We start from the raw sequence: 144,179 nt of genomic DNA on the forward strand, positions 1-144,179 counted from the left end.
CACTGTATACTAAATAAATAAATTAATTAATTAAAACAAAAAACAAGAAAAAGATGGGTGGTGTTATGTTTTAAAAAACAACAACAAAGACGGGCAGTGGTGGTGCAAGCCTTTAATCCCAGCACTCAGGAGGCAGAGGCAGGTGGATCTCTGTGAGTTCGAGACCAGCCTGGTCTACAAGGGCTAATTCCAGGACAGGCTCCAAAACCACAAAGAAACCCTGTCTCAAAAAACCAGAGAAACCCTGTCTCGAAACCCCCAAAAAGGAGGGGAGAGAAAGAAGAAAAGAAATTGGGTCTTGCTCTATTGCCCAGACTATCCTAAACCCCTTGGCCCAAGAATTTCTGTCTTAGCCTTCTCTGAGTGCACATCTGGCTTGCATTTTGTTTTTTTTTCCAAGACAAGGTTTCTCTGTGTAGCCCCGGCTGTCCTAGAACTCACTATGTAGACCAGGCTGGCCTCCAACTCAGAGATCCACCTGCCTCTGCCTGCAAGTGCTGTGATTAAAAGTGTTCACCACCGCTGGGCATACATTTTTTTCAGTACTGAAAATTGAAGCCAGGCTTTGTGCATGCTACTTAAGCACTCTAAAACACTGGGCTATATTTTCAGTCCCTTTTTATTTCAAGACAGGTCCAATCCTCCTGCCTCAGTCTCCTGATTGGATATGGCAGGTACGTGCTACTCAATCTGACTTGTAGTTCTAGGGATTTAACCTAGGTTTTAAATTCCATAAATTTATTTTTATGTGTTCAAGTGTTTTGCCTGCATGTATATCTGTGTACTGTGTATGTGTATGCCTGTAGAAGCCAGAAGAAAGTATCAGATCCCCTGAGACTGGAATTACAGGTGGTTGTGAGCAAACACATGGGTGCTAGAAATCAAACCCAGGTCCTCTGGAAAGGCAGCCCACACTCTTTACTGCTGGGCCATCTCTCCAACCCATCATGTTTTAATTACATGTGTGAGCAGGCGTGTACCTATGTTTGTGAAGATGCCATTGGCTGTCCTGCTCCACTGCTTTTCACTTACTCCCTTGAAACAAGGTCTGTCACTGAACCTGGAGCTAGACTGACTGTCAGCAAGCTTCAAAGATTCTCCTGGCTTCACTCCCAAATGCTGGGATTGCAGGTGTGAGCATACCCAGCTTTATGAAAACTGGAAATTTTCTGGGCATGGTGGTACATGGCTTTAATCTCAGTCCTTGGGAGGCAGAGGCAGAGTGCTGAGGAACCAAACCTGGGTCCTCTGCAAGAACAGTAAATGCTTTTAGCTACTGAGACATCACTATAGCACCCCTCCTTTCCTCTCTATCAAGATATTTTTTTTCAAAACAGGGTTCCTCTGTGTAACAGCCCTGACTGTCCTGGGATGCTTTCTGTAGATCAGGCTGGCCTCAAACCCAGAGATCCGCCTGTCTTGGCCTCCCGAGTGCTGGGATTAAAGCTGTGCACCATCAGTGCCAGGCCTCTTAAAATCTTTTAAAGATGGGCTGGAGAGATGGCTCAGCGGTTAAGAGCACTGCCTGCTCTTCCAAAGGTCCTGAGTTCAATTCCCAGCAACCACATGGTGGCTCACAAGCATCTGTAATGAGATCTGGTGCCCTCTTCTGGCCTGCAGGCATACACACAGACAGAATATTGTATATATAATAAATAAATAAACATTTTAAAAAATCTTTTAAAGATTTATTAATCCCAGTACTTGGGAAGCAGAGGCAGGCAGATCTCTGTGAGTTTGAGCCAGCCTGGTCTAAGTTCCAGTACAACCAGGGCTACACTGTAAAACTCTGTCTTAAATCACGATTTATTTACTTTTAATTTTATTATTTTGGTTTTTTGATATAGGGTTTCTAAGTATAGCTGTGACTGTCCTAGAACTCACTCTGTAGACTGGTGGCGGAGAGATCGGATGCTTAAAAGAAATCCCTCACTAGCTCAGAACTGAGAGATATTTATTTAGGGGGAAAACTTACAAATCAGGATTCTCTGCTTGAACGGTGGATGGAGATGACATCCAAAACAAACCGAATGTGCAAACAGGGACCAGGGGGAAGGAGAGAAGACTCTCTTCAGCATCTGGGTAAATAGTATATGAGGTCACACCCCAGTACACAGGTAATTACTAGCTGTAACCTTCCTGCAGACTGGCCTTAAATTTAGGTCTGCCTGCCTCTGCCTCCCAAGTGCTGAGATTAAAGGTGTGTACCACTATCACCTGGTTTATTTCATGTGTAGTGTTTTGCCTATCAGAAGAGCAAGTATCATTCCTCTGGAACTGATATCTTGAATGGCTTAAACAATTTACTGGTTTACAGGCACATACAATCATGTCTGAGTCATCTTAGAACTGCTTAACTAAGTTGTTCTGTTCTCAGGTAGTTTAACCCTGGCTTTTAGATGTATGGTCTGTCATATTGCCTAAACTTGCTTTGATCTTGCCATCCCTCTATTCCACCCTTCCAAGTAGTTGGTGTAGGGGAATGTGGTACAGTAGTTGTATTGGGATATCCAGAATTATCATGAAATGAGAATATATGTAGAGCAACAATAGAATAGCTCTGGACTGGAGGGCTGCAATAACACAAGCTCTGAAGGCCAGAGCTACAATGGGACAGCTCAGCCCTGTACAGGCAGTAAGTGACAATAACCAAACAAACCTCTGCTTGAAAAAGAGATTTGGCATCCAGAAGAGGGGCTATATAACCACCTAGTAAAAGTGCTCAACTGAATGGGGTAGAGACGCTTATATAGGGCATCATAGAAGGCTGAGTTTTCCCAAGAAAAAAGGGGATTGGTTCATTTTCCCTGATCATGGATTGGTCGGCTTACCTGGTCCAGGAAGAGGGGGCTCTGCCTTCATGGTCAAACTGTGTTTCTTGCCCTGGTTCTTTTTAGCTTTTTAACTCTAATCTTAGGAGCAGGGCACCTTTCTCTCACAGACTCTGATTCTAGGGACAAAGTGTGTCCCTGTGACCCTAGTTTCAGAGCCAGGGCACACGTCCTTAGTTCTGAATTCAGGGATAAAGATGTTTCTTTCCTGGCTCAGGTCTCAAAAACAGGGTGTGTTTCTTTCGGTAGCCCTGGTTTCAGAGTCAGGGCGCTCAGTGATTGGTCGGTTTCCTGCCCTGTGATTGGTTGGTTCAGCTGGGCAGGGCCAGAGGGGGCTCTGCCTTCATGGTCAAACTGTGTTTCTTTCCCTGGTTCTTTTTAGCTTTTTAACTCTAATCTTAGGAGCAGGGCACATTTCTCTCACGGACGCTGATTCTAGGGACAAAGTGTGTCCCTGTGACCCTAGTTTCAGAGCCAGGGCACACGTCCTTAGTTTTGAATATCAATGACCCTCAGTGCTGGGGAGACTCTCACTCAAGTCTGGGGATAACATGACCCCCCCAGGAAGTCACGAGAGACCGTTTTTGCTGCAATCACAGGAGACTTTAATGATGAGATGAGATCAGAACCAGTGCACTGGGGCAGAGACTCACAACCCACGCAGGGGAAGAGTTTGCCCCGAGTGACCCAGAGAAGCGACTTTTAAGGGAAGAAACCACAGCCCAGTGATTCGGAAATGGCAGGGAGTGTGTCACACAAAATTCTGAAAATACCAGTGAAGAAACAAGGGGGCAACCCTCTGCCTCTCAGGACCACTCCCCAAGGTCATAATCAGCTAGTTCTTAAAACACATTACAATGACAAGCACAAGGGGGAAACTCCCTGTTTCTCAAGACTATTCTCAAGATTACAACCTAACTTTATCTTCAGCTAGTTCCTGAAACAGTCACTAAACTGGTTAATCCTAGGTTTTTGATTCTTCTCTTCCTGCTTGGATTTTTGGCTATTTTCTTCCTGCTTTGGGGGGAGGGCGGGAACCTGGATTTATCCAGGGCTTTCTTTGGGGATACCTGGATTTATCCAGGTCTTTCATCTCCCCACTTCTTCTACTACCTAGTTCTAATCATAGAACTAGATTTTAGTATCTTCTTGACGTTGTGAAGCACTATATTGGTGGCGTAACATCAAAATCTGAACAGCACTTATTCCTTCTCTAATGAAGGTAATTAGTTTTATTTCGTTAAAGTACTGAGGGGCCTGTATTAGAGCAGTTACCCCGAGGCCCAGGATTACTGCTAATCTCCTTTTGAGTGCTTGGTAAGTGTAGTCCAAGTGACTTTCAACACTAGACTATCACTGTAGCCCTTGGTTGCCCTCAGCTTGAGGGTGGACCCCTATCGCTGAAGACATTGCGCTTAGGACCCAGAATTAGGATGCATAGAGCTGGATCTGACCTAAAAGCCTCTTTCCTACAGTCTGGCTTCCATGGTGACCGAAAAATACTATGCAAGCTGCCAATGGAGGAAAGCAATTAAATAGTCAGCTGTAACACCTGTGAACCGTTACAGTCGCCAGCATGGCAAGGGATTTGTAAAGGTGCAGGAAGTGGCACTTACATGTTGGTGACAACAGCTGGCTAATAGACCCACTGCAAAAGAGGGAAATCATGCCTGGAACTAGAAACCTAAATAATTTTCTGGGACTAGTGAGTCATGGGCCTTAGAAAAGAATCGACTACTGCCATTTTGCTAGACCAGTGCAATGCCTTACTGCATTCTGAATCTTATCCTACACCACAGAGAAGGGTAGCTGCCACTCCTCATCAAAGACGCCTCGCTTTACAGCAAATGGAGACGTTAGAGAAACCACAACTGGATACAATGCAGAGAAGGACAGATCGTGGGGAGCCCAGCCCTAACAGATACATCACAGCTCCTGCATCCGTGGTTCAGGGAAGAACATGGAAGAGTAGGCAGAAAGATTGTAAGAGCCAGAACACCAGGAAACCCACTGTGAAACAGTCTCTCATAGAACACCAGGAAATCCACTGTGAAACAGTCTCTCATAGAAATGGCTCTTGACAAAGATCAGGACAGTGGCAATATCAGCGGACATGTTAACAGGGAAGGGGGAGATTTTCAGGGTCCCTCCCTTCTAAAAAGAACTATAGGCAAGTAATGGCTGCTGGGAGGAGAGTTTGCCTCTCCCAGGGATGAGCCCTCTTACTAATTCAACATAGAGGGTCAGCCCTGAAATATATATCCACAAACAACAAAACAGACTAAATACATTTAGTTATATCTTTGTATACACACATATACATGTATTATGTAACAATAAGAATCAGAAGAGGCTGGCAACTTGAGCAGGGAGCATGGAAGGGGCTGACGAGAGGGTACCTGGGAGGGACTAGAGGGAAGAAAGGTAGAGGGAAAGTGGTGTGATTCTATTTCAATAAAAAAGAGGAAATTCTTAGCTATATTTTATCTTTGTGTGTGTGTGAGACAAGCTCTCTTATGTTCCAGATTGGCCCTGAACTCAAGATTCTCCTACTTCCACCTCCCAAGTGCTGGGATTACAAGGATGTGCCACCGTGCCCCTTAGTTTATGCACTGCTGAGGATGGAGCTCATTCTTTTTTATTGATTTTATTGAGCTCTACATTTTTCTCTGCTCCCCTCTCTTCCTCTCCTCTCCCATTCAACCCTCTCCTATGGTCCTCATGCTCCCAATTTACTCAGGAGATCTTGTCTTTTTCTACTTCTCATGTAGATTAGATCCACGTATGTCTCTCTTCGGGTCCTATTTGTTGTCTAGGTTCTCTGGGATTGTGATTTGTAGGCTGGTTTTCTTTGCTTTGTGTTTAAAAGCCACTTATGAGTGAGTACATGTGATAATTGTCTTTCTGGGACTGGGTTACCTCACTCAATTTAATGTTTTCTAGCTCTATCCATTTGCCTGCAAATTTCAAGATCTCATTTTTTTCTGCTGTGTAGTACTCCATTGTATAAATGTGCCACATTTTCCTTATCCGTTATTCGGTTGAGGGGTATTTAGGTTGTTTCCAGGTTCTGGCTATGACAAACAATGCTGCTATGAACATAGTTGAGCACATGTCCTTGTGGTACGATTGAGCATCCTTTGGATATATACCCAAAAGTGGTATTACTGGGTCTTGAGGAAAGTTGTTTCCTAATTTTCTGAGAAATCGCCATACTGACATCCAAAGGGGTTGTACCAGCTTGCACTCCCACCAGCAATGCAGAAGTGTTCCCTTTTCCCTACAACCTCTCCAGCATAAGTTGTCATCAGTGTTTTTGATCTTGGTCATTCTTACAGGCATAAGATGGAATCTCATAGTTGTTTTGATTTGGATTTCTCTCATGACTAAGGATGTTGAGCATTTCCTTAAGTGTCTTTCAGCCATTTTAGATTTCTCTGTTGAGAGTTTTCTGTTTAGGTCTGTGCTCCATGCTTTTATTGGATTATTTTTTCCTTTGATGACCAATGTCTTGAGTTCTTTGTATATTTTGGAGATCAGACCTCTGTCTGATGTGGAGTTAGTGAAGATCTTTTCTCATTCTGTAGGCTGTCATTTTGTCTTGTTGACTGTGTCCTTTGCTTTACAGAAGCTTTTCAATTTCAAGAGGTCCCATTTATTCATTGTGTCTGTGCTACTGGGGTGAAATTTAGAAAGTGGTCAGATGGAGCCCATTCTGACATTTGTTTGTTGAAACAAGGTCTCAATATTTAAGTCAGGCTTGCTTTAAATAGGTCACCTTAATAAGCATAGTAAAGAATGCCTTTTAGACATGTAAAAATAGCTTAGTCAGGATCCCTACATGGTTTACTAATCCTTTATTAACAGTTATACAAAAGGGCCAGAAAAAAGTGCTCAGCTAAGCTAAACGTACTTGCCAGCAAGCCCTCAGACTTGTGCACATTCCTGGAACTAACAGGAGTGGTGGAAAAAGAAAATCCACTCCCCCAAACTGTCCTGTGTCGCATTCATGAGGCAAATGCTCCTATGAGTGCACACACACACACACACACACACACAAATAAGTAGGTAAATAAATAAATAAATGTAAAAAATACACTAAAGTCACAACCAGGGATATGATTCAGTTGTGACTGCAAAGGCAATCTTATTCAGCTGAGTTCCTGAGGGGAACTTCCAGGTATACTTAAGTGTGGTACATCCCACATTTGAGTGAGGTGTGGGTCTATTCAACAGAAACACAGCAATGCATTTTTTAAAGAAGTTTTTTTTTTTTTTAATTTTCGAGACAGGGTTTCTCCGCAGCTTTTTGGTTCCAGTCCTGGAACTAGCTCTTGTAGACCAGGCTGGCCTCGAACTCCCAGAGATCCACCTGCCTCTGCCTCCCGAGTGCTGGGATTAAAGGTGTGCGCCACCACCGCCCGGCAAAGATTTATTTATTAATTAGGTATACAGGGTTCTTCCTGCACATATCTCTGCAGGCCAGAAGAGGGCACCAGATCTCATTACAGATGGTTGTGAGCCACCGTGTGGTTGCTGGGAATTGAATTCAGAACCTCTGGAAGAACAGTCAGTGCTCTTAACCTCTGAGCCATCTCTCCAGCCCCACAGCAATGCATTTTTGTGAATAAAAATTGACATGTCAAGCTGGGTAGTGGTGGTGCACACCCTTAATCCTAGCACTAGGAAGGCAGAGGCAGGAGGATCTTTGTGAGTTTGAGGCCAGCCTGGTCTACAAAGTGAGTTCCGGGACAGCTAGGAGCCCTGTCTCAAAAAAGAAAAAGACAGAGAAACCCTGTCTCGAAAAAGAAAAGAAAGAAAATTGGGAACTCAGATGTATCTTTAGAAAAAGACTTGGTATAATGCCTTTTTTCTTTTGAGACTGAAAGGTTGGTGTTTGTCTCATGTATCCCAGGCTGGTTTGTGGTCTGAACTTGTTCTTGATTGAGAATGGCCTTAAACCGGATGGTGGTGGTGCACGCCTTTAATCCCAGCACTCGGGAAGCAGAGGCAGGCGGATCTCTGTGAGTTCGAGACCAGCCTGGTCTACAAGAGCTAGTTCCAGGACAGGCTCCAAAACCACAGAGAAGCCCTGTCTCGAAAAACCAAAAAAAAAAAAAAAAAAAGAGAGAGAGAGAGAGAATGGCCTTGAACACCTGCATGTCCCTCCTTTCTACCTTCTGAGTCCCAGAATTACTCAGCCTGTCTAATAGTTTTAATTGTTTTACAAAATTAAAGGTTATTTTTATGAACATCCTGATATTTGAAATCTTTTTATTTCTATGTATTTATTTTTGAGATTTTTTTTAGATGGGGTCTCATTCTGTAGATCAGGCTGGCCTCTAACTCATAGAGATTTGCCTGCCTCTGTCTCTTGAGTCCTGGGATTAAAAAAAATATTTATTTTGCCGGGTGGTGATATGCTGTGGGATAATGGTCTTTTATCCTGTTACTTGTATTATTTTTAATAAAATGCTGATTGGCCAGTAGCCAGGTAGGAAGTATAGGCAGGGCGACCAAGCAGGAAGTAGAGACAGAACAATGAAAATTCTGAAAAGAGAAAGAGGCAGTCTCCAGTCGTCACCCAGGCGCAGAGAAAGCCAGACACAGAGCAAACAAGATCTGACTGTCTCTGCAAAAAGGGTACCAAGCCACGTGGCTAACACAGACAAAAATTATGGGCTAATGTAAGTTATAAGAGTTAATAAGAAGCCTGAGCTACTAAGCCAACTAGTTTGTAATAGACCTCTGTGTGATGATTTGAACTAAACAGATGTGGGACCTGGTGGGACAGAAACCTCTGTCAACAGTGGTAGTGTGTGTCTTTAATCACACCACTCAAGAGGCTGAGGCAGGTGGATCTTTGTAAGTTCGAGGCCAACCTGGTCTACACAGCAAGTTCCATGACAGCCAGGGCTACATAGAGAAACTCTGTCTTGAAAGACAAAAAACAAAAATCAAAAAAAAAAACAACAAAAAAAACCTTACCATTTGTGTGAGTGTTTTGCCTGCATGTATGTTTACCATGTGTGTGCCTGGTGCCTGCGGAGGTCAGAAGGCAATGACTCTTCTGGAATGACAGATGCTCGTAAGCCAATATGTGGTGCTGGGAAATGAATCCGGGTCGTCTGCAAGAGCAGCCAGTGTCTAACTGCCGAGACATCTTTGTACACATGAGATTTTTTTTTTAATCAAAATAAACAGGTGCTTACTAAATCAAGAATTTGGATAGAAGCTGAGCAGTGGTGGCTCACACCTTTAATCCCAGCACTCGGGAAACAGAGGCAGGCGGATCTCTGTGAGTTCGAGGCCAGCCTGGTCTATAAGAGCTAGTTCCAGGACAGGCTCCAAAAGCTACAGAGAAACCCTGTTTCAAACCCCTCCCCCGATTGTCTCAATATTCATACATATAAGCAACGTGTTCATAACCTTTGTTTTGCCCTAGTACAAAGATTTCATAATCCACATTGTCTTGAGTCTCAGGGTATTTGTTTATTTTGGGATAGAACTTTATTCTGTAGTTTAGGCTGGACCAAAACTAACTGTACAACCCCAAGCTAGCCTCAAGTTCCTAGGGATCTCCTACTCTACCCTCCCAAGAGTTGGGATTCTTTTCTTTTGTTGTATTTTTTTTTTTTTTTTTTGGTTTTTCAAGACAGGGTTTCTCTGTAGCTTTGGTGCCCGTCCTGGAACTAGCTCGTGTAGACCAGGCTGGTCTCGAACCCCCAGAGATCTGCCTGCCTCTGCCTCCCAAGTGCTGGGATTAAAGGTGTGTGCCACCACCGCCTGGCTTGTCGTATTTTTTTTTAAGTTGAGTCTCATATGTCCCAGGCTGTCCTCCAACTTGCTCTGTAGCCAGATCCTCTTGTTCCAACCTTTAGAGTGCCTGAGATTAGAAGTGTTTGGCAGCCGGACAGTGGTGGCGCACACCTTTAATCCCAGCACTTGGGAGGCAGAGGCAGGCGGATCTCTGTGAGTTTGAGACCAGCTTGGTCTACAAGAGCTAGTTCCAGGACAGGCTCCAAAACCACAGAGAAACCCTGTTTCGAAAAACCAAAATAAATAAATAAATAAATAAAATAAAATAAAAAGTAGAAGTGTTTGGCAGTGCAGGCAGTTACTCAGAACTGGGGACTTGAACACTGGACTTTGTGCCTGCTCGGCAGTCACTAATCTACAAGTTACATCTTCAGGAGGTTCTGATTTTTGTTTGGTTTTCTAAATGCTCAGATTACAAGTGTGAGACACTATGCCTGGCCTCCTCCCTCCCTCCATCCTGTCCTTCCTTCTTTTTCCCTCCCTTTCTCTCCTGCCTTTTTCCCTTTCTCCCTCTCCCCTTCCCTTTTTCTGGATTTTAGACAAGATCATGTGGCCCTAGTGGGCCTTATACTCACTGTCACCAAGAGTGGCCTTCAACTTCTGACCTCTTTCCTCAGCCTCATGAGTACTGGAATTATAGCCAAGAGCCACAGTACTTTACTATTTCTTTTGTTAGTTTTTTACATGTTCATTATATTCCTATTTAGTGTGTGTGCATTGTAGGGGAGTCTGTTCTCTTCCACCATGTGGGTGGGCCCCAGGGACTGAACTCCCATAGTCAGGCTTGCACCTTTATCCACTAAGCCCTGACTGTTTCTTATATTGTGTATTCAGGGCAAGCAGTCTACCACTGAGGTGTGCACCCGGACTTTCCTTAGAACCTTTAAGCTGCTCTAGTTGTCCATTTCTTCTAGGGTCTTTCCTATTTTTTCTTGACACCTCTACACTTCTTGCTCATACCATTGAAACCCAGTTTTAATCATCTCTCTTTTTCTGTGTTCTTGTTTGTTTGTTTGTTTGTTTGTTTGTTTGTTTGTTTGAGACAGGGTTTCTCTGTGTAGGCCTGGCTTCCCTAGAACTTGCTGTGTAAACCAGGCTGGCCTCAAATTCAGAGGGATCCACCTGCCTCTGCCTCCCAAGTGCTGGGATTAGAGGCGTACACCACCACCGCCCGAGTTCTTTCATCTTTTGGTGGGGAGGGTACAGGGGATGTTGTGATCTATCTATATGTTTTGTTTTTAGACACAGTCCCTCTATACAGCCCTCACTGTCCTAGAAGTCATTATGTAGACCAGATTGGCCTTGAACTCACAGAAATCTGCCTGCTTCTGCCTCCCAAGTGATGTGGGATTTCCCTCTGTATGCTATGATTACCATTAATGAATAAAGAAACTGCTTTGGACCTATAGCAGGGCAGAACTTAGCTAGGCAGGGAAAACTAAACTGAATGCTGCGAGAAAGAAGGGCAGAGTCAGGGAGATGCCATGTAGCCCCACTGGAGACAGACGCTGGAACTTTAGCCTGTAAGCCACAGCCACATGGCGATACCCAGATTAATAGAAATGCCTTAAATTAAATGTAAGAGTTTGCCCATAAGAAGCTAGAGCTAATGGGGCAAGCAGTGATTTAATTAATACAGTTTCAGTGTGGTTATTTTGGGGCTAAGCGCCCGGGAACCAGCAAGCAGCCCTCCTTGTAACACCCCAGCGCTATCATTAAAGCCTTGTGCTACTCTACCTGACTGGCAGTCCTCCTCTTATTTCCTGAAACCCAATTGCAACTTAGCTACCATTTAAGCTTATGATAGCATTCTGTTTTTTCCCCTGTGATATTGGGAATTTGAGCCAGGGCCTTATGCATGCTAGGCAAGTGTTCTGCCCTCAGCTTCAACCCCAGGTATCGTGATAATCTTAACCAATGCAGTGAAATGAGAAACCAAAATAAAAGGTATTATGAAATTCATCATTTCTAGTTGATGTTGTAAAGGACCTCAGACCTTAGTAGGCCCCCAGATTTTAGTGCAACTGACCCCATGATGGAAGTATCATTCAGGCCATAAAACTTGGCATATAGACAGCACCACCTGCCAAAACTAAAACAAAGACCTAATCCACCAAAGTCCATAGTTCTGGTAAAGTCTCTAAATACACTAACCTTGCTTTTGGGCTTCTGTGGTTCTGCTTCTGGCTGACTGTTCTTGTTAACTGAAATATGTCAACCCAGATCATGGTTTTTGTGCTTAAAAGTCCACCCTGAGAAAGACTGGGATCCTGAACACACAGTGTAGTTGCCTAGTGCCTAATAAAGACTTTCTGTTGGCCTAAACCTATGTTCCCAAGCACCCTTCTCTGGTGAATACCCTACAACAAGGTGGAAATCCAAACAACCAACTCTCCATTTGTTAAACAAAGGAAGCATTTATATACAAAATGACCTAAAATACCTGAATCCTGAGGGCTAGAGAGATGGCTCAGCTATTAAGAGCACGTATAGGAAACAAATTCTACTTATAATAGTAACAGAAGATATAAAGTAATACAGGCAAAGAAACAAGAACAATAATAGACATGGTAACATGGACAGGGGAAAGCCCAGGAGGCCTCAGCCCTACACAAGGCCTACAGTCAACTAAGGAATGCTAGAGGGAGAGATAGTCTTCCCCAGGGAGGAGCACACCAACTGCTTATCCAATCCCAATAGTCTGCCCTGAGAACACAGATACAAGTAACATTGTATAGACTGATCCGATGCATCTTCTGGCCTGCACAGCCACCACACACAGATGCCACGCATTCCTACAGACATGCACGTAAATAAGAGTAAATTATACCCTTTAAAAAAAAGTACAAAAATAATAAAAATAAATCAACAAAAATTAAAAGCAACAAATAAAAAGAAAAACAAAAAAATCAAAATAAAGAAAAAAAATGAAACTTAAAAGAAGGGATCAGAGAGCTGACTCAACAGATAAGAGCATTTGTGGCTCCTCCACCCCAAGTCTGATTTTCAGAACTATCTTCAGGTGGCTCACAGCCATCTTTAGCTCCAGCTCCAGGAGCCCCTATAGTATCTATGTGCATATACCCACATACAAACATGCACATCTATATTAATTAAAAATAATAAAAACAAGTTTTATAGAAAAAAGGGAAATACAAAGAGCACAAAAGCTGAGCTGGGCGTAGTAACACAGACACCTGGGATCCCGGCACTTGGGAGCTCCAAACAAGCTTTGTGTTGAAAGCTAGACTTGGCTACAGGAGAGACCCTGCCTCAAACAAAACAAAACAAACAAAACCCACAAAGAAATGTAATTAGGTAATAAAAGTAGACAAAGTACTGATGAACACTGTAATATCGATAACTTTAAAGTAGCCTCGAAAGATGGCAGATTCTCGTGAGACTATCCCCAGATGTAAATTAACATTTGACTCTGCACATGATTTTAGCCAAAAAGGCAGGCAAGAGCCCACATCTGGCTCTGCATTGGGATGGCTCAAAGAATGGGGCACATTTACATACATCTGCGATGGAACTTACTGATAAAATTCTTACCTAGCATTGCAAGACCTAAGAAAAGTTTATTAGAAAGCTGATTACAGGGGGAAGGACAAATGTGGACAATTTCATTTTCCCAAAATGGTCAACCCCCTACCTCACATCCTCCTTTGGTTTACAGCGTTAAAGCTACAGTAATATTAACAAACGTGGTTTTAGAGCGCCACCTAGTGTTATATTAGCAGAGGTGATTAAAGGCTTGAACCAGACTCTGGGAATATTATCTTTGTCCTTATTGGGGGACTTCTCTGGATTTAGCAAACACAGTTTATGTAAATCTGGCACATAAATGGCTACCTGGTGGCTTGTTACAAGGTGGAGTTACTTGCTAGGCGGTGGTGGTGCACACCTTTAATCCCAGCATTCCGGACGCAGAGGCAACTAAAAATAGGCAATTTTAGATTGTGATGAAAATGTTCTAAGATTAGATTTTTTTTACCTAAGATTAGATTTTTAAATTTTTATTTTTCTTCTTATTTTATGTGTGTTTTGACTGTGTGTGTTTATGTGCACCGCCTGTTGTCCAGGGAGGTCAGAAGAGGGCGTTGGCTCCTCTCGAACTGGAATGATGGATAGCTGCAAGGCACCATGTGGATGCTGGGAATGGAGCCTGGGTCTTCTGCAAGAATGATGAATGCTCTTAACTGCTGAGCTATCTCTGCAGCCCCGTAAGCTTTAGTATTATTTTTGAGACAAGGTCTCTATGTAGCCCTGGTTGGCCTGGAGCTTGTTCTAGAATCCAGACTGGCCTCAAACTTGCAGAGATCCACCTGCTTCTGCCTCTCAAGTACTGAGGTTAAAGGTGTGCCCTAGCACATTCAGACAAACTTTTTTTTTTTTTGGTTTTTCGAGACAGGGTTTCTCTGTAGCTTTAGAGCCTGTCCTGGAACTAGCTCTGTAGACCAGGCTGGACTCGAACTCACAGAGATCTGCCTGCCTCTGCCTCCCGAGTGCTAGGATTAAAGGCGTGCGCCACCACCGCCCGGCCAAACTTTATTTTTTATTTTATTTTTTCTTGAAAATTTCATAGACCCATGCATCTATATCACTTGGGTACCTCCCTCTTCCCACCCCAATTCCCCCTGCAAATTCATGTTCTCTTCTTTAGTATTTTTACACACACACACACACACACACACACACACACACACACACACACCACAATATATATATCTTACCTACCAAGTTTATTTATTTATTATTTTTTGGGGGGGCAGGGAGGTGGTGGAGACAGAGTCAGACAGTGTCTTACTGTGTAGCCTGGGCTGGCCTGGAACTCACTGTATAAACCAGACAGACCTTGATCTACCTGTCTCTCCCTCCCAAGTGCTGCAATGAAAGTTGTCACCATCATTCCCAATGGTCCAATCATCCTTGAAAGTAGAATGGTACCCTCAGAAGGTTTAAAGAGTCAGTAAAATAACAAAGAATAGAAGCTTGAGAGAGGAGTGGGGCTCGGTGGCAGAGTGCTCACCTAGCATGTGTGAGATTTCCAGTAACCCCAGCAAACACAAAGGATTCCAGGGCTAGACGTGGTGGGGGTATGCCTTTAATCCTAGCACTTAGGAGACAAGGGCATAGAACTCTCTATGAGTTCTGGTACAGAATTCCATGACAACCAGCCAGAGCTACATAATGAGACCCTGTCTCAAAACAGACACAAATCAACAACAACCAAAAAGGTAGGTCTACAATTTGAGTCATAGATTTCTTTGAGACAGAGCTGACCTGGAATTCATGGCAATACTTCTGCCTCAGTTTCCTGAGAGCAAGCTGTAGATTTCAGTGTTTCCTTTCAATAGTGGATGGAACAGACAGGCATAAATTAAGCAAGGCTATTGTAGAAATGAGAAACACCATGGATCATGGTGATCTGGTTGACTAACATAGAAGATTCTCCCCAGTGTAACAGAACCCCAGATGTAGTTCCCCAGACCTTCTCCCAACTAACCTCATGAAGGGAAGTGCCATTCACGCTATAGAAGTCAGCATATAGACAGCACCACCTGCCAAAATAAAAAAAAAAAGACCTAATCCATCCATGTCTATAGTTCTGGGAAAGTCTCTTAATGTCTAACCTGGCTTTTTGGCTTCTTTACTTCTGCTTCTGTCTAACTGCTCTTGCTAACTGAAGTTATGTCAACCCAGAACATGGTTTTGTAGTTAAAAACTCACCCTAAGAAAGGCTTGGAACTACACTGGGATCCTGAACACCAAGTGAAACCACCAGCTAATAAAGCTTTCTATTGGGTTAAACCCATGCCCAAGCAATCTTCTCTATGAGCACCCCACAACATTTCTGGAGGTCCCACACAGATCCCAGAGATCAGACCTTGATACACTGGGGGTCTCAGAGCCCCTGGAGCGAGGTTTTATAGGTTGTTGCCTAACATTTCAGAGGGAGCTGACACCTCCACTCCAAAAGGAAACAAACTAGAAAGTCCCCTGGTGTGTCACCTCTGGTCTGTCACCTCCTGGTGAGTCTGGTTAAGGCTACTTCTGTTTGCATACATAGGAGAGGCCGGACATGGCGGCTGATCCAGTGTCTGGATCCGTGTGTGACATCATTGGATCCCTCTGTCTGTTCAGGTGTGTGACTGTGTACTGGCTGCCCCAATTGTGTCCTCTCTCTCTCTTTCTCCCCCACCTCTGTGTGCGTGTGTTTCTCGAGACAGGGTTTCTCTGTAGCTTTGGAGCCTGTCCTGGAACTAGCTCTTGTAGACCAGGCTGGCCTTGAACTCACAGAGATCTGCCTGCCTCTGCCTCCCGAGTGCTGGGATTAAAAGTGTGTGCCACCACTGCCCGGCTTCTGTGTTTCTATGTGTTTCTGAGAGTTTTTGGCTTTCTCTGGTGTGAGACCGTCCCCACACCCAGCTTAAGACCTGTGCCACCTTCTGCTGGGAATTCAAATCCTTTTGGCTCTTCCAGGTCGTCGAGAGAAACAGAAAAACAAACAAGAAAACAAACAAACAAAACCGTAAACCTACTTGTCCCATGTCCCACTCTGGGAGCAGGAGCACCTACTTGCTTCCTTAGTGCTCATAATCAGGGTTGGTCCTTGTGGGGAGGAGCAGGGTCCCTCATCTAAGTGGAATGCACACAAAGGGGAAATAGTTCCCCCAGGTGGACACCCCCTTTGCTCCACTCTGTGCCCGCTCTAAGCAGCCCCAGGGAAGGAAAAAAGTTGCCCAGGGCTGAGCCTGAAGGAAAAGAGAAAGCTGCACTCTGTTCCTTTCCATGGTATATGTCACTTTTTCAACCAGCAATCCGGAAAACCCACCATTCTCTGAAAAAGTAGAAAAACTGCCCCTGGGTCACTCTTGGCAGGGGTATCACTGCCAACAACACAGCCTGGACAGAACAAATTTTCCCTTCTGCCCAACACTGATCAAGGAGACTTTAAACAATTTTCGTTACGTTCTTCTTGAGGATTAAAGACAGGTTCATGGGAGCTGCAATAGTTACTTTAACTGAAATGATCTGGGCCCAAGCCAGGTACTTCAGCCTGGAGAGCAGAATTGATTGATCCGAGCCAGGCTCTCAGATGGGAAAAGGAAGGCCCGCCAATATACATACGGACTGTCAGCCAGTGTGCTTTTACTACTGGTCATGCCCACAGTATGATCTATAGAGAAAGGGAGCTTCTCACAGCTAGAGAAAAGGGACATTAAATAATCTTGGCCCTCCTAGAGGCTATTTGGCTTTCCCTACAAACTGTTGTCCTCCACTGCCAGGCTATTGACCTGGTTGCCCGGCAAACAGCCCAAGACCAGTGGGGCCTATTGATACCCTAATGACATAGCATGACCCGGTGCTGCCTGAGACTCCACGGTAAAGAAGTCACGGTCAGCTCAAACCCACAGGCTGATGGAGGACAGCAGAGGGAAAGGTCATTTTCCCAGAAACACCAGGCAGGACTCTGGTAACTGACCTTCACCAGGCTGCTCAGCTCAGGTCCACAAACTTTCTGAGTTGCTCAGACCAAGGTATGTTATACCTAGACTGGACAACCTAGTGCGGGATGCCTCAGCCAGATGCCAGGTTTGTGTTCAAGTCAATACAGAACAGGGAGCCCTTACCCAGGCAGGGCTCCAATGAGGGACTAACAGGCCCACAAACTCTGGGAAAACTGACTTCACCAACATCCCGCCTGTGGGAGAAAGATAAAAGTGCCTGCTAGTTTTAATAGATACCTTTTCTGGGTGGTAGAAGCGTTCCTCACCGGGACTGAAACTGCTCAAATAGTAGCTAAAAGCTCCTCCAGGAACTCATCCCCTGATTTGGTCTCATCCGAGGCCCCGTACTGACCTGGCTTTCATAGCCAAAACCTGTCAGTTAATAGTTAAAGCTTTAGACATAGATTTAAAATTTCCCTGTGCATACAGATGACAGAGCTGTGGCCAGGTAAAAGGGATAAACAGGGCACAGAAAGAAACTAGAACAAAACTCTCATTAGAGTCCAGTGAAGAATGGACAGGGCTCCTTCCTTTGCTTTGACTCTCTGCACTCCATATAGGGAGGGATCTACTCCCCTATGAGATTATGATAGGAAGACCTCCCCACTGCTTCCCAGGCACAGAGACCAGCAGTTGGCAGAACTCTCTAACCATTTGTTTCTCAACAGGCCCTCCAGTTCTCCAGAAAGGTTATTATTCATTGGACTATCCGAGTGACAGTCGACCCCTGAGTCCACCACCACATTCCCCTTGTTCCAGTTCAGGATACAGTCTGGGTCAAGCGAGTAGCCCAAGGGGCACTGAAACCAACTTGAAATTCTCTCCACTCCTAAGGTGGTGAAGGCAGCTGGCATTACTCCATGGATCTACTGCATCCAGGTCAAGAAAACAGAAACCACAGATGCTGCTGCTAAGTGGACTGTCTCCAGACTATGGACCATTGAAATTAAGGTCATTGGGTCCCTGGCCCTTCCACTCTCTGCCCCTCTACCTCCTCCCGAGTCTTGTGTTTTGCACTATGGGTATAAATGCAGGATCATGATCCAACCCCCACTGTCCTCAGGCCTGGACTGGAAACTGAGGAGGACAGATACAGGGAAGGTATCAGCTAGAGGGACTACTGACCAGCAACACATGTTCTATATTGACTTTACTTGCTGATGCCTACTTTAAATATCTGGTTGCACTAGAGAAAGGAAAGCTATGGAAATTTATCTTTTGAGATAGAAATGCAGAGTTTACAATTCTATGCATGCCCTGCAGCTGGGCTTCCCAGTTGCCAGAAACAAAGGAGTTTCCACCGCAAAACTGGGGCTTCCAAAAAATTCCTTTAAAATTCCTTTGGGAAACAGGACAAACCTGGGGAACTAGACTCTATGCCACTCTATGCCTGGGGGATGGATGGAGTTAATCATTCCCAGCCAGAAATCAGCCAGGATTGCTGCTTATGCTTAGATACCTGGCCCCAATACTCGGAACTGGGCTGAAACTTGTTAATATCTAAAACCTTTTCTCTCCTTCTTTCCTTTTGGTTTTTCAACACAGGGTTTCTATGTAGCTTTGGAGTCTGTCCTGGAACTAGCTCTTGTAGACCAGGCTGGCCTCAAACTCACAGATATCCACCTGCCTTTGCCCCCGAGTGCAGGGATTAAGAGCATGCACCACCACCACCCAGCTATATTTAAAACCTTTAGCCTAGGCACTTCCCCTTATTCTCATGCCCGCTGTTCTGCCTTATGGGCTAATTCATCCGGATAACAGTAATATTACCAAGCCCCTGGGAATACATGGTGGGCGTGTACCAATGGTTTGTCTAAATTGCCTCTTCTGATGCTTTCCCAACTAAGTAGACAGGTTGACCAGACCCTGAAGGTATTAAAAACAACAGATTCCCTCGCAGAAATGGTCCTACAGAAATTAGAAAGGTTGGGCTGGAGAGATGACTCAGAAGTTAAGAGCACTGGCTGATCTTCCAGAGGTCCTGAGTTCAATTCCCAGCAACCACATGGTGGCTCACAAGCATCTGTAATGAGATCTTGTGCCCTCTTCTGGCCTGTAGGCATACAAGGAGGCTGAACACTGTATACACAATAAATAAATAAATCTTTTAACAAAAGAAGTTAGAAAGGTTTAGACTCACTTTCCATGAGATATACTATAAGTTGCTTTGGAAAAAACCTGTTGTTTTTGTCCCTATGCTAATTGATCAGGAGTAATTAAAAAAAAATCTTGCAGCCGGGCGGTGGTGGCGCACGCCTTTAATCCCAGCACTCGGGAGGCAGAGGCAGGCGGATCTCTGTGAGTTCGAGACCAGCCTGGTCTACAAGAGCTAGTTCCAGGACAGGCTCCAAAACCACAGAGAAACCCTGTCTCGAAAAACCAAAAAAAAAAAAAAAAAAAAAAAATCTTGCCATGGCTGGAAAAAAATTAACAAAGAGACAAAGGCATAAGTCAGATAATTGATACCAGTCACTGTTCTCTTTTTATTTTATTTTATTTTATTTTGTCACTGTTCTCTTGGTCCCTCTGGTTAAGCACTCTATAAGCTCTGACTGGGCCTTTAATTCCCATTCTGATAGGGTTAACAGTGGGCTGCTGCATCTTAAACTACAAGAAATCCATGTCTTTATAAACAACAAGACAAAGAAGAAATAAAAGAATAATGTGGAAAATGTTTAAAACTGAAGGAAAATAAAAACTAAAGCATATTGTAATTTATGGGGTTCTGTGAAAGCTCTAGCAGGGGGTAATTTTCCCATTAAAATTATTTTTTTAATTTGCCTACATGTCTGTATGTGAACCACATGTATATAGTACCACCCATAGAGGCCAGAAGAAGGTATCAATCAATCCCTTGCAACTGAAGTTACAGATATCTGTGAGCTGCCAAATGGGTGCTGGGAACAGAATACGTGCCTTCTGCAAGTGCTCTTTTTTGTTTTGTTTTGTTTTATTTCGAGACAAGGTTTCTCTATAGTTTTGGTGCCTGTCCTGGAACTAGCTCTTGTAGCCCAGGCTGTCCTTGAACTCACAGAGATCCTCCTGCCTCTGCCTCCCAAGTGATGGATTTAAAGGTATGCGCCACCACCACCCGGCAGCAGCAAGTGCTGTTAAGCATGGAGCCACCCCCCCCCCCAGACCCAAGGGTAATTTTTACAGGGTTAAACTGCCTACATTTGAGTACTGAAGGTATAGCTCAGTGGTAGAACATTTACCTAGTATGCACTGCACTTGGGGTACAGACTCCACCACAAGCTTATTAATAAACTTCTAATTAAATGTTCACAATATTGAATGCTGGGATTAAAGGTGTGTGCCACCACTGCCTGGCCTGTACGGCCGACTAGTGTGGCTGCTTTGCTCTCTGATCTTCAAGCAAGCTTTATTTTTTATTTTATTTTATTTTTTTTTTTTGGTTTTTCGAGACAGGATTTCTCTGTGTTTTTGGAGCCTGTCCTGGAACTAGCTCTTGTAGACCAGGCTGGTCTCGAACTCACAAAGATCCGCCTGCCTCTGCCTCCCAAGTGCTGGGATTAAAGGTGTGCGCCACCACCGCCCGGCAAAGCAAGCTTTATTTATTAAAATACAAATAATATACCACTATACTTGATGGTTCCTCACCCCTTGCTACTTCTAAGTTAAGAAGCACAGGTTTTGCCGGGCAGTGGTGATGCACGCCTTTAATCCCAGCACTCGGGAGGCAGAGGCAGGTGGATCTCCGTGAGTTCGAGACCAGCCTGGTCTACAAGAGCTAGTTCCAGGACAGGCTCCAAAGCTACAAAGAAAACCAAAAAAAAAAAGAAAAAAAAAAACAGGTTTCTTCTGTAGCTCAGGATTGAGGAGTGTTCACATGGTTTTCTTCACCCCGAGTGTCTGGTTTACAGCTTCCTGTGACACTTCTGACAGCCAAGCCATTTGTCTTCAATGTGGAAAAGTTCTCCAGTTTAGTATAGAAGTCAACTGTAGAAAGCAGTAAATAAGTGGGTTCTGGGGAACCAGATTTGTGCAACACTTGTGCTTTTACACATTGAGCCATCTTCCTGGCGTTGGTTTATGAGACAAGGTTACCCTGGGTAGTGTGGCTGGCTTGGAACTTGCTATACATACCAGGCTGGCCTTGAACTTAGATATCTACCTGCATCACCACGTTTGGTCTGTATTGCTTTTTTTTTCTTTTGATGTTTCCCTCTACAAGCTTTTTTTTTTTTCTTTTTGGTTTTTCGAGACAGGGTTTCTCTGTGGCTTTGGAACCTGTCCTGGAACTAGCTCTGTAGACCAAGCTGGTCTCGAACACACAGAGATCCACCTGCCTCTGCCTCCCGAGTCTGGGATTAAAGGCGTGTGCCACCACCGCCCGGCTCTTATTTCAATTCTTAATGACCTGTATTATTTACTTTTTTATTGCTGGATAAAACACCTTGTTGTCCAAATGCAATTTATGGAAAGATCTTTCTGGTTTATGGCTCTAGAGGGAGAGTCTATAATGGCTGGGAGACATGGCAGCAGGCAGACCAAGCAGGAATCTCAGAGATCAAATCTTCAACAACAAACATGAACCAGAGAGTAAACTGGGAGTGGAGTGAGCCTATGAACTCTCAAGGCTTGCCATTACTGGGACTGGAGAGATGGCTCAGTGGTTAAGCGTGCCGGCTACTCTTTTTTTTTAAATATTTATTTATTATGTATACAATATTCTGTCTGTGTGTATGCCTGCAGGCCAGAAGGGGGCACCAGACCTCATTACAGATGATTGTGAGCCACCATGTGCTTTCTGGGAATTGAACTCAGGACCTTTGGAAGAGAGGACAATGCTCTTAACCTCTGAGCCATCTCTCCAGCCCTGCCGGCTACTCTTGTAGAGAACCTGGGTTCGATTCTCAACATCAGCCTGACAGCTCAGAATCATCTATAACTTCAGTTCTAGGAAAGTCAATGCCCTCTGGCAGCCTCCATCAAGGCACATGTGGTTCAAAGGTCCATATACAGGCAAAGCATACACAGAAAAAAAGTCTTCAAAGCCTGCCTCCAGGAGGCTCCTTTTTTAATTTTTTTTTTATTTTTATTTTTTAAATTTTTTTTTTTTTATTTTTCAAGACAGGGTTTCTCTGTAGCTTTGGAGTCTGTCCTGGGAATAGCTCTTGTAGACCAGGCTGGCCTCAAACTCACAGAGATCCACCTGCCTCTGCCTCCCAAGTTCTGGGATTAAAGGAGTGCGCCACCACCATCCGGCTAAGGCTCCACCTCCTAATATCTCCAAATTTCCCACAAATAGCACCACCAGCTGGGGACCAGGTGTTCAAATATGTGAAGCTATAGGGACATTTCTCACTATTCCAAGAGTTGCTGTATATGGAATTGCTGTATGTTGTTCTAGATGCAGGCTGCCCCCCTTGTGATTACTCAGAAGTCTAAGCCAGTGGTTCTCAACCTGTGGGTTACAACTCCTTTGGGGGTTGCATATCAGAAATCCTGCATATAAAATAGTTACAATTCATAATACTAGCAAAATTAGTTATGGGGTTGCAATGAAAATAATTGTATGGTTGGAGGGTCACCACAACATGGTATGAAAGAGTCACAGCATTAGGAAGGTTGAGAACCACTGCTCTAGGCTTTGCTCAGCTTGAATTGCTCAGCTTGCCACCTCTTGTTGGAGGCTCTGGACCCCAGACCCTGAATTTCCTGTAAACAACATGTTATTCTTGCAGCTGCTTTGAGCAAAACTTGTTTTCCTCTGCTCTGAGCAGCCTGTGGCTGAGACCCTGATGGCAGGGGAGTGGTTTCTAATGGGGCTTGCAGCTGAAAGATCTGGAGAGCTGGGGTGTGGCCAGAGCCCTATATAAGCTGCCCCTGAGCATAATAAAGTGAGCATTCTTGGGGAATTCAAGGATGACCCATGTCTGTGTGTGTGTCAATCTCCAGGCCGTTGCCAGGCTCGCAAACAGTCCTGTGGTGCAGGTGGTACGCTACAGGCATAGTACCGGCGTAGTACCATAGTACAGCCGTAGTCCCATAGTACAGGCGTAGTCCCATAGTACAGGCACTACAGAACTGTAGTACATGTAGTAGCATGGACCGTACAACCTCCCAATGGGTCCTTGTTCTCACGTTTTGCCTTCCTCATCTGAGCACACATTCCATCCTGCCAGATAGCACTGGATGTGTTGAGAGCTGGAAAAACGAAAGTAGGGGATCCCATATCTCCTCTGGCAGGTGAATTATGTGCAGTGCAAGTGACCATTAATTTAAGTAAAGAGGAATATAGTAAAACCATGATTTCCTTTGTTTTCAAATTTTAAAGCTTTGGGATTGGAGGTGTAGCCCATGGGTAGAACACATGCTTAGTGTGCATTGGGTCCTGGGCTCAATTCTTAACATCTCAAAACCAAAGCCCTAGTTCTACTGTTATAATTTACCGGGGTGGGGCGATGTCTCAGCAGGTAAGAGAACTGGCTGCTCTTTTAGAAGTCCTGGATTCAGTTCCCTGCACTCAAACACATGGCAGCTCACAAATGCCTATAACTCCAGTTCCAGACATTCCAACACCCTCTTCTGGCCTTTGTGGGCATCAGAAATGTGGTGCACAGACACACAGGCAAGGGACACTTCTACACACGATTTTAAAAAATTTATTCATTTCCACTGTACTTTTATTCTGTTGTGAAAAATCAAAATGCAGTCCTGGTGCATTTGTTTTTTGAGACAGGGTGTCATGTAACTTAGGCTGTCCTCAAATTCACAACATAGCCAAAATGACCTTGAATTTCTGATCCCCCGCCTCTGCTAGGGATTACAGACTTGTACCACTGCACCAGGGTACTTTCCGTCTTTATTATAGATTTTTCTCTCCTGTGGAACCCATGTTGACCTTGAACATAAGATCCTCTTGATTCAGGCTCCCAAGTGCTGGGATTGAGGTGCACCATGCCTGGTATCTTTCCTGGGTATTTCATATGAATAGAACCATACACTATGTGGTCCTTATTGTTTTGAGACAAGATCTTTTCTTTTAAATATGGTGTGTATGTGTGAGCCATATACTATGTGATCCTTATTATTTTTTGAGACAGGATAATTTCTTTAAAAAAAAGTGTGTGTGTGTGTGTGTGTGTGTGTGTGTGTGTGTGTGTGTGTGTGTATGTGCCTGAATAAGCTAGAGGACGATTTCAGGTCCCCTACAGCTGAAGTTACAGGCAGTTGTGAGTCAATCTGTAAGACTTTAAGACAATCCTGAAGCCATTTTTGACAATTCTGAATCCTCTCAGCCTCTGTGCCATAGTGCTTCCCCTCCTCCCCTGGGAACCAAGGACCTAACAGCTACACTCGCACGTACTCAGTTCCTGAACAATTACCCATATACGTATGTTTTGATTCAGTCCCCTGGGAAACGGGGTCAAAATGACCTCTTACCTCATCTGATCTGGCAACAGCTCTCCAGTCAATTATTGGTAATAGCCCTTTCAAATAAGCCAATCAGAATAGTCAAAGAACAACCCCCCTTGCTTCTGTGGCCCCTTTAAAAGTAGACTGTACCAGCTATTCGAGGTCTCTCGGCTTCCCAAATGCTTTTGCATCGGCTGTGGTATATGAGATGGTCTCTGGGGGTGACTCCTTCTCGGTGTTTGGACGCTAGACTCCAACAAATCAACACAGCTTTTGGGAAATAAACTCAGGTCTTCTGTGAGAACAGCATGTGCTCTCTTAACTGGTGAGCCATTAAGACAGGGTCTTTATACAGCTCAGGCTTACTCTGAACTCCCTATGTAATCCAGGACAGCCTTGAACTCCTGACCCTCTTGCTTCCACTTCCCAAGCACTAGGATTACGTGTTCCAGCACACCTGTTTTACATGGTGTTTACATGGTGCTGGGAATCCAATCCAGGATCTTGGGCATGCAAGGTAGTTAGTTAGTCTACCAAACCAGCTATATTCCTAATCTAATATTTGGTCTTTTTTGTTTCATTCATCTGACATGTTTTAAAAAATGATCCTTTATACTTTTTTTGAGACAGGGTTTCTCAGTAGCTATGGAACCTGTCCTGGAACTTGCTCTGTAGACCAGGCTGGCTTTGAACTCACAGAGATCTACCTGCCTCTGTCTCCCGAGTGCTGGGATTAAAGGTGTGCGCCACCGCCGCCTGACAAAATTGATCCACTTTATATCACACATCAGAGTTTCATTTCTTTTTTCCTCTTTTTCCTGTTTGAGATGTGGTCTCACTGTCCTGCCTCTGTCTCCACAATGCTAGGATTAAAGACTGTGCCACCACACCTGGCTCATTTCTTCTCACCGCTGAATACTGCACTGTATAGATCTCTCATTTTTGCTTATTGATTTCTCAAATAATAGGCATTCAGGTTTTCACTATTTTTTGGAGACAGGGTCTCATTCTGCAGCTCAAGTTGGACACAAAACTCTTGGCAGTCTTCCTGGTTTAGCTTCTCGAACTCTGGGATTACATGTGTAACCCACCATGGCCACCTTGGGTTTTCAGTCTTATTACAAACACCAATATGAGCATTTCTGCACAAGGTTCTCTGTGTTTTTGATTATTTCGAGAGAGGATATAACACTGGAGGTTTGTCACTGTGTGTGGTGGCACTTGCCTTTGGTCCCAGCACCAACAGAGGCAGAGTTCTAGGACAGCCAGAATTAAATAATAGACACCTTATCTCAAAAAAAAAAAAAAGCTGGGTATGGTGGCACACACATTTAATCCCAGCACTGGAAAGGCGGAGACAGGCAGATCTCTGTGAGTTCAAGGCCAGCCTGGTCAGAAGAGTACCAGGACAGCCAGGGTTACATATAAAAATCCTGTCTTGAAAAACCAACCACCCAAACAAACAAGCAAAAATAGACCCTGTCTTGAAAAACCAAATAAATAAACAAACAAACTAAAACAGATGGGCATTTTGTAACACTAATAATACCCAAAGTCCTTTTCCATATTCTACAAGCCTCCCATCTACCTCTCAATGAATCTGCTTTTCCTTCAGCACAACCACCCAAGAGGCAATATAGTATAGTGAATAACTACTACAAGGTTTGTTAAAAAAAAAAAAAAAAAGATCATTCCAGAGGCTGGAGAGGTAACTCAGTAGTTAAGAGCACTTGCTCTTCTTTCGGAGAACCTGAGTTTCGTTACTAGCATCCATACTAGGTGGCTCACAACCATCTATAACTCCAGCTCCAGGGGAGCCAGCCTAGAATACATACACAAATGAGTTCAAGACTTGCCTGGGAAACCTAGGAAAATCCTATCTTAAAAATTTAAAATAGTCGGGCAGTGGTGATGCACACCTTTAATCCTAACACTTGGGAGGCAGAGGCAGGTGGATCTCTGTGAGTTTGAGGCCAGTCTGGTCTACAGAGTGAGTTCCAGGATAGTTAAGACTGTCCCACAGAGAAACTTGTCTCGAAACAAACAAACAAACAAAATTTAAAATGGCAGAACAGTAGTGGTGCACACCTTTAATCCCAGCACTCTGGAGGCAGAAGCATCTCTGAGTTTGAGTCCAACCAGAGGACAGCCAGGGTTGTTACGCAGAGAATCAGAAGATCAAGCATCCTCTGCTACAGAGTTTGTGACTAGCCTGAGTTATATGAGACCCTACCTCAAAAACCAAATCCAAATCAAAACCAAACCAAACCGGGAGCCAGCTACCTGGGAAGCTGAGATAGGATCCTGAGTGCCAGACCAGCCCGGGCAATTTAGAGAAACCCTGCCTCAAACATAAATTTTCAAAAAGGGTTGCAGCCCAGTGACAAGTTCTTCCCTAAGTATGTATAGGCTCTGTGTTCTATCCATAGCACTGCATAAATAAATAAGGGGCTGGAGAGATGGCTCAGTGGTTACGAACACTGGCTACTCTTTTAGGAAACCCAGGTTACATTCCCAGCATTCATATGGTGATTCACAACCATCTGTAAGTAACTTCAGTTCCAGATATCTTCTGGCCTCTGAGAGCCCCAGACATGGCTCACGGATGTACATGCAGGCAAAATACTCATATGTGTATGTGTATATATAATTTAAAAAATAATTAGCCGGAGCCAGGAGGTGGTGGCACATGCCTTTAATCTCAGCACTCGGGAGGCAGAGGGAGGTGGATCTCTGTGAGTTCGAGGCCAGCCCGGGCTATAAGAGCTAGTTCCAGGACAGGCTCCAAAGCCACAGAGAAACCCTGTCTCGAAAAACCAAAAAAAAAAAAAAAAAAAAAAAAAAAATTAGCCGGGCGATGGTGGCGCACGCCTTTAATCCCAGCACTCGGGAGGCAGAGGTAGGCGGATCTCTGTGAGTTCGAGACCAGCCTGGTCTACAGAGCTAGTTCCAGGACAGGCTCCAAAGCCACAGAGAAACCCTGTCTCGAAAAACCAAAAAAAAAAAAAAAAAGAAAAACCAAATAATAATAATAATAATAAATAATAAGCTGGGCGGTGATGGCCCATGCCTTTAATCCCAGCACTTGGGAGGCAGAGGCAGGTGGACCTCTGTGAGTTTGAGGTCAGCCTGGTCTACAGAGCTAGTTCCAGGACAGGATCCAAACCTGCACAGAGAAACCCTGTCTTGAAAAACCAAAATAATAATAATAATAATTAATAAATAAAAATAGGGAGTGGAGTTAGGTGGCAGTGGCAAACAACCATAACCCTGGCACTCAGGAGTCAGAGGCACGAGGATCACTATGAGTTTGGCAGCATGGTCTATAGAGCAAATTCCAGAACAGCCAAGGCTACACAGAGAAACTCTATCTTGGAAAACAAAACCAAAACAAAAATAAAACAAAAACAAACAAACAAAAATAAAAATAAAGGGGCTGGAGAGATCATTCAGTGGTTAAGAGCACTTCTGCTCTTGGAGAGAACCCAAGTTCAGTTTCTAGCACACACATGACAACTCATAATTGTCTGTAACTCCAATGTAGGGGATCCAATGCCCTCCTCTGGCCTCTGAAGTCACCACACACATGCACGCATGCACATAGTGCATACACATACATGCAGATGAAACACTCATATATATAAAATAAGCAAATCTTTTAAAAAATAAGAGTTATGAAGAGTCACAGCATGAGTTTCAATCTATTATCATCTTTTTTTTAATTGAGCTATTATTTTTCTCTGCTCCTCTCCCTACCATTTTTTTTAGATAGGGTCTCACCATGTAGCCCTGGAACTTGCTATGTAGACCAGGCTGGCCTCGAACTCACAAAGATCTGCCTGCAATGGAGTTACAGACAATTATGTATCACTGCAACACGGCACCTGGCAGTCACCCTACATAATAGATCAAATTGGTATTATCAATACTGGGACAATCCGATACTGTGCCTTCTTAATGGCCAATAAAATATGAAACCCAGATCCATTTGAAGAAGCACCAGGCATATTCAGAATATCAAACATTTTCAGTAAAATTTCTCTAGGGCTGGAGAGTTGATTCAGGGGTTAAGAATGAGCGGTTGAGAGCACGAGCAAGGAACTCAGGGCCATGAGGGGTGCACCCACACACTGAGACAATGGGGATGTTCTTTCGGGAACTCACGAAGGCCAGCTGGACTGGGTCTGAAAAAGCATGGGATAAAACCGGACTCGCTGAACATAGCGGACAATGAGGACTGCTGAGAAGTCAAGAACCATAGCACTGGGTTTTGATCCTACTGCACATACTGGCTTTGTGGGAGCCTAGGCTGTTTGGATGCTCACCTTACTAGACCTGGATGGAGCAGGGAGGCCTTGGACTCCCCACAGGGCAGGGAACCCGGTCTGCTCTTTGGGCTGATGAGAGAGGGGGAGTTGATTGGGGGAGGGGGAGGGATAGGGAGGCAGTGGCGGGGAAGAGACACAAATCTTTAATAAATAAATAAATTTAAAAAAAAAGAATGAGCGGTTGCTGCTCCTCTAGAGGATCTCAATGCAGTTCCCAGTACTCCCATCAGGCAGCTCACAATGGCCTGTAACTCCAACTCCAACTCCAGGGGCGGTCAACACCTCTGGCCTCCATGGACAACTGCACTCCAGGACATGCACCCATACATAGACACATACACATCATTTAAAAGTAAAAATCTCCAAAGGTACACAAAGAAACCCTGTCTCAAGAAACCAAAAAAAAAAAAAAAGTAAAAATCTTCTAGGGTCGTGGTGGCACACATCTTAAATCCCAGCACTCAGGAGGCAGAAGCAGGCAGATCTCTGTGAGTATGGCCAGCCTGGTCTACAGAGCAAGTTCCAGAACAGCTAGGGCTGTTACAGAGAGAAACCCTGCCTCAAAAATCCAAACCAAACAAACAGATAAATTCTCTCTCCTCTCTGTCTCTCCTCTCTCTCTGCTCTGTCTCTCCTCTGTCTCCAAACCAAACAGATAAATTCTCTCTCTCCTCTCTCTCTGTCTCTCCTCGCTCTCCTCTCTCTCCAAACCAAACAGATAAATAAATTCTCTCTCTCTCCTCTCTCTCTCTCTCTCCCCTCTCTCTCTCCCCTCTCTCCAAACCAAACAGATAAATTCTCTCTCTCTCTCTCTTCTCTCTCCTCTCTCTCTCCCCGCCTCTCTCTCTCTCTCTCTCTCTCTCTCTCTCTCTCTCTCTCTCTCTCTCTCTCTCTCTCTCTCTCTCTCTCTCTCTTTGGTTTTTTGAGACAGGGTTTCACTGTAGTTTTAGAGCCTGTCCTGGAACTAGCTCTTGTAGACCAGGCTGGCCTCAAACTCACAGAGATCTGCCTGCCTCTGCCTCTCTAGTGCTGGGATTAAAGGTGTGTGCCACCATCGCCAGGCAATAAATTCTTTTTTAAAAAAAGAAAAAAGAAAACTTCCCCGTGTCTAGAGTAAAGGGAGGTGATAACAGCTAATTGCAGGGCAGAACTTGGTGGCAGTAGACCAGTAAACTGAGTTACTTGGGAAGCTGAGGCAAGAGAATGGAAAATTCAAGGCCAGGCCTAGGAAGTATAAGTGAGACTCTGTCTCAAAACAAACAGAATAATAGCCTGGAGGTGGTGGCACACACCTTTATTTTTTTTATTTTTTATTTTTTTTTTTTTGGTTTTTCGAGACAGGGTTTCTCTGTGGCTTTGGAGCCTATCCTGGAACTAGCTCTGTAGACCAGGCTGGTCTCGAACTCACAGAGATCCGCCTGCCTCTGCCTCCCGAGTGCTGGGATTAAAGGCGTGCGCCACCACCGCCCGGCTGGCACACACCTTTAATCCCAGCACTCTGGTGAGGCAACGACAGAGGCAGGTAGATCTCTGTGAGTTCAAGGTCAGCCTGGTCTACCCTGTCTAGAACCTCCCTCCCCCCCACAAAAGCAGAATAATAAACAAAACAAGGAAACATGCACAAAAATGCAAGGTAGGAAGCCTGAATACATACTAGGTTTGGAAAATGCAAGGTAGGGACCCTGAATGCATTCTAGGTTCGGAAACAGAGGTGCTTCAAGTCCAACAACTCTAGAAATTGAAATGTTGACTGGCTGTTAAATAACTTAATTTTTAAAGTCAGGAGAATGGTATAATTAACACAAACACACACAGAACAGAGTTATTTTTGGAGGCTAAGGTTACAGATATTTGTCACCATGGTGAGTTGAAACAAAAAAAAAATGTCTACTTTTGTGTGTCCCGCAGGTGCTGTAGGTGGGTCCTGGGGACAGAGGACAGAACTCAGGTTGGGTCGATGCAGGTGTCTTTTACCACTGAGGCATCTCGCTGGGTAAAGATGTCTATTTTTGGAAATAAAGAACAAATATATAAAGTGCTTAATTTTTAAAATATTTTTATTTTATTTGCATTGGTGTTTTGCCTACATGTAGGCATGTATGTATACATGTATGCTTGTGTTAAGGTGTCAGATCTTGGAGTTACAGTTGTGAGCTGCCATGTGCATGCTGGGAATTGAACCTGGGTCCTCTGGAAGAGCAGTCAGTGCTCTTAACTGCTGAGCTCTCTCCAGCCCTCCTCATTTATTTTTCTTAGACAGGGACTGGTAGCCTGGAACTTATTATGTATACCAGGCTGGTCTTGACTCCAGAGACACGCCTACTTGAGCTACCTACACCCTGAAAAATTGTTTGTTTTTTAAGTACTGGAAATTGAACCTAGGTCCTAGAACTCAGCACATGCTGGCAAGTACTCGGCCTTGAGCTGTATCCCCCAGTCCTGTATACTTTCTCTTTCTCTCCCTCTTTGTTTCTTTTCTCTCTCACGGCTTTTATCAAACTCTTATTTTGGTGCTGGATATCAAACCTAGGGTTTTGCCCACAAGTGCTCTAAAAAAACATAATGGGGTCAGCGGTTAAGAGCATTGACTGCTCTTCCAGAGGACCCAGGTTCAGTTCCCAGCACACACATGGCAGCTTACACCTGTCTGGAACTCCGGGATCCAACACTTTCATACAGACATATATGCAAGCAAAACACCAATGCACATAAAATAAGAATTTTTTTTTCGAGACAGGGTTTCTCTTAAGTTTTAGAGCCTGTCCTAAACTAGCTCTTGTAGATCAGGATGGCCTTTAACTCACAGAGATACACCAGCCTCTGCCACCCAGTGCTGGGATTAAAGGCGTGTGGCACCACCGCCCGGCAAGAATAATTTTTTAAAAACTATGAAAATTTTAACGATTGTGAATCTCGAAGTTTCGGTTGCTTGTTTTACTAAGGTTCACTTTTTTTTTTCATTTAAACACTGCCTGGCCCATTTCTATTAATGTGTGTAGTAGCACCGAGGTGCATTTACCGGGAAGATTCTAGCCTACGTCCATCCTGGGTCAGAGCTTCATCGTGTCTGCCCCAGAGAGGAGAGCTATCGAGTCTCCTAAGGTTCACTTTTTTGTTTTCCTTTTTCCTTTTTTTTTAAATTTTGCTGCGCTCCGTAGACCAGGCTGGCCTTGAACTCACATAGATCAGCCTCTGCCTCCCGAGCGCTGGGACTAATGGCGGGCGCTTATTTTGTTTTTCAGGACGGGATTTCCCCGTGTAACAACGTTCCTTTGGAGAACTGCACAAACCGGAAGAAGTCCCTGACCCGCTGTTCCCAGCATACGTCGCGCCGCCTCAAAACGTTTCTCTTATTGGAGGAAAATCTGCCTCTCTTACCCTAGCAACAAGAACGCGCGCTGAAAATGGGCGGGACCGAATGTTCCCTTTGGCCAATCGCTTTCCACTTTCCCCAGCCTCTGTTCCTGGGTGGACCAATCAAAAACAGCTAGTGCAGTAGTCTTCCTGAACCTCCGTTCTCGAGCGACTGTCCAGCCCTTCCGGTTTTTTCTGCGCAACATCCGCTAGAATCTGGTAGGGTCAGAGAGCCGGCCTAGTCACTACTGCGCGACTGACGTACTTGTTTCCGGCCCATGGGGCCAGGCTGGGCTTCGCTGCTGCCCACAGCCGGTGCCGGCCAGCCTGCTGCCATGTCAGACACAGACAGCGATGAAGATTCCTCCGGAGGAGGCCCATTTTCTTTAACCGGGTTCCTCTTCGGCAACATCAATGGAGCCGGGCAGCTGGAGGGCGAAAGCGTCTTGGACGATGTGAGGCGTGGGCGTGAGGCGGAGGGGGGTGCGGCTGGGGAGAACCGGAGGCGTGGCGGGCGACTGTTTAGGAATCGGTGAGAGAGGGTGTTTTAGCCCGTTCTCGGGGCGCAGAGCATCCCCTTCTCTTGGGTTTGAGGAGTAGCGGAGAGAGGCGAGAGCGAAAGCGCTCCCGAGAGCGCGCGCTCAACTCCGAGGAGAGAGGAGGAGAAAAGGGGAAAACGGCTAAGTGCCTGTCACGGTCGCCGAGGTGTTTGGTTTGTACTAGGTTCAACTATTATATACCCCACCTGCCTACTTGCCTGGTGGGGTATATAATAGTTGAACCTAGTACAGTTATCTGAACCGTTCCCGTGTGAGATATTGAAGAAGTCTTGGAACACTGTTTTCCTGGCTTCCTCCGTTGATCGGGAGTGGCTTCAGAGCCAAGGCTATGGATGGAACCTGTGGAGTTTGGATCGGATCTCTGTGCAATTTAGGTTTCCTGGACATTTCTTGCGTGTGATGTCACTTTGAGCACATTGTGAAGTCATGTTTCAGATGGATTTGTGACTCTGCCATGAACAAGGCAAATTCACCTTTGTGCCAGACCTTCAGGTTTAGTTGTCTTTCGACAAGCATGCTCTCCCTTTTTCAGGAGTGTAAGAAACACCTTGCCGGCCTGGGGGCTTTGGGTCTGGGCAGCCTCATCACTGAACTCACGGCAAATGAAGAACTGACTGCAGTTGAGGGTACCCTGGTAACCGATGAAGGTGAAGTGTGGGCCGTGAGGAGGACCGTGCAGGGCAGGGGAGGAGACTAGCTTTTGTCCACTTACATCTCTGTGGGAATTATCTACGGAAGTGAGAATTCCTTGCTTTTTATTGAGCTGTCTCTTTTCTGTCCTTAGGCTGGATTCAGAGTAGAGAAGATGCTGTGGACTACTCGGACATCAATGAGGTGGCAGAAGATGAAAGCCGAAGATATCAGCAGACGATGGGGAGCTTGCAACCTCTTTGTCACTCGGGTGAGTCTCTCTCTCTCTCTTTTTTTTTTTTTTAGTGACAGGGTCTCTCTGCATAGCCCTGCCTGCTCTGGAACTCGCTAGGTATACCAGGATGGTCTAGAATGCATAGAGATCCACCTGCTTCTTCCTTTGTGCTGGAATTAAAGGTGTTCCCCACTATGCCTGGCATTCTTTAATGTTGTAGAATTAGTAGTGTAGTGAATTTGCTTCCTGGATAAATCTGTTTGGGCCTCTGATGTCTGTGCTTGATCTTTGTCATTGTTCTTTACTGTCTGTGCATTTGTTTTGTCTGCTATTCCCATTGTCAATTCAGTACAAGTAGTAGGTATTCTCTTTTACCAAACTCAGGCCTTTATTCTCATACTCTTCAGTCTCAAATTGTTGGCTGATAACAAGGGTAATATTTGATCTTTTTTTGTTGCTGTTTTACTTTTTTTTTTAGAGACAGGGTTTCTTAGCTGTGGAGCCAGTCCTGGAACTTGCTCTATAGACCAGACTGGCCTCGAACTCATAGAGATCTGTCTGCCTCTGCCTCCTGAGTGCTGGGATTAAAGGTGTGTGCCACCACTGCCTGGCATCATTTGATCTTTTTAAGCGCCAGTAGGTTTGAGATACTATTAGATGGTCTTCAAAGTTAGTGACCAAAACAAACCCAGTCTTTGTCCTTAAAGAGTTTATAGATTAAGAAGGATTAAGTTTACAGTCTCATGTCAATGAGCAACTCATTCCCCTAATACATTTTTTCTTCCTCATAATTTAAAGGTTTCCTCAGCTATATTTTAGAATTAAAATCCCAGAATTGGAACAGGTTTGTTTGTTTTGCCTCTGCCTTCAGAGTGCTAGAGTTAGTCTTTTTTAAATACATTTTTTATTGATATTTATTGAGCTCTACATTTTTCTCTGCTCCCCTCCCTCTGCCCTCCCTCCTTCAGCCCTCCCCCAAGGTCCCCATGCTCCCAATTTACTCTGGAGATCTTGTCTTTTTCTACTTTCTACTTCCCATGTAGATTATATCTATGTAAGTCTCTCTTAGTGTCCGCATTGTTGTCTAAGTTCTCTGGGATTGTGGTTTGTAGGCTGGTTTTCTTTGCTTTATGTTTAAAAACCACCTATGAGTGAGTACATGTGATAATTGTCTTTCTGGGTCTGGGTTATCTCACTCAAAATTATGTTTTCTAGTTCCATCCATTTTCCTGCAAAACTCAAGCTGTCGTTATTTTTTTCTGCTGTGTAGTACTCCATTGTGTAAATGTACCACATTTTCCTTATCCATTCTTTGATTGAGGGGCATATAGGTTGTTTTCAGGTTCTGGCTATGACAAACAAAGCTGCTATAAACATAGTTGAGCACATGTCCTTGTGGCATGAATGAGCATCCTTTGGATATATACCCAAAAGTGGTATTACTGGGTCTTGAGGAAAGTTATTTCCTAATTTTCTGAGAAATCTTTACGCTGACATCCAGAGGGGCCTGTACCAGCCTGCATTCCCACCAGCAATGCAGAAGTGTTCCCTTTAGCCCACAACCTCTCCAGCATAAGTTGTCATCAGTGTTTTTTATCTTTGCCATTCTTATAGGTGTAAGATGGAATCTCATAGTTGTTTTGATTTGCATTTCTCTGATGACTAAGGATGTTGAACATTTCCTTAAGTGTCTTTCAGCCATTTTAGATTTCTCTGTTGAGAGTTCTCTGTTTAGGTCTGTACTCCATTTTTTTTAAATATTATTTATTTATTACGTATACAATATTCTGTCTGTGTATATGTCTGCAGGCCAGAAGAGGGCACCAGACCTCATTACAGATGGTTGTGAGCCACCATGTGGTTGCCGGGAATTGAACTCAGAAGCTTTAGAAGAACAGGCAATGCTCTTAACCACTGAGCCATCTCTCCAGCCCTGTACTCCATTTTTTTATTGGATTATGTGATCTTCTGATGTCCAACTTCTTGAGTTTTTTGTATATTTTGGAGATAAGACTTCTGTCTGATGTGGGGCTAGTGAAGATCTTTTCCCATTCTGTAGGCTGTCATTTTGTCTTGTTGACTGTGTCCTTTGCTTTACAGAAGCTTTTCAGTTTCAGGAGTTCCCATTTATTGTTTCTCTTAGTGTCTGTGCTGCTGGGGTTCTATTTAGGAAGTGGTTCCCTGTGCCAATGTGTTCAAGTGTACTTCCCACTTTCTCTTCTATAAGGTTCAGTGTGGCTGCCTTTATGTTGAGGTCTTTGATCCATTTGGACTTGAGTTTTGTGCATGGTGATAGATATGAGTCTATTTTCATTCTTCTACATGTTGATATCCAGTTATGGCAGCACCACTTGTTAAATATGCTTTCTTTTTTCCATTTGATATTTTTTGCTTCTTTATCAAAGATCAGGTGTTCGAAGATGTATGGATTGATATCCGGGTCTTCTATTTGGTTCCATTGGTCCTCCTGTCTGTTCTTATGCCCATACCAGACTGTTTTCAGTACTTGTAGCTCTGTAGTAGAGTTTGAAGTCAGGGATTGTGATGCCTCTAAAAGTTCTTTTATTGTACAGGATTGTTTTGTCTATCCTGGGTTTTTTGCTTTTCCACATGAAGTATGAGAAGTACCGTTCTTTCGAGGTCTTTGAAGAATTTTGCTGGGATTTTGATGGGCATTGTGTTGAATCTGTTAAAATTAGTCTTGTACCATCACATTCTACTTTTATTTTTTTATTTTTAGCCAGGGTCCCATGTAGGCCTCAAAATTAATAAGTAGCTGAGATTAGTTTTGAACTGCTGTTATTCCTGCCTCTGTCTCCCAAGTTCTGGGATTACAGGCATGTTTTATGTTGCTTGACTTGGAAGAGATTTTACTATTTCTCTATTGTATGTTGTTTTTTTTTAAGACAGGGTTTCTATGTGTAGCCTTGTCTGTCCTGGAACTAGCTCTGTCGACCACACTGTCCTCAAACTCACCCACCTCTCCCTCTCTAGTGTTGAGATTAAAGGGCAAAACATGTATATTTGGATTTAAATTAGTAGGGTGGGAGGCAGAGGAGGTAGGTAGATTTCTGAATTTGAGACTAGCCTTGTCTACATAGAAAGTTTCAGCACAGCCAGAGATACATAGAGAGATCTGGTCTCAATAAAAAAACTCACAAGGATTAATAAGGGTGATTATTATTTTGTGTGTGCATCACAGCACATGTGTAGAGGTCAGAGAACAACTTCATGTAATTGGTTATTTCCTTCCATTTCTTTTTTTTTTTAATTATTTACCTTGGTGTTTTGTCTGCATGTATGTGTGAGGGTGTGAGATTTTCGAGTTCCAGACAGTTGTTAGCTGCCATGTGGATGCTGGGAATTGAACCCGGGTCCTCTGGAAGAACAGTCAGGGGCTGGAGAGATGGCTCAGTGGGGGCTGGAGAGATGGCTCAGTGGTTAAGAGCATTGCCTGCTCTTCCAAAGGTCCTGAGTTTAATTCCCGGCAACCACATGGTGGCTCACAACCATCTGTAATGACGTCTGATGTCCTCTTCTGGCCTGCAGACATATACACAGACAGAATATTGTAAACATAATAATAAATAAATATTAAAAAAAAAAAAAAAAAGAACAGTCAGTGTTCTTAACCGCTGAGCCATCTCTCCAGCCCCCTTCCTTCCATTTCTACATGGGTCATAGTGATTGAATTCACTCAGGTGGCCAAGCTTGTGCAGAAAACTTCTTTTTCTAATGGGTTGTCTTGTTGACTAGGAGGCTCTTTGTTTAGATTTATTTAATTTTATGTATAGTAATGTTTTGTCCGTGTGTGTGTTTATGCATTGTCCATAGATGCCAACTGGATGTGCTGAAACTGAAGTTACGGATGGTGTGAGCCACCATGTTGGTGCTAGAAATCAAATTCAGGCTGTCTGGAAAGATTAACCAGTGCTCTTAGCCACTGAGTCATCTCTCTAATCCCCCCCTGCTTTAAAAGAGTCCCCCCTTAAAAGAGTCATATCTTTATTATATTTTTTTTTTTTTTGGTTTTTCGAGACAGGGTTTCTCTGTGGTTTTGGAGCCTGTCCTGGAACTAGCTCTTGTAGACCAGGCTGGTCTCGAACTCACAGAGATCCGCCTGCCTCTGCCTCCCGAGTGCTGGGATTAAAGGCATGCGCCACCACCGCCCGGCTACCCTTTATTATATTTTTTAAATGTGTTTTTATTTTTGTGGGTGTGGGTGTTATGCCTGCATGTGTATATGACACCAGATGTGTGCCTGGTTCCCTTGGAGGTCAGAACATGTCAGATCCCCTGGAACTAGAGTTATGGAAGATTGTGAGCTGCCTTGGTTTTCTGCAAGAACAGTAATTGTAGGGCCTGGAGAGATGGCTCAGAGGTTAAGAGCATGGGCTACCCTTCCAGAAGTTCTGAGTCCAATTCTGAGCAACCTAATCATAAAGCCTTTCATTCCCAAGTGTTGGCATCAGAGTCATGTTCTACCATACTGGCTAATAAGGATGACTGTTGAAAAGGAAAATATGTAGAACCAAAGAATATTTGGGCCATTGAGGTAGTATATGCCTGTAATCCCAATACTTAGGTTGTATGAGACCTTGTATCAAAACATTGAAAACAAAATATGGGGCTGGAGAGGTGACTCAGAGGTTAAGAGGACTAGCTCTTCCAGAGGTCCTGCGTTCAGTTCCCAGCAACCACATGGCAGTTTACAACCATCTATAATGGGGTCCCATGATTTCTTCTGGTGTGCAGATGTACATGCAGACAAATCGCCCATATTCATAAAGCACATAACAAATTTTTAACCAGGTGTGGTGGCACACCTCTAATCCCAGCACTTGGGAAGCAGAGGCAGACAGATCTCTGAGGTCAAGGCTACCAACCTTCGTGGAATAAATTCCAGGACTACACAGAGAAACCCTGTCTGGAAAAACCAAAACAAAATATGTTCAGGACCAACTATTGAGTACTACCAATAGTTTACAAGCACTGAAAAGAATGAACTACTGCCAAAATATATACAGGAAAAGTGTATCAGAGGCTTGGGAACTCTAAGGGAAACCCTTTTTTTTTTTGTTTGTTTTTTTTTAGATTTTTCGAGACAGGGTTTCTCTGTAGCTTTTGGTTCCTGTCCTGGAACTAGCTCTTCTAGACCAGGCTGGCCTCGAACTCACAGAGATCCTCCTGCCTCTGCCTCCTGAGTGCTGGGATTAAAGGCGTGCGCCACCACCGCCCGGCTTTTTGTTTTATTTTTTAATTTTAGAAACTGGGAAAGAATATTCAATTAGGAGATTGAAGAAGGTGGAAAGAAAACCCAGTATGATTAGGAAAAGGAGCAGTGGATCAAAAGGATTCACACAATTCCTGAACGTGCTCATACTCCATTTGACTATACCATATCTTTTTTTTTTAATATTTATTTATTTATTATGTATACAATATTCTGACTGTGTGCATGTCTGCAGACCGGAAGAGGGCACCAGACCTCTTTACAGATGGTTGTGAGCCACCATGTGGTTGCTGGGAATTGAACTCAGGACCTTTGGAAGAGCAGGCAATGCTCTTAACCACTGAGCCATCTCTCCAGCCCCCTATACCATATCTTTTTGAAGGCAGAAAGCTACATATTCTATGTATTATTTTTATATTTTGTTGACTATTTGAGATAGATTATATAGCCTGACTGGCCTCAAACTCAGCTACCTATTTCTGCCTTCCAAGTGCTGAGATTAAAGGAGTCTTACACACACACGAACGCACAAACACACACACACAAGATTTTCTGTGTGTTCTTAAATGATGCATAGTATTTCTATGGTGCTTTACATTTTTGAGATCTGAAGGACGCTCAAAGGTATTGTATAGAGCTTTTCATATTGAGATTACTTTTATTTCATCAGATTATGATGAAGATGACTATGATGCTGATTGTGAAGATATTGATTGTAAGTTGATGCCTCCCCCACCTCCACCGCCAGGGCCACTGAAGAAAGAGAAGGACCAAGATGGTATTACTGGTGGTAAGTAAAAACTGTTTATTTTCTTTTTTTTTTAACTTTTTTTTTTTTTTATTAAAGATTTCTGTCTCTTCCCCGCCACCGCCTCCCATTTCCCTCCCCCTCCCCCAATGTTTATTTTCTTTTTAGGACTGAGTTTCTATTCATCAAAGCAGGCTTTTTTTGACATGCTTAAGGGTATTTTTATTTTTTTTTTATTTTTTTTTTAAATATTTATTTATTTATTATGTATACAACATTCTGTCTGTGTGTATGCCTGCAGTCCAGAAGAGGGCACCAGACCCCATTACAGATGGTTGTGAGCCACCATGTGGTTGCTGGGAATTGAACTCAGGACCTTTGGAAGAGCAGGCAATGCTCTTAACCTCTGAGCCATCTCTCCAGCCCCTATTTTTAAAAAATATTTTAGAAAAGAAAAAAAAAATATTTTAGAAAAGGATGGCACTTCTCGAAAAAAAAAAGTCATATAGTGTCAAATACTGATATTGAGTAGAAATTTTCCTTTTAAATGTTCAATAACACACAGTCAAGAAATAATAATTTAATGCAGTGCTTCTCAAATTAGGCTGCCCATCACATTTACCTACTTGATTATTCTGGAGTATTTGATTCAGAAGATCTGGGATAGAGCCCAAGAATTTTTTTTTTTTTTGGATTTTTTGAGACAGGGTTTCTCCGTAGCTTTTTGGTTCCTGTCCTGGAGCTAGCTCTTCTAGACCAGGCTGGCCTCGAACTCGCAGAGATCCGCCTGCCTCTGCCTCCCGAGTGCTGGGATTAAAGGCGTGCGCCACCACCGCCTGGCTGAGCCCAGGAATTTTTGTTAAGAGTTTCCGAAGAATTTTTTTTTTTTTTTGAGACAGGGTCTTACTATAAAGACCCTCCCTGGAACTCTGTATGATAGGCCAGGTGGCCTTCAAATCTGTAGCAATCCTTCTGTTTCTGCTTTCTTATTGCTGGGATGACATGTGTGAGCTATCAACAGTTTTTGTTCCCCAAGACTTTTTTTGTTTGTTTTGTTTTGTTTTGTTTATGTTTTTCAAAATGTTTTCTATGTAACAGCCCTGGCTGTCCCGGAACTCACTCTGTAGACCAGACTGGCCTTGAACTCACAGAGATCTGCCTACCTCTGCCACCTGAGTGCTAAGATTAAAGGCATGTGCCACAATCACCCAGCTTCCCAAGACTTTCTGATGCAACTAATTTATATGCTTGTATTTGGAAATTATGGTTTTAAAAACTTTTAATCTGGGCATGGTAGTGTACACCTATATTCCCAGTACTCTGAAGGGAGTAGGATGACTGCTAGTTTGAGGCTAGCTAGGACAATATAACAGAACCCTGTCTCAAATCACACAGTCTTCTGGAATGTAGCATTACTTAGATTTCAAAGACTAATAAGTTCTTGAGTTGTCAGCTCACTATTCTTATCCCTTATAACAGTAATAATGCTATCTTAGGTCAGAAAACAAGAGAGAAACAGCACCTTGATTTTTGGAACAGGGACTTACTGTTTATCCCTGACTGGCCTATAACTCCATGTAAAACAAGTCAGCCTTGAATTCACAGAGATTTACTTGCCTCTGCTTCCTGAGTGCTGGGATCTAAGGTGTATGCCACCATGCCTGGCCCTAATCTTCTATATTTTGAGGCTATGTTCATATAAATTCCTCCAGTTGGTGCTCTGACGGTTTCTTTTAGTTTGCAAGGTAAATGTTATCTAACTTTGTGTATGGAATTTATTTTTTTGTTACTCTGTGAGCTTAACAATTCTCCATCTTATAGATCACTGAAATAAACATAACAGGGCCTGATTAATGTGAAGTATTAATATAATTTTGATACTAATCACAATATTGGGCACAGTTTGGTCATTTATGGAAAGTAGTAAATGTAGTAATAGTGTTTGTTTTCTCTCATCATAACCCTAGGGTACCAGGTCCAAGGTGAGTTGGGGATGGTGGGAAATAATAAATTGGATGAGTTTTTTTGGGGCTGCATACTAGTAATCTGGGTGCTTGGGACTATATCCCCTGCCACAGAGCCATGCATATTAGCTTAGAAGGGGTTGTTGGCTGAATTTGAGGAAATGTGTTCACAGTTACATTCCAAAGGGGTCTCTCTTCCTTGTTGCAGTGTCTGAAGATGGAGAAGGCATCATCTTGCCCTCCATCATTGCCCCTTCCTCTTTGGCCTCAGAGAAAGTGGACTTCAGTAGTTCCTCTGACTCAGAATCTGAGATGGGACCTCAGGAAGCAGCACAGGCAGAATCTAAGGATGGAAAGCTGACTCTTCCATTGGCTGGGATTATGCAGCATGATGCCACCAAGTTGTTGCCAAGTGTCACAGAACTTTTTCCAGAATTTAGGCCTGGAAAGGTACTTTGTATGGAGACTATCCATTAGGAAAACTGACTTCTTCCGTATTCTAAGTTCTTTTGTTATAATACTGAATTTATAGTGCATGAGATTTAATGACATACTTATTCAATGATAGATAATTATTTGTATAGGAACTTTTTATACTGTATTAAACCATATTTTGAAGTTGTATGTATTCATAGGAAATGTGGCCTGGAATGTCTCAAAAAAACAGTAAATAATTCTATTAGTGGCTAGTAAGGTGGCTCATTGGATAGAGGCACTTGCATGCATGCCTGGGCATCTGGGTTTACTCTCTTGAATCCTGTAAATTGAAGAGAACCAACTCTTGAGACTTGTTCTTTGACTTCACACATGTATTATGGCATGTTTTCCTGCACATGTACACATGCACATACATAAATACATGACTAAACTGGGTGATGATGGCGCACGCCTTTAATCCCAGCATCTGGGAGGCAGAGGCAGGTGGATCTCTGTGAGTTCGAGGCCAGCCTGGTCTACAAGAGCTAGTTCCTGGACAGACTCCAAAGCTACAGAGAAACCCTGTCTCTAAAAAAAAAAAAAAAAGCTAAGGATTAGCCAGACATGGTGGTGCATGCCTTTAAACATAGGCCAGGGCAAGTGGATCTCAAGTTTGAGGCCAGCCTGTTCTGCATAGAGAGTTCCAGGTCAAGACTACATAGTGAGACTGTGTCTCAGAAAACAAAAATAAAACAAAGCTAAGAACTGGGAATGTAGCTCTTGATAGTGTAAGTCCTTGGGCTCAAAGCCCAGTATTGCATGAAAAAGAAGGGGAAAAAAAGAAATTGTCTTACTAAGGGACAATACTTTTATGGTCTGAACTTAGGACTCCTCGTTTTCTCCCCTGCAATTGAATAGATCACTTGAGTTTTCCAGACACCAAATCTCTGGCATAATGGTATATTCTGTGTTTTAGGTGTTACGCTTTTTACGTCTTTTTGGACCAGGGAAGAATGTCCCATCTGTTTGGAGAAGTGCTCGGAGAAAGAGGAAAAAGAAGCACCGTGAGCTTATACAGGAAGAGCAGATCCAGGAGGAGGAGGAGTGCTCAGTAGAACTAGAAGTCAACCAGAAATCTCTGTGGAGCTATGACTATGCTCCACCTCCACCTCCAGAGCATTGTCTCTCTGATGATGAAGTAGGCAAAGTAGACATGGGGGCATGCAGAAAGCTCTCTAGCTTGTGTCAAAGTTGGAACTAACACTTTAGCATTAATTGATTAATTAATAATTAATTGATAAAGCATTACTAGTCAAGCTTGGTGGCATATGCCTTTAATACCAGCACTTGAGAGGCAGAGGCAGGTGGATCTCTGAGTTCAGGTCAACAAGGCAAGTTTCAGGCCAGTCAGGACTACATAGAGAAACCTTGTCTCGAAAAACCAAAAGAAGGGAGTTCTTCGCTAATTATCAATAATAATTATGAGTTGCACTTGGGAGGTAGAGGCAGGCGGATCTCTGAGTTTGAGGCCAGCCTGGTCTACAGAGTGAGTTTCAGGACAGCCAGGGCTACACTGTCTTGAAAAATCAAAAAAAAATTATGAGTTAAATGTAGTGGTCTCACCTTTCCTATTGTAACAGAAAAATATTTGGTGGGGCAGGGCAGGGTAGATGATGATACTTTGCTAAATATAAAGCTATGACTTGTAGACAGAGTTTGCCATGAAATACCTCTATTTTTTTATATTCTCATTTCAGGTAAAAATTCCTATTCAGGAATCCTTGTGGTTCCTCTAAGTCACCTTATAATTGTTAATTTTCTGTAGTTGTGGGTCATCTGGAATAGGAAAGCCCCACCTCTACATCTTTGACTCTGTTGTAGATCACAATGATGGCTCCTATAGAATCCAAGTTTTCCCAGTCAGCTGGAGACACAGATAAAGTGATGGATACCAAACCAAGAGTGGCAGAATGGCGTTATGGACCTGCTCGGCTGTGGTACGATATGCTAGGTGTCTCTGAAGATGGCAGTGGGTTTGACTATGGCTTCAAAATGAGGAAGACTGAACATGAACCCACAGTAAAATGCAAAATGATGACGGTAAGCAACTCTGGTATATAAGAGAAGAATCAGTGTGCTTAGAGTTTTATATATATATATATATATATATATATTTTTTTTTTTTTGGTTTTTCGAGACAGTGTTTTGCTGTAGTTTTAGAGCCTGTCCTGGGATTAGCTCTTACAGACCAGGCTGGCCTTGAACTCACAGAGATCCGCCTGCCTCTGCCACCAAAGAGTGCTGGGATTAAAGGCATGCGCCACCATCACCCGGCAAGTTCTATAATTTTCATTAACTTCTCAACTTGGAAGTTCTTGGGTAAAATCTTTATTTAGTAGGTGATTTGCATAATAGGGTATATCATCATGTAACTAAACTTTATTCTATGGATTCTGTTTTGAAATGGGTACAGTTCCAAAGTAGAAGTTGGAGAAGAGACAGATTCTTTTTTTCTTATCAGGTAATTTGCATAAGTAGAGCATCACTTTTTTCTGTGCTAGTGATTGATCCCAGGGTCTTGCACATGCCAGGCAGGTACTCCACCACTGAACTACATTCTCAATCCTTGGTTTTTTGAGACAGGGTCTTATTATGTATACCAGACTGACCTCAAACTTTGAATTCTCCTTTCTGTCTCCCAAGTACTAGGATTGCAGTTATCTGACACTAAGTCTGGCAAAGCACCTCTTGTGATATCTCATGAATCATTTAAGATTTGGATTGGGAACTTTGACCAGTGACTGATTTATTTTTTCTACTTGTACAGAAATTAAGGAAACTTGAGGAAAGCAATAGCATTGATCTTCTGGCAGATGAAAACTTCCTAATGGTGACACAACTGCATTGGGAAGATGATATCATCTGGGATGGCGAAGATGTCAAACACAAAGGAACAAAACCTCAGCGTGCAAGTTTGGCAGGCTGGCTTCCTTCCAGTATGACTAGAAATGCTATGGCCTACAATGTTCAGCAAGGTGCGCTTCTATGCCAGCAGTATCTAGCACACAGTTCTTCATCTCAGTCATTTTAACTAATCCTAGTTATGATCTTATAGGCTGTTGAGGGATAGTGAAATGCTTTAAATCTAATCCCTGATTGTTTTTTTTCTCATGTTTGTTTATAAAGACACTTTATCATTTTATAATTTTTCTCAACCATGAAAACTGTCAAAAAGAAATTCTGATATTGTAGAGATTATCATTATTAACTTTTTGATGTGTTTTCTTTTGTTTGCTGCATGTATCTGGTTGAGTTTAATTAGTTAATGTTGAGACAAGGTCTTGCTCTGTACCAGAAGTTAATCTGGAACTCACTATTTTCCTAATTGAAACTTCCTAAGTACTACTATTATAAGTGTTTGCTGCCATGCCTGATTTGAGTTCAATGTCATACGTACTGTTTTCGTTCCTCTTTTTGGTTTTTGTTTTTCGAGAAAGGGTTTCTCTGTAGCTTTGGAGCCTGTCCTGGAATTCGCTCTGTAGACCAGGCTGGCCTCAAACTCAAAGAGATCTACCGGACTCTTGTCTTCTAAGTACTATGGTGGTGGCGTTCTCATTGGAGAATATCTTATATTTCAGGCTGGCCTCAGGTTTTTTTTGTGTGTTATTTTCGAGACAGGGTTTCTCTGTAGCTTTGGAACCTGTCCTGGAACTAGCTCTTGTAGACTAGGCTGGTCTCGAACTCACAGAGATCTGCCTGCCTCTGCCTCCCAAGTGCTGGGATTAAAGGCGTGCACCACAACCACCCGCTTAGCCTCAGATTTGCTTCAATCTTCCTGCTTCAGTCTCACAAGTGCTGGGATTACATGTGTAAACCACTACACCCATGCTATACTGTGGTTTTTCTCTTGCTTTTTTGTTTATTGAGACAGGTTCTCATTTTGTAGTCCTGGTTGGTCTGGAACTTTTTATGTGTAGAACAGACTGGCCTACATTTATAAAGATATACCTGCCATTGCCTCCCAAGTATTGGGATTAAAGGTGTATGCCACCATGCCTTGTTGATTTCTTAGCATAATTTTATGTGTAAGTTTTCAAAGTTGTTCATATAAATGTTTAAACTCACAGAAACTATTCACTATTTATTGAATCTTTAAATAAAAAAATGGTTTTAAACATTTTTATCTTATCTATGTCAGAGCCATCAGTTAGACTTCAAAGAATCTTTAAATAAGTCCTTGGCGATCTCTAAAATTGTTCTTGGTGATTTTGGTAACCCTTTAACCAACCATGAGGATGGGGACATATTAAAAATTTGCCTTGACTAATTGACTCTTTGAGGCAGGGTTTCATTTATTATTTGTTTGTTTGTTTGTTTGTTCATTCATTTATTTATTTACCTATTGGTTTTTCGAGACAAGGTTTCTCTGCGTAACAGTCCTAACTGTCCTGGTACTAGGTCTTGTAGACCAGGCTGGCCTCAAACTCACAGAGATCCACATGCCCCTGCCTCCCGAGTGCTGGGATTAAAGGCATGTGCCACCACCGCCCGGCAAGGCAGAATTTCATGTTATGGCCCTGGCTGGCCTACTACTTGTCATGTGTGTAGTCCAGGCTTGCCTTGAATTTGAATTAATCCTTTTGCCTTAGCACCTTGAGTACTGTGATTAGAAGTTAATGCCAGGAAGCATTTAATATGGAAAGAAAAAAAGATGCAGAACAGCATATTTAAGTATTCCATTTGTAAAAATGAAAAACAACTGTATAAACAAAAATCTTACTAAAAGAAAATATACTAAAGATTTTGCAGTGGTTATTTCTAGTTTTTTTATTTCTCTTTAAGCCATTCTGTATTGTCCACATTTTCTTAGTTACCTTGGATTCATTTCACAATTCAGGCCACGCCACCATAGATTTTTTCTTAAAGTCTTACAGTATATAGCTCATGCTGGCCTAGAATTCAGTATTCTCAGACCCTACCTCTTGAGTGCTAGATTATACATATGTACCACCACTCCCAACTCAAAAATGTCTTAAATTTTTTTGGCTTTTTCAAGACAGAGTTTCTCTGTGTAGCATTTGCTATCTTGGCACTGGCAACTAGCTCTGAAGACCAGGCTGGACTTGAACTTAGAAATCCATCTGCCTCTGCCCCATAAATGCTGGGATTAAAGGCATGATCCACCACTACCTGGCAAAAAAATGCCTTAATTTTAAAAATCTTATGGAAAGATTTTTCTCTTCAATTCTAGGTAAATATGTTATTAGTTGCATAGTTTTTCTTTTGAAGTTTTGGTTTTTTGGGACAGAGTCTTACTGTGTAGCCCTGGCTGGCCTCCACTTATCCCTGCCTCCCAAGTGCTGAGATTAAAGGAGAGTACCACCATACCCAACTCAGTTATATAATATTTTTGATGCAAGATCTCGGTGTGTAGTCAATCAGGCCTCAAGCTCACTATCTTTTTTTAATATTTATTTATTTATCATGTATACAATATTCTGTTGGCGTGTATGCCTGAAGGCCAGAAGAGGGCACCAGACCTCATTACAGATGGTTGTGAGCCACCATGTGGTTTCTGGGAATTGGACTCAGGACCTTTGGAAGAGCAGGCAATGCTCTTAACCCCTGAGCCATCTCTCCAGCCCCCAAGCTCACTATCTTTCTCTCATCTTCCCAAGCTTATAATGTTCTTATTTTATACATAATGTTCTTAGAAGTCCATTTTTCTTACTTACCAAAAATTGCTTTGTTAACATAGTTAAATACCAATATTTATATATACCTATATGCCAATATGTATATATAGTTTACTGATAAGGGGTTTCACTATGTAGCTGTGGCTTTCCTGGAATTCACTCTGTAGACCAGACTGACCCAAAAGTTTTTTTTAAATATTTATTTATTATGTATACAATATTCTGTCTGTGTGTATGCCTGCAGGACAGAAGAGGGCACCAGACCCCATTACAGATGGTTGTGAGCCACCATGTGGTTGCTGGGAATTGAACTCAGGACCTCTGGAAGAGCAGCCAGTGCTCTTAACCTCTGAGCCATCTCTCCAGTCCCCCTGACCCAGAACTTATAGAAATCTGCCTGCCTCTGCCTCTAGAGTGCTGGGATTAAAGATGTGTGCTACCACCTCCAAGCTCATTATAATTTTTTATTTAATTTGTTTATTTTTTTATGTGCATTTACTGCAGTTATGTCTGTGTGGGGGTATCAGATCTCCTCGAACTGGAGGTACAGTGGTAAGCTACCATGTGGGGCTGGGAATTGAACCTGGCTCCTCTGAGGAGCCACTGCTCTTGACCATTGAGCCATCTCCAGCCCTTCACCATAATTATTTAGTTAGTCCCTTAGTAAGTGGGCTGCTTAAGTTTTAACTATTATGAACAATATTGCAGTGAACATTTTGTCAGCAGTAGTTTCTGTCAAAGTGAGATGTACATGATATCTAGTAGGTTCCTTTTGAATAGCTGTATGAGTACCTACACTAATATTTGTTCTTTTTCTATTTGCTAGAATCGTGACTAAAAGGAATATTAATGTTTTGTTTGTTACTGTTTTCTCCTTGTTTTGGCCAGGTTTTGCAGCCACACTAGATGATGATAAACCTTGGTATTCCATTTTCCCCATTGATAATGAAGATCTGGTATATGGACGTTGGGAGGACAATATCATTTGGGATGCCCAAGCCATGCCCCGGATTTTGGAGCCTCCTGTTTTGACACTTGATCCCAATGATGAGAACTTGATTTTGGGTATGTTGATGACAGAAGCCAGTGTTGTTTATCTTTGACATCTTGCTATTAATGTCAAAAGGCAAAAGGATACCAAAAAGGTTAGAGAGGCCAAAAACTAGAAACTTTTTTTTATTAATTAAATGTATTCATATATTTTATCATGACTGCAGTTTCCCCTCCTTTTCCTCCCTTTCCCTCCCCTCCAAACTAAAATCTTTTAGGTAATGATTTTTTTAAAAACGTTATAGGGGTTTCGAGATGGCTCAGAGGTTAAGCGTATTGACTGCTCTTCCAGAGATCCCAAGTTCAATTCCCAAAAACCACATGTTGGCTCACAACCATCTATAATGACATCTAATGCCGGGCGGTGGTGGCGCACGCCTTTAATCCCAGCACTCGGGAGGCAGAGGCAGGTGGATCTCTGTGAGTTCGAGACCAGCCTGGTCTACAAGAGCTAGTTCCAGGACAGGCTCCAAAACCACAGAGAAACCCTGTCTCGAAAAACCAAAAAAAAAAAAAGATCAGATATGTAAACTGGGCTTGGTGGTACATGCTGTTAATCCCAGCATGGGAGGCAGAGGCAGGTAGATCTATGAGTTTGAGGCCAGCCTGGTCTACAAAGTGAGTTTCAAAGGATCTATGGCGTTAGAGGCCAGCCTGGTCTACAAGAGCTAGTTCCAGGACAGGCTCCAAAGCTACAGAGAAACCCTGTCTCGAAAAACCCCCCCAAAAAAATATATCCTTTAAACCAGAGCGCTGCCCATGACTTGTTTGCCTTGCAGCAGCAAGGGCTACACAGAGAAACCCTGTCTCAAAGAAAAAAAAAATCACGCATGTAGTTGAGTGAATTACAATAACCTGGAAATAGAGTGAGAGATCCACTTAGAAACTCATAATATCCATGGGAAATAGGAATTTTTGTTGAACCTGGTGGCATGTGTTCCAACTACTTGAGAGGCCAAGGAAAGAAGACTGTAAGTTCAAGGATTTTATAGGCAACAGAATATGTTCCAGAGCAGGTTTGTCAACTTAGTGAGATCCTATTTAAAAATAATGCAAAAGGAGGTCTAGAGGGCTGGAGATGTAGTTCAGTGGTAGTCTTTGCCTAACTTGTGTTAAACCTTAGTTTCAATCCTTAGTACTACATAGAGCGGTGGGGAAGAGGTGGGAGGGTTGAAAAAAAGGAGAAAGGGAAGAGGAGGAAAGAAAGAAAGAAAATGAGCATTTAGGGATAGCAATTCCAAAGTTTTTTGGTTACATTCTCAGAGATCCCCGATGAGAAGGAAGAAGCTACTTCTAATTCTCCTTCCAAGGAGAATAAGAAAGAATCATCTCTGAAGAAGAGTCGAATTCTCTTAGGAAAAACAGGAGTCATCAAGGAAGAACCACAGCAGGTTTGTGGAAAGAAAAGAACTTGGTATTTAGAAGAACAAAGAAAGATAATAGGAAAGAGTTGTCTGACCGAAGCTTATTTGATCTATCATTAGAACATGTCTCAGCCAGAAGTGAAAGATCCATGGAATCTCTCCAATGATGAATATTACTATCCCAAACAACAGGGTCTTCGAGGTACTTTCGGAGGGAATATTATCCAGGTACAAATAGCTGCTTTGTTTTGATGGAGGATGTGGGTAAATCTTGCCTAGGAAGGAGTTAGTGTTTATCTCTGTGGTAATAGGGGCGGCGGGGCTGCGTTCCCAGCACCCCGGCCGCCTGCTCGGCTAGCTTATGCCCCAAAATAATTACACAGACACTGTATTCTTTTAAGCACTGCTTGGCCCTTTAGCTCTAGCACTTACAGGCTAATTCTCACATCCCGATCAACCCATCTCTAATAAACTGTAGCACCGGTCTTACCGGGAAGATTCTAGCCTATGTCCATCCTGGGTCGGAGCTTCATAGCGTGTGTCTGCCCAGGAGCCAGGAGCATGGCGTCTCCCTCAGGCGTCTGCTCCCGTGAGGAGAGCTGTCGAGACTCTGAGCTCACTTCCTCTTCCTCCCAGCATTTTGTTCTGTTTACTCCTCCCACCTATCCTCTAACCAATAAAATGGGCCAGGGCAGTGCCTTTATTAGCCAATGACCTTCCTCCATCATTTCCCCTTTTTCGGTTTAAACAAAAAAAAAAAAAGGCTTTAACATAGCAAAATTACATATAACAAAACAGTTATCAAGTAAAAGTTACAATAATCTTTATCATAACGAAGGAAAACTATAACTATAACTAACTATTCTTAACTCCATCAAAGACTCCAGAAAGATATATTACCTAAGTAAACAAGAACTAAGAAACTTCAAACTCTAGAAATGACAAACACATCTCGCTGCCTGGACAGTCACCCAAAGTTTTTTTGTACCATTGGGGCATCCATCTTCAGCCTTCAGGCCCATGGTATCCAGCAGACATTTCCATAAAGCAGGAAAATTCAAAGTCAGTTCAGTCACTATCTGTTGTGTTCTGCAGAATGTCTCGCAGACTCTTTCAAAATGAATCAGGAACCCCGAAAGATCATCTCACCTTAGGCAAGTTCAGTAGTCCTCTCTCTGCGGGTTCTCTGTGTCCAGTTTATGCAATAGTCCAGGCAAGAGCAGTTTCTTGCCCAAATGGCTATCAAACTCCATAAGGTGCCTCTTCGATGCCCATCTTCCTCTTGAAGTACATTGGTGCTGCCAGGAGCAGAGTGTCTCATTGTCATGAAAAGTCCTAAGTTATTAAAACATTAAATGTCCTATTCTGTAATCTTTGAAAGATATGAAGAATGTCTATCTAAATTATATCTCTATATATCTAGAAAATCTAACTAACATGACTACAAGCTTTACTATTATCGAAGATTATCCATTAACAACCTATATTTCTTAATTATACAGTACATATTTAAATGAACTACACAATCACAATACCTTAATCAAAATCAGAAACACTTATACATATAACAAAATTGACCTTAAATTTAAATCACTAAAACAAAATCCATATCAATGTAAATTATTCATATCTCTATCATATCCCCCTTTAAATGTAAAAGGACGTTTATAAACCATATTTGGGAACATGGGCGCAGTTTTTTCTCTCCAAACTGCTTCCTGCTGAATGGGGGCGTCGTTAATTAGGTCTTTCATGATATAACCTTTGTGCTAGTTTCATCTCAGTTGGCAGTTGAGCGAAGCAATTTTCTGAAGATGTTCACTGCAACCCTTCAGGAGGGCGTGGTCCATCATACCAAATTGGAATAGAAGAAATGAACAGCGTCTCATCCTCTATGAAAACAAAATAAGAAACTCTTTTCCAAAGTATCATATCCTTAGATCTAAATTCAAAATATCTATGTTGGATTAGTTCAGCAGCCTTTATAAATAAATATCTTTTAGCAGCTGTTGCTCCTTCCTCAGCATTCAAACAATTCAAAGGGAGCATAATAGCATACAGTATCAAAATTCTCTGTGTATTTTCCATCTTTGTGCAGCTTTGTTTTAACCTCTATTTTGTTTATTTTTACTTTTAACTCTTTGCTTTTTGAGACAGGTTCTCTGTGTCTTTGACCTGAAGTAACTCTGTAGACCAGGTTGTCTTTGAACTCTCAGAGATCCGCCTGTCTCTGCCTCCCAGGCATTCGGGATTAAAGGTGTACACTACTAAACCTTGAACTCACAGAGATCTGTTTGTCTCTGCCTTCTAGGCACTGGGATTAAAGGCATGTGCTACCACACACAACAACTCTCTTCCTTTTTTTGTTTTTTACTTTAAGAACTTCAACTTTTAGTCTGCATATATTTTTAACACACTTTAAACCATTTAGAAATTTTCTTTGTCTTTGAATCTCTCTTTACTGTATATCTCTCTTTTTCTGACCACATGAATCTTTAATTAACCAAGCAATCTCAGTAGGACTAAAGGCGTGGCTTTGCCAGCTAGATCCAGTCCATTCCTTAGCTTTCCAGCCTCATGGCGGATATACAGGCTGTAGCCATGTTTACTGCAACAACTGTATGGCATTTCAAGATCCCTGCCAGCAAGTGAGCTACAACAGACAACACTCAAGTCCTCTCTCAATAGCCGGCCCTCCTGCCTCAAACATTCAGAGTTTGCCCTGGCAGGATGGCCCAGAAAGCCGGCATTTTAAAACAACAGGTTTTTTCCTGCTGCTGCTGAAATCCGAAAAGCATGCATTCAGCTTTTCGTCAACACCATTTAAGTGTTTCGTGGCAGGACCTCTTAATGAGCTGCAGGGTTTTGCAGCTAAAGATGAGTCAGGAAGCCTCTCTTAGATGAGGCGCTTGCTTGCCTCTGGCAAGCAGAGTAGACCCGAGAAATTGTCACTATCAAGAAAACATGCTTTACTCTTTCCCAAGCATTTTCAGGCTTTCTGTGGATTCAGTTGTCCACGTGGGCACCATATGTGGTAATAGGGGCGGCGGGGCTGCGTTCCCAGCACCCCGGCCGCCTGCTCGGCTAGCTTATGCCCCAAAATAATTACACAGACACTGTATTCTTTTAAGCACTGCTTGGCCCTTTAGCTCTAGCACTTACAGGCTAATTCTCACATCCCGATCAACCCATCTCTAATAAACTGTAGCACCGGTCTTACCGGGAAGATTCTAGCCTATGTCCATCCTGGGTCGGAGCTTCATAGCGTGTGTCTGCCCAGGAGCCAGGAGCATGGCGTCTCCCTCAGGCGTCTGCTCCCGTGAGGAGAGCTGTCGAGACTCTGAGCTCACTTCCTCTTCCTCCCAGCATTTTGTTCTGTTTACTCCTCCCACCTATCCTCTAACCAATAAAATGGGCCAGGGCAGTGCCTTTATTAGCCAATGACCTTCCTCCATCATATCTCTAACTCTCCTGTTTCCTGTTTAGCATTCAATTCCAGCAGTAGAATTACGGCAACCCTTCTTTCCCACCCATATGGGACCCATCAAACTCCGGCAGTTCCATCGACCACCTCTAAAAAAGTACTCCTTTGGGGCACTATCGCAGCCAGGTCCACACTCAGTCCAGCCCTTGCTGAAGCACATCAAAAAGAAGGCAAAGGTATAATTGAATCTTGATTAGAAAAAAATGTTCTGTAAGATAATTGGAGTACAGATTGGGAGACTATACCGGATATTAGATTATATTAGAGAATTGTTTATTTTCTCAGGTGTGATACAATTTTATTTTGGTTATTCAGGAAGATATCTTTATTCTTAGAAAATAAATATGAATATACTTAAGGCTAAAATATTGCAGCTTTCAAAATTGGTTTACTAAAATCTATAGAAAATTTGCAGATAAATAGTGAAAATGTTTAAGTAGTGAGATTAAGAATGTTCAGAGTACTATTCTTTCAATTTTAGTGATATGTTTGAAAGTTTTCACAATAAAATAGAAAAAAATGACATGGTAAAGAATGTTTTGGTATTGTCTCAGATTGAATGATATCAATGTGTATAGTTTATCTTCTTGTTACAAATAGGCTATATTGTCTTTATTCTGGACAGATGAGAGAGCAGGAGAGGCAAGCCTCTGGTGGTGGAGAGATGTTTTTTATGCGCACCCCTCAGGACCTCACAGGCAAAGATGGAGACCTTATTCTTGCAGAATACAGTGAGGAAAATGGACCGTTAATGATGCAAGTTGGCATGGCAACCAAGATAAAAAACTACTATAAACGGGTGAGTCTGTGGTCAAAGAAGTGTGTATGTGTGTGTTAAAAAATTTATTTACATTTATGTGTATGAGTGTTTTACTGCATGTATGTATGTGCACCATATGTGTATCTAGTGGCTGAGGGTGCCAGAAAAGCACGTTGGAATCTTTGGAATTGGAAATTTGGATGGTTACCATGAGTGCTAAGAACCAAACTTGGGTCCTCTGTAAGAGCAAAAAGTGCTTTTTTTGGTTTTTCAAGACAAGGTTTCTCTGTGTAGCTTTGGAACCTGTCCTAGAACTCACAGTGTAGACCAGGCTGGCCTGGAACTCACAGAGATCTGCCTTCCTCTGCCTCCTGGTGCCACCACCGCCTGGGTTAAACAGCAAGTGCTCTTAACCATGAAGCCATCTCTCCAGTTCCTGAAATGTTTGTTGTTAATACAACTATAATTTGATATGTATTGGTAATCTGTGAAAATCTTTATGTCATATACATTTCTTGGGAAAAAAGGAGTGGTGTCTCTTGCTATTGGCAAATGCTATGCTTATGGAAGATTACATGTGCATTTATTGGTATTATTCTGTGAGTCTAACTTAGTTTGCTATGTTTCTCCTAGAAACCTGGAAAAGATCCTGGCGCCCCAGATTGCAAATATGGAGAAACTGTTTATTGCCATACATCTCCTTTCCTGGGTTCTCTTCATCCTGGACAATTACTGCAGGTGAAGAATTATTTCCTGTCTTATATTCTCTCCTAAGGAAATTGGCAGACGAAGAGCAAGTTTGTCCAGAAAGAGACAATTTTGGTTGATTGAGGTACTGTTTGTGTATAGGTATAAGGTAGAATAATCAATTGGGTTTGGTGGGTGTGGTGGTGCATACCATTATTCTCAGCTTTTGGGAAGCCTGGTCTACATACTGAGTTCCAGGTCAGCCAGGGCTATGTAGTAAGACCCTATCTCAAAAAAGGCAAAATCTAGAAAGATGGTTCAGCATCTAAGAACACTGGCTGCTCTTCCACAGGACTTAGTTTGATTCTCTGACACCTACATGGCAGCTCAAACATCTGTAACTCTACTTCCCGGGTATCTGAACCCTCTTTTAACCTCCTTGTGCACTTCATGCATCTGGTGCACAGACATAGATGAGGGCAAAACACGTACATTTTTATAAATAAATATTAAATAATTAAACATAAAAGATTAGTATAATACACTGGACATGGAGGGCAGGAAGATCAGGAGTTCAAAGACATCCTTGACTATGTTGTAAGTTTGAGTCTGATAAACCAGCAAAACAAAAAGATTAGTTTAATTTAAAATTTGAGACAAACTTTTTAAAAAATAATTCTTTTTTAGATTTTTTTTTTTAGGCTGAACTTAGAACAGTGAGCATTTTTTGTTGTTTGATTTATGCTTTTGTTTTATGAGTTGTGTGTGTGTATTTTTTGAGCTAGGATCTTAATCTATAGCAGAGACTGACCTGAAACTTACTGTATAGCCTAGACTGGTCTCAAACTTTGGGGCAATCCTTAGCCTTATGAGTGCTGATATTGCAAATATGAACTGATAAAACACAGCTTTTTGAAAATACACACTGGCCATTAGTGGTGGTGGTGATGCATACATTTAATTCCAACAGAAGGGTGATGGATCTCTGTGAGTTTGTGGTCATCATGGTCTACATAGTGAGTTCTGGGACAGCCAGAGATACATAGTGATACCTGGTCTCAAAAAAAAAAATTGAAATAGGGCCGGAGAGAAAGAAGGCTCGGCAGTTAAGAACACTGATGCTCTTCCGTAGGACCTGGGTTCAATTCCTAACACCCACATGGCAGCTTACAACTGTTTGAAAATGCAGTTCTACGGGATCTGACACCTTCACACCAATGCACATAAAATAAAGTTAAATAAATCATTTTAAAATTTCTTAAATTTTGAAATAAAGTAAAAATATAAAAATACCCCCTGGTAGCTGGGTGTGGGTGGTGCCAGCTTGCAATCCCTGTACTAGGAAAGCACAAGCCAGAGGCTCACAAGTTTAAGGCTAGCCTGGACTATAAAGTAAACCGAAAACACTGGGAAGTATATCTAGAATTAATGTAGGTTATGAGTGTTTTAAATTTTTGTATAAAATTAGTATATTTGAGGGACTAGAAATATAAGCTTAGTGGTAGAGCACTTACCTAATATGTTCAAGGCCCTAACTTTGTGTCTAGTTTGCAAAATAGTGGTGCATTTTGATGATAATTAATCGTGGCCATCGTGAATACTGAACCGTACTTGAATGTTACAGTCTCGCCAGAAGGAAATGCTATGTTTTGTTTTTGTGTGTGTGTATGCTTTCTTCTGAAGGTTTTAGTGAGTTCCCTCTGGCAGTAGCTTTTAGATTCTTTTCTTTTTTTTTCAAGACAGGTTTTCTCTGTAGCTTTGGAGCCTGTCCTGGAACTAGCTCTTGTAGACCAGGCTGGCCTCAACTCTCAGAGATCTGCCTGCCTTAGCCTCCTGAGTGTTGGGATTAAAGGCGTGTGCTGCCACCACCGCCCAGCTGGCAGTAGCTTTTTAAAAAGAATTATGAAGGTCCACAAATGGTTTGGGACTCATCTCCAGAACTGCCTATCTTTTTATTCTCTCTCATTTCTTGAGCTGATTTTTTCCTTTTTTCTCTCTTTCTTTTTTAGATAGGGACTTAATCTGTAGTCTAGAAGTGACTTGGAATTTGGTACATAGACAAGTTTGGCCTTGAATTGTAGCAACCCTCCTGGTTCTGTCTTCCAAGTGCTAGGATTGCAGGTGTGTGACACAGCGTCCATAGCAATCTTAAGCATTCCTTTATTATTGTATCTTTATTTATTCCACTGTCACTCTTGCTAACTTTTCTATACCTGCAAAGTTTTTTAAAAGAATCGTTTTCTTCTAAGTTTGTGGGGCAGATAGTGCTAGAGGTAGTGCCAGGGCCTTGTGTATGCAAGTCTGAGTTCAGTCTGGTAAACTGAGCCATATCCTTAGCCCTCTTCACCAGATTCTGATTATTGTTGGCTTTCTTTGAGGTTTCTTGGTGGTGGTTTTCAGCCATCCCATCTTCTTCCATTTTTTGTGATTACTTTTATAGTTTCTTTTTTATACTGTGTGTGTGTGTGTGTGTTTGTGTTAGGGAGGTTGAAGGGCAATTGCAGGAGTCAGGTTTAAGTTTGATGGCTAACATTCTTACCTACCAAGACATCTCAATGGCTCTAGGTTTTGGTTTTTTTTTTCTTTGATATAGGATTTATATGTAGTACAAACTGGCCTTGATCTCCTGTTCCACCACTTCCCAAGTGTTGGAATTGTAGTTGTGTACCACCATGCCCAACTTTTTGTAGTCCATGTTTGTGTGACTCTGTGTGTGTGTGTGTGTGTGTGTGTGTGAGAGAGAGAGAGAGAGAGAGAGAGAGAGAGAGAGAGAGAGAGAGAGAGATATCGAGATCACATTCACATGAGTGTGTGGATAAATGTACATGCAGAGGTCAGAGTAGGATATTTCACTTTTGTGGTCCTAGTAGTCTTTGAGGGACTCTCAAACTTCCATCTAAAACTTCATAAGCCATATTTCCATCAACTGCACTGTTCTCAGCATTATCTTAGAAGTTTTCATAGAACAGATGATTAAACTCTGAGCACTCAATGGCTTTTTCATTCCAACATTCCAGACTCCTTTTAAGATCCTCCAAAAACACAGTCAGATATATCACAGCAATATTGATGGTCCTGGTACCAATTTTTCTGTCTGAGGATTTCTATTGCTGTGATAAAGCACCATGACACACCAGAATTTACATGCAAGTTGTCTTTTACTTCATATTTACTTCATAACACATATGTGTCCACCTATTTACGCATACACTACATTAAAAATTTAACTAAATTTTTAAAAAATTTACTATCTTCTGTAATTCTTCCTATAGTGAACACTTAGAACTTAATTACTCAGCCAGGCAGTGGTGGCACAAGCCTTTAATTCCAGCACTCGGGAGGCAGAGGCAGGCAGATCTCTGTGAGTGAGTTCAAGGCCTTCCTGGTCTACAAAGCAAGTTCTAGGACAGCTAGCACAGAGAAACTTTGTCTCAATTAAAAAAAAAAATATTTAATTTCTCAACTGGGTGGTGGTGGTGGCACATGTCTTTAATCCTAGCACACAGAACACAGAGGCAGGAGGATCTCTGAGTTCAAGACCAGCTTGGTCTACAGAGTGAGTTCCAGGACAACCAGGGCCGTTACGCAGAGAAACCATGTGTCTCTACTCCTCCCCAACAAAAGAATTTAATTTCTCCATCAATGTGATGAAAGTCTTCCTTTTTTATTAATAGGATTTTTGTTTCTTTAATTTTTTTTTTCAAGATAGGGTTTTACTGTATAGCCCTGGCTGTCTTGTAACTCACTCTAGACCAGGCTGGTCTGGAACTCAGAGATCCTCTTGAGTGCTAGGAATGAAAGCATGGTCCCACAACCGTCTGACATTATCGTTATCAGGATTTTTTTTTAAATATTTATTTATTTATTATGTATACAATATTCTGTCTGCGTGTATGCCTGCAGGCCAGAAGAGGGCACCAGACCTCATTACAGATGGTTGTGAGCCACCGTGTGGTTGCTGGGAATTGAACTCAGGGCCTTTGGAAGAGCAGGCAATGCTCTTAACCTCTGAGCCATCTCTCCAGCCCCCCGTTATCAGGATTTAAAAAAAAAATATTTTTATTTTTTCTGTGCAGTGTCGTTGTATCTGTGTAAGAGTGTCAGATCCCCTGGAACTAGAGTTACAGACATTTGTGAGCTACCGTGTTGGTGCTGGGAATTGAACTCGGGTCCCCTGGAAGAGCAGGAAGTGCTGTTAACCACTGAGCCATCTCCAGCCCCCATTATTAGGATATTTAAACAATTTATTTTTATTATTTGTGTGTTCGCACATGTGAGTTCACCTGTGGAGGCAAAAGAGGGTGTGTTTGATGATGTGTGTATAAAGTTATATGTATATCTTAGCTGTCAGATGTGGTGCTAAAATTAGAACTTCAGGCTGGGCAGTGGTGGCATACACCTTTAATCCCAGCACTCGGGAGGCAGAGACAGGCGGATGGATCTCTGAGTTCGAGGCCAGCCTGGTCTACAAGAGCTAGTTCCAGGACAGGCTCCAAAGCTACAGAGAAACCATGTATCGAAAAAGAAAAAAGAAAAAAATTAGAACTTCAGATCTCATAATAGAACAGCAAGTACCTTTAACTGCTTAGCCATCTCACCAGCTCTCTTTTTTTTTTTTGGTGGTGGTAGGGAATACTTTACTGATTCAAAGCTTATAATAGTTGATCTCTATCTGGCTTCTACTTCCACCTCAAATATTTCTGTCCAACTACTCTTGTGGTTCTGTTTATTTTGCCCTCTTCGAATACTTTGCTCCATCATTTTTGTTTTATTTTTCAATAATTAGCTAACATATTCAAAAATATTCTGAAGCCAGGCCTGATGGTAGAATACCTGTAATCCTAGTACTCAACAATCTAAGTGATATAGGAGAATTGCCTTGTTTTTGAGACATCCCTGGTCTTCTGTAAGACCTCGCCCCCCTAAATTGTTTGTCCTCACCTCTTGTGTATGAGACTGTAGGGTAGAAGTGTATACTATATTAATTTTTTTAAATATTTATTTATTTATTATGTATACAATATTCTGTTTGTGTGTATGCCTGCAGGCCAGAAGAGGGCACCAGACCCCATTACAGATGGTTGTGAGCCACTATGTGGTTGCTGAGAATTGAACTCAGGACCTTTGGAAGAGCAGACAATGCCCTTAACCTCTGAGCCATCTCTCCAGCCCTACTATATTAATTTATAAAGCTCTTCATAACAGTCCTATGAAGTATAGGTATTTTAGGTATCCTACATTTTGTAGCTGAGGAAACTTAAGCTTAGAAACTTTGACTTGTGTGTCTTCATACAGTGACTGGAAAAGGCTGTTTCTTCTTTATCTAAACCACATACTTTCATTTCTTTTTTTTTTTTTTTTTTGAGTCAAGTCTCTCTCATAGCCTGTGTCGCCTTCAAACTTGCTAAGTGGCCAAGGATGGCCTTGAACTCCTGATCCTCTTGCCTCTACTTTCCAAGTACTAGGATTGTAGGTATGTGTTATAACACTTTTTCCTCCAATGTGTGTGTGATTATATGCAAGTGTGGAAGTCAGAGACAGAGGTCAATATTGGTTCTTTCTGTATTACTCACTGCCTTATTTTTTGAGATAGCATCTCTCATAGATCCTGGAATTCATAGTTTTACCTAGACTGGTTGGCTAGCAGGCTCCTAGGATCTTGTCTCTACTATTTTCACCCTATCACCACTAGGATTATAGGCCTATAACTCTGTGCTTTGATTTTTATGTGAGTACTGGGGAGCCAAACTCAGGTTCTCATGCTTCTACAACAAGCACTTTGCCTGCTGAACCATCTTCCAGCCCCACTTTTTTTTTCTTTTTGTGGGGAGGAGTTTCTCATGCAACCAAACTAACTTCAAATTCACTATGTAATCAAGGCTGACCTTAAATTCTTAATCTTCCTACTTTTTCTAATTAAGGCTGGCATTAAAGGAATATGGTACTATGCTTTGCTCTAACTCAATTCGTTTTGAATGTCAATCTCATGCCATTGCTCAGGCTGGCCTCGAACTTGTCCTGATCCTCATGCTTCAGCCTCCTGAATGCTGTAATTACAAGCATTCACTGCCATTCCTGGCTCTGTTTTTAAAGTTTTTCTTTCTTTTTTGTCTGTTAAGTTCTAAAGGACAGTGGGTAGAAAAAATAATCTCAGCCAGGTGGCAAAGGCTTTTAAATCCCAGTACTCAGGAGGCAGATACAGGCAAATCTTTGAGTTGAGGACCAGTCCGGTCTACAGAGAGAGTTCCAAGACAATTAAGGCTACACAGAGAAGCCCTGTCTCAAAAAACCAAAATAATAATAATCTTGTTTGATATTCCATATCATTTGCTTTTTTTATTGTATAGACTTTAGATCTAATGAATATAAATAGTAAGTTTTAGTTTTTTCAGTAGTTGGCTGAATTTTCTAGGGTTTCTTTGTAAATAACTTTTGTGCTTTATTTTCATTAGGCATTTGAGAACAATCTTTTTCGTGCTCCAATTTATCTTCATAAGATGCCAGAGAGTGACTTCTTGATCATTCGAACAAGGCAGGGTTACTATATTCGAGAATTAGTGGACATTTTTGTGGTGGGCCAGCAGTGTCCCTTGTTTGAAGTGCCTGGTCCTAACTCCAAAAGGGCCAATACACACATCCGAGACTTTCTGCAGGTAAGGTGGGAGTTGGGTAAGATGCATGTGGTAATAGAAAGATGAAAACATATCTGGGCTTAGTTGGGGAAGGGAACCTGGTGAGGATTTTTATCCTTTCTTTATGTAATAAGAATGTATTTGACTTACTGGACAGGTTTTTATTTACCGGCTCTTTTGGAAGAGTAAAGATAGGCCACGGCGGATCAGGATGGAAGATATAAAGAAAGCCTTTCCTTCACATTCAGAAAGCAGCATCCGGAAGAGGCTAAAGCTCTGTGCCGACTTCAAACGTACAGGTCATCAGTTGTGACTACTTGTCTTCTCTGTGATACTCTCATAATCCCAAAGAAATACGACTTTCAGTTAAATCATAGGTAATAGAATAGAAATTAGTGGCTGTCAAAAGAAGGTACAAATCTTGTAACTAGAGGGAGGTTTTGATGCTTTTTTGCTAATTTGATGGCAGTTGGTTACTAGGAGTGTTCATGTGAGTATGTCTTACGTACATACTTGTGTCTCATATGAGATGTAGGAAACTGGCAGCGGGTTTTTTTTTTCTAAATTTATTTATTATGTATACATATTCTGTCTGCGGTTATGCCTGCAGGCCAGAAGGGGGCACCAGATCTCATTACAGATGGTTGTGAGCCACCATGTGGTTGCTGGGAATTGAACTCAGGACCTTTGGAAGAGCAGGCAATGCTCTTAACCACTGAGCCATCTCTCCAGCCCGGCAGCGGGGTTTTATTGACTAGTCATGTCTAGACATTACTTGGTTCTGTGTCAATTTGCTCTGCTGTTACTTTAGAATTCAGAACAGTTTTTCTGTATCTTTTCCAGGAATGGATTCAAACTGGTGGGTGTTGAAGTCTGATTTTCGTTTACCAACGGAAGAGGAGATCAGAGCTATGGTATCACCAGAACAGTGCTGCGCTTATTATAGCATGATAGCTGCAGAGCAGAGACTAAAGGTGAGCCTCTTCTTGTTAGGCACTGCTTATGTCTACATTTCTTTTCAGAAAGATAGAAGTGAATACTCTAGAGATGATAGTTACTAGATTATTAGCAGTTATTCAGCAATTTAAACTGCATGAGGTACTTTCTGTGTGTATGGATTCTAGGGAAAGCTAATGTCAATGTAAGTCTCAGTGAGGGTGTTAAGTCCTATTGTCCTTCTTTAAAAATAATAGATCACTAATTTGGGTGGTGACTCTTCTGTGAAACAAATAGGAAAGGGTCTTTTTGGATTCCCAGATAGGCAGAGATAATAGCAGGAAGTATGGTTTAGAGATGTATAGTATATAAGACTGTCTTAGTAAAGGTTTCTTTTTAAAATTTTTTTTATATGCATTGGTGTTTTGACTGCATGTATATCTGTGTGAGGGTGTTAGATCCCTTGGAGCTGGAGTTACAGACAGCTGTGAACTGCCATGTGGACGCTAGAAATTGAACCAGGGTCCTCTGGAAGAGCAGGAAGGTCTTTTAACCACTGAGCCATCTTACCGCCCTATTAGTTAGGGTTTCTATTGCTTTAAAGAGACAGCATGACAACAGCAACTCTTTTTTTTTTTTTTTTTAGTTTTTCAAGACAGAGTTTCTCTGTAGCTTTGGAGCCTGTCCTGGCACTAGCTCTTGTAGACCAGGCTGGCCTAGAACTCAAAGAGATCCGCCTGCCTCTGTCTCCCGAGTGCTGGGATTAAAGGCATGCACCACCACCGCCCGGCAACAACAGCAACTCTTATAAAGGAAAACTGGTTTACAGTTCAGAGGTTTAATCCATTGTCACTCTGGCAGGAAGCATGGCAGGATGCAGGTAGACATGGTGCTGAAGAGGTAGCCAAAAGTTCTACATACAGGCTGTAGGAAGAAAGAGTGACACTGGGGCTGGCTTAACCATTTGAAACCTCAAAGCTCACCTCCAGTGACAAACTTCTTCCAAAAAGGCCACATCTCTCAATAATGCCACTTCCTGTGAAACCTTTATTGCCCACTTTCATTTAAAATACTACAAAGGCTAGAACAGAAAAAGTCCAGCTGAGAAGGTCTATATTTAGAATCTCTCTTTAGTTTAGTTTGCTTTATAAATGGGCCCTAGCTATTCACACATCCACATGAGTTCCTTGAAAAGTTTTTGTGTGAGGGCTAGAGAGATACCTGAATGCTTATGAGCACTGGCTCCTCTTCCAGAGGACCTGTGTTCAATTACCAGTACCCACATGGCAGTTCACAACTGTCACTCCAGTTCCAGGGGATCTGACACCCTCACACGGACATACAGGCAAAACATCAATGCACATAAAATAAAATTGAATTATTTTTTTAAAAAATAATTCTAGAAAAAAGCATTTTGTGTGAACACAGGGCCTTTGCACATGCTAGACAAGCATTCTGCTAATGAACTATATCCCTAGGGCAGCAAATTCCTTGGAATTTGGCATATCTTCTAGTAGCTCAAGAATGCACAACAGTAATACATGCATTTAAAACTACAGAATCCATTTTCTATGCTGATATGGTCTGATATTTTTTTTTTCTTTTTGGTTTTTCGAGACAGGGTTTCTCTGTGGCTTTGGAGCCTGTCCTGGAACTAGCTCTTGTAGACCAGGCTGGTCTCGATCTCACAGAGATCCGCCTGCCTCTGTCTCCATATTCAGTAAAACTATTTTCAGAAAAAATAAACCTGTGTTTTTTTTTAGTTGACTTTTTTTATACATAGAATTGTCCTCTTTCAGGATGCTGGCTATGGAGAGAAGTCGTTTTTTGCTCCTGAAGAAGAAAATGAAGAAGATTTCCAGATGAAGATTGATGATGAAGTAGGTTTTACAAACTTTTTTTTTGTGACAGAATCTTGCTCTGTAACCCAGTCTGGTCTGGAAACTCTAAATATTCCTACCTTCTCTCAACTATTGAGAGTACGCACACGTACCACCATGCCCAGCATCACTTGTATTTTTTATCTTTAATTGTATGTATGTGTTGTATGTGTGTCTGTGTGTATGTGCATGTGGACATAAGTAAGTGAAGGTAGGTGGGTGCCTGTGAATCTATCTGTAGGTGGAGTTACAGGTGCTTGTTTGTAAGCTACCTGACATGGCCATTGGGACCTGAACCCAGGTCCTCTGAAAGAGCAGCAAGTCATTTTCTCTCTGTGTTGTCCTGGCTATCCTGGAACTCACTATGTAAACCAGGTTGGCCTTGAACTCACAGAAATCCAGCTGCCTCTGAGTGCTGAGATTAAAGGTGTACGCCACCACTGCCTGGCCAGCTTCTCTTTTTTTTTTAATAATAATAAAACTCCTCCCAGCTCTGTAGTTTTTCTTAAAAAAAAATTTTGAAGATTTATTTATTTGTGAATGTGTGTGTGCTTGTTTACAGAGTCTAGAAGAGGGGAATCACATCCCTTAGAGCTGGGGTTATAAACATTTGTGGCTAGGGCTTGTTATGTAAATGCTTGGATCCAACTTCCAGTCCTTAAGATTGTATGGCAAATGCTTTTAATCACTTAGCCTTCTTTATGGCCTATAACACTCATTTTTTTTAAATCAGTGCTTCTCATTATCTCTTTTAAAAAGAAGGTTTTGGGGGGGGGCTGGAGAGATGGCTCAGAGGTTAAGAGCATTGCCTGCTCTTCCAAAGGTCCTGAGTTCAATTCCCGGCAACCACATGGTGGCTCACAACCATCTGTAATGAGGTCTGGTGCCCTCTTCTGGCCTGCAGACATACACACAGACAGAATATTGTACACATAATAAATAAATATTTTTATTTTTTTTCAAAGATTTATTTATTTATTAAGTATACAGTGTTCTGTCTGTATGCATTCCTGCAGGCCAGAAGAGGGCACCAGATCTCATTACAGATGGCTGTGAGCCACCATGTGGTTGCTGGGAATTGAACTCAGGACCTTTGGAAGAGCAGGCAATGCTCTTAACCACTGAGCCATCTCTCCAGCCCTAAATAAATATTTTTTAAAAAAAGGTTTTGGCTAGTGAGATGGCACACATCTGTAATCCCATCACTTTGGTAACAGGAGGATCAGATGTTCAAGATTATGCTCTGATACATAGCGAGTTCCAAACCAACCTGGACTAGAGACCCTACTGTAAAAAAATCAGAATAAGAAAGCCATTCAAAAAACTGGACAACAAAATGAGTTGTCCTTCTAACCTTGATCATCATGAATGTGGGTACCACCCTACCTACTGAAATCCCAGGGATAATGGACTGAAGAACACCACTGATAAATACATTCCTTATCCTGATTGTACTGAATCTCTAAACATTGTGATTTAAGTATCATAGAAGAGAGCCGAACATTGGATTGCCACCATATTTAACTTAATATTTGGATAATTTAAGAAACCATGAGGGGCTGGAGAGAGGGCTCAGAGGTTAAGAGCATTGCCTCTCTTCCTAAAGGTCCTGAGTTCATTTCCCAGCAACCACATGGTGCCTCACAACCATCTGTAATGGAGTCTGGTGCCCTCTTCTGTCCTGCAGGCATACACACAGACAGAATATTGTATACCTAAGAGAGAGAGAGAGAGAGAGAGAGAGAGAGAGAGAGAGAGAGAGAGAAACCATGAAAATGTTCAGAGAAATTATTCTACCCTTTTAGGTAGTGGTTAGATGTGGAACAATGTTTCCTATAACCCTGAGAATCTTTTTCTTTTTTTCTTTTTTTGTTTTTTGTTTTTTGTTTTTTTCGAGACAGGGTTTCTCTGTGGTTTTGGAGCCTGTCCTGGAACTAGCTCTTGTAGACCAGGCTGGTCTCGAACTCACAGAGATCCGCCTGCCTCTGCCTCCCGAGTGCTGGGATTAAAGGCGTGCGCCACCACCGCCCGGCTGAGAATCCTTTTCTTTATCTTAGGTTCGTACTGCTCCTTGGAATACTACAAGAGCTTTCATTGCTGCCATGAAGGGTAAATGTCTCCTGGAGGTGACTGGAGTAGCAGATCCCACAGGCTGTGGTGAAGGATTCTCCTATGTGAAGATTCCAAACAAACCAACTCAGCAGAAGGTGAGAGTCTTTAGATTTCTAGAAATCAAAAGAGGAAGGAATGAGGTTTACAGTAGATATAAATAGAGTAGAGGACATGGAAATGGTTCATTTGCCAGAATGGCATAGATGCTTACTGTTAGGAATTCAGCTCAGATTCTCACTTGTTTTTGTTTGAGACAGGATGATAAGGAGCCTCAGCCAGTGAAAAAGACAGTCACAGGAACAGATGCAGACCTTCGTCGCCTGTCTCTGAAAAATGCCAAACAACTTCTTCGTAAATTTGGTGTGCCTGAGGAAGAGGTGGGTATAGAAGAAGAAAACTCTGAGTAAGAGGCTTTGTATACAGATAGAAAGGTAGGAAGGTGTAAAGAACTAACTGGGTTTTTAATATGATATAGATCATGATAGGTCCTAAATACTTTACCTAAACTTTTCTAAATTTCTTTTAATTTTTTTTTATCTGTGTTTCTAATAATGGCCCTAGTTTGTCCTTTTACGTTGCTAAATGAGTTATATATGCATATATATAGTTTTGTGTTTCTCTCATAGATTAAAAAGTTGTCCCGCTGGGAAGTTATTGATGTGGTCCGTACAATGTCAACAGAACAGGCTCGCTCTGGAGAGGGGCCTATGAGTAAATTTGCCCGTGGATCAAGGTTTTCTGTAGCTGAGCATCAAGAGCGTTACAAAGAGGAATGTCAGCGTATCTTTGACCTACAGAACAAGTATGTTCAGTACTGTGGAAAGTTTAAGCTGGAAAGGAGTAGTATCCTGGACATGTTTTGTTTTGAACTAATGGCCTTGTACATGCAAGACACATACTTTATCACTAAACTCTCCAGCTCCCAGATACTATTTTTCAATTTTGGGATGAGGTCTTATTATGTAGCCCTGCTATCTGGAACTTGCTATGTAGGATACCCAGGCCTTGAACTTTTGATGATCTTCCTGTATCTGTTTTAGGAAACAGATTCTGGGCCACAGGTATCCTCTACCATGCTCTACGAGATATCATTGTATAATGAAGATGATATCATCTGAAAAAAAATTTAACTAGGTGGTTGGGTATTTGAAATACCAGGCACTATCTATAATAATACTGCCAGAGTATCTGTTCCTGTTTTTTTAAAGACAAGGTTTCACTATGTAATTCTAGCTGACCTGGAACTCACTATGGAGACCCAGTTGGCCTGAACCTACATTTTTGCCTCCTGAGTGCTGGGATTAAAAGGATGTACCACCACACACTTTTTTAAAGCTATTTTTTGAGACAGGATCTTGCCATGTAGCCCATGTTGGTTTCAAGACTTTGGCAGTTCTCTAGTCTTTGCCTCCTAGGTGCTGGGACTATAAGCATGTGCCATCATGCCTATTGAACCTGCTGTTTTCAAAGTAATTTAGCAAAAGCTTTGGATGTCATTAAATGCTAAGCTTGATCTCGGTTCAGTGGCAGTTCTTGTAGCCTACTTTGCTTAGGCCTGGAAGTTTTAAGTGTGATAATGGTTTTATTTTTTTTCCCTCTAATGACTTAGTTATGAAATAATAGCAATGTGATAGGAAAAGATCCGTGAATCTAAATGTTGTAGTGTACTAGAGAGCTCTGAGCAGGACTTGAAAGGCTGAGGCAAGAAAGATAAACAATTCAGCGCATGTCTGGAATGGGGGATGGAGAGAGCAAACAGTCTCTTTTAAGAAAATTTTTAAAAACTGGCCTGTGTGGTGGTACACGCCTTTAATCCCAGCACTCGGGGGAACCAGAGGTAGGTGGATCTCTGTGAGTTCAAGGCCAGCCTGGTCTACAAGAGCTAGTTCCAGGACAGCTAGGACTGTTACACTGAGATGCCCTATCTTGAAAAGCCGATAGATGGATGGCTGGATGGATGGATGGATGGATGGATGGATGGATAGATGAAATCCTGCCCCAAAGCTGCAGAGAAACGCTGTTTTGAAAAATAAACAAAAAAATCCTGTGTGTGCTACCTTCTTAGCTTTTTTCCCCCAGTTATTCTGAAAGAATTACTGCAATTTTGCAAATCTGAATTGTCTAGGAAGATGTAGTTTTTCTGTTATGGGTTTCATGGCTTTATGGATTCTGAGTGTATCTTTTTAAGGTTGATTTCTCAATTTTCTATTTCTCCAATCCTACTTCTTTCTACACTTATATTTCCCCTGCTCTTTAACTTTTTTCTTCTCTTGCTAGGGTTTTGTCATCAACTGAAGTCTTATCAACTGACACAGACAGCAGCTCAGCTGAAGACAGTGACTTTGAAGAAATGGGAAAGAACATTGAGAACATGCTGCAAAACAAGAAAACGAGCTCTCAGCTGTCTCGTGAACGGGAGGAGCAGGAGCGGAAGGAACTACAACGGATGCTACTGGGTGAGGGAGTTTCTCAGACAAGTAAAGAAAGGGATCAAAAATGGAGCTTGAGTCCAAGCCGGAGACAAAGTAAAAAATGAGTATAGAGAAACCTGTAGATGAGATAGAGAGATTTCTTCAAACTGGACTCCAGTCTGTGAGGAAAAAATTTTGAAGAGATGCTGCCAGCCGACTGCTTCCTTTTTCTGAGTCCAGGTACCTGGCCATGCCAGGGCTACCAGTGCTATCAGCTTTCTGGGAACTCATCCTCCAGAGTAACAGTTTTAAAAAATATAGGAAGTATCTGGCTTGGTGTGGTGGCACATACCTGTAATCCCAACACTTGGAGAGTGAGGCGGAGGCTTTTGATTTGAAGGCCTACCTGGGCTACATAGTGAGACCCTGTCTTCAAAACAAACCATGCATACATACATATGCAAGTAAGTAAATAAATAAATAAAATGGAGAGTTTCTAGATGAATTTGCCAGGTTGTCATTGAAGTTTCTGAATTTATATTTAAAATCCTATGTGGATAGGCAATTTTCTGAGAAGATTCATGGCTTTCAGAAGATTCTTAAAGGAAGCTTAGATCCAAAAAGTGCTAAAAATCATCAAATAATTGCAGACTGAGGATAATGGATAGCAAGGTCCCCATGATTCCTCTGGTAACAGATATCAAGCAGGCAGTGGATGTTGTTACTGAGAGGATGAAGTCTGAGGATGGAGATTAAAGTGACCATTTTCATTCATACTAGTCTTACCTTTGTTTGCCCATCTCTGTAAAGTTTTGTATAATTTTGTTTTTCTGGCTCTTTGTAAAGATATATGGCTTTTTGTGTTTGTTTTATTTGTTTGTTTGTTTGTTTGCTTGCTTGTTTTTGAGACTATGTCTCTGTAGCTCTAGCTGTCCTGGAACTTGCTCTGTAGACCAGGCTGGCCTTGAATTCACAGAGATTTGTCTACCTCTGCCTCCAGTGTACTGGGATTAAAGGCATGCGCCAAAGGCCGAATCATCTTGAATCATCTCTCCATACCTACTGAGTTTAGTCTACATTTTTTTTTCGAGACAGGGTTTCTCTGTAGCTTTGGAGCCTGTCCTGGAACTAGCTCTTGTAGACCAGGCTGGTCTCGAACTCACAAAGATCCACCTGCCTCTGCCTCCCAAGTGCTGGGATTAAAGGCATGCGCCACCTGTCTACATTTTTACAAGATCCCCAGATGTTTCCTATTCATATTAAAATTTGAGAAGCATGCGCAGGGCTTATTTATTCCTCCTGAGTCCTTGCTTAGATGTTTTCATCAACTGTTTGCTGCTAAGAATTTTCTGTCACTCTGCTATTCAGAGGAATAAAAGTATAATTATTGCTTCTCGGTCTTCAATAGCAAAAATAATATTTTGAGGTATTTCTTTTTTTTTTTTTTGGTTTTTTGAGACAGGGTTTCTCTGTGGTTTTGGAGCCTGTCCTGGAACTAGCTCTGTATACCAGGCTGGTCTCGAATTCACAGAGATCCGCCTGCCTCTGCCTCCCGAGTGCTGGGATTAAAGGCGTGCGCCACCACCACCCGGCTTGAGGTATTTCTAGAATGTTTGTATTTATGAAAATGGAAATTGGCAGTGGTTAAAAGAAGTCAGGAACGGGCAAATCAGGGTGTTCTTGTAGCTATTAACAACTCTCTGCTTTTAATAAAACTAGGGTTTTGTGGTATGTTGAATGTCTCCAACTCCAAAAAAGTAGCAATTTGGATTTTAGAGGGAATGTTTGGAAATTGTTCTCTATCTTGCAGCAGCAGGCTCAGCAGCCACAGGAAATAATCACAGAGATGATGACACAGCTTCAGTGACTAGCCTTAACTCTTCTGCCACTGGCCGCTGTCTCAAGATTTATAGAACATTTCGAGATGAAGAGGGGAAGGAGTATGTTCGTTGTGAGACAGTCCGAAAACCAGCTGTTATTGATGCTTATGTGCGCATACGTACCACAAAAGATGAGGAATTCATGTGAGTTTGATGTGCCACTTTTGAGTGTGGCAGGAAAAATAATGGAAACAACGTATATGTGTGAGTTGTAGTGATAGGAATATATATTGTTATCCCTGGAAATCTGCTGTTGTTTAGAACCTTCTTGCCTTTAGATCTTTGGATTTAAACAGAGCTAAATCACTGGGAAAATAACTAGTTTGCTATGTTTGGAGTATGGTGATTTGCCTTTGCAAAAATCATTTCCTGTAAAACCAGTACTTGGGAGGATTCAGCAGAAGGAACGTGGGTTCTAGATAGTCTGGGCTGTAAAACATTGTCTCAAAAATCACAAGCAAAATCTTAATGGTCATTTAGGACTTAGATTGAGAGATGTTATTTTATACATGTGGAAGACTATCAAGGAACATGAAGATGGCAGGCAGTTTATTTCATTTCCGCCTGGATGAATTACTTATATTTTGAGATGGTAGCTTTCAGGGTAATCATCTTGATTTAGGTTGCTTATGGTCGGTCCTGTTGTATTTTTTTCTTGTTATTCAGTCGAAAATTTGCCCTTTTTGATGAGCAACATAGAGAAGAGATGCGAAAAGAACGGCGGAGGATTCAAGAGCAATTGAGAAGACTTAAACGAAACCAGGAAAAGGAGAAGCTAAAGGGCCCTCCTGAGAAAAAGCCCAAAAAAATGAAGGAGCGCCCTGACCTAAAAGTAAGTATACAGGGCTGGAGAGATGGCTCAGAGGTTAAGAGCACTGACTGCTCCTCCAGAGGTCCTGAGTTCAATTCCCAGCAACCACATGGTGGCTCACAGCCATCTATAATGAGATCTGGTGCCCTCTTCTGGCCTGCTGGCATACATGGAAGGAATGTTGTATACATAATAAATAAATAAATCTAAAAAAAAAATTTAAAAAAAAAGTAAGTATACAATAGCCAGGTGTTGTCGGACACAATGTAATTCTAGTACTTGATAGGCTGCCTCGGGATTGTGAGCTTGAAACACATAGAGACCCTGCTTTGAAAAGAAAAAGAAAAAATGTTTAATGATATGATCACCACTAACAAAGCAAAGGAAGGTAGCATTACTTTTCCCTCCGTTTTTGTCATCTTTAGTTATTGGAAATGGAAGCAATATTGTAGAACACTAGGTTATATTATTTGTAACAACACCTGCAGTTCCAGTACCAGGGAAGCTGAAGCAGGAGGATCTGGAACAAATCTACTTAGTGAATTCAGGCTCCCCTGGGCTACATGAGGCCCTCAGAAAGAAAACTCACTCACATTTTCTCTCTCTCTCTCTCTCTTTATCTCTCTCTATATATCTCACTTTTTTCTAGGACTTGGGTAGGTTTGGTACATTTTATTTATATTCATTTACCTTTGTTATTGGGCATCAAACCCAGGACCTGATAAGTTTACTGCTGAGCTACTTCCCTAACCTTATAATGCTTTTTTTTAAATGGTAGCTTTTTAAAGGAGGAGTTGGACCGGTGGCTCAGTGGTTAAGAGTGCTTACTGTATCAGAGGCCTGGGGTTTAGATCTTAACACTGTATATTGGATGATTCAAAAGCACTTGTAGCTCCAGCTTCAAGGGATCTAACACCTCCCTTCTGGTAGGTGCTTGTACACACAGTTGCACATATACCTGTATACACACTGATACACATACCCAAAAGGTCTTTTCTTTTTCATTAAAGCATTTATATATTTATCTATTTACTTCTTATCTTTTATTGTCTAGTAATTCACTTCATAAATATTTATTTGATATCTACTACATATTAGACAAGATATATATGAACAAAGAAACTTTCGCAAGGTTGGATTTTCTCTTCTGACCATTGCTGGAAGAATAGAAGGGCATAAGTATTCCTAGGAGACAAACATCTGTGCTATAATCTCCAAGCAGCAGTCTGCCTCTCTGGAAAGAAGCTGTGATAGCTGTGCTCTTATAGACAGGGGTTTGAAGGCAGGAATTTCTCCTGAGAGAACAGCTTTCTAGTGGAACAGCTTCAATGGAAAGCTGCTCAAACTGGCATCCAGCACATTCTACCAACAGATCACGTGATCTTATATCCAGACCTTTTGCTTTTAGTCATGTATTCACTTATTAATTAATCTGGTAGAACCTGGTGTTCTGTAATACCTTCCCCTCGAAGATACAGAGATGACGATTTGGGCTGCATGAAGTGTTCTTGAAAGATACACACAAGTTATAGTCCAAAGTTACCATTCCATCCAAGTCTAGCTGGGGCAGTCGGTGGATTTACTGGGCTTACTTATGGGAGCATGGATGAAGGGTTAGGGACAAGGCTGTGGGTGTGTAAAACAGCCACATGACTAATTTATCCCCCAGCACGGATGGTGACTTCCTCCTAGCGGCATAGCGGGAGTCCTACTTCAGTCAATGTTCCACTCCTTACATCCATCAGCACCCCGTGATGCCACATGTAAGGGAGCATGTTTTAGTTACTTTTCTGTTGCCATGCCAAGACACCGTAATCAAGACAGTTTATAAGAGAAAGTGCCTAACTGACCCTACAGTTGCAGAGGATTAGAGTCCATGGTAGCAAGCAAAGGTGTGGTGGGAGGAACAGCTGAGAGCTCACATCTTGATCCGCAAGCAGAAGGCAGTGGGACTGGCACAGGTCTTTTGACAACTCAAGACCCATGACTAGTGCACACCTCCTCCAACACGGCTGCACTTCCTAATCCTCCCCCAAAGAGTTCTACCAAGTGGAGACCAAGTATTCAAGTACATGAGCCTATAGGGAACGTTCTCATACAACCACCGCATTCCAGCCCCTGCCACTCATAGGCTAGGAGCTGCATCATAGTGCAAAATACATGTACTTCAACTTTGAAAGTCCCCATAGCTTTTCAAGCCTCAACACGCTTTAAAAGTTCAGAGTTGCTTCTGAGACTCGAAACAATCTCTTCATTGTAATTGCTTGCAGTTGCACAGATACCTATACACACCGATACACATAACCCAAAAAGTCTTAAAAAGAAATTAGAAAAAGACTAGCCAGGCAGTGGTGACACACACTTTTAATCCCAGCACTCAGGAGGCAGAGGCAGGTGGATCTCTGAGTTTGAGACCAACCTGGTCTACAAGTTCCAGGACAAGCTCCAAAGCTACAGAGAACCCTGTCCAGGTTGTTTTGCATTGCTTAGGTTAAAGATTCCATGTACTACTATGTAATGTACACCATAAGATAAGGTAACTGCTTCAATGGAAGCAACTGTGAACTTGGATACAGCATATCTGGGTTTGTTTTGCTACTTAATAGCTCTGTGACCTTAACCTTTCCAAACCAGTTTTCTATAAAATGATGTCTACCATTGTTTCTTCCCAGTTCCATATACATTCCTTTCTACTTTTGACATGGTTCAACCTGTTTACCTCTAACATGTTGTGGGTTTTTTGTTTTTATTTTTTCTGTTGCAGCTGAAATGTGGAGCATGTGGTGCCATTGGGCACATGAGGACAAACAAATTCTGCCCCCTTTATTATCAAACAAATGCTCCACCTTCTAATCCTGTTGCCATGACAGAGGAACAAGAGGAAGAGCTAGAAAAGACAGTCATTCATAATGATAATGAAGAACTTATCAAGGTTGAAGGGACCAAGATCGTTTTGGGGAAACAGCTAATTGAGAGGTAAGGGATAGCAGGGAGGGAGTGCTATAGCAGAGATCGGTTGAAGGTTGATGATGATGGTTGGCAGAGGTAAATGTGATGTGATTGTTCTCTGAAGTGGAACTAAGTGTTGCAGAAATTTTGGATTATAATTAGTAATTTTTGCCAGTAATCAAAACTGCACTGATCATTAGGGCTTACTGCCTTCCTTTTTACATGCTGTGCTTTGAGTCTTAATTATTTGTGGAGGGCCAAGGGAGTTAATTTTTATACAGAGTCTCTACATAGCCCTAGCCGTTCTGGAACTAACTCTATAGACGAAGCTGGCCTCAATTTCTGAGATTCACCTGTCTCTGCCTCCTAAGTGCTGGGATTAAAGGCATGCACTGCCAAGCCTGGCTAAGTCTTAGTATTTACGTAAATACCCTTACCACAGTAGTGTTTTTCTTCTGTTTTGTTTTGCTTGTTTTGTTGGTTTGTGTGTGTGTGTGTGTGTGTGTGTGTGTGTGTGTGTGTGTGTGTGTGGTACTGATAGGCACAGTGGGCAAGTGTTCTGTCTCTGAGCCATATGTCCTCAAAACTTTGCACAAATTTTTGAAAGTTTTGTTAAATTACCCAGGTTGGCCTCAAGCTTACAATTTTTCTTTCTCAGCCTCCCATGTAGCTAAGATTACATGTTTGGAGTGCCACACCTGGCATGTGGGTAGTTAATATAAAATGAGAGACTATAAAGAGCAGACTGTGCTTATGCCCAATCTTGCCGTTAGAGAATTTAATAGATAAAAATGGAGATGTTAAAATTTTTTCCATTTTAAGCCGGATGGTGGTGGTGCATGCCTTTAATCCCAGCATTTGGGAGGCAGAGGCAGGGGGAGCTCAGTGAGTTTGAGGCCAGACTAGTCTATAGAGTGACTGCAGAGTTCCAGGACAGCCAGGACTGTTACACAGAGTAACCCTGTCTCGGAAAAAAAAAAATTCCCATTTTAAAAATTATAAACTGGCCGGGCGGTGGTGGCGCACGCCTTTAATCCCAGCACTCAGGAGGCAGAGGCAGGTGGATCTCTGTGAGTTCGAGACCAGCCTGGTCTACAGAGCTAGTTCCAGGACAGGCTCCAAAGCCACAGAGAAATCCTGTCTCCAAAAACCGAAAAAAAAATTATAAACTGATGGTGGTGGTGGTGATGCACAGCTTTAATCCCAGCACTTTGAGGCAGAGAAATAGGTGAATCTCTAAGTTCCACGCCAGACTGGCTCTACAAAGCGAGTTCCAGGATAGCCAGGGCTACACAGAAAAACCCTGTCTCAAAAAAACAAACAAACAAAAAAAAAAACAGCTAAACAAGTTATAAACCTATTGAATAATTGAAAGTTCACAATTAAAGTATTCTAAACGCACCTGTTCACCTTTTGCCATATTTGCCTAATCTTTCTTTGTATACCTCAAATGTTTGTAATCTGAATCATTGAGAAGTAAATTTCAGGTATCATGACAGTTCACTGCAAACACACATCTTCTAAGAATTGGGTTGTAAGACATGGTACTATTATCATAACTAAGAAATAGCACTAATTTAGTAATTTGCAATGCTCAGGAATTTTTATTCAAATTACCCAAGTCATCTCATTGTCCTTTGGCTCATTTTCTAATTATGGATACAATCCCAGTTTAGACATAAGTGTATTTTGAGTCTGTCGAAATCTAAAACTGTCTTACTTATTTTTGTACTTTTTATGACATTAATTTTTTTAGAAGTATAAAGAATAATTGTTTCACAAAATACCCCACTTTTTAGATTTTATTTTAAGTAGAACAAAGATTTATTTATTTATTTATTTATTTATTTTTTGTTTTTGTTTTTTGAGACAGGGTTTCTCTGTGGTTTTTGGAGCCTGTCCTGGAACTAGCTCTTGTAGACCAGGCTGGTCTCGAACTCACAGAGATCCGCCTGCCTCTGCCTCCTGGGCTTAAAGGCGTGCGCCACCACCGCCCGGCCAACAAAGATTTATTTTAAAAAATGAAAATGCTCAAGATTATGAGGGACTCCAAGGGAGGAATAACCCACTTTGTTTTCTACTGATTAGATTCACATTAAATTTTTTTTTTTTTGAGACAGGGTTTCTCTGTAGCTTTGGTGCCTGATGGAGGAAGGTCATTGGTTAATTAATAAAGAAACTGCTTGGCCCTGATAGGTTAGAACATAGGTGGGTGGAGTAAACAGAACAGAATGCTGGGAGGAAGAGGAAGTGAGCTCAGACGCCATGCTCCCCTCTCCCGGGCAGATATGATGAAGCTCCGACCCAGGATGGACATAAGCTAGAATCTTCCCGGTAAGCGCACCTTGGTGCTACACACATTAATAGAAATGGGCCAGGCAGTGTTTAAATGAATACAGTTTGTGTGTTGTTATTTGGGGCGGAGGGAGCAGGGCGGCAGGAATGCAACCCGCAGCTCCTTCAACAGGTGCCTGTCCCGGAACTAGCTCTTGTAGACCAGGATGGCTTCGAACTCCCAGAGATCTGCCTGCCTCTGCCTCCCGAGTGCTGGGATTAAAAGCATGCGCCATCACTGCCTGGCTCACATTAAATATTTTTGACTAGACGTTTAATAGACTATCTAGTTGATATTATGTATTTACCACATCAACAAGCACAACAGTTTCACTCCTTTTAGAGCTATTAATGATCATTGCCAAATTATTTAATTGGTTCTTTTTTTTTTTTTTTTTTTTTGGTTTTTCGAGACAGGGTTTCTCTGTAGCTTTGGAGCCTGTCCTGGAACTCCCTTTGTAGACTAGGCTGGCCTCGAACTCACAGAGATCCGCCTGCCTCTGCCTCCCGAGTGCTGGGATTAAAGGCACGCGCCACCACCGCCCGGCTTGCCTCTGCCTTCTTAATAATGGAATTAAAAGTGTGCCCCATCATGTCCAGCCATGTTAACGATTTAATTACATAATGGATTATTGTATATCATAAGAAAGGTTACAAACTGTTTTTTTCTGGTGTTTTCTTTTTGTTTTGTTTGTGAATTCTGAAATTCTTCCCATATAAATTTTAATGCATTTTCTCCCAATTTGACTCATTTAAGCCAGATCTTATGGTGGTTTTTAAAATATTTTCATTTTATGAATATTTTGCCTGCATGTATGTTTGTGCATACATGCAGACAAATGCCTGGTGTTCACAGAGACTAGAAAAGAGAATTGGATCCCCTGTAATTAGAATTAACAGATCGTTATGAGAGCTGCCAAATAGGTGCTAGGAATTAAACTCAGGTTCTTTGAAAGAGCCATTAACACTCTTAACTGCTGGAGCCATCTCTCAGGCCCTTCAGGTCTGTGGTTTTGAAATGATCCTGTAAAACTTTGAGAAATCATTTGCTTTCTGGTACAAGATGTTGAAAGCTTTCCTTGTCTCAGACTTAGAATTGACCATTTCTCTGAGGTGTCTGGGCTCCTTTTATTAAAACATCTCTTTATCCTATTTCGGGGAACTATAAATAACACAATGTTACTGATTGCAGTGCCGATGAGGTTCGCAGAAAATCTCTGGTCCTGAAGTTTCCTAAACAACAACTTCCTCCCAAGAAAAAACGTCGGGTTGGAACCACTGTTCACTGTGACTATTTGAATGTGAGTATCTGCATTGTCTTCATATCAGATGGATTCCCCCAACTTTCTGGGACATGACTCTGTGTCAGATATTCCTTATGTCTGTTCTTTGAGAATTATGTGCATTGTTCATTAAATGACTTAATAAAATTTATTTATTATTTTGGGTTTTTGAGACAGGGTTTCTCTGTGTAACCCAGGGTTTTTTTGGAACTCATTCTGTAGATCAGGCTGGTCTTGAACTCAAAGATCTGCCTGCCTCTGCCTTCCAACTATCCAGATTTAAATTTTTTTTTTTGATCTTTACAAACACATTTATTTTTTTAAAAAATTTCATACGATTTACACAATTTCTCCCCTTTCCCCAACTCTTCCTGTGTTCACGCCATGCCGCTGTCTCTTAAATTCATGGCTATGGTCTATTTTTCTTTAAATATTATTGCTACATACACAGACACACAATTATATAAATATGGTCTGCTGACCATTTGATCTTGCTCATATTAAATGGCACATTTGAAGTTAAAAGAGGGACATTATTCCTTATATTCAGACAGGCCCATTATAGTCATATAAATTATCAGCATCAGGCATTTCCTTCAGGTGTGGGAAGTTAGAGAAATGAGAAATATGTATGACTTACTGCTGCTTTGGAGATGGAGGAGCTGTATGGTAAGACTCATAGCTTCTAGGACTAGAGCACAGATCCTAGCTACAGCATAGCCATCAGGACTTCAGACTTGTGGCTCCAAGCATGAGGTTTACAGCGAGCTGAACATGGTAGTTTCTAAGTTTAGTACAGCTTAGCTGATAGCTATGCTTAGATAAAAATTTGTGTCCCTGAGAAATGTACTCCTACATTAATTATTGTTCTTGTCCCTCAAATTAGTGAAACTCCAAGTAGCGATGTAAATTATTAGATGCTCTAATGTCATGCAGTGTCTGAGCAGTTCTATGTTTTCCACATTGCTTACAATCTTAGGATACTGCCCATAGCTCTATTTACAACAGTCTCATTTAGAAAGAAGGAAAATGTAAAAATGCAAAGAAGATATTTAACAATAATTTCACAAACTGACACAAACTTTCCTGGAGATCACATGTAGAACATGTTGCCTTCTTTGTTTAACAGTATGCCAAACCAGCTAGTATGGCTGCAAGGTGCTGAGTGGGGTAGCTGTGTCACCTTAGCTCTGGTCTCATAAACACAGCCAGGAAGGAAAGAACAAACATGGGGTAGCTCACCTATCACTGTCAGTAGAGTCCTATGCCTTTGGGGAAGGGAGTTCGAACTTAAAACACATCTCACTTCTGAGACTAATTGGGATACAGAACTTGTTGACAAAAGCTTTTCACACAAACCTGATCCATATTAACCCTGAATGAATCCACAGATTCTCATTTCCTGTGGAAATAAAAGCAAAACCTCTTCTCTAAAGCATGCATTTTTTGAGTTCCATTCTAAAGTTAAGACATTCTTAAAATTTGTAGGCTGGCTTATTTTATTAGTCCCTCTTTGAATTTGATGTCTTTTAGCAGCTGTCTTGCTTACCAGTAATCAAAAATTCAAAATCTACACAGTGTTCTATTAGGATGCAGACAGCATGTATACTTCTCATTGTTATCTCACTTTTTCCTATTGTATTACTTTTTCTTCTCTCTTTAAAGTCTTTATTATTTTTAAACTAGTTCTTTCTTTCTGTGACTGTCTATACTGTCTTCCTTCCTTCCTTCCTTCCTTCCTTCCTTTCTTCCTTCCTTCCTTCCTTCATTTTTTTCTAAGCCTGTGCACATTGTAAAGCACACTGTAACCTGTTTAGAGTTTTTTACATCTGGACTTCTTTTATCACCTAACTTTTAGTATTTATTTATTTATTTATTCAGATTTAAAATTTATTTATTTTTGTTTGTTTATTATGTATGTATTCATCTGTGTATGCACTATGATGCAAACATGGAAGTTAGAAAACTTGAGAAGTTAGTTCTCTCTTACATGGAGCCTGGAGATCAAGTTATGGTCACTATCTTGTATGGCAAGTGCCATTACCCACTGAGCCACCTCATTGTCCTGCCCCTCTTTGATGTGCAAGTTTTTTTTCCTACATGTATATAAGTGCACTATGTATATGCCTGGTGCCAGCAGAGCCCAGAAGAGAATGCACTATGGTTTTAGTTGTAAGTCACTATGTGGGTGCTAGAATCTGAACCTAGATCCTCGGCAAAAGCAGCAAAGGTCCTTAACCACTGAGCCATCTCTTCAGCTTGTCCCTGCTCCAAACTTTGCTTTTTTAAGATTGAATTTCTCTGTAGTCCAAGTTGGTCTAGAATTTACTATATACTCTAGGCTGGCTTTGAATTTTTAGCACTCCTCCTATCTTAGCTTCCTAATTGTTGGGATTAAGGCTGAAGCCCTCCAAGTCTCGCTTTATTGAAGTTTTCTAAAATGTATAAGTATATTTGAAATATATTTGGGTTTTTTTTGTTTATCTAAAGCATTCTGGTTTCTTGTTTTTGTTTTGTTTTAGAGACCTCATAAATCCATCCATCGGCGCCGGACAGACCCTATGGTAACACTGTCATCTATCTTGGAGTCTATCATCAATGATATGAGAGATCTTCCAAATGTGAGTTCATGACATTAGATCTGTATAGAATAGGAAAACCAAGACCTTTTGTTTTTTCTGTTACTTCAGGTCGATGGCCCTAGTGCATATACCTGTATATCTGAAACCCCTAATTCTTTGGGTGTTTGTCTATTTTTAAATCGTTTAATGCAGTATTAGGTAATGAAGGACAGAATGTAGGCAAAAGGACACATGAGTTATAAGAGGATATAAAGCTAGTTTTTTTCTGGTTTCAATGCAATGTTTCTTTTTGTGATGGGTATGTGAATTCAACTTTCTGAGTATTAAAGTAGCAAGAATAATTTTTTAAAATTATGTGTATACATGTATGTCTATGTATGCATATGCAAGTTCCCTTAGAGGTCTGAGGCATTGAATAACCTGGAACCAAAGTTACAGAGGTTGTGAGTCCCCAGACATAGGAATTGAGAACCAAACTCAGGTCCTCTGGAAGAGCATAATATACTATTATAACCACTGAACCATCTCTCCAGCTTCAAACTTGTATGTCTTTTGTTTTGTTTTGTTTTGTCCAGACAGGGTCTCTCTGTAGGAGACTGTCCGGAACTAGCTCTTGTAGACCAGGCTGGCCTTGAACTCACAGAGATCCATCTGCCTCAGCCTCTTGCATGCTGGGATTAAAGGCGTGCGCCACCACTTATATGTCTTATAAGAATTTTGCATTCCATAAGTGTCTAGCATATATGGAGCTAGAAAGACAGCTCAGTGGTTAAAAATACATACTGCTCTTGTGGAGGACTATGTGTGAGTTTGAGGCCTGCCTGGTCAACAGAGTTAGGATAGCCAAGGCTACACAAAGAAACTCTGTCTCAAAAAAAAAAAAAAAAAGAAAGAAAGAAAGTAAATAACTTAATGCAAAAACAGATTTACTACATCTGAAAAATTCATTTGAGAGTTAGTAAACCAGTAAGTTGTAATTGGCTCTGTCAGTGTTCTTTGCTCACAAATGGTGCTGGCTCTTGTTTCCACAGACATACCCTTTCCATACGCCAGTTAATGCAAAGGTTGTAAAGGACTACTATAAAATCATCACTCGGCCAATGGATCTACAGACACTCCGTGAAAATGTGCGCAAACGCCTCTATCCATCTCGGGAAGAATTCAGAGAGCATTTGGAACTAATTGTGAAAAATAGTGCAACCTATAATGGTAATAGTCCCTTGTTCTTTGACTGCAAAGGTCACCTTTCAGATTCTTATCTCTTGCTGATTCTAAATTCATTAGATTAGCATGAATGAAAAGACTAATGTGCATTTTTGGGTATGAACATCAGGCAGTGTACATTTCAGTCATATAGTAAGTATTACTTCTTTTTAGTTGCATTATATAATCCTTTTTTTTTTTTTAAGACATGGTCTCACTATGTAGACCAGACTGGCCTCAATCACAGAAATACTTTGGCCTCTGCCTCCCAAATGCCAGTATTAAAGCCATGTTCTACCACACCCAGCTTCCCACTATTAATTTTTTAATATATTCTCTGGTGAATTTGAAGTCTGTGTTGAAGCAGTTGGGGTGAATAGTGAGGCAGAAAAGTATTTATTTTGTGTGTTTTAACTCAGTCTGCATTTTTGTTACAGGGTCTAGATACCCATTTTGTCATTTTAAAAAAAGCAAAAAATAGGAGAAAGAAATCAGTTTGCATTAATTCATTTTTTTTCATTTCAGTCTAATTTTCTTTTTGTGATGGGTATGTAAATTCAACTTTCTGCATATTGAAGAAGCAAGAATATTTTTTTAGTTTTTTGAGATAAGATTTCTCTGTGTAGCCCTGGCTGTCCTGGAACTTGCCCTGTAGACCAGGCTGGCCTTGAACTCATAGAGATCTGCCCGCGTCTGCTGGGATTAAAGGTGTGCACCCTTGCCGCTCATCAAGAACTGACTCTTGAAAATTGTCAGGACAGGGGCTGGAGAGATGGCTCAGAGGTTAAGAGCATTGCCTGCTCTTCCAAAGGTCCTGAATTCAATTCCCAGCAACCACATGGTGGCTCACAACCGTCTGTAATAAGGTCTGGTGCCCTCTTCTGGCCTTCAGCATACACACAGATAGGCTATTGTATACATAATAAATAATAAATATTTAAAAAAAAAGAAAAAGGAAATTATCAGGACAACTCACCTGCCATGGCTTATTTATACACAGACACACACAGGCAGACAGACACACACACACATGCGCGCGCGCGCGCGCGCACACACACACACACACACAAAATGGAAAAACAGAAGGAAATACAAAGAGAATTAAAACAAAGCCCCACTGGGGGATACAGCTCAGCAGTAAAGCATGCATGCAGTCCTTAGTTCAGTCTCCAGTAGTGGCAAGAAAAGAAAGTTTCTCGCAGCCCTATAATCCTTCCTTTCTATGCTTCACACTTTAAAATTAATTTATGTCCATTGGTGTTTTGCCTGCACGTGATTCTGTGTGAGGCTATAAGATCCACTGCAATAGGAGTTAAAGACAGTTGTGAGCTGCCATGTGGATGCTAGAGAATTGAACCCGGGTTCTCTAGAAGAGCAACCAGTGTTCTTAACTGCTGAACCATCTCTCCAGTCACCTCTGTGACTCATTCTTCTGACTTCCTCACATGTCAGTGCTGATGATAGTGTGGTAGTAACATTGGCATTAAATTCTTCATTTGGATTAAGTAATCCAAATAAGAAGACCTTCCTTCTTTTCCTCCCATGCCCTCAATACTTTAGCTATAGTTTATTCCTTGATACCACCATTCCTCCCTTTTTGAGACAGGCTCTCTAAATACCCAGGCTAATCTTGAACTTGCTATATAGCTCAGACTAGCCTCAAACTTGGTATCCAAGTGCTTCAATCTCCCAATTTCTGGGATTACAGATATATACTGCCATACCTGGCTTATTTTCTTATTGTAACCTAATATATGGATAATAGCAAATTTTGTTTTTTAATAAGTTAATAAAAATTTTCAACTTACCCACTTTTAAACTAATAAACAGTACGTCTGCGAACATTTATGTTAAGAGCACTGACTGCTCTTTTATAGATCCTGAGTTCAATTCCTAGCAACCACACGGTGGCCCACAACCATCTATAATGAGATTTGATATTCTCTGGCGTGCAGGAAAAAGAAAAAAAAATACTAGTTAAGGTGGGTGGTGATAGTACACGCCTTTAATCCCAGCACTTGGAAGGCAGAGATAGGAGGATCTCTGAGTTTGAGGCCAGCCTGGTTGATTGTGAGTTCCAGGACAGCCAGAGCTACACAGAGAAATCCTGTCCTGAAAAACAAACAAAAAAGAAATATTAGTTATATGGAAATATTTTGGGATTTTGGCAGGGGGTTCTTTTCTGGTTTGAGATGATCTCTTTATATAGTCTAGGCTACCCCAGGATCTACTTGTTCTCTGGTTGAAGCATGTCAAATTCTGTGATTACAGGTGTGTGTCCATGACTCCCAGCTTAAAAATGTTTTAATTATTCCAAAAGTGAGCTTAAATGGAACAGCTTTAAGCAGTGACTATACAAGAGAGATCAGTTAGTTGAAGAATTTTCAGCTGGGTGGTGGCGCACACCTTTAATCCCAGCACTCAGGAGGCAGAAGCAGGCGGATCTCTGTGAGTTCGAGGCCAGCCTGGTTTACAGAGTGAGTTCCAGGAAAGGTGCCAAAGTTAAAGAGAAACCTTGTCACTGAAAAAAAATGAATTTTCTGAAGTTCTTGGTAATGATTTCTGCGAAACTGAATTAACAGTCTGTGTGCTGAAGAATCTGTTTCCTAAATAGAAAAATTTTAAATGTTCCAGTGAACATTACCATTTTCAAACACATTCTCCATCCATAGAGTAATTTTCAAGGTTTTAAAAGACCCAAAAAAGCTGGCTCATGCCTTTACTCCCAGCACTAGAGAGACAGAGGCAGGTGGATCTGAGTTCGAGGCTACCCTTATCTACATATAGAGTTCCTTTCTGAGCCAGCCAGAGCTACATAGTGAGACCCTATCTCAAAAAAAAAAAAAAAAAAAAAAAACCAGTTATAATACAAGCATGTGAGGACACAAAAAAATGCAATTAAAATTTGGGCCTGGAGAGATGGCTCAGTGGCTAAGAGCACTGGCTGTTCTTTCAGAGAACCTGGGTTGAATTCCCAACACCCACATGGCAATTCAGGTAAAATACCAATGCACATAAAATAAAAATAAATTTTAAAAAACAGTTAAAATTTATTCATAGTTTATCCATTATATATTAGGCACTGAAAAATGAAGTAAGAACTGGTGGTGTCTGTACCTGGTGTGGTAGCACACACCTGTAATCCCAAGGAGGTGAAGACAGGAGGATCTGAAATGAGTTCTAGACCAGCCTGGGATACAAGGGACTCTGTCTTTAAAAAATAAAAAGGAAATAACTGGTATATCTACCTAACTCAGTTACTAGGCTGGCACCTGGGACCTTTTAGGTTCTCTAGTAAATGTGTTAAAGTGTTGGAAATGTGGCAACTTTGGGCTTCCCACTTATAATGGCTATTTCTTGTTCTCTATAGGGCCAAAACACTCACTGACTCAGATTTCTCAATCCATGCTGGATCTCTGTGATGAAAAACTCAAAGAGGTAAGAACTAACTATAAGAGAAAGTGGTAGGCATAGTGACATACATCCTAGCACTTGAGAGTAGAGACAGGAAAATTAGGAGCTTAAAGAAAGTCATCCACAGCTACATACTGAGTTCTAGTGCAACTTGAGCTACATGAGAATTTGACTCAAAAATCAAAGTAGATTATAAAAAAACCAAATGCTGTGGTGTATGAAGGTGGAGAGTAGTACAGTTTAAGAACTATATATTTAACAGAAAGAACCATATCTGAGGGAATGACAGATCTTTGATACATCTGACAGATAGGGATTTAGAAATTATATAGACGCTATCTCCTGTAGATGGGAAAGCCAACTCCAAAGAGGAAAATTGCTTGCTCTGGAATCATGCTGGGATTAAGATCCCGAACCTGTGTAACTTTAGAAAGGATGGCAGAAAATGGCTTTCCAGGAGATATATCTCCTATAGCTCACATTACAACTCATTGCTGTACCAGGGAGGCATATTGAAAAAAAAATCTTTTTGAGATAGTGCCTTATCTAGCTCAGGCTGGCTTGGAACTTACTGTGTCTAATAGGTTGGCCTTAAATTCATGGTGCTCCTTCACCCTCAGCCTCCTGAGTTCTAGGATTATAGGTCTGTCTGAGCCACTAGGCCTAGAGACAGTTAAATTTTTTCAATAATTAATTTATTTTTATTTTATGTGCATTGGTGTTTTGCCTGCATGTTTGTCAGGTCTTGGAGTTACAGACAGCTGTTAGCTGCCATGTGGATGCTAGGAATTGAACCCAGGTCCTTTGGAAGAATTGTCAGTGCTCTTAACTGCTGAGCCATCTCTCCATCCCTGGAACAGTTTAATTTTTAAAAAATAATTTTCAATATTTTGGGCTTTTTTTCCCCCCTTTCCTTTTTGTGCTAGAAACTGAACTCAGGGTTTTGCCTTTTTAAGTAAGCACTCAAACACTGAGTAACAGCCTCAGTCCTTCTGTAAACCCCTACTCTTTCCTTTTTTAAATGTTCATTGGTGTATTACCTACTTGTGTATCTGTGAGGATATCGGGTCCCCTAGAACCAGAGTTACAGACATTTGGGAGCTTCAATGTGGTTGCTAGGAATTGAACCTGGGTCCTCTGGAAGACCAGTCAGTGTTCTTAACCACTGAACCATCTCTCCAGCCCCATATACCGCTATTTTTACCAAAGAAGATTATGGTAACTTAGAAGTTTATAAAAGCACAGATAATAATGAAGTTGATACTCAACATAGATATTTCACAAGAGAACATGACTAATAAACATGGAGAATTTTCTCAACTTAATTGACATAAATTACATGTTTAAGCCACAAGTAATTGAGCCTAGTAATACATACCTTTAATGGCAGCACTTGGGTTTCAGAGGCAAGATGACCAAAAGTTACAGGTCAGCCTAGGATATATGTTGAGACTCTGTTTCAAAATTAAAACAAAAACACCTACCAATTACATTCCTCTTTGTATCTATTAGAAGGCTAAAGTCCTATAACCAATGTAGAGATCCAATATTGGTACACAAGGGATGTAGAGGTAAGAAATCAGAAATTCGAGATAATTTGTGGCAATATATCAAGTTCAAGGTTAGCCTGTGACTTAGACCCTGTCTCAAAAAAAGGGGACTAACAAGACTAAGGATTGAGGATACAGGCGGTGAGAACACAGAGATTTTCATAGTACATAGACTGAAATGAATTTGTTGGATTAAGTTTTCTTTGTACAGCCAGGTGGTGGTGGCATGTGCCTTTAATCCCACCACTTGGGAGGCAGAGGCAGGTGGATATCTCTGAGTTCGAGGCCTGCCTTGGCTACAGAGTTAGTTCCAGGACAGCTAGGGCTGTTATACAGAGAAACCCTGTTTCGGAGAAAAAAATAGTTTCCTTTGTACAAGTCGCTAATCAAGCTGGGTTGTATACGGGATGTGAAGCCCACCTGGGATACGAAGGATACTCAGTGGTTAAGAGCATTTCCTGCTCTTCCAAAGGTCCTGAGTTCAATTCCCGGCAACCACATGGTAGCTCTATAATGAGGTCTGGTGCCTCATTATATACATAACAAATAAATAAGAAAAATAAAAAAAAAAAAAAAGAAAAACAAATAAAGGGGGCTGGAGAGATGGCTCAGTGGTTAAGAGCATTGCCTGCTCTTCCAAAGGTCATGAGTTCAATTCCCAGCAACCACATGGTGGCTCACAACCATCTGTAACGAGGTCTGCTGTCCTCTTCTGGTCTGCAAACACACACAGATTAAATATTGTATACATAATAAATAAATATTTTTAAAAAAAGAAAAACAAATAAAAAGAGTAATTAACTGATTGTATTGATGTTCTGTAGTCTCAACATTCATTTTATAGAAAAGATAACGTTATTAAAGCCTAATTTGCCAAAGATGTTTTTGTTGTTGTAACTAAACTAGTGATGTCTTGAGCTTTCTATTCTTGGTGCTATATAAGAATATGATGCTATGCCAGACTTTATTGAATCCCCATGGGAGGCCTTACCCTTTCAGAGGAGTGGATAAGGGGGGGATTAGGGAGGAGCTGTGAGGTACAGGAAGAGGGTTGGGAGGGGGAATTGTGGTTGATATGTAAAATGAATAAAAATAAATGAATAAATAAATAATGAAGTATAGGAAAAAAAGAATGAGATTAGAATGCTTAAGGGAGCCTGGTGTGGCAGTACACGCCTCTATTCCCAGTACTCTGGAGCAGAGGCAGGTGGATCTCTTTGAGTTCAAGGCCAGCCTGGTCAACAGAATGAGTTCCAGTACAGCCAGAGCTATATTATATAGAGAAACCCTGTTTCAAACAAACAAACAAACAAAAAGAACACTTAAGGGATTTTCTGACAAGTCCCTTTGTATTGTTCCTTTATCTAAAGTATCATTTATCTAGATTGTCCTAAAACTGAATAGTAGATAATTCAGAGGTAAATTTTGGAGAACTAAAGTCATAAGCAGCTAACTGAACTTTAGATTATCTTTAGCTTTTCTGTGGTGATCACACTTCAGGAAAACTGCCTTCATTTTGCTTTGCTTTATTTCAGAAAGAAGATAAGTTGGCACGTTTAGAGAAAGCTATCAACCCCTTACTTGATGATGATGACCAAGTAGCGTTTTCTTTTATTCTGGATAACATTGTCACTCAGAAAATGATGGCAGTTCCAGATGTAAGTACTTTTTATGCCAAATATTGTGAGGATAGTACTAGGGGATGGAAAGAAGTGTATAGAGGTAAGCATGTGTGTATTAAGAAATTGTAGCTAGGCAGTGGTGGTACACGCCTTTAATCCCAGCACATAGGAGGCAGAAGCCTGGTCTACAAAGTGTGTTCCAGGACAGGCTCCAAAGCTATATAGAATCCCTGTCTTGAAAAACAAAACAAAACAAAAGAAATTCTGTGTAGTACTTATGCCCATAGGAACTGGGATGTAATTTTAAATACTAACCTTTTTCTGTATGAATTCATTGTTGAAAGCAAAGATGCCAAGTATCTTTGAATATTAGGAGGTTCTTACTTTCTATTGTTAGCACTTTGTATTTGTTAGCACTTAGTATTTGCTCTCGAATAGCCTGAGAGAGAAGAGCTGTCAACTAATAGTAGGTTCTTGATTTAGAAATGCTCCTATAAGGAGGGGGAGGGAAATGGGAGGCGGTGGCGGGGAAGAGACAGAAATCTTTAATAAATAAGTAAATTAAAAAAAAAAAGAAATGCTCCTATACAAATAACAACATTTTGAATTAAATTTATTTATTTGTGCATGTGGGGGAAGAAGGTATAAGCCATAGTTTGTGTGTGCCCAAAACAACTTGGCTAGGTGTGGTGGCACAGCTTTTCATCCTAGCACTTGGGTGGCAGAAAGCAAGAATTCAAGGCCAGCCAAGTCTACACAGTAGGATCCTATCTTTAAAAAAAACAAAGCAAAGCACTTAGGAGTCAGAGGCAGGCATATTTCTGTTAGTTTGAGGCCAGCCTGGTCTACAGAATGAGTTCCACCAGCCAGAGAAACCCTATCATGAGGGGAATAAAGAACTCAGAGAATTGGAAAAGGAAATAAAGAACTCAGAGAATTGGAACTTCTTTCTATCCTGTGAATCCTGGAATTAAACTCAGATCATTGGGCTTATTGGTAAACACCTCTATCCACCGAGCCATTTTGCTGTCCATAAAAAACACTTCAATAGGGCTGGAGAGATGGCTCAGCCGTTAAGAGCACTGCTTACCCCTCCTAAAGGTCCTGAGTTCAATGCCCAGCAACCACGTGGTGGCTCATAACCATCTGTAATGAGGTATGGTGCCCTCTTCTGGCCTTCAGGCATACACACAGACAGAGTATTGCATACATAATAAAAAAATATTTTAAAAAAATACATCAGTAATTACTCAATGTTAGCTTTCTTTCTTTTTCCCTTTTTGTTCCAACTTTTTATGCCAAAGCTATCATCTATAATATTAGTTCTACAGACCATTTTATTATGTTGATGCCCCCAAAATTCTGAGTTAAATTTTCTGTTGCATATAATCATAATGTTCAGCCGGGCAGTGGTGGCGCATGCCTTTAATCCCAGCACTCAGGAGGCAGAAGCAGGCGGATCTCTGTGAGTTCGAGGCCAGCCTGGTCTACAAGAGCTAGTTTCAGGACAGGCTCCAAAAGCTACGGAGAAACCCTGTCTCGAAAAATCAAAAAAAAAAAATCATAATGTTCTATGTGTGCAGTGTTATAAAATTTTGAGATGGAACTATGGAATAAGGAATTTTATTTTTGCAAAACTTAGTCTTTAATGCAAAAATAATTTAGTTGTAGGTTTAGAAGAGGGAGTCTTCTTTAAAAATCAGGGTGGCTGGGTGGTGGCGGCGCACACCTTTAATCCCAGCACTTGGGAGGCAGAGGCAGGCAGATCTGAGTTCGAGGTCAGCTTGGTCTACAAGAGCTAGTTTCAGGATAGGCTCCAAAGCTACAGAGAAACCCTGTCTTGAAAAACTAACTAAATAAATAAATAAGTAAATAAAAATCAGGGTGTAAGAATCCTTAATAAGACCCTTAAATTACAGAGAATTTCCCGTGAGCTTGTGTATTTTTGTGGAAAGAGTCTATAGTTTTCATCAGAAATATTTGTAACTCAGTGGAAATTGGGGCTCTCTGATATAAATAGTGGTTTTCATTTAACTGCCCATGCCTTCTTTTTACTAGTCTTGGCCATTTCATCACCCAGTTAATAAGAAGTTTGTTCCAGATTATTATAAAGTCATTATCAGTCCGATGGATTTGGAGACTATACGTAAGGTGAATGATTTTTTATAAGCAGTGGCTTTTTATAGTCAATGTTTTTGTATATACAGCTGAATGCCTGATTGTTTTTGTCATAGAATATCTCCAAGCACAAATACCAAAGTCGAGAGAGCTTCCTAGATGATGTAAACCTTATTCTGGCCAACAGTGTTAAGTACAATGGTGAGTATTTGTTTTTTTCCTCATTAAACAGTCTTTTCTATCTAACATTAATTTGTGTTAATTAATTTTAAGGACTCTGGGAGGTGGTGGCGCATGCTTTTAATCCCAGCACTTGGGAGGCAGAGGCAGGTGGATCTCTGTGAGTTTGAGGCCAGCCTGGTCTATAGAACAAGTTCTAGGACAGCCAAGGATGTTACACAGAGAAACCCTGTCTTGAAAAAAAAAAAAGCTGCTTAAGCAGCTTTGAACAGTGATAGCTAAATCAAGTAACTGAGTTTACTTTTTAAAATTTTGTTTTTACAGTTATATGTATGTTGTAAGGGGGGGGGGTGGTGTTCTATGCTTTTGGAGGTTAGAGGACAACTTGGAGATTTAGTTCTCTGCTTCTGCCATATGGGTTCCAGGGATTGAACCTAGGTTGTCAGACTTGACACTGAACCATTTACTCTGCTCAGTTGTTGGTTTGTTTGTTTATTTGGTTGGTTGGTTGGTTGGTTGGTTGGTTGGTTGGTTTGGGGTTTTGGGGAATGGTTCAAGTCAGTGTTTCTCTGTGTATCCTTAGAACTTGCTCTGTAGACCAGGCTGACCTTGAACTCAGAGATCTCCCTGCCTCTGCCTCCCGAATGCTGGCATGAGCCACCACTGCCCAGTTCATTTTTTTTTTGAGTAAGTATATATTTTAGTGTGTGTTTTGTAAGAATCACTATTAAACTTTAATCACAGAAAGCCATTTGTCCTTAGTTTAGAAATTGTGTAAAGCATAGAAAAAATGAGGTATGAATAAAAATCAAATGGATATTCCTTGTCCTTTGAGTCATAACTATGTTTCTATAAGATTTGAAAAGTTACATTCCAACCCTACATGGAGCTGAAGCTGAAATGTATAGCTGGCTATAGGCCACAGCAAACTTTGGTGTGTGGAATTTAGCACCTGAATTGATGGAATAATGTGTGATAGAGTCTTTGCTAGCTGCTTCATCTGGATAGGAAGGATCGTCTCTGCTCTAGCACTTCGTTCGTTCTCCAGTTGATATAAACAAACAAATTGCAGCTTGACAAAGCTATAATGAAAGGATATACAAAGTACATTAGAGAGAAAAAATACTTTAATCTATGGGTTAGGAAAGGCTTCATGAACTAGTAAAAGAGTTTTTGTTGTGTGTGTGTGTGTGTTTTTTAAGATAGATTTATTTATATTTTTATGTACAGTATTCTACCTATATACCAGAAGAGGGCACCAGATCTCACTATAGATGGTTGTGAGCCATCATGTGGTTGCTGGGAATTGAACTCAGGACCTCTGGAAGAGCAGCCAGTGCTCTTAATCTCTGAGCCATCTCTCAGGCCCAGTTTTTGTTGTTTTATGGTCTCATATATCCTAGGCTGGTCTTGAACTTGATATATACCTGAAGATGACCTTGGATTCATCTTTCTGCTCCCCCCCCTCAAGTTTGTGTAGAACCCCACGTATGGTTCAGTAATTTTCTTTTGAGACAGAGTCTCAACTACGTAGCCCTGGCTAGCCTGGATCTCACTATGTAGAGCCCACAGAGACTGTTCTGCCTCTGCTAGTATTAAAGACACATGCCACTATACTCAGTCAAAAAAATTTCAATAAACCATTTTTAAGACGTATTTTTAATTATATGTATGTGTGGGTTTACACATGTGAGTGCAGATGCCTGTGAAGGCCAGGGGAGAGTATGAGATCTTGTGGAGCTGGAGTTATAATTGGTTGTGAATTGCCCAGCATGGTTGCTGGGAACTGAACTCAAGTCTGCAAGAGCAGCAAATGCTCTGAACCACTTGAGTTATCATTCCAGCAATGGGAACTTATTTTTGAACTGAGGCTTTTTTTTTGGGGGGGGGGTGATTTTTCGAGACAGGATTTCATTGTTTAGCTCTGGCTATCTTGGAACACACAAGTGCTAGGTGGGATTAAAGGTGTGCATCACTACCTCCTAGCTTGAACTGAGTTGAGAAATGTTGATGACTTCCAGGACAGGCTCCAAAGCTACAGGGAAACCCTGTCTCAAAAAACCAAAAAAGAAAAAAAAAGGAAAAGAAAAAGACATGTTGACTATTATAGTTAATTACTAAACATTACTATGCTGAACAGATAATCAAGAAGAGAAGGATGAGATAGGACCAAATGCAAAAAATACACGGAAGTACTTTGGATGGGGAAGTACAAACAAGTTTGTTTTGAATATAGGGTAGTAGCCGGGTGGTGGTGGTGCATGCCTTTAATCCACTTGGGAGGCAGAGGCAGGCAGTTCTCTGTGAGTTCAAGGCCAGCCTGGTCTACAAGAGCTAGTTCCAGGACAGCCTCCAAAGCTACAGAGAAACCCTGTCTCAAAAAAAAAAAAAACAAAAAAAATGAATATAGGGGCTGGAGAGATGGCTCAGAGGGTAAGAGCATTGCCTGCTCTTCCAAAGGTCCTGAGTTCAATTCCCAGCAACCACATGGTGGCTCACAGCCATCTGTAATGAGGTGTCTGGTGCCCTCTTCTGGCCTTCAGGCATACACTTGTATACATAATAAATAAATAAATAAATATTTAAAAAAATGAATATAGGGTAGTGGCTAGGTTTGATTATAAAATGAGACAGGGCTCAAAGGTTAAGAGCACTGGTTGTTCTTCCAGAAGTCTTGAGTTCAATACCCAGCAACCACATGGTGGCTCACAAGTATTATCACAAGTGGTAATGAGATCTGCTGCAGACAGAATACTGTATAAATAAATAAAAATAAATAAACCTTTAAAAATATAAAACGAGATAAAGGAGGTAAGACCCAAATTGTGAAAGGCCCAGTAAGTCACACTAAACCAGTAGAAGGGGAGAGGGATATAATTTTAGTAAATATCATTTAGGAAGTTATTCACCTCCTCCACTTCATTATTAGGAGACCAGTAAAGAAACTAACAATAGCCATGTTGAAAAACAAACAAAACCTAACCACCTGGGACCTGGAGCGATTACTCAATGGTTAAGAGCACTGGCTGCTCTTCCAGACGTCCTGAATTCAATTCCCAGCACCCACATGGTGGTTGACAACCATCTGTAATGAAATCTGGCGCCCTCTTCTGGCCCGAAGGCATGTACAGGCAGAGCATTATATATAATAAATAAATCTTTTAAAAAAAGCAAAAACTAAAACTAAAAACCTAACAGCCTGAGCAGTTAAAAAGCAGCAAGAAGGCCTGACATGGTTGCACATACCTTTAATCCTAGCAAATGGGACAGTGGCAGGCAGATCTCTGTGAGTTGAAGGATAGCCAGGGCTCTGAATAAAGACCTTGTCTCCAAAAGGCAAAACAGAGCCAAAAGAAGCAATAAGAATGAAAAAGTTGGGCAGATTATATACAAAGTAAGAAAGAGAGGAGTGGGGGAAGGGGGGAAATGGGAGGCTGGGAGGAGGCGGAAATTTTTTTTTTCAATAAAAAAAATAAGCCGGGGGGGCTGGAGAGATGGCTCAGTGGTTAAGAGCATTGCCTGCTCTTCCAAAGGTCCTGAGTTCAATTCCCAGCAACCACATGGTGGCTCACAACCATCTGTAATGAGGTCTGGCGCCCTCTTCTGGCCTGCAGGCATACAGACAGAACATTGTATACATAATAAATAAATAAATAAATATTAAAAAAAAAATAAGCCGGGTGGTGGTGGCGCACGCCTTTAATCCCAGCACTTGGGAGGCAGAGGCAGGCGGATCTCTGTGAGTTCGAGACCAGCCTGGTCTACAAGAGCTAGTTCCAGGACAGGCTCCAAAACCACAGAGAAACCCTGTCTCGAAAAACCAAAAAAAAAAAAAAAAAAAAAAAAAGTAGAATTGATACCTTCATACTTATGAACCAGATAGGTAGAGGAGTGTATGTGTCTGTCTGTCTTTTAAATGAGACATTAGAGTTGAACTGCCTCATTAAGGAAACTTGTGGACCAATTGTGACTCACACCTTTATTTCTAGCACTCAGGGAGCAGAGGCAGTCGGATCACAGGTATCTTTGAGTTCTACATAGAGAGTTCCAGGCCAGCCAAGATTTATAGTGACTCTCCCTCAAAAGCAAAAAGACAATATTATGGGTTATGAATGGGATATGTTTGGCTATCTGACATGAAGTTTGCAGTGATTTTTATTTTAGGACTTATATATTAAAACTATTTTTTTAGACGAGAGGAGGCTCTTACTACTGTGTTGCCTAGACTAGCCTGCAACTCTTGAGTGGTCCTTCTGCTTGTGTTTCCCAGTAACTGAGTCCACAGGTTCATTCTTATTTTAATTTTTCATTTAATTTTAAGCCCTTCATGGGTCTGGAGAGGTGGCTCAGAGCACTGACTGCTTTCTAGAGGTCCTGAGTTCAATTCCCAGCACCCACATGGTGGCTCACAACCATCGATAGTGGAATCTGATACCCTCTTCTGGCTTAGCACTCATATATAAAATATAAATAAATAAAATTTTAAAAAAAGAAAGTCAGGCAGTGGTAGTGTACTCCTTTAGTCCTAGTATTCAGGAGACAAAGGTAGGTGGATCTCTGTGACTTCAAGGCCAGCCTAATCTACAAGAGCTAGTTCCAAGACAGGCTCCAAAACTACAGAGAAACCCTGTCTCAAAAAAAGAAAAAGAGAGAGAGATGAGAGAGAGAGAGATCCTTCATATACAATACCACATTATATGTATAAGACTATTTCCATAGAATTTTAATTTTTCATTCTTTTTAATGATAACTAGATTTCTTTAAATATATCTCTTCCATCTTTCCCATTAATATTTCACTTAGAGCTTTTTGTTTTGTTTTTGAGATGGTTTTACTCATGTTAGCCTCAAACTTGGCTCTCTTCCTCAACTTTTCCAGTGCTGGGATTATACAGTTGTATGCCACTGCACCCCCCTTTTTATCCCATTATGGCCTCTTTTTTTTAGATTTATTTATTATGTATACAGTTTTATGTCTGTATGTGTGCCTATTCACCAGAAGAGAGCAGATCTCATTATAGGTGGTTGTGAGTTCCTAGTGATTGAACTCAGTACCTCTGGAAGAGCAGCCAGCAGTCAGTGCTTTTAACCTCTGAGCCATCTCTCCAGCTCACCAATATGGCTTTTTTAAAGATTTATTTATTAATCTTTAAATAAATAATTTATTTTAAAGATTTATTTTGTGTCTGAGTGCTCCGTCTGCATGTATGCATTTATGCCAGAAGAGGGCATCGGATCTCTTTATAGATGGTTGTGAGCCACCATGTGGGTACTGGAAATTGAACTTGGGACCTCTAGGAAAGCAGCCAGTGCTCTTCTTTGTTTGTTTGTTTGTTTATTGTGTATACAGTATTCTGCCTACATGCATGCCTGCAGGCCAGAAGAAAGCACCAGATCTTATTACAAATGGTTGTTAAGCCACTGTGTGGTTGCTAGGAATTGAACTCAGGACCTTTAGACAAGCAGGCAGTACTTTTAACCACTGAGCTATCTAAGAGTTAGAGTCACTTCTTGAAACTGTATTGTGATGACAACTGTCCTCCTCCTTTTCAGTCTTCTTTGCTGAATATTCTTACTTATAAACTTTAACTACCATCTCTTTTTTTATTTTTATTTTATTTTATTTATTTATTTATTTATTTTGGTTTTCCAAGACAGGGTTTCTCCGTAGCTTTTTGGTTCCTGTCCTGGAACTAGCTCTTGTAGTCCAGGCTGGTCTCAACTCACAGAGATCCACCGGCCTCTGCCTCCTGAGTGCTGGGATTAAAGGCGTGCGCCACCACCGCCCGGCTTATTTTTTTTATTGAAAAAAAAAATTCCACCTCCTCCCAGCCTCCCATTTCCCCCCTTCCCCCACTCCTCTCCCCCTCCCCCCACTCCTCTCCCCCTCCCTCGCCAGTCTTTTTAAGAAAAATCTTTTCTTAAGATTTATTTATTATGTATGTACAGTATCCTGTCTGCCTGTATGCTTACAGGCCAGAAGAGGGCACCAGATCTTATAACAGGTGATTGTGAGCCATCATGTGGTTGCTGGGAATTGAACTCAGGACCTCTGGAAGAGCAGTCAGTGCTCTTAACTGCTGAACCATCTCTCCAGCCCCTACCATCTCTTTCTTGATGACTCTGTTTTAGAGCAAGATCTGTGTCTTCGTTCACATGCTAAAAATGTTTTTTTTTGGGGGGGGGGTGTTTGGTTTTTCGAGACAGGGTCTCTCTGTAGTTTTGGAGCCTGTCCTGGAACTAGCTCTTGTAGGCCAGGCTGGTGTCAAACTCATATTCACCTGCCTCTGCCTCCCGAGTGCTGGGATTAAAGGTGTGCGCCACCACCACCCCGCAAAATGTTCTTTTTAAAATAAAAAATTGCCGGGCGCCGGTCCCACCATTGCCCAGCGTATATGAATGTTTTGATCAAATATATTTCTCTGCACCATATACATGCCTGGTACCCAAGGAGGTTAAAAGAAGGTGTTGGATCTTCTGGAATTGGAGTTACAGATGGTTGTGAATCCGTGTGAGTGATGAAAAATGTACAGGGATCCTCTATAAGACCAAATGCTCACCGGGCAGTGGTGGCGCATGCCTTCAATCCCAGTACTTGGGAGGCAGAGGCAGGCGGATCCTTGTGAGTTCGAGGCCAGCCTGGTCTTCAAAGTGAGTTCCAGGACAGCCTAGACTGTTACAAAGAGAAACCATATCTCTAAAAGCCAAAAGAAAAAAAGAAAATGAAAAAAGAAAGTAGAAGAAAGGTCCAAGTTAAAGATTAAACATAGGTTTTTCTGGATCTTAAATAATTATATTCTATTGGATAGCAAAGTGTAATATTCTTGTTTTTAAATTTCAATGTATGAGGCTGGAGAGATTGTTCAGTGATTAACAGCACTGGCTACTCTTCCAGACGCCCTAGTTTAACTTCCCAGCACATACATAGCAGCCCCAAACCATATGTGACTCCAGTCTGACAGCCTCTTTGGGTACCAGGCATGCATATAATGTACAGAAATACACATAAGCAAAACTCCCACATAAAATAACAACATAAATTTTAGCTGGGTGGTGGTAGTGCACACCTTCAATCCCAGCACTCAGAAAGCAGAGGCAGGCAGATCTCAGTGAGTTAAAGGCCAACTTGGTATACAGAGCTCCTTCCTGGACAGCTAAGGTTACACAAAGAAACCCTGCCTTGAAAAACATAAACAAATTTTAGTGGTGTTTTAAATAAATGAATAAACAGCAATATGTATTAAATCAGTATTATTAAATATGTATTAATACAAAATTTTTAAAGTTACATTTTACTTCTTTCATAGGGTCTGAGAGTCAGTATACTAAGACTGCTCAGGAGATTGTGAATGTTTGTTACCAGACATTAACAGAGGTAGGTGGTTAAGAGAAAATCTAGCTCCCTGAAACCTTTCTATTGTGTCCTTGAGTTTGAAGCTTTCCTAACTACCCTGTTTTCTTTCAAATGCCATATTCTGTCTTCTATTCTCATTCCATCATTTCTTTTTCTGCTTTGTTTAGGTTATCAGCTGTGTTCTGTTGTTAGAATAGAAACACTGTGAAAACAGGGATTGTGTATGTGTTTTGTTTATTTTTGCCTACCCAGTACCTAAATGTTGGATAAATTCATTAATTTTATTTGTTTCTCAGTATGATGAACATTTGACTCAACTTGAGAAAGATATTTGTACAGCTAAAGAAGCAGCTCTGGAGGAAGCAGAATTAGAAAGCCTGGACCCAATGACTCCAGGACCTTACACACCTCAGGTGAGCCAAAGGATTAGGAATTTATTAGAGTTTTCTTATGATTTGGGAAATTGGGAGCATATTAACAGATGTGTTTACTGAGATACCATTCTTCTCTGTCCTTCCTCTTCATATGCCTTTCGTGTGCTTTCTTGTCTTCTCAAAGGCTAAGGTGAGTGAGGGCCATGTATCTTCGTGGCCTTGTTAAATCCAGAAGAGGCAACTATGGGATGAATGAGTGGGGTGGTTGTTTATAGACAGTGTATGAGAATGCCAGAATCCTGACTACTATAGCCAAAGGCATCTTCTAGTTCTCTTGTCAGTAAATTTTGGGGTTCTAAAACATCCCTAGAATATAGATTGCTCAGTTACAGATGAGGGCCACATTGTTCTTATACCTTCTAGATATCTGAATACCTGTTACCTTAGAGGTATATCAGTGTAACTCACATCTCTCAATTTCTGGGGTTAATTCCTTTCCTACTAAATGGAGACTTTTATATTTATATTTTAAGTTTATATGTTAGAAGACTAGAAAGCAGGGTAAATAAGAAATTTTTAGTTCTTTTAGTCTGAATAAACCTTTTGAGTATTTCCTCTGTATTACAGTCTGAGAAAGTTGGCATATTTGAAGAACAGACTTTAAATGCAGTATTAACAGATTCTTAGTTTCTTTATTGGAGACACTGTTAGAGTGGAAAAGGACATAAGATTTGATATAAAACAGGCCTGGGTATGAGTCTTAACTCTGCTTCTGTCTAGTTTTGTGGTATTGGGAAATTAACATTTCTATTCCCATTTCTCTCTAAGATGTGCTTTCCAACATTAAATGATTAGTTTGCATGGCACATGATAGGAATTCAGTAAATATTTGTTTCCTTCTTTGTATGAAAGGGTTTTTATTTATTGTTATTGTTGTTTTATAACGTTCCCAGAGGCTCTTTCAAATTTGACCAAATACTCTAATGCAGAATTTCTTCCAATTCTCATAGGATTATTTTTCATTCTATCAGGTTTCACTCTAAATTTAAATGCAGCATAGATGATCTCTGTTGGATTTTTGCTGTCTCTGTGTCTCATTCGTACACTTTCTCTATCTATCTTTTACTCTCTCTTTCATTCCAAAACCTAGGTTACTGAGGGGCCAGGTATAAAGAACCCTCAGATACTTCTTCAAGGTCCAGAACAAGGAAAGGCTCTTGGAGTTGTATGGGCAGATTGGGTCAAGGGGGCTTGGGTGAGTGATGTTGCCCAGGAAGGCCTTGTTTGCTAATAGACTCACAGTTTCCACAAGGTACTTTCTGGTAAGTTAAATCTTGGGTATTAGCCATCATTTTCCAGAAGAATAACCACTAAATATCATGTGATTTTCTCAGGTCTCGGAGAGTCATAAGCTTAGACCATTGGTGAATCAAAGCCTTGTCCTTCCTGACCAATAGCTGTTTTGGTATACTTAGTGAGTTTGCTATGGAGGGAGAGTATGAGATGGATAGTACTGCTCCGTTCTTTTCAGTTCATACTCTCATCATTCCCTTCATTTATGTGTATACATTTTAAGATAGCCTAGTCATTGCCTATTAACTAAGAAAAGCCTCATGTGTGACCACCCTTACTCATTACTATATAAAATCAAAAGATTATTAGAAAGTGTCTGGCCAGGCTGTGGTAACATACACCTTTATTTCCAGCACTTGGGAGGAAGAGGCAGGCAGATCTCTGTGAGTTCGAGGCCAGCCTGGTCTACAGAGCGAGTTCCAAGACAGGCTTCAAAGCTACATAGGCAAACCTTGTGTCGAAAAACCAAAGGAAAAAATAAAAAAAGTGTCTGTGTAAGATTAGTCTGTCATAATACAATTGTGATAGTATAGAAGCATGGAAGTAATCATGTTATTTTTAACTTCCAGACGGTGGCAGTCAATAATGTATTTGCATCTGGATATTTCTACCGAGCTTGCATTGAGCTCAGTACTTTAGAATTATTCATTTGCAGTTTCTCAAAATCCTCTTTATTTTTTAAATTTATTTATTTATTTATTTATTTATTTATTTATTTATTTATTTATTTATTTATTTATTTATTTGTATCTTGTGGCAGTGTAGCTTTGGAGCCTGTCCAGGAACTCCCGCTCTGTAGACCAGGCTGGCCTTGAACTCACAGAGATATATCCCCCCCCCCCCCACGCGCGCCTCTGCCTCCCAAGGGATTAAAGGCGTGTGCCACCAATGCCTGGCAGTCCTCTTTATTTACATACTACACTTTAAAATTTTGCAAAACTTTCCTGTTTTTCCCTTCTGTTGCATACTGGTTTATCTGTGCACTAATGTTTTGAAATCTATTTTGCCTCTATTTTGGAAACTCAAATCTTCTCAGTCAAATGTTGTTTGCTTGCTTGCTTCCAGAACAGCACATGTGGGCGTACATTTATTTCTTTGAGACAGGGTCTAGCTGTATGATCCAGACTGGCCTCAAGTTTGTGATCTTCCTGACCTAACTTTCCTAGTGCTCTATAGGCTTATACCCCTATTCCTTGCCTATAAGCAGGTTTTGTATTGACCAGAGTAACATGATGATTGGGGAAAATTAGAAGATGAGGCTGGAGAGATGGCTTGGCAGTTAAGAGTGCTTACTACTCTTTCAGAGGACCTGAGTTTGGTTCCTAGCACCCACGTTGTGTGACTTGCTGTTTTAATTCCACCTCCAGAAGTTCTGACACCTCCTTCTGGCCTCCATAGGCACTGCACTCACATGCAAAAACCTACACTCAAACATATATTCATACACATAATTTTTAAAAATGAATAAAGTCTTTTTTTAAAAGAAAACTGGAATATGCAAAGAGGTTTCATTTATCAATTCCATCTGTTACAACTTCAATATTTTGAATTTCTTCATATCTGTGTATGTGTGTTTATGTCTATAAATATACTTTACAAGTGAAATTGATGATTATTACTTTTCTTATTCTATTCACTTCATGAGTATTTTATCTAGTCCCTCCTATCGTTGTCTAGAATCTATTTGCTAAATCCCCGTTTTTTGGGGAGACAATAAAAGGGAGGGGTATATCATTTATTGAATACCAGGTATTGGTACATAGCTCTTAATTCTCATGACATCCCTGTAAGGTAGATATTATTATCCATATTTTACATGATTAACAGTGGTAGAACCAAGACTCAATCCCAGGGCTGTTTACTCCAATGCCCATGTTTTGTTTTGTTTTTAACATACCATTTAGTTTTGAAGCAATGTCTAAAAAACTCATGAACTGTCAAACCATCCCATGCTCTTGTTGAAATTTAAATTCCTTCATCCAGTTTATTATATGCCTCTAAGTCAGTAAAACTGTCACTAATATGAATTCCTGAACTTAAAAACAGCAAGGCAAGGCTTAGAAGAAGAAAGTAGGTTACTGACCAGAGAGGCTGTTAATATATACACTTGTCCCTAGGCTTTATGCATTTCTGCTTTAGTTTCTGAACACATACACTAGATACCGTAAGTCTGCTAGAGTTGATGTTATTCCTAGGGTTCTAAAACTGTCTACAAAGCTGTACCAGGCTGTGTTTCCTCTTTAATTGGGTTGTCTTGCATGTCCTTTTTCTTCAGTGAATGTTATGAAGGAGAATTCTTTGTATTTCTTCTAGTTGTTCCCTTGGTAGAAGCTAAGTTGTATGTTTTATGCCACAGCCTCCTGATTTGTATGATAACAGCACATCACTCAGTGTTTCTCGAGATACCTCTGTATATCAAGATGAGAGCAATATGTCTGTCTTGGATATTCCTGGTGCTACTTCAGAAAAGCAGCTAACACAGGTAGGATATTCTTTCTCTTTGTGAGATTGGTGATCTGCCTGCTGGGTGGATGTGGAGGGATGGACTGATAGCATGCACACATGAAGGATGACTAGACCCTTTGGCCCTGAAAACAAGGCTTTGAAATTTGATTTCTGGGGCATAGTTGGTAGAATTAAGCATAGTAGAACTTTAGGGAAAGTAGGTGAGGCATCAGAGCAGCCTAATAGGTAACTGACTAAAAAGACCAGCTGCATTCAGAGACAGCATTCACAGCAAGTGGCTTCCTGTTTGTGCGTTTTTAAGTTATAAATTAAATTAAAATTATGTATAATTTTTAATTGGCTTTTGCCTGAGATATAAAAACGTACTTTCAGTCTGAAGCTGGTTCTCAAGGTTCCATGAAAGAGTGCAAAACCCAGAAGGATTTTCTATCTGAAAAGCTTGAGTTAGAAAGGAAACATTGCCTCTATTGACAGTTAAGAGTGAACCAAAAACTTTCCTATTCTTTGGTTTTTCTTGCCCTGTCCATTATTTTCAAAAAATGATTGGGGAAAATGCACATGCCTTGAGCAATATAAACAGCCTCCACTAGCAGTAGGGTTGGCTCTGATATTAGGACAGAGCATTTGTCCTAGGTAAAGAACCCTTGATTAACTCCTATAAGCACATCCCTCAATGATGTGTTATTTGTGTTACTTACTCAGATTTGCCAGGGCCGAGGTAGGCTGGGCAAGGAAGAATCTGGTGTAGCTATTGAAGGGTATGAGGAGGAGGAAGAGGATGGGAAACTTAAGACTCCAGCCCCAGTGAGTATGCTTACAGAAAGCTTATGGTTACATTATACATTTATATGACAGGAGCCCCAGTCGTACAGGGCAAGCCAAATCCTAAGGTGATATCATAGAGTTTCTCCATAGTGAGTCTCAGTCTGACTTTAAACTGTAGAATGAGGTAGACAAATCCATCTACTATAATTATTTAACTTCTTGTGAGGCAGCAAATGGGATGCAGGGGAAAGAAGGTATTCTGGTCTCTTACTTAGTCGATAATGGCTGCCACTTGGACTTGTTTAGGAAGGTGAAGAAGGAGATGGTGATCTTGCAGATGAAGAGGAAGGAACTGTACAACAGCCTCAGGCCAGTGTTCTGTATGAGGATTTGCTTATGTCTGAAGGAGAAGATGATGAGGAAGATGCTGGGAGTGATGAAGAAGGAGATAACCCTTTTTCTGGTGAGATTTTGCTCCTTTGCTTCTGTTTCTATATAGCTCACTGTTTTGCCCTCAGGACTGAACAGGAACCTACTTGCTACTTATTGTGTGCTAGTTTAAAAAATCTGTCTCTTTTATTGGAGTTACATTAGTAGACATGAGAGTACTGAACATACACTCAGGATGATCATGTCCATTAGCCTAAGGAGAAATGAAGATGAACAGACACAGGTGCATAAAGGTAACAGTAGAAAAGGCAGTGCCCAACTAGCAGCTTTGAAGGGTTGTGTTTGGGAAAAGGAAAGGAAAATTAAGAGAAATAATTTTGCCAGGCAATAATGGTACATGCCTTTAATCCCAGCATTCGAGAGGCAGAGGCAGGCAGATCTATGTGAGTTTGAGGCCAGCCTGCTCTGCAGAGCGAGTTCAAGGACAGGCTCCAAAGCTACACAGAGAAATCCTGTCTTGAAAACCACCCCCAAAAATAATAATAATTGGAATTGTAATGGTAAGGTAAAGGTATTGAAGGGAATAGAAAACAGGTAGATTAGACTGAGATAGAAGACATAAATCGCTTGGACTCAGTTTCTAAACTATATATCTTGCTACTATTGACATTTGGTAGTTAAAGAAAGGCCTGAGAAGCTAGTCAGTAGTGGCACATGCTTTTAATCCGAGCACTCAGGAGGCAGAGACAGGTGGATCCCTGTGAGTTCAAGGCCAGCCTGGTCTACAGAGCGAGTTCCAGGACAGGTTCCAAAGCTACAGAGAAACCCTGTCTCAAAAAAAAAAAAAAAAACAAGAAAGGCCTAAGAGGTGAGGACTATAGGCACAAAATCTGTATAGACTAGTTTTGGAATACTAGTCTAAAGATGCTAATTCTGACAAGAATTTTTCTTACTCTTGTTTTGTTGTTCTGGTGCTGTGGCTCAATGCATACTATCTAATGCATTTGAGGCAAACACTCTGGCACTGAGCCATACCTCTAGTTCATCAAGCTTGTCTCTTAATGAACCGCAATCTGTCTTTTTACAGCTATTCAGCTAAGTGAAAGTGGAAGTGACTCTGATGTGGAATCTGGCACTTTAAGACCCAAACAGCCCCATGTGCTTCAAGAGACTACAAGGATGGGCATGGAAAATGAAGAAAGCATGATGTCCTATGAGGGAGATGGTGGAGAAGCTTCCCGTGGTTTGGAGGATAGCAACATCAGGTAATGACAGCAATATGCTACTGGGCTCTGGCATCATTTCCCAGCTATGATGAGAAAGGGCCTAACATCAGATAGCTGTCTTCTGTCAAACATTCCCTGAGCACCTCTACTTAGGCCCTGGGAATACATAGATGAATAAGATATAGCCTGCCCTTAAAGAGCTCTTCTAATGGAATCATCATCTGTAATGATTTAAAAAATCATTAGAGATTCAATGTCATAAATTCCTAAGAACAAGCTGGGTGGTAGTGGCACATGCCTTTAATCCCAGCACTCAGGAGGCAGAGGCAGGCAGATCTCTGTGAGTTCAAGGTAGCCTGGTCTACAAGAGCTAGTTCTAGGACAGGCTCCAAGGCTACACGGAGAAACCCTGTCTCGGGGGGGAAAAAAGTTCATAAGAACAGAATGCTGAGGTATCCCTAAAAAACTTTTAAGTAATCAGGGTCAATTTCACATAGAAGAATTTGAACTATGCATTAAAGGATGGATAGGAGTCTGCTAAGCATATATAGTGTATAGTGACGGCAAGGGAGATAGAACTCTGACAGATGAAATAATATGTCAGAGGCATAGAAATATAACATGAAGTGTGTTCAAGAGTAAATGGTGGGGGCTGGAGAGATGGCTCAGTGGTTAAGAGCATTGCCTGCTCTTCCAGAGGTCCTGAGTTCAATTCCCAGCAACCACATGATAGCTCACAACCATCTGTAATGATGTCTGGTGCCCTCTTCTGGCCTGCAGACATACAAGCAGACAGAATACTGTATACTAAATAAATAGATATTTAAAAAAAAAATAGTAAATGGTGTTGGTTGGGAAATTAAGACTTTTGAAATAGCATGAGCCTATATTGTAGAGGACCATAAATGGAATGCCAAGGCATTTGGATTTTGTTCTGTTAGGGGTCCATACTTTCAGTAAAAGGAAGTTGTAGACTATGTTGGCACACTTCTGTAATCTCAGTAGTTAGAGCATGAGGTAAGGAAGATCCTAAATTCATGGTTAGTCAGCTGTGGTGGTGCAGGTCTAAAAAGGGGCAGGTGTATCTCTGAATTTAAGACCAGGCTAGTATGTAAAGGGAGGTCCAGACCATTAAAACCCTGTGTCAAAAACAAAAACCCACAAACCTGGGCTATGTATTGAGGCTCTATCCAAAAACAAACAAAACTGCTGGGTGTGGTGATGCTCACCTGTGCACATTTTCAAGGTGGAGGTAGAAAGGTCAGGGATTAAAGGTAATATGCTGCTACAGGGTGAGTTCAAAGCTAGGCCAGGGTTACATGAGACACTGTTTCAAAAAAAAGAAAAGAAAGTAACATGAAATTTGTATGTTAATTGACTTAAGGGCAGTATGGGACAGAAAATTGCAGTATTCAGTTGAATTTGGGAGTTGTTTGTTTGATAAATAATGAAAATTTCATTGAGGAAAGAAAAACAGAAAGGATGGGAAAATGATTTTGACTTTAAACATGTTGGATTTACTGCACATGTGATCCATCTTGCTAGCAAATAGATAAAATTTTATCTATCATAAGTAAAAACACAAATAAGGTTTGGGATTTCCTCCTGTAAGGAGTTCTGCCTATCAAGAATTTTGAAACAGGTTAATAGGCAGTAGCAGTGTAACATAAAAGGCAACCACAGGGTTTTTCTGGGACATGTAGAGGAATGGGGAGGGCAGCTGATTGGAGAAGGAAACTAAGCCAAATATGAGTAGTAGTTTTATAGGGTAAGAAGTATAAGATCTTCCAGAGACTTGGAATGGCAATGTGAAAACCTAATCATGAGGTGCTTTTTAAAGAATACTAGTAGGCCAGAGCTTTGATTAATCCATGTAATAGAAATGATTCAAAGAGGTACTTAAAAATAAATAAAAATTATTATTAATTACTATTATTATTATTTTTTTTTTGGTTTTTCGAGACAGGGTTTCTCTGCGGCTTTGGAGCCTGTCCTGGAACTAGCTCTGTAGACCAGGCTGGTCTCGAACTCACAGAGATCCGCCTGCCTCTGCCTCCCGAGTGCTGGGATTAAAGGTGTGCGCCACCAATACCCGGCAAAATTATTATTTTTTTAAAGAGGTAGATAAGAACCAAATTGTGAAGGACCCAAATGTGGGCAGGCATTGAGTGAAAACAGTGTCTGATCTGCTTTGTGTTTTAGAACGATTGCTCTGTGCCCTAAAGAACAAAGGATAAAAGAAGCGAGCTAAGAAATTCACAAATTCAAATGGCCAATATCTATATTTTATAACTTTTCTAATAATCAAATAAGTATAATAAACAATGTGATGTAGCTTCTTGTTAGATTGGTGGGGATTATTTTGGGAAAGGGTCTGAGGAAAAAGATACTCTCAAATGGCTGGTAATATGTAAATAGCTAAGGGTTGGCAGGAGAGAACTATCACAATTTTTTCACTATAAGTAAAAAGAAATTTGCACCCCCTTTGGTTCTAAAATTTCACATCTAGGAAATTTTACTATAAGAATATCTCTCTCTCTCTCTCTCTCTCTCTCTATCTTTCTTTCTTTCTCTGAGACAGGGCTTCTCTGTAGCTTTCAAGCCTTGAACTTTTTCTGTAGACCAGGCTGGCCTTTGAACTCTCTGAGATCCTCCCAAGTACTGGGATTAAAGACACGTGCCGCCACCACCCAGCCTCTAGCATATTATTTTTAAATACTTAAGTCTCCTAAATACATAGAAAAATAGGACGTATATAAAAATATCTCTGCCAAAAAAATTCTCTACGTGGTGAGATATTGCTGATTCCCCTCCCTTTTCTCCCTATTGTATATTCTAATTTCTTTTTTTTGTTTTGTTTTGTTTTTTGTTTTTTCGAGACAGGGTTTCTCTGTGGCTTTGGAGCCTGTCCTGGAACTAGCTCTGTAGACCAGGCTGGTCTCGAACTCACAGAGATCTGCCTGCCTCTGCCTCCCGAGTGCTGGGATTAAAAGCGTGCGCCACCATCGCCCGGCTATTCTAATTTCTTTAACAGTGACTATGCTTTTGTAATTTTTTTAGAAATAAAATTAGAATAAACAAACAGAAAATAGAACATTCTAACAGAAGCCTGAAGAATTAATTGAAGGAGTTCAATACTAGGGCCATGAAGACTTATTTCAGTAGTGCAGGCCAGGGAAGTTAACGCAAGACTAAGTGACAGCAGACAAGACTGCTACCCAAATTTGGATGCATAGATGAGTGAAACTAAGTACCAGATGAAACAGTAGGACTTGACCGCATTTGTGATCTTGTAACTGGTACTGTGTGTTAGTTGGTCAGTGTCAGGCAGTTTATTTCAGGTTCTTATGTATAAAGTCAAGAAGTTGGTGTTTTTCAACCGGATCATTTTTTTCTTAGGGGCATGTGAAACAGTCAAGAAACCATTATTTTAGTGTCTTGAGGAGGGTGAGATGAGCTAATCCCTTGGCAGTACAAAGCACTAGTCGGCTAGTGGGTGGTGTCCAAGCTTGAGAGATGTTGTTTCTCTTCTCAGTTATGGGAGCTATGAAGAACCTGATCCCAAGTCGAACACCCAGGATACAAGCTTCAGCAGCATCGGTGGGTATGAGGTATCAGAGGAGGAAGAAGATGAGGAAGAGCAGCGCTCTGGGCCCAGCGTGCTAAGCCAGGTCCACCTGTCTGAGGACGAGGAGGACAGTGAGGATTTCCACTCCATTGCTGGAGACAGTGACTTGGACTCTGATGAATGAGGCTTCCCTTAAACCTCTTAAATCAGCCTAGATTGATTGCCTTTCCCCTAGCTTATTTATATGTATATATTGACAAATGATGTGATCAGATTACTACCTTAGCTTTAGTAATAGGTAAATAGTAATCATCTCTCCAGATTCTGAAGTAACAGGTTCTTTCCTCGTGCCACTACAAAGAAGAGAGAGCAGACTCACTCTTCTCCATTACACTCTTTTATGCCATTTATTGTTCTTGGTGTATAAACATGGCACCATTTCACTTTCTAATTTGCAGGCTGGAATAGGTTAAAAAAAAACCTGCTGAAATAGAGAATTAGTTACTGATGGTCTGGCTCTGTGCCACACTTAAAATACAAATATATTGAACAAGCTGTTTGTTCATGTATTACTTACTTGGATATACAAAGCCTTGTTCCTAAATAGATTACAGAGACATAGCTTTAAATCTTTGATACAGCCTGTATATCCAAAATGATAGGGATTGTATGAGTGTGCTCTTCCCTGCCCCAGGAAAAAATATAGAAAAATGGTAAGTGTCATAGGGCAAAGACTATCTTTTGTTTCTTTTATGCTTAGGATATGGTTCTATGCAAAAGTAGCTAATCAGTAAATGTTCTTAAAATCATGGAATCCCAACAGATATGTTACTGGGTATCTGTTCCATGCTAAGTACTTTTCTAAATCATTGCAGTGCAAAGGTAAAATAAGAACTCGTCATCAAGTTGGGGGAGAGAGAGTGGAATTCAAAACATATTTATAAATCATTAGAACTGTAAGACAAATACAATTAGATGCTTAGCTGTAAAATATAAAGAAAATGGAAAAGATCATGTGTGGAAAAGCAGAGAAGTCTTCCAGAGACCACCTGAAAGCTGGTTGTTGAAGAAGTCATTGGTAGGAGTGTACCAGCTCAGAAAGTCCAGGCAGGGTGTTAACATGAAAGGAAAAGTTCAAAGTCTAGATATGACTTGTTTGTACCTGCCTTGTTTCAGATAGGATGCTGGAATGACTAGACATGACACTGAAAGAAAGACGGACAGGAATCATATCTTCAAGAGCTTTGCATTTGAGCCGGGCAATGGTGGCGCTTGCCTTTAATCCTAGCACTTGGGAGGCAGAGGCAGGTGGATCTCTGAGTTCAAGGCCAGCCTGGTCTACAGAGTGAGTTCCGGGACAGCCATGGCTACACAGAGAAACCCTGTCTTGAAAAACCAAAAGAGGGAGAGAGAGAGAGATTTTCATTTGATACCAGTGAGTGAATTTTTTTACTTAAGGAAATGAAGTCTAGAGAAGTACATTAGATTTGTTTCAGAAAATTTCTGAATATTGAACGAAGACAGAAATTGAGTCAAACTACAGACTTTTATGATCCCACTTGTGTAAGAGTCAAAAACTAAATGTATATGATATGTTTGTATATACTTGTATGTGCAAAGGAGATGTGAAAGAGTATATGTTAAATTGTTAACAATGAACCTCTGCAGATGGGAATGGAGAAGAGGTGGTTTATTTGGTTTATGTATACTGAGTGAGTTTTCTGCTTTTATATCTGTAGCATTTGAATTTTTTAGTGTGTATAATTTTTATAATAAAATTTTTAAAATTTGCTGACAGTAGTGTGAAGAATGGTTTGGAGGGGAGAGAAAATGTAGTTCAGGCTAAGGGGAGTGGCCCATAGTAGGGTGGAGGTGGCATTGGAATGGAGAAAAGAGGGTTGGCATTGAGACATTTTCAGAGAAGTGTGATCAACATGTCTTCATAATATATTGGCACTTGGGATAGAAAAGGAAGACTGGAAAGGGTTTCTAGAGTTTCGATTTGGGAGATTAGATAGGTGCATGGTATTCATTTTTAAATTTGTTTTACGTTTATTGGAAGGACGTTCCAGACAGAACCTCCCCAACAGCCCTGGTTGTCCTTGAACTCACTTTTTATACCAGGGTGGCCTCAAACTCAGAGATCCTCCTGTTTCTGCTTTTCTAGTGCTGGGATTAAAGGAGTGTGCCACCACCAGTAGGCTTAAATTTATTTTTATCACCGGGCGGTGGTGGCAGAGGCAGGCGGATCTATGTGAGTTCGAGGCCAGCCTGGTCTACAAGAGCTAGTTCCGGGACCAGCACCAAAGCTACAGAGAAACCCTGTCTCGAAAAACCAAAAAAAAAAAAAAATTTTATCTTTATTAATCTGTAGTTACATAATTTCTTCTCTCCACTTCCTCCCACGAACCTGTAACATAACCCCCACTCTTTCAAATTCATGGCCTCTTTTTATATTTATTACACGTTTCTTTCTTCCTTTTTCTTTTTTTTCTTCTCTTTTTGTTTTTTTTTTAATGATTTATTTATTTTTTATTTTGTGTGCATTGGTGTTTTGCCTGCCTGCATGTCTGTCTGTGTGAGGGTGTCAGATCCCCTGGAACTAGAGCTATAGTCAGCTATGAACTGCCGTGTGGGTGCTGGGAATTGAACCCAAATCCTCTGGAAGAGCAGCCAGGGCTCTTAACCCACTGAGCCATCTCTCCAGCCCTGTCTCTTTGGTTTTTTTTTTTTTTTCCAAGACAGTCTTTCTGTGTAGCTTTGGAGCCTGTCCTGGAACTCACTCTGTAGACCAGACTAGTCTCAAACTCACAATCCATTTGCCTCTGCCTCCTGAGTGCTGGGATTAAAGGCACGCACCACCACTACCTATTTATTTCTATTAAGCGGTGTGAGACATAGTTGGGTGTGGTGGTGCATGCCTTTGATCCCAGGCAAATTCTGAATTCAAGGCCAATCTAGTCTGTAGAACAAATTCCAGGGCTACACAGAGAAACCCTGACCTGAAAAAGAAAAATAAAATTAAAAACTAATAGAGAACAGGTAGTTTCCAATTGCAAGGATCATAAGATCCAGAGTAAATACCAGTGTATTAAAAGGTGATATTCAGGCTAGAGAGATGACTCAGAGGAGATCTGGTGCCCTCTTCTGTTGTGAAGACATACATGCAGACAGAACACTGTATACATAATAAAAAAATAAGTAAATTTTTTTTTAAAGAAATGATCCAAGGGCTAGTGAGGTGGCTCAGTGTTTGAGAGCACTACCTGCTCTTCCAGAGGACACGGGTTCAATTCTCAGCACCCACATGGCAGCTCACAAATGTCTGTAACTCCAGTTCCAAGGGATTTGACACCAATGCACATAATATAAAGTTAAATTTTTTTTATATTTATTTATTTATTTTGTATACAATATTCTGTCTGTGTGCATGTCTGCAGGCCAGAAGAGGGCACCAGACCTCTTTACAGATGGTTGTGAGCCACCATGTGGTTGCCGGGAATTGAACTCAGGACCTTTGGAAGAGCAGGCAATGCTCTTAACCTCTGAGCCATCTCTCCAGCTCAAAGTTAAATTTTTTTAAGAAGTGATCCTTCAGGCAGATGGATTTTTGTGAGGTCAGGGCCAGCCTGGTCTACAAAGCGAGTTCCAGGACAGCCAGAAATGTTACACAAAGAAACCCTGTCTTTAAAAACCAAAAAAGAGTATATTTACAATGAGAAGACTGAACTCTGCTTGCCAAGAAAGTATAGGAATGCTCCACAGGGAAAACTGAAAAGCTAGATCATGAAGGCAGGCGTGATGGTTATACCTATAATCCCATCGCTTTGGAGGCTGAGGCAAAGGATGCTTTGGAGTTGGGTCAGCCTGGGCTATAAGACTCTAACTTAGGAGAAAACAACAGTTGATAAGTAGGTAGGAATTTAGCCATTAGCTATAGGGACCACGAGTGGGAAAACACTATAAGCAGAGGGAATGCTTGGACATTAAACAACATATTCCAACTATAGGTAGTTCCAGTTGAGTTGGGATACAGAGAAAGAACATAGCTGTAGATAAGATTTTCAATTTCAGGATCAGATGGTTATTTTAGAACAATTATTTTGGTAGCTGTATAATTTTGGATAGAGAGGAAGGGTGCCAGATGGTAGATGATTGCAACATAAGCCATAACTGAGTCACTGGTAGCAGGGATGAAGTGAGACTTAATGACTGGATAATAGGAAGAAAAGAGAATGGAACCTGTGTTTCTGACTTCAGTTTTGAGTTACTAGCCAGGCAGTGGTGGAGGCAGGTGGATCCCTGTGAGTTTAAGGCTAGCCTGGTCTACAGAGTGAGTTCCAGGACAGGCCCCAAAGCTACACAGAGAAACACTGTCTTGAAAAATAATTTTAAGAAATACTAAGCTAGCCAGGCAGTGGTGGCTCACACCTTTAATCTCAGCACTCAGGAGGCAGAGGCAGGCAGATCTCTGTGAGTTTGAGGCCAGCATGGTCTACAAGAGCTAGTTCCAGGACAGGCTCCAAAGCTACAGAGAAACCCTGTCTCGAAAAACCAAAAAAAAAAAACAAAAAAAAATCTGAAAGCTATCATATGTACACAGAGGACCTGGTGCTGACACATTGTAGGCCCTATAATTTCTGCTTTAGTCTCCATGAGTTAATATGAACTTTGCTCAGTTGTTTTAGAAAACCTTGTTCTCCTGGGGTCCTCCATCCTATCTGGCTCTTAGACTCTTTCCAACTCTTCTTCCTCAGGGTTCTCTGAGCTCCAAGGGGAAGAATTTGATGGAGGCATCCCATCCCATTTAGGGCTGTGAGTTCCAATATATATATATATATCCTCCCCAACCTGTGTGTGTGTGTGTGTGTGTGTGTGTGTGTGTGTGTGTGTGTGTGTGTGTGTGTGTATGTTGTCTGGCTGTGTTGTCTATGTGTTTCCCATCTACTGTAGGAGGAAGTTTCTGTGATGATGGCTCAAAAAGGCACTGATTTGGTTACCTATCAGTAGTCTAACAAATTTTTTTAAAATAGAATTTCCATCAGTAGCAAAGAGAATTGAATGATAATATGTCTATTCAATGAAAAAAAATGCACTTCTGTTAATAAGGAAAATCTGTTATGTGCTAGTATGAAAAGATACCCTTGAGAAAATAATTTATACAGTAGTATGCAGGTTTGATTTCATTTGAGGAGCGAAGGTGGTTATTAGTCTATGCTCATGTACTTACAGAGTAGGAAAATTACTGAGCAATATGCCCTTTGAACTGCTGATAGCTTGAACTGAGATGAAATGGGAAAGGTTTACTCTTGACTCTAAACCTTTCTGTTCAAGTTTTTTTTTTTTGATTTAATGTATGGTATGTTATACGTACTTGTAGGTACAAATTCGTATGGAGGCCAGAGGTTGATGTCAGATGTCTTTACCTAATCACACTCAACCATTATTCTTCTTTGAGACAAGGTGTCTCAGTGAATTAGAGGCTCATTGATTTCTCTAGACTAGCTGTCCAGAAGACTTCAGTGATCTTCTTGTGTTTACCCTATTCCCTACCTTCACCACAGTTAAAGGTGTGCACCCCTGTGACTGGCTTTTTACATGGGTTCTGGGGTCTGCCAGAAGGTCAGAGGGTAAAAGTGATTGCTGCCAAGCCTGAAGACTAAATCCAATCCCTGATACCCACAAGGTTGGAGAAAACTACTCCCTCAGTTGTTGTCTGACCTCCACGTGCGTGCTCACACATGCTCAAGAAAGAGAACACCAGTGAGATAAGCATGGGTTATGGGGATCCAAACTCAGGTCCTCATGATTGGGAGGTAGATACTTTACTACCAGTGCCATCTCTCCAGCCCTGTTCTTTTTTGTTTGATTGATTTTTGTTTTTAGAGACAGAGTTTCTCTGAGTAACAGCCCTAGACCAGGCTGACCTTGAACTCACAGAGATCCTCCTGCCTCTGCCTACTGAATGCTGGGATTAAAACCCTGCACCACCTATTTCTTTTTATTTTAGTGTCTTTTGGTTTTGGAAGAGATAGGGTTGCTACTTCTAGGCTGCTCTAAACTCACTAAGTAGCCAAAACTGGTCTCGAACTTTGATTGGCCCTCCTGCCCCAACTTGTTGAGTGCTGGGATTTCAGATGTTTGCCACCAGTGTCAGCTCAGTATTCATTTTAAATGGTACCAATTTGTTTGTACATTTTTTTCTCCAGCGGTTCTTAGCAACACAGTTGTTAAAGGTGTAGAAGTGGAAAATACATTGTGTGTTAGGCTAAATGGTGCACATCTTTGATCCTAGCACCCAGGAGTTAGAGGCAAGTGGTTCTGAGTTCAAGGCCAGCCAGGGCTACAGAGTGAGACCTTGTCAAAAATAAATAAATAAAACAGGGCTGGAGAGATGGCTCAGAGATTAAAAGAGGTTGCAGTTCAAGAGGTTCTAAGTTCAATTCCCACCACATAATAGCTCACAACCATCCATAATGAGGTCTGGTGTCCTCTTCTGGTATGCAGACATACATGCAGGCAGAACACATAAATAAATATTTAAAACACACACACAAAACAAGCCCATAATGTGAGGACCTGGTTATAAGAGATAGTTCGGTGAAAAACTTTTATGGTGGTACTTACCGTAATCCAGCACTTAGAAATCTGTCTTGAGGCAGGAGGATTACAGTATGATCTTTGGTTCTGCCTTTTTTGAGATGAGGTCTCACTGTTTAGCTGTGGCAGACCTGACTTTACTAGGTAATCCAGGCTGGCCTTGAACTCACAGAGAGCCTCTCCTGAGTGCTGAGATTAAAGGAGTGCACCACTTTTTGTTTGTTTGTTTGTTTTTTGTTTTTCGAGACAGGGTTTCTCTGCGACTTTGGAGCCTGTCCTGGAACTAGCTCTGTAGACCAGGCTGGTCTCGAACTCACAGAGATCCGCCTGCCTCTGCCTCCCGAGTGCTGGGATTAAAGGCGTGCGCCACCATCGCCTGGCGTACCACTTTTATTTTATGTAAGTATTTTATTTCCATGCATGTAAGTGTACCTGATTGATGCCTGCAGAGTCCAGAAGAGGGCATCAGATCACCTATGGAGGTAGGGATAAGGTTGTGAGCCACCATGTGAGTGATGGAAACCAATCCAAGGTTCTCTGCAAGAGCAATAAATTCTTTTAATTTATTGAACTATCTCTCCAGTTTTGTGATACCAGTTTTGAGGCCACTCTGAGGTACATTAGCAATACCCTGTCTCAAAAAAATGTTTAAATAATTTTGTATTTTTGTGTGTGTGTGTGCGCGCACATGTTTATGTGTGTGTTCTGAAAGGACAACTTGTAGGAGTCCCTCCTTCTATCACATGGATCCCAGGGGTCCAGTTCAAGTTGTCAGGCTTGACTTCAAGCACCTTTACCTGCTAAACCCCCCCCCCCCCCAAATATGTTTTCAAAAGTGTTGTGAAAGCCAGGCAATGGTGGTGTACTTTTTTAATCCCAGCATTCTGGAGGCAGAGGAAGGTGATCTCTATGAGTTTGAGTTCAGCATGCATTGAGTTCCAGGACAGCCAGGGCTGTTACACAGAGAAACCCTGTCTTGCAAAACCAAAAACAAGCAAAAGCTTTTTAAATTAATATTCTTTTTAAAAGATTTATTTACTTATTATGCATATAATGTTCCTCCTGCCTATATACCTCCATGCCAGAAGAGGGCCCCAGATCTCTTTATGGATGGTTGTGAGCCACCATTTGTAGGTACTGGGAATTGAACTCAGGACCTCTGGAAGAGCAGCCAGTGCTCTTAACTGCTGAGCCATCTCTCTAGCCCCACTTTTTAGTTTATTTTTTAAATTATATATATATGTGTCTATGTGTGGACAGGGGGGTGTTAGATGTACCTGGAACTGAAGTTAACAGGTATAAACTGTAAGCTGCCTGATGTGGGAGGAAGAAATTGAACTGAGACTTCAGAATAGTAGTCTGTACAGTTGACCACTGAGTCATCTCTCTAGTACTGTAGAACCATAATTTGAGGGCTTGGAGAGATGGCTCAGCAGTTGAGAACACTGACTGCTGTTCCAGAGGACCTGAGTTCACAACTCCCAGCACCCACATGGCAGCTCACCATTGTAACTCCAGTTCCAGGAGATCTGAAATCCTCATGCCAATGTACATAAAATTAAATAGATCATTAAAAATCTTAATTTGAAATTGTAAGATGCATATATTACAGATTGAGCCTTTTGTTTCTTGTTCGTAATGTCAAAGTTTTGTTATTGTTTGCTTTTTCTGAGACAGGGATTCTTTGTGTAGCCCTGGCTGACCTGAAATTAGACTAGGCTGGCCTTGAACTCAACGAGATCTGCCTGTCTCAGAAAACAAAAACAAACCAAAAGAACAGATGTTCTAGGTGACCATAAAAAACAAGTATTAGGTGGTCATGGTAACAGAAACTCACACATCTGCAGTTAAATAGGCCTATAGTTTGAGATTAAGAATCATAAGCCATTTTCAGGCTGAGCTTGCCGATTTATTTATTTTTTTTTAAATATTTATTTATTTATTATTATACAATGTTCTGTCTGTATGCCTGCAGGCCAGAAGAGGGCGCCAGACCTCTTTACAGATGGTTGTGAGCCACCATGTGGTTGCTGGGAATTGAACTCAGGACCTTTGGAAGAGCAGGCAATGCTCTTAACCACTGAGCCATCTCTCCAGCCCACAATTATATTTTTCTTTTTTTTCTTTTTTTTTGGTTTTTCGAGACAGGGTTTCTCTGTAGTTTTGGAGCCTGTCCTGGAACTAGCTCTTGTAGACCAGGCTGGTCTCGAATTCACAGAGATCCGCCTGCCTCTGCCTCCCGAGTGCTGGGATTAAAGGCGTGCGCCACCACCGCCCGGCTTGAGCTTGCCGATTTATAACATGATTTAGGCCAACACATTTTCCTTGCTTGAAGAAAACTTTCTATTCTTTCCACCTCCTCCAGCCTTCTAAGTGAAATGCCAGCTGGGACTCCAGATTGCGGCTAAAGAGCTTTCTGGACCAGAAGGAAGAAAACATTTTAGCAAAAATCCACATTTCAGAAACAAGGGCCTTAGAATTGTAATGTGGGGTTTAGGATGTTGCAGTCTTGTACTGAATAGCTTTACTGGTGGGGACCTTGAGCAGTTCCCTCGGGTTCCCTTTCTTCAGTTTTCTGGCTGAGTTAGAGTTTCATAGGTGATTTTGTCAGTAAAGTATATGGCTGTTTCCACGCAAAGGTGCCTCATGCCTTTAATCCCAGCACTCAGGAGGCAGAAGTGGGTGGATCTCTGTGAGTTCAAGGCCAGCCTGGTATACAAGAACTAGTTCCAGGACAGTCATAGACAGGCTCCAAAGCTACAAAAAAAAAAAAAAAAAAAAAAAAAAAACAATCTCGAAAACCAAAAAAAAAAAAAAAGTATACGGCTGCTGGGATTGGATGTGAGTTGAATGTGCTCCCAAAGAGCTCACTTGTAAGCTTGAATCTCAGTGTGGCATGGGTATTGTGACAAGACTTACTAGTTCATTAGGGGCCCTGCCCTGAAACTCCACGCAGTTTGGGGTTTTTTGTTTTGAGACAGGGTTTCTTCTGTGTAACACTCCTATCCTGGAACTAACTCTGTAGACCAGGCTGGCCTTAAACTCACAGAGTTCTGCCAGCCTCTGCCTCCCAAGTACTAGGATTAAAGGTATGCGCACCGCCACCACCCGGCTCTTTTATTTATTTATTTTTTAATGATTTAGTTATTTATTTTATATATAGTGTTCTGACTGCATGTCTGCCTGCACACCAGAAGAGGGCACCAGATCTTATTACAAATGGTTGTGAGCCACCATGTGGTGCATGGGAATTGAACTCAGGACCTCTGGAAGAGCACTCAGTGCTCTTTTTTTAAAAGATTATTCATTTATTACGTATACAATATTCTGCATGCATGTGTACCTGCATCCCAGAAGAGGGCACCAGATTTAATTATAGATGGCTGTGAGCCACCATATGGTTGCTGGGAATTGAACTCAGGACCTCTAGAAGAAGAGTCAGTGCTCTTTTTTTTAATTGATATTTATTAAGCTCTACATTTTTCTCTGCTCCCCTCCCTGCCTCTCTCCTCCCTCCTTCAATCCTCCTCCCAAGGTCCCCATGCTCCCAATTTACTCAGGAGATCTTGTCTTTTTATACTTTCTACTTCCCATGTAGATTAGATCTGTGTATGTCTCTCTTAGTGTCCTCATTGTTGTCTAAGTTCTCTGGGATTGTGGTTTGTAGGCTGGCTTTCTTTGCTTTATGTTTAAAAACCACCTATGAGTGATTACATGTGATAGTTGTCTTTCTGTGTCTGGGTGACCTCACTCAAAATGATGTTTTCTAGCTTTATCCACGTTTCTGCAAAATTCAAGCTGTCAGGCCGGGCAGTGGTGGCGCACACCTTTAATCCCAGCACTTGGGAGGCAGAGGCAGGCAGATCTCTGGGAGTTTGAGGCCAGCCTGGTCTACAAGAGCTAGTTCCGGGACGGGCACCAAAGCTACAGAGAAACCCTGTCTCGAAAAACCAAAAAAAAAAAAAAATTCAAGCTGTCATTTTTTTTTTCTGCTGTGTAGTACTCCATTGTAGAAATGTACCACATTTTCCTTATCCATTCTTCAGTCGAGGGGCATTTGGGTTGTTTCCAGGTTCTGGCTATGACAAACAAAGCTGCTATGAACATAGTTGAGCACATGTCCTTGTGGCATGATTGAGCATCCTTTGGATGTATACCCCAAAGTGGTATTACTGGGTCTTGAGGAAAGTTGTTTCCTAATTTTCTGAGAAGTTGCCACACTGACATCCAAAGAGGCTGGTACCAGCTTGCATTCCCACCAGCAATGCAGAAGTGTTCCCTTTTCCCTACAACCTCTCCAGCATAAGTTGTCGTCGGTGTTTTTTATCTTTGTCATTTTTACAGGTATAAGATGGAATCTCAGAATTGATTTGATTTGCATTTCTCTGATGACTAAGGATGTTGAACATTTCCTTAAGTGTCTTTCAGTCATTTTAGATTCCTCTGTTGAGAGTTTTCTGTTTAGGTCTGTACTCCATTTTTTTTTATTGGATTATGTGATCTTTTGGTGTCCCATTTCTTGAGTTCTTTGTATGTTTTGGAAATCAGACCTCTGTCTGATGTGAGGTTGATGAAGATCTTTTCCCATTCTGTAGGCTGTCGTTTTGTCTTGTTGACTGTGTCCTTTTCTTTACAGAAGCTTTTCAGTTTCAGGAGTCCCATTTTTTAATTGTCTCAGTGTCTGTGCTACTGGGGTTAAATTTAGGAAGCGGTCTCCTGTGCCAATGCATTCAAGTGTACTTCCCACTTTCTCTTCTGAGAGGTTCAGCGTGGCTGGCTTTATGTTGAGGTCTTTGATCCATTTGGACTTGAGTTTTGTGCATGGTGATAGATATGGGTCTATTTTCATTCTTCTACATGTTGATATCCAGTTATGCCAGCACCACTTGTTAAATATGCTTTCTTTTTTCCATTTGATATTTTTTGCTTCTTTATCAAAGATCAGGTGTTCGAAGATGTATGGATTGATATTCGGGTCTTCTATTTGGTTCCATTGGTCCTCCTGTCTGTTCTTATGCCAAGAGTCAGTGCTCTTAACTGCTGAGCCACCTCTCCAGCCCCCGCAGTCAGTGCTCTTAACCTCTAAGCCATCTCTCCAGCCACCAGGCAGTTCTTGAGAAGGTGAATTATTATAAAAGAGTGAGACTAACTCCTCCCCACTCTTAGATTTCTTACCTTATGACATGATCTCTACCCCTCACATGAGCTGTCACCATGATGCCATCTTCTCTAATCTGACACAGCCAAGGAGATCCTTATCAGAGGCTGAGTTCATAGAGTTACCCAAGCTTGAGCTTTCTTCCAAAATTAGGAACTAAATAAACTTGTTTTCTTTGAAAACTATGTAGCTTTGTATATTTTGTTAGCATGATAGCAAGTAAATGTCAACTATTACAGCTCTTCAGGATAAGCAGAAGTTCATACACTTTTGTGCTTGAAGTTACTCTGCTCTTGTTTTTCCATATTTTGTTTTCTTTGAGACATGAGGTCATGTAGCTCAAGCCTTGAATTCCTTCTTCCTGCTTTCACCTTCCAAGTGTTGTGATGACAGGTGAATACCATAATGTCTGACTTAGAGTTATTCTATTCTCAACATGAAATCTTTTTTTTTTTCCGAGAGAGGATTGCTCTGTAGCTTTAGAGCCCATCCTGGAACTAGCTCTTGTAGAGCCTCGAACTCACATAGAACTGCCTGCCTCTGCTCCTGAGTGCTGGGATTAAAGGCATGTGCCACTACCGTCCAGCTAACATGAAATCTTTTTTAAGGTTTATTTTAAGTCAAGGGTGATGGCATACTCAGCACTTGGGAGGCAGAGGCCAGAGGACTCTGAGTTCAAGGCCAGCCTGGTCTCCATAGTGAGTTTCAGGTCAGCCGGGACTATGTAGAGACCTTGTGTCAAAAAGCAAAATACAAAAAAGGAAGGAAGAGCTAGAGATGTGGCTCAGTGCTTAAGAGCACTGACTGTTCTTCCAGAGGTCATCAGTTCATTCCCAGCACCCATATGGTAGCTTACAACCATCTAAAATGGTATCTGATGCCTTCTTCTGGCATACAAATGATTAGATGTAAATATAGCACTCATATGCATAAAATACATAAATAAATAAGTCTTTAAAAATTACAAGTTATGCCAGGCAGTGTGTAATAGTCTGTCTCTCTTCAAAAGAGGTAGCTGCTGCCGTGACTCCTCTTCTCCCCATCCCCCACCTCTTTCTGTCTCTCTCTGCTCTTTCCCCTTCTCCCATTTCCCTTCTATAACCCACTAAATAAATATCCAACCTCACTTTGCATGGCATACCTATCTGTCTATCTCTTATCCTCTGCAGTTGGGGTTCCAGCTCCTTGTGAGACTGGCTGCTGTCTCCGTCTCTCACCCGCCACACGGCTGACTCCCTGCCTAGGACCCACTGGCCCTCATGGTCTATGCACCACTCAGGGGCTCCCTGCCTGGGACGGTTGCCTTCGTGGCCCACTGTGGTCTCATGCCCACTGCCCATTACCGCCACTCAAAAGGACCTGCAACATTTTATTTTTACTATTACATTGGTACTTGTGACTCAGCCAGGCTCTCCATGTTCCCTCCTGCCCATGGGCAGGCTGGCTGAGGACAAGTGAAACACTGGACTTTGGAACTAGGTTTCTTTACAACAGGTCTGCATCCTATCTGCCTCAATGCCGACCTCTATGCACACCAGCAACTTCAATGGTAAGTTTTCCCTTTGCAGTTCCCAACCACAGCCTTCACAGCTATGGTTGAGCCCTTCGTTGACATTTATCTCTGGTTGCTTTCCATAGCTAAAAACATGACCAGACAACCCAGGGTTGGTCCTATCACACTAGCACTGCACAAAAATGCAGTGCATTCGATTTGGGGGCTCAGGGTTCCTTGGATTTTTCTTTCTTTTTTTTCTTTTATTTTCTTTTGGACCACTCGTAAGTGGTCCCTACCATGAGAAACCACTTGGAGCTGCCTCTAGCCTCTCTGGCTTCTGAGTTGCCCTGACCAGAGCTGGTCCTGCTTTAACACCCTGCCTGTAGAGAAAGGACACTCTCCTACAGGCTCTGTGGTGTTCGCCATTATTTCACACCCCGCCTATAGAGAGAGGACACTCTTCTATAGGCCCTGTGGTGTTTTCTATGGGTTTTCACATTTTCAGCTATGCTATAAACCCTCAAATTATGCTCCACTGGTGTCCCGCCAGCTCCACTTCTCCTCAAACTGCCCCTGCCACCCCTGCCAACCAGATTGGTTGGATCCATGAGACAGCTGTTTTCCATTCTTTGCTCCCCACAGCAGCTCGTGGCATAGCAGCTCGGCAACAGGGCAAATCATGCCTCTAGGTCTCTCTTGTTATTGTGTTTAAATCTCCCACGGCTCAAAAAAACGTGGCTTCTCCATACTGCTATTTTGACTGAGGTCAGGTGGCCTTACTACATCTTCACTGAGGTCAGATGACTTCACTGCCATCTTAACTGAGAGCCAGGTCAGGTGACCAAGTCCCACCATCTTTGCTGAGGTATTCCCTATTTGGTCCCCAGCTCTCCAGGCAGATTCTGTACTGTAGTTATAACTCATCTATACCCAGTAAACAGCCCTCAACTGCTATGGCATTTAAATGCTTAATTATTAAAAACTTTTCATAACAAAAAGAGACAGGTTGGCTCCTAGCAGCAGCACTCTATTTCCTCCAAAGAATACAGAAGACAGATGGGCACAAAACAACATCCATCTACAATTTGCTTCAACTGCCAAGCACTGATCACTGGGACAAACTGCCTTTCATCTAAACTGAAGATCACCAGGCAGTGGACAGAATCACTGGAATCACGGTCTAGCTGCTCGGGTCAAGGTAAGCTTGTCTTCCTACAGATTTCTAACCCACAGGATCTTCTGGAGCCTAGCAGACCCTGCCCTAAATAGCAAAAGTCAAATACGACCTTCAGCGACCATGGAGGACCCTGAGGAGTAGCTCTAGGTGCCAACCAAGTAAGTGCTCTCTATTGTTTTTTAATCAATAACTCAAGTAAAATTTTATCCTTCTCAAAGATCTCTGATGTATTTTCACAGCTGAGAGGTTTTGTCAGTTTAAAAGGACAACCTCACCAAACAAATTTCAACAAGTACAAGTTATCAAATCTCTTTTACGCTGCCTTCCATAGTCTTAAAAATACTTTTCATTGTGCAAAAACATCTGTCACAATCACTGTGCTACTTTTTAAAACTTACGTTTTCACAAACCCAAAAAATTCTTGTAAGTTCCAGGAAGCCGAATTGAAGGATCCACCTTAAACAGGTCAGATACACCCCTCTCAATTCCCTGAATTTTTTTCCTAAACTTAACTTTATTCTGTCAATGCCATAAACGGTGTAAGAGACACCAGACAATTCCATACCACAAACACTGAACAGGAGCAAAGAGACCAGCTACCCCAGGATGTAGCCAACACCCAGCTTTCTCAGCCCCCCCCCCCCCAAGACGACATCCACAAATAAGCAGGAAGCAGTCTTGAGAATCCGCTGTCCCAATTCCTTTAACCTGTTGAGCCTAATCTCCTGCCTTTTATTATAAAAAAAAGAGATGGGAATGTAATGGTCTATCCTGTTCCTTTAAGAGGCAAGCCCTGCTCACTCCCCCATCCACTGAGGCAAGCAGACTTCCTTCTGCTTCCAGCCTGTGAGTCTCTTCCTTTCTGTATCTCTCCCAAAGAGGCAGCTGCTGCCGTGGCTCCCCCCATTCTCTCTCTCTGCCTCTCTCTGCTCTTTCCCCTTCTCCCCTTCTCCTCTTTCCCTTCCATACCCATTAAATAAATATCCAACCTCACTCTGCATGGCATGCCTGTCTCTCACCTGCCGCAGCTGCAGCTCCAGCTCCTCATGGGACTGGCTCCTCTATCTTGGTCTATCACCTGCCACATGGCTCCCTGTCTAGGGCCCACTGGCCCTCATGGCCCACGCACCACTCGGGTACTCCCTGCCTGGGATGGTTGCCTTCGTGGCCCACTGTGGTCTTGTGCCCACTGCTCATTGCCGCCACTCAGGGACCTGTGGCATTTTATTTTTACCATTACACAGTGGTGGCATATGCCTTCGATCCCAGCACTCAGGAGGCAGAGGCAGTTGGATCTGAGTTCGAGGCCAGTCTGGTCTACAAGAACTAGTTCCAGTACATGTTCCAAAGCTACAGAGAAACCCTGTCTTAAAAAAAATACTGGTTAGCCTGGTGGTGGTGGCGCACACCTTTAATCCCAGCACTTGGAAGGCAGAGGCAGGTGGATCTCTGTGAGTTCGAGGCCAGCCTGGTCTAGAAGAGCTAGTTCCAGGACAGGAACCAAAAATCTACGGAGAAACCCTGTCTCGAAAATAAAAAAAAAAAAAATTACTGGTTAAGTGTAGCACACACCTTTAATCCCATCACTTGGAAGGCAAAGGCAGGTGGATTTCTGTGAGTTCGAGGCCAGCCTGGTCTACAGAGCTAGTTCCAGGACCGGCTCCAAAGCTACAGAGAAACCCTGCCTTCAAAAACAAAAACAAAAACAGAAAGAAAGAAAAAGGAAGGGAAGGAAGGAAGCACTTGCTGTTCCTGTTTCCTGTTAGAGTACTTAAGTTTGGTTCTCAGCACCCATAGGGCAGCTTCCAGCTGTCTAATTCTAGTTCCAGTGACACCCTCTTGCCTCCACGGGCATCATATATGAACAGTGTTGTAATTCTACTGACCTTCCCTGTCACTTGGGTACCCTGTCCCTTTAAGAGACAAGCTTCACCCACTCCCAATCCCCCCATTCCCCCTGAACCAAGCCGATCTCCTGCCTTCTCTTCTTTCCTTTGTCTTTCTTCTGAAGAGACAGTCTCTGCCTCTCCCTTTCCCCTTTCTCTTTCCTTTCTTTCTTTCCCTCTTCTCTCCCCCCCCCATAACCCCTTACCATTATGCCCTTCCTGATACCCACTAAATATATTATACCCAAGCTCTCTCTGCATGGCATACTGTCTGCCCCCCCCCAGGTCTCCCACCCACCAGGGGACCTGCCAGAGTTGTATTGCCATAAATCTTTCAAATAAACAGTGCACACATATACATGCAAGCAAAACACTGAAACATAGAGAATAGATCCTGGTGTAATGGTGTGCACCTTTTCTCTTAGTACTCCTTGCATCCTTTATTTTAGTAGGAGTTTTGGGGGAGGCAGAGGCTAGCAGATCTCTGTGAGTTACAGGACAGCCTAATCTAAAATGGAGTTCCAGGACAGGCAGGAGTAAGCCTGTCTTTAAAAAAAAGTGAACAAGTTTTAAAAGCCCTGGAGCTTTCCGTGCTGGAGGCCACAACCCTGGAGGGAAGATCCTCTGTTCACACTCTGCCCTTCTGGCAAATCCCCTGGGCTTTAGTTTATCATCTGTAAGTGTAAGATGATAAGATCATTGTAAACATGAACACCCAAGGCACTTTGACTAGTGTCTGTAGTTCTAGCTTCTTGGAAGGCTGAGTCATAAGTGATTGAGTCTAGGCATTGAAGTCTAGGCATTGCTCAGACAGCAAGGGAGACCCTGTCTCAAAAGAAAAGAAAGGAGGGAGGGGGTTGAAAGAGAGAGGGAGGAAGGAAAGAAAAAGAAGGAAGAGAGAAAAAGAAGGAAAGAAAAGGAAGAAAGAAAAAATAAAAATGCATTGTTCAGTGCTTAGGATAATGTTTGGTTCACAGTAAAGATTTATGGTTGTGGTGGTGCATGCCAGCAGAATTTGCTGAAGGAGGTGGAGGCAGGAGGACAGCCTGGGCTACACACATTTTGGTGAAACTTTGTCTGGGGTTGGGTGGGGGAAACATTTTTTTGAGACAGGGTTTTTCTGTATAGTCTTGGTGCCTGTCTTGGAACTACCTCTTGTAGACCAGGCTGGCCTTGAATTCACAGAGATCCATCTGCCTCTGCCTTCCGAGTGTAATAGATTAGGTAAAAATGCTGCAGATCCCCGAAGTGGCTGCAGGCAGTGGGTAGCAGATCCCGAGAGCAGCCAATTCCAGGCAGGGATAGCACAGTTTCCCCAGTTCCCGGAGTGGCTGCAGTGGTTCATGAGTCCCAGGCAGGGAGCTACATGGTGGGTGAGAGACCTCAATGGGGCAACCAGTCCCACGAGGAGAGACAAACAGATGAGCATGCCATGAGACCACACCGCAGGTCTCCAAAGGCAGCTGGTCTCAGGCAGGGAGCTACATGGCTGGCGAGAGACAGAGACATGGATAGGCATGCCATGCAGAGTGAGGTTGGATATTTATTTAGTGGGTTATGGAGGGGAAAGGGAAAAAGGGGAGAAGAGCAGAGAGAGGGACAGAGAGAGGGGGAAACTGAAGGGGGGAAGGAGAGAAGTGAGGAGAAGGGAAAGACAGAAGCTGCCTCTTTGAGAGGGAGACTGAAAAGGAAGGACTCAGTCTGGAAGCTGAAGATCAGTTTGCCTTGGCTGATGGGGGAGGGAGTGAGCATGGCTTGTCTCTTAAAGGGACAGAGCAGACCATTACACTGAGTGCTGGGATTAAAGGTATACGCCACCACTGCCCAGCCTAATATTGTGTCTTTCATGACTAGTTTATTTTGGAAGAGTACATACCAAGTATTTTGTAGATTTGTCTGATGCTGTCCATATTATTACACTGGAGTTATACATTTTAGTGACTATCAGAGCTGAAGTATGTATCTCATTGCTTCACACACACACAAACACATACACACAGAGTACTTACTAAGAATTGAACCTAGGACCTTGCATGTGCTAGCTTAATGCTCTGTCACTGACTAAGCTATAACCCCAGCCTAGAATACTCAGTTCTTTAGAAGCATGTGACTAAGTACAGGTCACATTTAGGAAGCAAAATTAATGTCAGCCTCCTAAAAGAAGGTGTTAGACATATGTTAAACCAAACATAGTAGGACTGGAGAAATGGCTCAATAGTTAAGACCAGTGGCTGAGAGGGTGCAGGTTTGGTTCCAAGCACCCACATGGCAGCTCAAAACCATCTATAACTCAAGTTCCACGAGATCTAATGTCCTCTTATGCTCTCTGCTGGCACTGTGTGCATATTGTACACAGACATACATGTAGGTAAAACATCAGTACACATAAAGGTAAATCTTAAAAGAAAAAAAACAAAAAAAACCCGCTATGGTTATTTAGTGTGTCTGGCATGTGATCTTGGAAACTTTTCAGTTACTGATCTTGTGTGTGGGTGTACATGCATTCAGTGGCACACTTGTGGAGGTCAAAGGAAGGAATTTGAGAGTTGGTTCCCTCCCTCCACAAAGTAAGTTGTGGGGGTTAGACTCAGGTCATCAGGCTTTGGCAGCAAGCACCTTTACCTGGTGAGACATCTCATCTGCCCAGAAACTAATACTAAAAGCTTCCCAAGTGACCCAGATGTTGTTGTAGTGCACATGTGTAATCCCAACACACTTTTTTTTGAGATAGGGGTCTCTGTAGCTTTGGAGCCTATCCTGGAACTTACTTTGTAGACCAGGCTGGCCTTGAACTCACAGAAATCTGTCTGCCTCTGCCTCCAGAATGCTGGGATTTTAAAGGTGAGCACTGCCACCACCACCTGTCTAATCCCAACACTCTTAAGGCTAAGTCAGGAGGACTACTTTGAGTTTAAAGATAGCCTGTGCCACATACCTGTTCTAAAAAAAACCCCTCCACCAGGTACTTACTTGTGGGGCAGAGGCAGGTAGATCTCTGTGATCTGTGAGTTCAAGTTCAGCCTGATCTTTATTGCAAGCTTCAGGCTAACCAAGGCTATACAGTCATCCCCCCCCCCCTTCAAAAGTTACACATGGATGTTGTTCCTGAATATACTGCATGAGTGCAGTACCCATGGAAGTCAGAAGAGGGCTTCTGATCTCTGGAACTGGAGTTACTGATGCTTTGTGAGCCGCCATGTTGGTGTTGGGAGGTGAACACCGGTCCTCTGCACAAGAAGCTAGTGCTCTTGACTGCTAAGCCATCTCTCCTGTCTCCCAGTGGTCACTTTTACTAGTTACTTAAAGGCTAGTGAGCATCTCAGTGGGTAAAGGCACTTGCCTTGCAAGCTTGATGACCTTAATTCAATCCCTATAACTAACTCCATAAACTTGTCCGCTAACCTCCACATGTTCACGTCATGCACACATGATAATAAATATAAGAAACTCCCCAGCACTTGGGAGGCAGAGGCAGGCGGATCTCTGTGAGTTTGAGGCCAACCTGGTCTACAAGCGCTAGTTCCAGGATAGGCACCAAAGCTACAGAGAAACCTTGTTTCAAAAAAAACTATATATATATGAAACTCACTGTAACTCTAGCTAGCCTCAAAATCATGGGAGCCCTGCCTCATCCTCCTTTGAAAGTGCTTAGCATTACAGGTATGAGCCATCATGCTGAGCTTCCAATTTTAGATAATACAGTAATGACTTCCAAGAATATAGCTTTTTTTCCCATAGGTTTTGCTTCTGTCAAGTTGACTTTCCAGGGATGGGCATGTAGTTTTACTGGTTAAGCTTGTTCATCAAGTCAGAAGCAATTGGTTTAACCCCAGCACACATAAAGCCAGACAGATAATACATGTACAAAACTCAGAGCCAGGACCCAGTATGGAATGTACGCATAGTGCAAGTGGCCCATTGTAGCTAAAGTGTTGAATGTTTGAATGAGCAAGGGCAAAGAGGGGTGGGAAGGAATTCAGAGCAAGCACAGCACGCCACAAGTCCCCAGAGGCCATGGTAAGGAGTCTGGAATTTGTCTTGTCTTGCTGGATTATCCAGAATTGTAAACAGATGTAGGCTGCCATTAGGCTTAGAGAGATTAACTCTGGCTTTAGAGTATATATTGAATTGGTGATGCAGCAAAGAAATCAGGCTTGAGGAAAGAAAAACGTGCCCCTAGGGTGAGTCCAGATGAAAACTGACAAGGACATCACTGAAGTGCTGGCAGTGGAGTTCGAGAGGATGGGATGCATTTGGGAGATTTGAGGAGGTAGATTTGCACACATTTAATGACTAATGTTATCGAGAGGCAAGAAATAATGAGGTGGTGCTAGAGAGATTGCTCAGTGGTTAAGAACACTTGTTGCTTTTGCAAATGACTCATGTTCAATTCCCAGCACCCACATGGTGTTTCACAAACATTTATAACTTCAGTTCCAGAGGATCCATTACCCTCTTCTGACCACCGAGGACACCAAGCATCCACACAGTGCATACACATATGTACACAAAAAACAGCCATGCAATGTGAAAATAAAGCAAATTGAAATTTTTTTTTTTTTTTTTGGTTTTTTGAGACAGGGTTTCTCTGTGGTTTTGGAGCCTGTCCTGGAACTAGCTCCTGTAGACCAGGCTGGTCTCGAACTCACAGAGATCCGCCTGCCTCTGCCTCCCAAGTGCTGGGATTAAAGGCATGCGCCACCACTGTCCAGGGTCCTTAAAAGTTTTAAATTTTAATTTTGTATGGATGAGTAGTTTTGCCTGCTTGTATGTATGTCTATGTATCATGCATTTTGGAGCTGGGTGCTGGCAGGGGTCAAAAGAAGGCATCAGATCTTCTGGAAATGCAGCTATGGATAGATGTGAGCGAATACATGGGTGCTAGAAACCGAGCCCTGTTTCCTCTACAAAAGCAGCAAGTGCTCTCAACGGATGAGCCATCTCTTCAGCCCCTCCAGTAACCTCTTAGGCATTGTCACAAGCCATTCACTTTTAACTTGCACTTCCCGGCAGCAGAAGGCAAGTGTCTCCACTTGGAGAACACGCTCTCTCTCTCTCTCTCTCTCTCTCTCTCTCTCTCTCTCTCTCTCTCTCTCTCTCTCTCTGTAGTGTGATCAGCATCTTGTCTAGTGGGGCTATCCAAATCCTTGAACAGAATGCTTTGTGTGTGCTGTGCAATGTTCAGGCTCAGCTATTCTTGTACTTACTAGTCCTCACCCTGCTGCTCGCCCAACCTAGGTCCCTTCATCTTCCCTTCCTTCCTCCTTCCTTTCTTCCTTTTTTCTTTTTCTCTTCTGCCTACACACTTTCTTTACATCCCCCACTCCCTTCTCCCTTCATTATACTTTTTGGTTTCAGCTTGTTGAGGCTGGTCACTCAATTGAATCTAGGCATTGCTATGAAGTTCCTTTGCTTGTTTAGGTTTTTTAATACAAGGTCTCACTATCCATCACTGAAGTTGCTGGTTGTTAACATTGCAGTACTGCCCTCTGTCACTGAGCTATACCTCCAAACATGAAGGTAGCTTTCAGGTGTTTTTTGAAGTCCCTAACCTAGTTCATTTTAAGTAAAGAAGATTATCTGGGACCATGGGTGTGTCTGATTCAATCTGAAAAGTAGAGGCCTTTCTCCCTCCTTCCCTTCCTTTCTTGAGACAGGGTATCAACATGGTAGCTCAGGTTAGCCTCAAACTAATAGCAAGCCTCCTAAATACTAGGATTACAAATTTGAGCCACTATCCCCAGCTGAGGTTTCCCTTATAAGAGATATTCTCCCAGACTATGATCTGGAAATATAAGCCAAATAAACCCTTTGCTCCTACTAACAAAAAGAGAGAGACAGACAGACAGACAGAGACAGAAATTTTCCCTATAAATGGCCTCATTACCCTGCTCCTGTGAACTCTAGCTTGCCCTTCTCACGCCCTGCCCTGTGTGAACTTGTCCTGCTAGCCCCTACAGCTGTGTGAACTCATTTCTTGGAATAGATCATGTGTGTTATGTGTCTTCTGCTATTTCTGTTTCTCTGAATGACCCCTGACACATCTTTCAAAGTCTTTGCTCCATCCAAGCCAGGACTTCATTCTCCTGATAAGCACCAGAGGCAGTGTGTGTCACCTGCTCAGTTTATCTGCTCTCAGTTCCAGTGAGTACTTAGGGATACTTGAGCTGTCAGGGCCTCGACAAGGAGGAAAGCTCAATGGAGGTCCGGCGAAGGATTTCCCAGGGTCAGGGATTACTGGTTGCTTGATGAGAGTAAACAATGGATAGAAAATATACACCTGAGTCCTAATTAATAGAAATAGCGATTGAAGAAATAGATAAACAAATGAGAGGGCCGGAGAAATGGCTCAGAGGTTAAGAGCATTGCCTGCTCTTCCAAAGGTCCTGAGTTCAATTCCCAGCAACCACATGGTGGCTCAAACCATCTGCAATGGGGTCTGGTGCCCTCTTCTGGCCTGCAGACATACGTACAGACAGAATAGTGTATACATAATAAATAAATAAATATTTTTTAAAAAATGAGAGAAGCAGTCTCCAGCTCTGAGGCATTCCAAGTAACTGTGGAGACTGGACACTGACCTCAGAGAGCTGGACATTACTCTCTAATCCTTGGGTATGGGCTGTGCACCATGACTCCCCTTAGAACAGTGCTCTGCGCCGGGCGATGGTGGTGCACGCCTTTAATCCCAGCACTGGAGGCAGAGGCAGTTGGATCTCTGTGAGTTCGAGGCCAGCCTGGTCTACAGAGCAAGTTCCAGGACAGGCTCCAAAGCTACACAGAGAAACCCTGTCTCAAAAAACCAAAACCAAAACAAAACAAGAAACATACCATATTTATTGAGGCTGGAGAGATGACTCAGCATTTAAGAGCACCACAATAGGCTCTTTTTCTTTGTTTTGAGCCAGGTTCTCACTTTATAGGCCTATCTGGCCTGGAACCGTCTATATACTCTACGCTGGCCTCAAACTCACAGAGATTCACCTGTCTATGCTTCCTAAGTGTTAGGATTAAAAGAGCGCAGCAATATGCCTGTCCCCAGGGACAGTGGTCTTGTTTCTTTTGTTTTGTTTTTGATCTAGGGTCTTATTCCATATCCAAGGTTGGCCTGGAACTCACTATTTAACCCAGATAGATCTTGAATTTGAAACAGTTCTCCTGTCTAAGCCTCTTAAGTGCTGGGGTTATGAGTGTGAGCCTCAATAGCTGACATGCTTCTGTGTGTGTGTGTGTGTAACTTAAAAAAAGATTTATTTTTATGTGTATGGTTGTTCTGTCTACATGTCTATGTACTATGTGCATGCAGTGCTCACAGATACCAGAAGAGGGTGTCAGATCCCCTGGAACTGGAGTTACAGATGGTTGTGAGCCAACATGTGGGTTCCAAGTCATAGCTCCAGCTTCAATAAATAAATGTTTGCTTTTTTAATGGAGGAAAGTTTCTCTTCTATAAAGTCTTCCTTTGCCCCATACTGTACTATTTGGGTATACTGAAGTCTGTATAACATCTGCTTTTGTTATTTTTGTAAATCTAAAGCTGTACTAAAAATATATGTATTAAAATCCCAGCACTCGGGAGGCAGAGACAGGCGGATCTCTGTGAGTTCGAGACCAGCCTGGTCTACAGAGCTAGTTCCAGGACAGGCTCCAAAACCACAGAGAAACCTTGTCTCGAAAAAACCAAAAAAGGCCGGGCGGTGGTGGCGCACGCCTTTAATCCCAGCACTCGGGAGGCAGAGGCAGGCGGATCTCTGTGAGTTCGAGGCCAGCCTGGTCTACAGAGCTAGTTCCAGGACAGTCTCCAAAGCTACAGAGAAACCCTGTCTCGAAAAACCAAAAAAAAAAAACAAACAAACAAACAAAAAAAAATATGTAAAGGACTAATTAGACATTTCTCCAAAGAAGACAGACAATCAACAAGCACATGAAAAGACGCTTAACATCACTGAGCTGGGCGTGTGGCACATGCCTGAAGTCCAGCTGTTCGAGAGACTAAGGCAGAGCCGGACAGTGGTGGCACATGCCTTTAATCCCAGCACTCAGGAGGCAGAGACAGACAAACTGTGAGTTCGAGGCCAGCCTGGTCTACAAGAGCTAGCTCCAGGACAGCTAGGACTGTTACACAGAAAAACCCTGTCTCGAAAAACAAAAGAGAGAGAGAGTACAACTACAGTAGGATCATCACTTGAGCCTTGGCGTTTGAGGCCAAATTGAGCACCACAGTTAAGATGCCGATCTCAAAATAAACAAATAACAAAAAAAATCAGAAACAAGGGTTGGGGTGTAGCTCAGTAGTAGAGCAGATGCCTAGCAAGCACAAGGATCAAGATTTAGGCCCCAAAACTGTAAAACAAACAAAAACTCACAAAAATCCAGAGGGGCTGGAGATATATGGTTTAGGAGTTAAGAGCCCTTGTTATTCTTGCAGAGGACCCAGAAGGAAGGAGAGAACAGACCCTGTCCTCTGACCTACATATGCGTGTGTGTGTGTGTGTGTGTGACAGACAGACAGACAGACAGAATTTGCTTTTTTGTTTTGGAGACAGGGTTTCTCTGTGTAGCCTTGTCTGCCCTGGAACTCGTTCTTGTAGACCAGGCTGACCTCAAACTCACAGAGATCTGTCTGCCTCTGCCTCCCCAGTGCCAGAATTAAAGACGTGTGCCACCACTGCCGGGCCACAAAGTAAATTTTAAAACGTAATTTAAAAAAGAAACATTCAGGGGCTGAGAGATGGCTCAGAGGTTAAGGGCACTGGCTACTCTTCCAGAGGTCCTAAGTTCAATTCCCAGCAACCACATGGTGGCTCACAACAATCTATAAAGAGATTTAATGTCCTCTCTGGCCTGCAGGGACACATGCAGACAGAACCCTGTATACATAATTAACAAGTAAATCTTAAAAAAGAAAAGAAAAGAAGGAAGGAAGAAAGAGGAGGCTGAGACAGTAGAATCGCCACGAGTTCAAATCAGGCCAGAGTTACATAGCAAACAAAGCAAAAAGCAAACGGGAGGAGAGAAAACTAAAGAGTGTGGGTGAGGGTGTGGAGCAATGGATGCCCTCATACTTCACTGCAGAAGACCTGGCCTCTGGAGAAAGCAGTATGGAAGTCCCGGGGCAGGGGGGGGGGGGGGCGGCCTGTAAGAAAGACTGTAAGTCCCTGAGCTGGGGAGATGAGTCAGTGAGTAAGTGGCACATGAGTCTGATGACCTGAACTAGGATCCAAAGAATGCAGGTAAAAGCCAGACACAGACCTTAGCAAAGGAATCTGTAATCCTAGAGGCCAGGTGAGATGGCTCAGAGATTAAGAGCACAGGCTGTTTTTCCAGAGGAACTGGTTTTGATTCCTAGCACCCACATGATGGCTCACAACCATCTATAATTCCAGTTCTGGGAGTAGGGGCTTTGAAGTTTCAAAAGAAATGAGTTATTTCCAGTGTGCTCTCTGCTTCCTGTTTGTGAATGAGGAGGTGAGCTCTCAGCTGCCGCTTCAGGGCCATGCCAGCCTCCCTGCTGTGTGCTCCCTGCCACGGTGGTCACTGGTCACGGTGGTCAGGCTCCTAGCCTTCTGAAATCGTAAACCCCAAATAAAGCCTTCCTTCTGTAAATTGCCTTGGTCATGCTGCTTTGTCACAGCAATAGAAGTGTTGCTGATCTACCTGATGATTTGAGTTCATCCCCTGGGATGCTCACGTGGAGGATGAAGAGAACCAACTCTTTTGTTTTCAATTTTCGAGACAAGGTTTCTCTGTAGCTTTGGAGCCTGTCTTGGAATTCGCTCTGTAGACCAGGCTGGCTTTCAACTCACAGAGATCTGCCTGCCTCTGCCTCTGGTTTTTTTTTTTTTTTTGGTTTTTCAATAAAGGGTTTCTCAGCCTGGAGTTAGTGGTGGCATGTCTTTAATCCTAGCACTCAGGAGGCAGAGGCAGATGGATCTCTGTGAGTTCGAGGCCAGCCTGATCTACAAGAGCTAGTTCCAGGACAGACACCAAAGCTACAGAGAAACCTGGTCTTGAAAAAAAAGCAACAAAAAAAGAAGCTCTGGCTGTCTTGGAACTTGCTCTCTAGACCAAGCTGGCCTTGAACTGAGATCTGCCTGCCTCTACCTCTGCCTCTGAAGTACTGGGATTCAAGGGGTGTGCCACCACTGCCTGATGAGAAGTGCTTACACATGTGCACCGTAGCAGATGCACTCTCACACATACGCACATTCAAGCACATGCATACACACAGCACAAATAAAATAACGAAAGATCTCTATATGTAGCTTAGTGTTACAGATCTTTCTTAGCATGTCCAAAGACCTACATTGAATTCCTAGTACTGAAAAAAAAAATGTCAGGGAAATGGTAACTGGCATAAAGAGGGAGGATAAGAATCAAATGCCTGGAAGACAAAAGTAACAGGGCCCCAGGACCGACTGGTCCCTTGTGTCTCTGGACAGGAGACAATGAGTCCACATTCCTGGTTCGTAATGAGATCTACATTCGCCACAGCTGCTTGTGGACAGCAGCAAAAATAAGGCTAACTAAGTAGAAAAGACATTTTTAAAAAAGTGTTCAGTGGGCTCCCAGAATGCAGAATGTGGAGAAGAACCATATTGTAGGCTCAGCTTCCAGGAAGATTGCTCCCCCAGCATCACAGAAGTGGCAGAATGAACGGTACACATTCACCCACACAGAGGATAGCAGGAAAGAAACTGCTTCTGTTGCTTCAAGAAGGCAGCCTTGAAAACATTGGAAATTCCCTGTCTGAAAGAAGATGAGAGAGGGGAAGCCGAGCGATGGTGGCACACACCTTTAATCCCAACACTCGGGAGGCAGAGGTAGGCAAATCTCTGTGAGTTCGAGGCCAGCCTGGTCTGCAAGAGCTAGTTCCAGAACAGCTAGGGCTACAGAGAAACCCTGTCTCGAAAAACCAAAAAGAAGCTGGGCGGTGGTGATGCACGCCTTTAATCCCAGCACTCGGGAGGCAGAGGTAGGTGGATCTCTGTGAGTTCGAGGCCAGCCTGGTCTGCAAGAGCTAGTTCCAGAACAGCTAGGGCTACAGAGAAACCCTGTCTCGAAAAACCAAAAAGAAGCTGGGCGGTGGTGATGCACGCCTTTAATCCCAGCACTCAGGAGGCAGAGGTAGGTGGATCTCTGTGAGTTCGAGGCCAGCCTGGTCTACAAGAGCTAGTTCCAGGACAGGCTCCAAAACCACAGAGAAACCCTGTCTTGAAAAACCAAAAAAAAAAAAAGAAAAACCAAAAAGAGAGAAAGAGAGACAGACAGACAGACAGACAGACAGACAGACAGACAGACAGAGAAAGGAGGATGAGGAGGATGGGAAAAAGTTCCACACAGAATAGGTGTGTGTGTGTGTGTGTGTGTGTGTGTGTGTGTGTGTGTGTGTGTGTGTGGAGAGAGTTCCATTTGAGGCATGTACCCTTTCCAGTGTCTGGAGAAAGAATGCAGATGTCTAGTAGGTGGCAGGATATCTGAATGTTAGCATTTCAGAGAGCGAGAGGGTGGTTAAGAATATAGGGTAGGGCAAGGCTAACACAACACATGAGATGGGAAGACAGAAAAAAAAGAGTCCTGTGTTTGGGAAGAAAACTTGCCTGCCATTCTCTGTGCCCCTGGAAGAAGACCTAGTTGCCTACATGCATAAACTAGAGAATGTTATCTTTCACTTTCCATAGGTATATTTCATTTTTTCAATGACTTTCATTTTTTTCTTTTTTCTTTTTCTTTTCTTTCTTTTTTTTCTTTTCTTTTTTTTTTTTTTTTTTTTTTTTTTTTGAGACAGGGTTTCTGTGTAGCTTTGGAGACTGTCCTGGAACTAGCTCTGTAGACCAGGCTGGCCTCAAACTCACAGAAATCCGCCTGCCTCTGCCTCTCAAGTGCTGGGATTAAAGGTGTGTGCCACCACCGCCCGGCTCACTGTTTCATTTTCATAGACCATAGGAACAGCATCTCTAGTCCTGTTTCAAATGATTTGTCCAGATCTAAAGGGACAGCCTGTAAAGGACCTTTATTGTCAATGACTGTTTTTAGATCCCTCAAGGAGTGGGTGGAGAGGTAGCTTAGCAGCTAAGAGCACAGACTGCTCTTACAGAGGACCCAATTTGGGTTCCCAGTACCCATATCAGGCACCTTACAACCTCCTGTTACTCCAGCTCCAGGAGAGCCAAGTTCCTCTGCTGGACTCCTGGGCAACTGCATTCACACATGCACATACCCACAGACACACGCATCCGTGTGCGCGCAGACACGCGCAATTAATAGAAAAAAAATCTTTTAGGGCTGGAGAGATGGCTCAGCGGTTAAGAGCATTGCCTGCTCTTCCAAAGGTCCTGAGTTCAATTCCCAGCAACCACATGGTGGCTCACAACCATCTGTAATGAGGTCTGGTGCCCTCTTCTGGCCTGCAGGCATACACACAGACAGAATATTGTATACATAATAAATAAATAAATAAATATTTATAAAAAAAAAAAAGAAAGAAAAAAATCTTTTAAAAATAGAATCACCTAGGAGACACATCTCTTGACCTGCCTTGAATTTGTCTCCAGAGAGATTTGACTGAGAAAAAGGACGCCTTGTGAATGTGGGTAGCACCCATCCGATGGGCTCAGGTCCCAGACCGAATAGTGGAAAGGACAAAAGGAGCCGGGTGGTGGTGGTGCACACCTTTAATACAAGCACTAGGGTGGCAGTCAGGTGGGTCTCTAGTTCTGAGTTCAAGGCCAGCTTGGTCTTACAGAATAAGTTCCAGGACAGCCAGGGCTACACAGAGAAACCCTATCTTGAAAAACAAAACAGAAAAGAAGAAAGGATAAAAAGAGCTGGTGGCTGGGCGGTGGTGGCTCACGCCTTTAATGCCAACACTTGGGAGGCAGAGGCAGGCGAACCTCTGTGAGTTCGAGGCAGCCTGGTCTACAGAGCTAGTTCCAGGACAGCTAGGACTGTTACACGGAGAAACCCTGTCTCAAAAACAAAACAAAACAAAACAAAAAAAGAGCTGGTGATGAAACTCAGTTAACCTAACATACACAAAGGCCTAGGCTCGATCCCCAATAGCACATAAATGGGGTGTGGGATGCACACCTGTAATCCCTGCACTGGGGAGATGAAGGTAGGGGGATAGGAATTCAAGGCCAGTCTACTGTACCGTGAGACCTTGTCTCAAAAACAGGGTGGAAGGTATGGAGAGATGGCCTGGTGGGATGCAAGGTGCCTAGCTTGACGTGCTAAATTAGGGCACCCTGGATTCAAGTGAGAGACCCTGCCTTAAAGCGTGAGGTGGAGAGTAGTGGAGGAAGAAGATACCTGCTGTCCATCTCAGGCCTCCATACACATATGCACATATCAGCACATGCACCCCCCCCCCACACGTGCACATATATGCACACGTATATGAAGAGGGATATGCTAAATACATTCTTACATATCTGGTTCATTTCCTTGTCAATTTGACACAAAGTCGAGATACATGAGAAGAGATACATTCAATTGAGGAGTTGCCCCCATCAGATTGGCCTGTGGGTGTGTCTGTGGGGCATTTTCTTGCCTAATGATTGGTATGGCGGGGCCCAACCTACTGTGGATGGTACCACCCTGAGGCAAGTGGTCCTCAGGTGTGTAAGAAAGCAGGCTGAACATGGAGAGCAAGCCAGTTGCCAGCACTCCTCCATGGTGTCTGCTTCGGTTCCTGCCCCCAGCTTCCTGCTTTGAGTTCTTGCCCTGTTTTTCCTTGATGATGAACTGTAATCATAGGCTAAAATAAAGTCTTTCCTCACCAACTCAGGGTTAGCACAGCAATAGAAAGCAAACTAGAACAACCCATAAATATAAGAGTGCCGGGAAGCTGTCAACAAAATGCTTACTAGGCACGAGGGCATGACTCAGCTCCATCTTGAGCTCCTATAATCTCAGGCCTGGGGTGAGGGAAACAGGAGGATTCCCAGGGCTTGCTGTCCATTCAGTCTATCTGAATTAGTAGGCCCCAGGTTCACAAAACAAATAAATGGATAAATAAATAAGGGGAGAGCAATTGAAAAGGGCATCTGACATGGGCCTCCAGCCTGCCACATTCACCCCCCTCCACATGCATGCCCCACACAAATGTTTGGGTTAAAGCTCCACCCCAGCCCCTGGTATCCCTATATCCAGAGTCTAAAATGTCTGGGTGGAAAGTTCCATCCCAGGCCCCTCCCCTGGGAGTTGCCTCAGTCAGACTCCACCTCTGAGGAAGCCTGCCAAATGATGACCCCCTCCCCAGAGATGCTGAAGACCACTCCCACAGGCTATTTAAATGACTCCCCAGAGACAGAGCACGAGATTTTCCAGTCTTTCCTCCCCATCTCTTCTCCCCCATCTCTTCTCCGTGAGCCTGGAAGGCCACCTGGGAGCACTGACATTCATTAAATCTGTTTTTTTTTTTTTCTAATTTGGTTTTATTTGGTTCGTTTTGGATTATTGCATCAGTGGTTAGGTTTATTGGGCCACAAAAACTTTTTTGACAGGGTTTCGCTGTAGTTTTAGAGCCTGTCTTGGAACTAGCTCTTGTAGACCAGGCTGGCTGGCCTCGAACTCACAGAGATCTGCCTGCCTCAGCCTCCCGAGTGCTGGGATTAAAGGCATGCGCCACCACCGCCTGGCTACAAAAACTTTTCAACAAACATGCAGAAAAATGCACACAATGAACGAAAGGAGAGGAAACCAGAAGCCAAAGCACCTGCACTAGTCTGTCTCGGCTTCCTGACTATGAAGTGTGACAGCTGCTCCTGCTGCTGCTGCAGCCCTAGCATGTTCTCACCAGCATATCCTGCCTAGCACTATGGACTGTATCTTCAAACCACGAGCCAACTAGACTCTTCCTTCCTTAAGTTCAAACTGTTGCTTTTGTCAGCAATTTTTCCCCCAAGCAACAAGAAAAATGATTAACACGACCATAAAAACTGGCCATATGTGGTGGCAATCATCATTAGTCCCAACACCTAGGAGGCAGAAGCAGGTGGATCTCTAAATTCCAGGCCAGCCTGGTTGACATAGCTAGTTCTAGGCTACCCAGGGATACACATTGAGATCCTGTCTCAAAACAAAACAGATAAAAAAAAACCTCTATAAGACAGGTAATAAACCGGTCTGTGGTGGTGCACACCTTTAATCCCAGCTCTCAAGAGGCAGAGGCAGGCAGATCTCTGTGAGTTCGAGGCCAGCCTGGTCTACAAGAGCTAGTTCCAAGACAGGCTCCAAACCCACAGAGAAACCCTGTCTCGAAAAACAAAACAAAAACCAAATAAATAAGTAAAACAGGTAATTAAGAAAAAAAGAGTAAAACTCTCTGAATGACTGTAGTGAGTACTAGATTCTTAGATGCCAGACACGCTCAGCACTGTTTCCTTAGGTGTTCACTCTAGAAGGACTGCACCCACACCATGGGGACTTCTCCAGGCTCTAAAAGTGTGCATGAAACTCAAAAGTCTTTGGAAAGGTGTGTTTGTTTTTTTTTTAAAAAAAAAAATCAATAAAGAACAATGATTTTTTCAGTCCCATCTCCAGGTACGAAAAGATTTTCTCTCTTTTTTCCTAAGGGAACAGGATGACTGTCTTTTTGATAGAATGGAGAAAATTGCCCTCTATCTCTCATATGGGCTTAGCCACTCAGAAAGTTTGCATCTTAGCCAGGCAGTGGTGGCTCACACCTTTAATCCCAGCACTCAGGAGGCAGAAACAGGTGAATCTCTGAGTCCAAGCCTAGCCTGATCTACAGAGTGAGTTCCAGAATGGCCAGGGTTGCACAGAGAAACTTTGTCTTGAAAAAAAAATACAATACAAAACCCAACCAAACAAAAAAGAACACTTATTCTCTTGCAGAGGACCCAGGTTCAGTTCCTAGCACCCACGTGGTGGCTCACAACTGTCTGCAACTCTGGCTCCATGGGATCTGATGCCCTTTTTCTTGCATTCCGGGGCATCACATGCACATGGATACATGCAAGCAAAGCACCCATACACGGGGCTGGAGAGATGGCTCAGTGGTTAAGAGCACTCACTGCTATTTGTATCCAGGGTTCAATTCCTAGCACCCACATGGCAGCTCACAACTCTCTATAACTCCCAGATTTGACACCCTCACACAGACATACATGCAGACAAAACACCAATACACATAAAATAAAAATAAATTGCCAGACAGTGGTGGCACATGCCTTTAATCCCAGCACTTGGGAGGCAGAGGCAGGCAGATCTCTGTGAATCTGAGGCCAGCCTGGTGTACAGAGTGAGTTCCAGGACAACCAGGGCTACACAGAGAAATCCTGTCTTGAAAAACCTAAATAAATAAATAAATAAATAAATCACCCATACACACAAAATAATAAAACTTAAAAGAAAACCAAGAGAGAGAGAGAAAGTATAGTGGCTCACACCTGTGAGTTCAAGGCCAGTCTAGCCTATAAGAGCAAGTTCCGGGGCAGGCTTCAAAGCTCCAGAAAACCCCTATCTTGAAAGATCAAAAAAAAAATGTTAAGCAGTCTAGGATGGAGGGGATGGGCATTCTGACTTGAGGAGAAGCTAGGGAAAAGGCACGGCTAGATATGTGAAGTAGCAAGATCTTTTTGGGGAAGTGCAATCTGCATGAGCGATGCCAAGTGTGAGCACAAGGAGCTGTGGTAGCAGATGAGGCTGGATTAGTAGGCAGCACTGGCATATGGAGGGCCCTGTGCGGGGAAACTGGATGATATATGACCACCAACGGCTTTTATGCAGGGTATTGACTTCATCCTGGCTTGCCTTTTAGGTAGCCTAAGATCAAGTGTGGAAGAGCAGTCAGGTAGTGCCCAGAGAGAGAGAGAACAGTTGTAGTTGGTTAAGACTACAGGGAGCAAGGCTGATGGAGGCGCAGGCTGGATTCCAGAGCTATTTTGATACACTGCATGTGTTCTTCTGGCTCCACACCCTTTCACCTATTTTCAGCATGCAAACAGGCCTGGCCTGTTTTTTTTCCCATAGATGCTATTTTATGGTCCAGCTCTTCACCCCGAAGTAGCTGTTAGGATCTTTGGGAATGGGGTCTCTATCACTAATATCGCCGGTCTACAAATAATCAAAGGCCTTCAGGTGTCAGGTAATTGCATTTTCTGAACTTGCTTTCTGTTTCTCTCTTTTAAATTCTTGAGTTAAGACCTCAATGCCCTGAATATTGTCGAATCAAGCTATTTTTGTCTTTTTCAGTGCTATATCACCTAAAGTTCCATATGTGGGGGCTGGAGAGATGGCTCAGTGGTTAAAAGCACATGCTGCTTTTCCAGAAGGCCCAAGTTCAATTCCCAGTACCCACATGGTGGCTCACAACCACCTGTAACTTGAATTTCAAGGGATCTGATATGGGGTATCTTGCCTGCATGTGTGTTTGTGCACTGCTTTCACGCCTGGTACCTGCTGAGGTCAGAAGAAGGTATCAGATTCCCTGGAACTGGAATTATAGATGGTTGTGTGCTGCATTTGTGGGTGCTGGGGATCAAACCCCAGGTCCTCTGGAAGAGCAATCAGAACTCTTAACTGTTAGCCATCTTCCCAGCCCCAACTTGGGTAATTCATAGGATGAGGCTGTAAAGATATAAATATATAAATACTGGGGCTGAGGATAGCTCAGTTGTTAAGAGTATATATCTAGGCTGGCATGGTGGCACACACCTTTAATCCCAGCACTTGGGAGGCAGAGGCAGGCGGATCTCTGTGAGTTTGAGGCCAGCCTGGTCTACAAGAGCTAGTGCCAGGACAGGCTCCAAAGGCATAGAGAAACCCTGTCTTGAAAAATAAAAGAGTGTATGTCCAACATGCATGGAGTCCTCTTCAATCCCAGCACCACATAAAACCAGAAAGTCTAACGTAGTGACATGCCTATTAACTCAGGAGGCAGAAGGACTAGAAGCTCTCTCTTTTTCTGTCTCTCTCTCTCACCCACACATACAAGCACGTGTGCACACACATGGTATCTAATAAATCAAAATAATAATAAGAACCCAGGGGCTGGAGAGATGGCTCAGTGGTTAAGAGCATTGCCTGCTCTTCCAAAGGTCCTGAGTTCAATTCCCAGCAACCACATGGTGGCTCACAACCATCTGTAATGAGGTCTGGTGCCCTCTTCTGGCCTGCAGACATACACACAGACAGAATATTGTATACATAATAAATAAATATTAAAAAAAAATAATAAGAACCCAGAAAGTAGAAGGGTCATTCCAAAGGGCTATGAAGAGAGATGCGGTTATTATTTGACAGAGTGTCACTATATAGGCTGGCCTTAACATTTTGGAGATCTTCTTGTTTCCACCTCTTGACTACTGAGATTATTGGTTGGCACCCCACCTGTCTTGGAGAGGATTTGTTGCTGTCTTTTTAAATTCTAGTTACTATTTATTAATAAAATGTAGGAATTTATGCTTAAACTCTGTGTGTTCATAACACCTTTGGTTTACCACAGAAGTTACTTCCCAAAAACGTTACTCATAACTGGACTGAAAGAGTATTTGGGAAATGTGGCAATGCAGTTTAACCAAGATGGGGAAGGACAGAGACAGAGAGCAGGGAAAGAGATATCTTGATTGACGGAGCCATTTTGAGGCTGGCAAGAAACCTGTCATACCAGGACAGGCTCCAAAACCACAGAGAAACCCTGTCTCGAAAAACAAAAAACAAAGCCGGGCGTTGGTGGCGCACGCCTTTAATCCCAGCACTCGGGAGGCAGAGGCAGGCGGATCTCTGAATTCGAGACCAGCCTGGTCTACAGAGCTAGTTCCAGGACAGGCTCCAAAGCTGCAGAGAAACCCTGTCTCGAAAAACCAAAAAAAAAAAAAAAACAAAAACAAAAAAAACAAAAAAAACAAATAAAAAACAAAAACAAAAAAAGAAAGAAACCTGTCATAGAGAAATTCCCAGGAATCCACAAGGATGACCCCAGCTAAGAACCTAAGCAGTAGTGGAGAGGGTGCTGGAACCTGGTGGCCCTCTAGAATCTACACTATAGGTTTGCTCTGAATGAAGCTATTTTGTTTTTTCTGTAAGTCTGGGTGAACCCTTATTTTCAGTTCTTTGGATAAAGAGACCAACAACCTGAAAAGGGGCCCAGACCAGACCTCCAGTGTGTGTGTGTGTGTGTGTGTGTGTCTGTGTGTGTCTGTGTGTGTCTGTGTGTGTCTGTGTGTGTCTGTGTGTTTGGGGATAGGGATGGAGAGACGGGACAAGAGCCTGTACCACAGTGCTTGCAAATGTCAGGGGTAATTTGTGAGTCCATGTATTAAAAATGGTTAAACCAGGAGTGGTGGTACACCCCTTTAATCCCAGCACTAGAGAGGCAGAAGCTGGCTGGGTGTTTCTGAGTTCAAGGACAGCCTGGTCTACAAAGTGAGTTCCAGGAATCTGTCTT

The 144,179-nt window shown here is 42.1% G+C and overlaps 1 protein-coding gene across 4 annotated transcripts; it reads left to right on the forward strand.

Annotated features, from left to right (window-relative positions):
• Positions 1–32,462: 32,462 nt before the first annotated feature.
• LOC121444953 (transcription initiation factor TFIID subunit 1) lies at positions 32,463–110,241 on the forward strand. Of its 4 annotated transcripts, XM_041646909.1 has the most exons (41): positions 32,463–32,684; positions 33,322–33,436; positions 33,574–33,690; positions 39,558–39,677; positions 41,808–42,049; positions 42,993–43,214; positions 43,898–44,116; positions 44,844–45,051; positions 48,601–48,777; positions 50,026–50,153; positions 50,247–50,354; positions 53,613–53,786; positions 54,236–54,409; positions 55,004–55,108; positions 61,510–61,710; positions 61,847–61,988; positions 62,533–62,663; positions 64,425–64,505; positions 66,563–66,712; positions 66,875–66,994; positions 67,244–67,419; positions 68,895–69,073; positions 70,839–71,052; positions 71,575–71,740; positions 74,484–74,695; positions 78,195–78,303; positions 80,808–80,906; positions 81,899–82,076; positions 85,441–85,508; positions 88,570–88,692; positions 90,715–90,807; positions 90,891–90,975; positions 98,261–98,328; positions 98,604–98,720; positions 98,866–98,871; positions 99,832–99,936; positions 102,391–102,516; positions 103,572–103,728; positions 104,743–104,920; positions 108,417–108,481; positions 109,626–110,241. In XM_041646909.1, exons 1-41 carry the CDS (start codon positions 32,508–32,510, stop codon positions 109,640–109,642), a joined length of 5,652 nt encoding a protein of 1,883 aa, XP_041502843.1. In that variant the 5' UTR covers positions 32,463–32,507; the 3' UTR covers positions 109,643–110,241. The 4 variants fall into 4 exon arrangements, with proteins under 4 accessions (XP_041502843.1, XP_041502841.1, XP_041502842.1 ...); XM_041646907.1 differs by lacking the exon at positions 99,832–99,936 and having other exon boundaries at positions 108,417–110,241; XM_041646908.1 differs by lacking the exons at positions 98,866–98,871; positions 99,832–99,936 and having other exon boundaries at positions 108,417–110,241.
• The last annotated feature ends 33,938 nt before the right edge of the window (positions 110,242–144,179 follow it).

This window comes from Microtus oregoni, unplaced genomic scaffold (genome assembly GCF_018167655.1).
Source record: "Microtus oregoni isolate MIOR12 unplaced genomic scaffold, Mior012 000150F_ref0000365, whole genome shotgun sequence".
NCBI classification, from domain to species: Eukaryota; Metazoa; Chordata; class Mammalia; order Rodentia; family Cricetidae; genus Microtus; species Microtus oregoni.

Bases quoted from the DNA above. Each gene is read 5' to 3' on its own strand.
- LOC121444953 (XM_041646907.1), top strand. From the start codon at position 32,508: ATGGGGCCAGGCTGGGCTTCGCTGCTGCCCACAGCCGGTGCCGGCCAG. The intron at 53,787-54,235 runs GTATAATTGAAT...TATTCTGGACAG, and splicing joins ACATCAAAAAGAAGGCAAAG to ATGAGAGAGCAGGAGAGGCA. The intron at 102,517-103,571 runs GTAGGATATTCT...GGACTTGTTTAG, and splicing joins CAGAAAAGCAGCTAACACAG to GAAGGTGAAGAAGGAGATGG.